Source organism: Chiloscyllium plagiosum, unplaced genomic scaffold (assembly GCF_037043375.1).
Source record: "Chiloscyllium plagiosum isolate Xiang-an unplaced genomic scaffold, Cpla_swu_hap1 HiC_scaffold_44, whole genome shotgun sequence".
Taxonomy (NCBI): domain Eukaryota; kingdom Metazoa; phylum Chordata; class Chondrichthyes; order Orectolobiformes; family Hemiscylliidae; genus Chiloscyllium; species Chiloscyllium plagiosum.
The window spans coordinates 59,385,623-59,529,801 of record NW_028270182.1 but is presented as its reverse complement, the minus strand read 5'-3'; positions in this window follow the sequence as shown (position 1 = coordinate 59,529,801).

Below are 144,179 nucleotides of genomic sequence, written 5' to 3'. Positions count from 1 at the left end.
GAATACTGCGCGATTAACTCACCTCCTGACGTCCCAAAGCCTGTGCAACATTTACACGGCACAAGTCAGGAATGAGATGGAATAATCCTCACTTGCCTGAATGAGTGCAGCCCCAACAACACTAAAGAAGCTTGACACCATCCAGGATAAAGCAGCCCATTTGATTTGCACCACATCCACAAGCATTCACTCCCTTTCACCACGGTCGCTCAGGAACAGCAGTGCGTACTATCTACTAGACACAATGCAGATATTCCACAAAGATCCTCAGAGAGCTCCTTCTAATTTCACGAACACTTCCATGAAGAATGACAAGGGCAGTAGACTTTTGAGAACAACATCAACTTAACATTCCCCTGCAAACCAGTCAACATCCTGATTTGGAAATATATCGACGTTCCTTCCCTGTTGCTGGTTCAAAACACTAGAATTCCCTCCTTAATCACAACGCACAGCACGTAGATTGCACCAGTTCGAGAAAGTAGCACACCGCCACCTTCTCAAGGGCAACTCGGGACGGGCAAGAAATGCTGGGCCCATCCAGTGATGCCCACATCCAAAAACATTTTTTTAAAAAAAAACATCCAAGTTGAGCATCTCGATGGGACAGATTGTCTGATTTGAACACGAACAGGAAAGCAGTGTTTCTAATATTGAACATTTTAGACTTTTTCTGTTATTAGAAGGGTGTTCCGTATTCAATGATATATTGTTGATGAATGCTGTGATAAATTTAACGTTTTAGTTAAAATCAACAATACTGGTGTAACAGGCTCAATCCTTCGAAATGACTAGATGGCAAATGACAATCATCGTAGAGACAATGTCCTCCCGCCCGGTGAGACTCACAGATAGTAGCTTACATTCAACAGATTAATGGCTACACTGAATCCTCCCACCGTCTATTTCACAGGGGTTACCATTGACCAGAACGTGAAATCAAATCAACTTACAAATACAAGAGCAGATCAGAGACTTACAATTATGCACTGTTCTGTTTTAGCACTGTCTCTCTGTCTTGTGGAAATATGTTCTACATACTGACTGTATCAATGTTTGCAGTAATCGATCAGTTTCAATCAGATGCTCCCCCCCCCCCCCCCGCCATTCTTCTAAGTTCCATCGAGTACACACACTGCCGCTCATATGACAAGCCGGAATCCCTCAGCAGCTCACAATATGCCAAATGCTGTCTGACCAAAGCCCATTACATTCTCAGCAGTATGTCTCCCCTCTCGTATTCTTGTTCTCTTGAAATGAATGCGAACATTGCATTTGCTTTCGTAACTGTCAATTGAACCTGCACATTAACCATAAGTGAGGACGAGTGATTCAAAATCCTATTGTGCTTCAGATTGAATGGATCCTATTAGAACATAGTGTCTGCTTCTATTCCGCCTATCAAAGTGCATAATCTCACATGATTCCATATTGTGTTCCATCAGCCACATGTTTTCCCACAGTCCGAAACTGTCCAAGTCTTTCAGCAGCCTCCCCATTTCCTCAATATCATCTGCGTACCAAACCATTACTGCCTTCAGGTCCTTTGTCCAATTTGTCTATGTATAATACATTTCCTGGCTCCTTAAAGACTGGCCACCATCTAAAATGCACAACACACAAGGTGTTTGACTCCATTCATGTTGAAGAAATGGCTTGAGTGGAATTACACCTGCAAAGTCTTCACTCCCTGCACCACTGACTCTCAGTCGAAGCACACCCTTCCCCGTTTTGTTGTGAGTTTACTTCATTATGGCGCACAATCCCAGTCTATTGATGGCATTCTGTCTGGCCAATAACTGTGTGGTGTTTACACCAACCAATGTCACTGTGTTGATAACGATGGAGGGAGGTGGGGGAAGGAATGTCTATAATGAATAACTGTGTGACTGCCAGGCTGAAACCTGTCCCGACAGCCTCGGATGTATCTGTGCCCGCTGTCACTGCTGCAGACATGATCGGTTTTCCTGAGAGTCAAGGCAAGGGAAGTGACGGACCTGGACGATGTTCCCGGTTGTGTACTCAGATCCTGTGATGACCAACTGATAGAGGTATTCACATACAACTTCAGCTTCTCCCTCTTACAAGCTGAAGTGCCAACCTGCATCGAGAAGATCACCATCATCCTCGTAAGTGAAAAAGCACATGTAACGTGCCTTAATGACTAGCGCCCAGTGGCTCTGACCTCAATAAACATGGAGTGATTTGAAAGGCTGATTATGGCCCACATCACCTCCAGTCTACCAGCCTGACCTGATCCCTTATAATTTGCCGACTGATGTAACTGGCCCAGAACGGATGCAATACCCCGTTCTCTGCACACATCCCTGGGACATCTGGGCAACAAGGACAACTACACCAGACTCCTGCTCATTGATGACAGCTCCACCTTAAACATCATTCTCCCCGCCAGACTGATCTCAAAATTCTGTGACCTTAGTCGCGACTCTGCACTCTGCAACTGGATCCCCCGGTTTCTGACCAACAGACCGCAATTAGTGAAGATAGATATCTGCACCTGGACCACAATCACACTCAACACTGGATACCCCAAGAATGCGTCCTCAACACCTACTGTACTCCCTGTACACACACGGCTGTGATGCCAAATTCCAAACAACGCCAGCTGCAAGTTCGCTGATGACATGCCCAGGTAAATACAGGTATCCCCTGCTTTTCAAAAGTTCAATTTTCACCGCTTCCCTTTCCAAATGTCTACATTAGGACCTGTTTTCGCTAATCAAAATAAATCCAAAGAGGATTTTCACTTTTACGAAGAATGCCGATTTTTTCCCCGTACAAATGAATGCCTCTTCACTTTACACCATAACAACTTATGAAAGGACCACTGTGCTTTCAGATAGTGCGGGAAACCGGTATATGTCTAAGACAAAGTTTAAAGTGATTTTATCTCCCTGTCTCTCTTCCCTGAGTGTGGTCATCGTCTTGTATTCCTTAATGGGATATGGGTATCACTGGCTGGGCCAGCATTACTTCACTTTTCTAGCTGTTCTTGAGAAGACCACGAGCCATTGCAGTCCACGTGTTTTATATGATTTGATTGGATTTATTTTTAGTCAAATGTAAAATGGAAAGCTTTGTTTTGTGAGTAGGGCAGGAACATGATAGCAGACAAAAAACACAGCTCATGGGGTACTTCAACAGAGTGAGGCATATTAGGTTACAGCTGCACAGGAGATGTGCAAAGCAAGATCGCTATTTGCAAGACTAGTATTATTTGAAGTTAAAGATGTCAATTCGTCAGTCTAATTACGGTAGGGAAGAAAATGTTCCTGAATATGCTGGTCGATGTTTTCAAACCTCTCTATCTTCTTCCTGTTTGAAGAGGTTGTAGGAGATCATTAGCGGTTTGTGAGTGATTTTCTTTTTGCTACCAGCCTTTCGGCGACAATGAGACGTATAAATGGATGGAAGGTTGCCTTCCGTGATGCTCCGTGCTGTGCATGATGATGATGTGACACTTCTGAAAAGTCAAAGGTGAATTCTGTGCATCTCTGCTCAGATTCTGCCAGCTTTGTTGAGTTGTGCTCCAGCTCTTTCGATTTCTTTTTCTTTCTGAACTGTGACAAATGTTCTGTTCTGAACGATAACAGCAAAGCTCCTGTCTCACTTGGATCTCGAATAATTTGTTATGGACATTAAATGAAAAAAAATTACAAAGTTCCTATCTTTGACAAGGCTCTAAATATTGATGACGTATTGGATTGTGAGAACTTGCCATGAAAATGTTGAAACAAAAACGGAAGTTGCTTCTAAAGCTCAGTGGGTCTGGGAGCATATGTGCAGAGAAATCACAGTTAAAGTTTCGGGTCCAGTGACCCTTCCTCAGAACTGATGGTAGCTCGGAAAATGTTGGTTGATATGCAGAAGAGGCTGGACAGCTGTTAATGGAGATAGTTAGTAGCTAACAATAGAGTGTGAGTAATGGAAGGCGATATGAGAACTAGGCTTGGTTTATCATTGGTCGGGGAAGAGGACATTGGGGAGTTCAGGGCCGAAAGCTATTGAACTTGATTTTGAGTCTGAAGGGCTGTAGGGTCCGCACACGGTAAATGAGGCGTTGTTCTTCCAGTTTGCATTGACTTTTCCTGGAACACTACAGCAAGCCTGACACAGAGATATTGGCCAGGGAACAGGATGCGGTATTAAACTGGCAGGCAACTGGAAGCTCAGGGTCATTTGTATAGGTACACTTTGGACGTTCAGTGAAGCGGTCACCCAGTCTACCATTAGTTTCCCCAGTGTAGAGAGACAACATTGTGAGCAGCGAATCTATTAGACTACATTGTGGGAAATGTCGGTAAGGTGCTGCTTCATTGGTGCGGTGTGGTTGAGCCCTTGGATATTGAGAAAGGAGGACAGAAGTGCGAAAGTGTTACACCTTCGGCAGAGGCAAGAGAAGTGCATCTGTGGTGTGGGGTGAGGGCGTAATATTGGGAGTGAATAAAGAGTTAACCAGGGTATCCTGGCCCCTCCAGAAGGCGGACAAGAGAGAGGAGGGAAATACATATCTGGTGATGACATCTTGCTGGAGGTGGGGGAAATGGCGGCTGATGATCCTCTTCATGTGAACGCTAGTGGGATGGTAAGCCAGGGCAAGAGGAATTCTCTCGCTGTTGCAGGAGGGTAGAGAGAGGGTGAGGATAGAAGTGGAGGAGGTGGGTCAGACCTGGTTGAGGGCCCTGTCAAGAGCATTGCAAGGGAAATCCTCAGTTGATGAAGAAGGTGGACATTTTGGAGACCACATTTTTGAAATTGACATCATCAGATGCAATGCGATGGAGACAGAATAACTGGTGGAATGGAATGGAGTCTTTGCAGCACACAGGGTATGAGGGTGTATACTCCAGGTAGCTGTGGCCGTCGGTGGGTTAATACTGGATGTTAGTGGCCATGACGATCCTGAGAAATGGAAACAGAGATACCGAGGAAAGGAAGGGATGAGTCAGAGAAAAACTCAGTGAAAGTGAGGGAGGGATGCAAATTGGAAGTGAAATCGATGTTTTTTTTTCCCAAGTCAGGACAAGAGAGGGAAGCAGAATCGATTATATCATTTATGCATTGGAGAAAGAGTGGTGGATAGAGCTGGAAAGAACTTGAACAGGGATTGTCTACGTACCCCATGAAGAGACAGGTTTGACTGGGGCCCACGTGTGTATCCATGCACCACCCCCCCCCCCCCCCCCCCCCCCCTCTGTGTGGCAGGAGCAGGCTGAAGCAACGGGTCTGCCCGGGCAGTTCTGTTTGTGAATTTTCAGGAGGAGATTCAAATGAGCTCTGCTATCAGAGGACCATCAACTTGGGGACTGTTATGTGGGGGCAAGTGGGGTGTAAATGACCAAATGAAATGTGGTCAGTTTATCATAGTTGATACAATGGCCTGATGTGCCATGGTAGGGTTATGGTCCAGCAGGTGACATGAGGAGGTATCTGAGAGCTGGTGCTCAGTCTGTGCAATGTAGAGGTTAGTCCACCAGACGACAGCAGCACAACCCTTACCAGCACAGGCTGAATAACAAAGTCAGGGTTGGATCAAAGCACACGGCGTACAGCCTGTTCAGAGTGTAATTTGTGGATTGGGTGAGGGGATGCAGAGAAATTAAAACAAACAATGTCACATCGAGCATTCTCAATGAACAGATTGAGTTCAAGCAAACGCCAGAGCGAGAGGTCCAGGTGGAGGAAGAGTATCGGAGCTTGGCGAAGAGAGTGGAATCTTTGCCCACAGTAATGGGCACCAAGGAGAAGACGGTGGAAGAAGAGTTCAGCATCATGCTGTGCCCGAAATTCATTAAAGTGGGGACAGAGCGGGATAAAATTGAGACCTTTTCTAAGTACAGAACATTCAACATCAGAGTGTGGAAGGTTTGGAGGGATGGTGCAGATACTACAGCAGGTGCATTTGGGGGAGGGGATGCAGTCAGAGTGCAGGGCACGGGTCGGGAGGCAGGTTTCGAGGCGTCATAGGCACCTCTGTATTATTGCATCTTGTGGGCACCATATATCTGATGAGCATGGCGAATGAGCCGGAGAAAGAAAGAGAATTGGGGAGTGGTGCAGACTTGAGCCAATGGGATGTGATGCTTTTGGACAGATAAAATGTTGATAACACTGGCACTGACATCACACGACCAGTCCTCAAAAAATAACTGCTTGAAAATAATCTGAATCGTAATCTTATTGTAACGCCCTGATTTCATTGGGGTGACACTCAATCAGCATGGTCTTACTTTTCTGAGATTTTAGACCAAACTGTAAAAACATAATATATGTTGATATTATTAACGGGACAAAGTCATCCATGGTTTTGGAACGTACTAGAAGGGCATAGTATATTTGTCATTCCCAAAAGCTCTGGGGAAGTTGCCATTGCTTAGTGAGGAAATTACGAGCACAGAATTTCCTCCGATTCCCATTGACCACAGTTTACTCAGGGTTCCTGACGTCACATGAGTCAAATACTACTTTGATTCAAGGGAAGTGACTCTGATCTCACCTCAAATGGCATTGGAAAATCCTTAAAATAATAAAAAGCAAAAGGATAGAACATGGCTTGTTTGAACAGTGTGTTCACTGTCCTCACAAAATTTAAAGGAAAGCTGATACATGGACTTCTGATTCTGAGGAGAGATTCATCCTATTTGTGATGAAGCTGTTTGGTTAAGCGCTGTGACATAGAGACAGAAAAACACTCCACTCTGTACCATGGGGAACAAAACCATCCTGTTCACAGTGCATCAGGCAGTGACAGAAACACACTCTTGTCAGTTCAGATTGGATATTGATCATCCCAATCTCATCATTTACTAATGATCAAAAGCAGCACAGAAGCCAGCAGCTCCCATCATCCCAGTTGGAAAGCAAATAGTGAACGCGATGGTCAGATGACGTGGGAGTAACTGGGGAATTTATGTAACTTACAGTGGGAGTGGCAGAAGAAGGGTAGAAGGGAGATCAACAGTGGAAGAGTATGTAGCAGCAGAAGGGGTAGTGCAAGGAAAGTAGGAGTGTAAGGAAAGAGTAGGACGAAGGACGAAGAATGGCAGATGAAGTTTTAGTGACAGGGAAAAACTTGTTTTTGAGGAAGCGGGATTGTGTGCAAAAACATCACTATTCAGGAAAATCAAGATCTGGTTTCCATTCAAAATTAAGAAAATAATTCATGTACTTTCTTTTCTATCACTTGATTCTTGTTCAGATTGTACATGTGCTTTATATTTCTGTATCTCCATCAAGTGCAGATGTTTTTTTTCTCATCTAGTGTGGTGTTTTTGAATTTTTTTACAGTATGTATTTGCTTCCAATTTAAGGTAGACATGACAATATGATTTGATCTTGTACAGTTTGTCCATAACATAGAATTTAATTGCATTCTAGCCCCATATATCTGATGAGCATGGCGAATGAGCCGGAGAAAGAAAGAGAATTGGGGAGTGGTGCAGCCTCTAGCTGATTTAAAGAAACAATGAATGAGTCTGTGTCCATCCTGCAGATGAAAAGTTTCTTCTTTTCTGACTATTGCGGTGAATGTAACAAAGAACAGTGCCTCCAAAATGCTAATGTTTCAGTGCAAGGTGCCAAAAACTAGTTCATCCTAAATTATCTACATGTTTTATGACTAAAACATGAAGAGGGGCAAAGTGTAAAAGATGAATTCAACTCTGTGTCGAAAATGTTATTTGTGGCTTCCTCATAAAAAATGTTAGGCACATCACTCTGCAAATTGACCAAAATAAGAAAAGCCAGAGACTGGAATTCTCAAATCTTCCTCTGGATAAGATCTGGAGAACAGGAAGGAAATCACGGTTGATTTGTGATATTCATAAATGATGATGGTGAGAATGTGGAAGATGTGGGTGGCCGGTGGCAGTGGAATGATAAACAATGTTGTGGATGACACAAAGCTGAGCTGGGTGGCTCACAGTCAGGAGGAAAGGGTTAAGCTACAGGAGGATAGAAACAGATTATTCAGATAACCAGCCGATGAAATTTAACACTGATAAATGTTCGATGGTGCATGTCAGAAGTAATAAGACAAGTGAGTATTCAATCTTAATTCGGCCCAACAAGTCCACACCACCCTGCTGAAGCGCAATCCACCCATTCCCCTACATTTACTCCTTACCTAACACTATGGGCAATTTAGCATAGCCAATTCACCTGACCTGCACATCTTTGGACTGTGGGAGGAAACCGGAGCACCCGGAGAAAACCCACACAGACACGGGGAGAACGTGCAAACTCCTCACAGTCAGTCGCCTGAGTCGGGAATTAAACCCGGATCTCTGGCGCTGTGAGGCAGCAGTGCTAACCACTGTGCCACCGTGCCGCCCATCTATGAATGGGGAGGGCTAAGTTTACTCGTTTTTCCTTTGCAGCAGAGAAGGTTGAGGAGGGAAAATGGTACAGGTGTACAAGTGCATAAGGGATATGGAGAGGCTGAACAGACAGAAGCTGTTTCACTTAGTCAAAGGGGCAATAACAAAGGGACGCATTTATGAAGTGAAAGGCAGGGAATTGAGAGAGGATTTGTGGAATGTGTTTCGCACTGAGAGGGTGGTATGAATCTGGAATGCATTGTCTCGGTGGGTCGTTGAGGGAGGTAACCTCACAAACGTTTAAAAAACCTTTGGATGTGCACTTGCTGGTGCAGACGTGATAGGCCTTTTCTTTGTTGCATGATTCTATGCGGTGGCAGCCATGAAGACTCTGATATATTCGGAGATAATAAGCAATGGCAGTTGCTGGTTTGTTCCTTTGACTGGACTCAGTAAGTGGTGAGATTACAAACCAACATCATCTCATGCAAGTTCTCACAATGCACTTACTTAACCTAGGGCATCTCTGGGAACATCCAGGATAATTCACATGCTCTCAAGCATTGTCCAACAACAGAACGAGCACTTTGCCCATCATTATTATAGCTACAGCAATATCATGGACATAGCTTCTCCTTTAATATAATGCATACTTTTAGCTATAAGGGTACTAATTCTCTGAAGCATAATACATTCCTTCCCACGTATTCACTTTGACAAAAAGCAAGCTTTCCTGTTTTTTGGAGCCAGTTGTTTATCACAGAACCCCACTACACCCCGACCTCTTTCCCCTTTAATATTTTCTTGTGCACAGTCTTCCTGATTTCAAACGTCTCAATCCCTCACATCCCCCACACTCCCCATCCTTATTTGTGAATCCCTGATAAACCTGCCCCTCTTCTCTATCATTTATTCCAACTTACATCTCACAATGTGAACTGATATGATTCCTTCCCTCAGCATGGTCATTCCACTGGCCGTGCCTGATGTCCTGTTCACCTCGACTTTCTACTCAGTTTCTGACCTGCTGCGTTGGTTCCCACACTCCTGCTTAATTAGTTTAAATCCATTCGACTTGCACTAGCAAACCTCCCCACAAGGACTTTGCTGCTCCTCCACTTAACATGCAACCTGTCTTTTTTGCACAGGTCCTTCCTGTCCTGAAAGAAATCCCAATGATCCAAAAATCTGAAACCATCAACCCTGAACTAGCTTTTTAACAACATGTTAAGCTATTCTGCCGTCCTAATATTTGCCTCTTTTCCATATGGCACAGGGAGTAATTCAGAGATTGAAGAGGATTGTTCGGTCTCTCTCTCACACACACATTCACACAGACAGATGCCACATTGCTTTACAGAAGGATACCAATACGTTATAAATAATCACAATGATAACTGGAATAAAGGATTTAGTTAAAGAAAGCATGAGAGAAATTGCGTTTCTTCTGTATGTCAGTTTGCTCGCTAAGTTGGAGAGTTCATTTTCAGACGGTTAATCACTATACGGGGGAACATTATCAGTGAGCCTCCGGTGAAGTGCCAGCGTTTTTTCCGAATTTATATTTAAGTGTTTAGGTTTCCTTGAGTAAGTGATGTAACTTCCAGTATTGGTGATTTCATGTCCGGTTCTTTTTCTCAGAGAATGTGAGTTGGAATCAAAATCGATGTTTTACTTGATGGAGTTCCGATTGGAATGCCATACGTCTAGGAATTCTCGTTCGTGTCTCTATTTGCCTTGTCCTCGATGGGTGTGCAGACCCAGTCAAAATGGTATACTTCCTCATCCATATGTAGGGATACTAGTAATAGTGGGTCATGTCTTTTTTCTGGCTAGTTGTTGTTCATCTATCCAGGTGGCTAGTTTTCTGCCTGTTTGTCCAATGTATTGTTTGTTACAGTTCTTGCAAGGCTTATTCTTCCTGGAGCAGAACAGACAATGATGTGAACTTATTGCGATCCAGGAATGAGATAAGAAAAAACGTCTTTATTGAGAGAGTTGTTAGGATTCGGAATGGACTGCCTGGGAGAGTTGTGGATGAAGATTAAAAAGAGAACTGGTTATGTATTTGGAAATATGAATTTAACAGGCTGCAGATAGGGCTGGTAAATGGGAGGCGCTTGGGAGACATTACTTGAGCTGGTGCACACACAGTGGCCAATGGCCTGCTCCCATACTTTAAAGTTTTGTATTCTGTCATGTGTCTGATGCGAATAAAAGTCAGTATCCCATTATTTCCCATTGTAATTGCTCGCAAATACCTGATTATTTGGTGCAGCATAAGCATTTAAAATGCACGTATTGCAAGGCCAGATTCATTGTGAAGTCTAATTATTACTCAGAACATGAATATTTCAAAATTTGCATTCCAATTACTAAAAAAAAAATGTCATTTTTTTGGGAAAAAATAGCTGGGCGACCACCGGGAATGGCGAAGGGAGTAGGCATGGAGCGCAGAAATCTCCTGTGGCCATTACTCTCGACAACAAGTATACCATTTTGGATTCGGATTTTGTGTGCGTCTTGGCAGATGGGGGAATGGGTGTCAGGAAATCAGCAGTAGCCAGATTGGTTGCATTACGACTGGCTCTGGGGAGTAGCAGGAAAGGATAAAGGTAAACAGGGTCTTAGGGATTGAAGAGTCGATTCTTAAGGGGACAGATCAGAGATTCTGTGGCCTCAAAAGGGAATCCAGGATGGTGCGTTGCCTCTCAGGTGTCAGGGTCCAAGATGCTTCTGAGTGGCTGCTGAATGTTCTCAAGGGGAAGGGGGACCAACCAGAAGTCATTGTGCACGTTGGCACAAATGACCAAGGTAGACAAAGGAATGTGGTTCTACAGAATGATTACCGGCATCTAGGAGAAAAGTTAAAAACCAGGACCTTGACAGTGGTAATCACCTGATTACTTCCAGTGTCATGAACTAGTGAAGGTAAGAATAGGATGATATGGCAGATAAAGATGTAACTAAAGAATTGGTGCAGGAGGAGGGATTCATAATTTTAGATAATTTGGAGCTTTTCTGTGACAGAGTTGACCTTTTCAAGAGGGACTGGTGGCACATGCACTGGAGGGGGGAACCAATATCTTTGAAGCCAGTTTAGCTAGTCCTACAAGGGAGTGTCTAAGCGAGATTGGCAGGAGGTGGTATCCTCAAGAGCAGGGAGGCAAATCTGAGGCTGGAAGGAGATACAGTATTCAGAATAGTACGTTGAAGAGATAGATCAGGTTGGAATACGATAGGGAGCAAGGAATGCCGATGGATTAAATTGCATTTATTTCAATGCAAAAGGACTAACAGGTAAGGCCAATGAGCTCAGGGTGTGGATACGTAATCGGCGCTGGATAGAGTAGCTATTACAGAAACATGGCCGAGGGATGGATAGGACTGACAGCTTAATGTACCAGGTAAAGTGCATGAGGAGGTACAGAGATAGTGGAAAGAGTGGAGGGGAGTTTAATTTCTGATAAAGGGGACTATCACAGCAGTGATCAGAGATAAAACAACTGATGAATCATCCAGTGAGGCTTTGTAGGTGGAACTAAGACAAAAGAAGGGGATGGTGACATTAATGAGGTTGTACTATAGGCCCCTAAATAGTTAACAGGAATTACAGGTGTTCAAAAATATATACAGAGATTGGGGAGACTTGCAGGAACATTTGGGTTGTCATAATAGCGGTTTTATTTTTGATAACACAGACTAGAACTGCCAGAGCATTAAGAGATTTGATGGGATGGAATCAAGTAAGTGCGTCAGAAAACTTCCGTCAAGCAGTATGTCGAGGGTCCTAATTGGGAAGGGGCAAAATTTGACTTCCTCTTAAGAACTAGGTCAGGACAGGTGAGTGAGGTGACAGTAGATGTGCACTTTGGGACCAGTGACCATAATTCTATTAGTTTTAAAATAGTTATGGAGAGGGGAAAAAATTGGTCCACAGATTCAAGTTCTAAATTGGGGAAAGGTTGATTTTGATGGACTTAGACAGGATTTTGCAGGGGTTGATTAGAGTATTCTGCTTGCAAGCAAAAGGACCTCCAACAAATGGGAGTTTAAGATCGATATTTCCTGTGAGTGTGAAAGGAAAGTTGACAGGAATGAGGAACCCTGATTGACAAGAAATGTTTAGGCTTTGAACAAACAAAATGAGGAGGCGTAGCTCAGGTAGATGCAGTTGGAATGAAGGAAATCCCTGGAGGTACATAGGGGATATAGGAGTTTACTGAAGAAGAAAATCAGGAGGGCCAATAGGGGGTATGAGATAACCTTGACTGAGAAGATCTGGGTGAATCCAAAGTGCCGCTTTAAGTATATTAAAGGAAAAGCATTAACTAGAGAGAGAATAGGACCTCTCAAATACCAAAGTGGACATGTATGTGTTGTACCATAACAGATAGGCGATTTCCTCAACAAATATTTCTCCTCTATGTTTACAGTGGGGAAAGACGTGAATACATGGGAATTTCAGGAAATTAGTGGTGATATCTTGGGGACAGTCCATATCACATTAGAGGATGTATTTGATATACCAGAATGTTTGAAGTTGGAGAAATCTCATGCCTTACCAGATATATCCAAGAACATTGCAAGGTTCTAGAGAAGAATTTGCGGGGGCCCTGGCTGATAATTTTGATCATCAGTTACCACAGGTCACTGTGAGTGTCTTTTTGTATGTGGTGGAAATGTGTTGCTGGAAAAGCGCAGCAGGTCAGGCAGCATCTAGGGAACAGGAGAATCGACGTTTCGGGCATTAGCCCTTCTTCAGGAATGAGGAAAGTTGGTCCAGCAGGCTAAGATAAAAGATAGGGAGGAGGGACTTGGGGGACGGGCGTCGGAAATGTGATAGGTGGAAAGAGGTCAAGGTGAGGGTGATAGGTCAGACTGGGGTGGGGCCGAAGAGGTCGGGAAGAAGATTGCAGGTTAGGAAGGCGGTGCTGAATTTGATGGATTTGACTGAGACAGGCTGGGGGGAGGGGAAATGAGGAAACTGGTGAAATCCGAGTTCATCCCTTGTGGTTGGAGGGTTCCTAGCCGGAAGATGAGGCGTTCTTCCTCCAACCGTCGTTTCGCTGTGGTCTGACGATGGAGGAGTCCAAAGACCTGCATATCCTTGGTGGAGTGGGAGGGGGAATTGAAATGTTGAGCTACAGGGTGGTTGGGTTGGTTGGTCCAGGTGTCCCAGAGGTGTTCCCTGAAACGCTCCGCAAGTAGGCGGCCCGTCTCCCCAATATCGAGGAGGCCACATCGGGTGCAAAGGATGCAATAGATGATATGTGTGGAGGTACAGGTGAATCTGTGGTGGATATGGAAGTTTCCTTTGGGGCCTTGGAAGCAGGTGAGGGGGGAGGTGTGGGCGCAAGTCTTGCACCTCCTGCGGTTGCAGGGGAAGGTGCCGGGAGTGGAGGTTGGGTTGGTGGGGGGTGTGGATCTGACGAGGGAGTCACAGAGGGAGTGGTCTTTACGGAATGCTGATAGGGGAGGGGATGGAAATATATCCTTGGTGGTGGGGTCCGTTTGGAGGTGGCGGAAATGGCGGCGGATGATGCGCTGTACATGGAGGTTAGTGGGGTGGTAGGTGAGGACCAGTGAGGTTCTGTCCTGGTGGCGGTTGGAGGGGCGGGGTTCAAGGGCGGAGGATCGGGAAGTGGAAGAGATGCGGTGGAGGGCATCGTCGACCACGTCGGGGGGGAAATTGCGGTCCTTGAAGAAGGAGGCCATCTGGGATGTGCGTTTTTGGAACTGGTCCTCCTGGGAGCAGATACGGCGGAGTCGAAGGAATTGGGAGAATGGGATGGCGTTTTTACAGGGGGCAGGATGGGAGGAGGTGTAGTCCAGGTAGCTGTGGGTGCGGTGGAGGGCATCGTCGACCACGTCGGGGGGGAAATTGCGGTCCTTGAAGAAGGAGGCCATCTGGGATGTGTCTGTGTATGTGTATGTTTCTGTGTATACAAACTGCATCTCAGTATAGATTAAAATATAAATATTAATCTACATATTTGTTAACACTGCTTGCCACGTATCTTTCCATCATAGCTTGAGTAAGTTTGCTTTGGTAAATTACTTTGCTAAATTAAAGATATCTACCTGACTTGTGTCTAGCAAAGAACCTGACCTAGACCGAGAACTACATCACTGGCCATATCACCAAGGTAGTTACATTTAAAATGTGTCATGACCAATGGAGGAGCTGGAGTAGAAAATGAAACAGAAACTTCTCCAAACCCAGTCTGAACAGGGATGATGAGAAATTCACAGCTGTTTGAGTGGGAATGCTCTTGCCCAGAAGTTTATGGTGCCTGTGTGTTTGCATTTATTCAAAGCCGTGCTACTTAGACATTGGATCGTAAAGGACAATAAACTACAGACAGGAAAGTGAGGCTGAGACCACAACATGATCAGCCACAATCTTATTGCCTGGTGGAGAATGCTCAAAGTGTCTAATGACCAACCCTTCTCCTCAGTCTCATGTTCCTATGTTCCACTGAACCTCTCAAACCTGATGGATAAGAACAGTCGAAGGCCATTTACCCCAGTAACCTGGTGCACAGAAACAGCGGAGACAATTCAGCGAATGAAGACTGTCACACATAGTTTGACATGGCGTTGGAAAATATTCTTGGGAAAAGAAAGGGCAGGTGACGGTGTGAAACATCTCACTCCTCTACCTTTACGGAACTGCCTTCATTTGTTGGTCATGTTGCCGATCCAGATTCACCGTAAATACAGCGCCCATACCTCACCCAGAGATAGCCCACAAAATCATCTGGTCTCCCTGACTGCAACATCCAATAACAGAATTTCCAGGAAAGTAACTTCCCAATAACAGAATGAAAGAACATCAGAAAAGCAAATACGTCATTCAGCCCTCCTGGCCTGTCTTTCGCTTCAATATGATCATAGCTGATCTGCAAAAGCCACAACGCCTCTCTTATGCTCCATCCCTGCAGTCCACAACATTCTGATACTTCATATATCCATTGTGCCCCCTTCCAAATATCTTAGTAATCTACCTCCCCTACCTCTCTGGAATACAGAACTCCCGACAGTCACTACCCTCTGTGAGAAGGTAACACTCTTCACAAACACACCGTGACCTATTCACATGAATAAAAGATATGAACACGTGGTAAGAGTGACTGGCCCTGATATCAAGGCAGGATTTAACTGTGGATGGTATCAAGGAACTCGAATACAATGGAATGTAATGGGAATGAATTGTAAACTCCCCACTGGTTAGAGACATTCAGAGGAGAAGGGAAGATATTTGTGATTGGTCACAGGATATCTCTGCCTACATCCTCAAGGTAGCTCTCTTCAGCTGAAGATCACACAATATTAAGAATAATTTGTCACGTGTCCACTGCTGAGGCAGTCCGTGTCCATGTGCAGCAGGGCCTGAAAAGCATCCAAACCGTGTTGTTAAAGTGAAGGTAACATTCATGTAACAGTCTTACTAGAAATTTCTCTTTCTCGTGTTCCACAGTTAAATAAGAGGAGCTCATCCAGCACCTCAAGCTGGTTTCAACTGAATATATTCAACCCACTGAAATTATTGAAGATGAACAGGGATAGCCCATTCAGTCCCTACTGCCTATTACACGAGGAGGGAAGGCGTGTCGTCAGCACATCGAGGTGTTACCAGGAACCAGGAGTTGCCAAGTCAGGTCTTTTAGCCTCTTCCATGAGACCAGGAAGAGGCCATTCAACCTGTCAAGTCAATTATGCAGAAATAGGAAGATGACATTGATGCCCCAACATGACAAACAGCGAAGCAGAGACTACACAGATAAACTGCTCTATGTTGTTCCGCCTGGGTCCATTGACAGTGGTACACGTGTTACTTTAACTTGGTTTACTGAAGGTGAGAAGGGAAAGTGGCGGTTTGTGCCACGTCTCAAGGAAAAAGCTTCTGTCTCCGAGAAGACAGACTGGTAATTCGATGGAGGTTACAACCTGGTGGGACTGGCTAACTCTTTCAGAAATAAGGTATTGTGGCTGCTGACAGATTTGTGAACAGTGCAGGTTCACACTCTAACTGCATATTGAGACAGTTAGAGTTCAGTCAGAGCCTGGAGCTGCCTCTCAACCAACATGGGGGCTCCGACAGGTATGTGAACTATTGGGAATCAAATATAATGGAAAGAACGTAGTTTTTCACATGATCACTGTCTTTTCTTGACAAAATGAGTGTTAGTCTCTAATCTTCAAGTCAAAATGTAAAAGCCTGTTATTTTCTCTCAGCACCATGTATTAAACATTCATAATCCTCACACTTTCTTCATGATACCATCATCCCAGGAATAAGTTTGGTGCAAGTACATTGCACTATCTCAGTCACAATGTAATCATTCCTTATAAAGGAGAGAGAATCTGTAATCAGTGGCAGAAATACTGCCCAAGCAACACACTACAAGTGCAGGAAGATGAATTTACTCCATCTCCACTTGAATCATTTTATAATGAAGGACAACGTACCATTTACTGTCCTGATTACTTGCTGGCTCATGTGAATTGTATAAGTGATGACTGAACTTCCCAATCTCTCATCTTCCAATAAATACAAAATGAAAAGAACTGTATTTGCTGCTCATTTCAAATCATTTCATTGCCTTGTGGACAGCTGTGCTCCAAGCACTGATACATGGGAAACCCTATGTGCAATGACCTTTATTCCAGAGAAGAATCTTACTCTCTGTATTCTCCCCATTATCCAATTCTCATTTCCATGTAGTATATTCATCCCTTACACAAGGACTCTAACGTTCTTCACTTACCTGTCAAAAGCCTCCTAAAAATTCAAATACACTGTTCCCATTGGTTCTCATTTGTCGATGTCACAATCAACATCCTCCATAAACTCCAAGTGGTTTATCAATAACAATTTCCCTTTCTAAAATATTGGCTGACTCCGCAAATCTTATCATTATTCTCCAAAGATCTAGTTATTACGAATTACTAAAAAATTCTAAAATTTTCCCACACAACTGACATAGATTTATTCATCACTTGGCATGCTGTTTTCCATTTTGCTCCTATTTTAAATGTTTGTGGTCACAGTAGCTACGTCCAAGTCTGCAGGATCCTTTCCATAACATAAAAAACTTTGACATACTTTGTCCTCCCTCATAGAGTTAAGGAACTGACAGTACAGGTTTAGGCCATTGACCCATCGTGACTGCACCTGCTCCTGAAAGAGCTACCCGGCAAGCACAACTCTCTAGCTCTAAGTCTGTAGCCCTCTAAATTCATAACTCAATTAGTCCAGCAACTTACCAATATTCACAACAATGAGCTTTGTTTTTTTTTTATCCCCGGTACTTCCTCTTTAATAATTCTAACTTCTTGCAGTTCCACATTTTCTCCAGTTACCACATTCCCTAACATTTCGGGAAGATTTTTCTGTTCTTTCCTCTGTGGAGACAGAACCAACATATTAACCCCACCGGACGGAGATGGTCTCTGTCACCTTGTGAGTACATGAGAGGATCACACTCTGGCAAAATGGATACTTCACCCACTCCTGCCTGGAAAGTTCCAGAATCAAAACAGTTGATGGGAATTATGAGTATAGTCCTCTCCCTGGCGTGAGACAAATTTTGTGCGGATGGAGGTTTCACAGCTCTGTGACGTCATTGTTGAAATGAACTGGCTTCACACTTTGCACATGGAAAAGGTTCAACATTGAGAAATATTTGTGGAAATCTCAGAAAGGATAGTGCAGTGTCCTGATCCTTCCTATGAAGTCTCTGCAGACCCAGACCCTCTCCAAAATGCAGTGTCCAAACCTTGTCCAGAGTGGGGACACCAGACCCTCAGGTTTCCTTATATCATTGCTGTAGCTGATAAAACAAACCCAAGAAAACCATCCAGGGAACCTCCTCTGACTTTCCAGTGATGCGAACAAGTCAAGTCTCTGTATATATATCGCACCCACTCAGAGTTAACAAATGGCTTTCTCGCCTCAGTTTCTACTCCTGGCTGAAAAACCATTGCAGCTCTGCACAGTCCCTGTGACCTGAAATATTACCAGTTCTGTTCTCCATGGAAGTAGTTGACAATGTAACTGCACAATTTTCTGCACCTCAGTCACAATAACAGTAACACTACCATTACCAGTGTAGATGCTGGGGATGCGATGGACTAGTGCTATTATCTCCAGTCTATTAATCCAGGAACCCAGCTAATGACTCAGACCTGGATTTGAGTCCCGCCTCATCAGATGGTGGAATTTGAATTCAATTGAGTATTTGGATTAACAATCTAATGAACGTTTGTCTATTGTCAAATAAAAACAAACACCTAACTAATTGTGTCCTTCGTGGAAGGAATTCTGTTATCTTCATGTGGTCAGGCATACATGTGACACCAGACACAAAGCAATGTGATTGACCCTCAACTGCCCTTTGAAATGACCAAGCCAGCATTCAGTTATATCACTACAAGGTCACAAAGAAATGAAACTAAACAGATCTAAGCACTGGCAGCCTACAGCATGTGAACTGCTATTGTTCAAGAAGGCAGCTCACTAACACCTCCTCGTGGGCAACCCGGAAAGGGAAATATATACTGGCCCAGCCAGTCACACCCATGTCGCTTTAATGAATTAAAGACAATTTCCACACTCAGGGAAGAGAGTCAGAGGAGACATACCTCATTTTTAAAAGGGGGTTGGATAGATATCTACATGGACATGATACTCAGGAATATGGAGGAAAATTGAAAAATCAACGAGATTAATATCACATTTTATTTCCATCCTAGCTGGTTATCAACAACTGATTTTTTTAAATCTTTTTCTCTAACTCTCTATTCCTTAATATATTCAACTCACTCCACCAAAGCAAAGTACACTATTTCCCAGCTGCTTTCAGATCTGATGCATGCTGAGTGGATTGAAAACGTTAACTCTTTTTCTCTCAACAGAAGCTGCCAAGTCTGTTCGTTTCCCCAGCGCTTTGTTTCTTTTTGTTTCAGATCATCAGTAGCTTTCTTTGTTTGATTTAAGGTTTGTTTTTGGTATTTCATGGGATATCAGCATCACTGTGAAGGGCAGCATTTGATGACCATCGCTAATTGCCCTTAATTGTGACCTTTCCACAAGGCAGTGCAGAGCCAAGCACATTGTTGTGGGTCTGAAGTCACTCTCAATCCAGACCAAATAACGATGTTAGATTTCTTTACCAAAGAACATCTCTGAAGCAGATAAATTTTTAGACAAAATTCTCCTCATTTTATGATTACAGTTCGTGCATTTGTTTTTATTTCGATTCTTATCATTGAAATTAAATTCTGCGATCAGTTATGGTAGGATTTTAGACAATATCTTTAGTATTCTAACCTGTGCCTCTGAATTACCCATCCAGCGACTTTACTACTCTGACACGGTGTCCCTATCATGAACTTACTTTAGAGACATTACTAGTTTGTGATCGATTTATTCGTAACTGGAGCAGTGGCCAGAAGACAACTGTAACTGTAAAGTATGACCTCTATCAAGGCATAGGTACTGGTTTATTGAGCCACGGTACTGACACAGTGGTAGAGACTCAGTGTATTATGAAGCTGGTCGTGGGCAGATTTGGTGACGGAGACAAAACCAAGACATACATCAGTTCAACGCAAAAAGTGTCCTCACAGTTTTGTTTCAGACATTTGTGAGGGAGGGGTCAGGAATTTGTGGATAATGAATGGAATTTACAATGGAACTAAATGCAATAATTTCTGTCTTTACCAGATATAGACAACAACAAAAAAGCAATGAAGTTCAACATGCTTTATGTAATTAATAAGTAGATAGAGATTGAAAAACTTCTCAGGAACATCAAAAATAGCGAGGGTGTGATAATAACCTGCCTGAATAATCATCAGTACACTGAATATTTGCAATGATAATGTTGACCCAGACCAGGAAAACAGGAAAAGACCACCGGATAAACCTCTGTGTATTGTTGTAACATTCCAGTCTATTGTTCTCAGATTCTGATCGATTATTGGAATATTCCAGTCTAACATTCTTAGATTCTGATCCATTGTTGTAACATTCCAGTCTAATGTTCTCAGGTTATGATCCATTACTGGGACATTTCAGTCTGTTGTTCTCAGATTCTGATATCTCCTCTCCCTGTCTCTGTAGCTACTGACTCCGTCAGTGTTGGAGGTGATGTCTCTGCTGCTACCATGGGTTAAAGCACCGAAAGAGGTCCCTTACTAATAGGAGAGAGAAATCCTCTATTGATACAGTTAGAGTCCATGGAGACTGACATCAATCACAGTTACTGAACAAACAGTTCCAGTTAACACCTTTCACTACAACATTTTCAGCTCACAATAACAACGAGAGTGGATTGGATGTCGACATCACTAGGTATTGGTCTCATCTCCAATCACTAGTGAAGTCAGTGTCGATGTAGGGGTGGGGGGAAACTGATGGATGTTTTCTTTTCGCAGGTTAGATGATTTTGCTGTGTTGTTCATGTACAATATTGCATTGGCTTGCAGCCCCAAAAATCACACAATCAAGTTGTTGTTATTATGTTGTTCTCTCTCCCGCTAGAAAAACTGCCAAGCAAAAGATTGTCCCTGGACTGAGTTGCCCTGGCCGTACAGAGGAAGCTTGGATGGGTGTGAACATGACTCTGACTGCTGTCTGAAGGCAATGTTATAATGTCAACACACAAGTTGCGCTTCAGTTTTATTTTAATTGGCAAGCATCTTATTGCTGTTTTATTCGCTTTAAAACAGTGAGATTTACATTTTTTTTACTTCAGTCCAAGAAAAAAAATGCTATGTACAAAGACCTTGTTCGTTAAAACCCATGAATTAATGAGCCAGGGACGAATGAAAATAACATTAGTTAGGAGACAGAAATGAACGGGAGCAGATGTTGTGGAGATTTCAGGGGAATACAACGATAATTCCCCAATCACCATCACGCTTTCTGGCAGACAGAATGAAATGCAAAGCAGAGCAATGAAACTGAGATAGAATGCTGATTGCTGATGTGGCTCTGTGGGTCAGGAATTAGCGCTACACTTTCACAGTGCTCGTGGTCTGGTTCGATTCCAACCTCAGGCGATTCTCTGTGTGGAGTTTGCATATTCTCTCCAGGTCTGTGTGCATTTCATCCCACAGTTCAAAGATGTGCAGATTAGGTGAATTGGCCAAGCTAATCTTCTCATTGTGTTCACCGATGTGTAGGTTAGGCAATATCGGGGGGAGAAGAATGGGTCTGTGTAGGTTACTCTTCCAAGGACCTGTTTCCACACGACATGCATTCGATGAATGTGAACAGGACAATATCAAACGGAAAGAATAGTATGCTACATAAGTATTTAATCAGTGAATATACAGTTGGACAGGGTTGTGCACATATAGAACATAAGATGTTACAGCGCAGTACTGACCCTTCTGCCCTCAATGTTGCGCCGACCTATGAAACCAATCTGAAGCCCATCTAACCTACACTACTCCATTTTTCATCCATATGCCTATCCAATGACCACTTAAATGGCCTTAAAGTTGGCGAGTCAACTTCTGTTGCAGGCAGTGCATTCCACATCCCGCTACTCTTTGAGTAAATAAAAGTCCTCTGACATCTGTCCTGTATCCACTACATCGCAATTTAAAGCTACATATCCTCGTGCTAACCATTACCATCCAAGAAAAAAAAGCTCTCGCTATCTAGCCAATCTAATCTCTGATTATATTATATGTCTGAGTTAAGTCACCTCTCAACGTTCTCTCAAATGAAAACAGCCTCAAGTCCCTCAGACTTTCCTCGTAAGACCTTCCCTCCATACTAGGCAACAACCGAGTAAAGCTCCTCTGAACCCTTTCCAAAGATTCCCCATCCTTCTATGAATGAGGTGACCAGAAATGTATTCAATAGTCCAAGTGTAGCTGCACCAGGGTTTATTTTGTTTACAGCTGTACATGACCCAATGGTTACGAAACTCAATCCCTCTACCAATAAAAGCAAACACACCATATGTCTTCTGAACAACTCTATCAAACTGGGTAGAAACTTTCAGGGATCTATGTACATGGAAACTGAGGAATATCTACTCATCTACACTACCAAGAGTTTTACCAAGAGCCCAATACTCTGCATTCCTGTTGCTCCATCCAAAGTGAGTCACCTGATATTGTTCCGCATGGCATTCCATTTGCCACCTCACAACCCATCCTCCAAATTATCTGTGTCCTGCTGTAACCCACAACATCGTTTGGCACTATCCACAACTCTAGCGACCTTAGTGTCATCTGCAATATTACGAACCCATCCTTCTACGCCATCATCCAGATCGTTTATAAAAATGACAAACAGCAGTGGGCCCAAAACAGATCCTTGCAGTACACCACTAGTAACTGAACTCCAGGATGAACATTTCCCATCAGCTACCATGCTCTGTCTTCTTTTAGCTAGTCACTTCCTGATCCAAACCGCTAAATTACCCTCAATCCCCATGCCTCCGTATTTTTTGCAATAGCCTATCATGGGGAACCTGACCCGAACGCTTTACTGAAAGTCATATATCCTACATCAACCGTTTTACCCACATCCACCTGTTTGGTCACCTTCTCAAAAAATTCACTAAGGTTTGTGAGGCACGACCTACCCTTCATCAAACCGTGTTGACTATAGTTAGTCAAATTATTCCTTTCCAGATGAGTATAAACCCTATCTCTTTAACAATTTCAACACTTTACGCACAACCAAAGTAACGCTTACTGGTCTACAATTAGACTTTACTTCCCTTCTTCAACAATGTAACAACATTTGCTATCCTCCAGCCTTCTGCACTATTCCTGTAGACACTGACAACATAAATACCAAAGCTAAAGACTCTGCAATCTCCTCCCTGGCTTCCCAGAGAATCCTAGCATAAATCCCATCCAGCACATGGGAGTTATCTATTTTTACATTTTCCAGAATTGCTAAAACCTCTTCCTTGTGAACCTTTACCCTATCTAATCTACTGACCTGTATCTCACAATTCTCCTTGACAATATTGGGCATTTTCTAGTGTGAATACTGATGAGAAAATTCACTTAGCGCTTTCCCTATCTCCTCTGACTCCAAGCACAACTTCCAACTACTACATTTGATAGGCACTAAAATTACTCTAGTCATCTTTTTATTCCTGATATAGTTATCGAAATCCTTCTGGCTTTCCTTGACCCAATCTACCAACAACTTCTCATGACCCCTCCTGGCTCTTCGATGCACAGAATATTCAGAATTAAAAACCACGAGATGGATAACACAATGTGCAGGACCATGGAAAGAATACGGAACAACATCAGTAGAAATATAGCTCATTTGCTGATACAGAGATGTTGGCCCAGTAATCACCGCCTTTGTTATAATAATGATATAAAATTTTAAATTGTTAAAATAAAACATTCGGCCCATCAGCTGACGCTGAACCTCTGAAGAACATTGCACCCAGATCCAGCTCCTACACGATTCCTCTATCTCCCATAGTTAAAGCAAGTAGTTGCAGATGAACAATTTTTCATGGTCAGTTGGGAGGAATCAGAAACACCTGGACGAAACACTTGCAGACACGGGAAGAATACGAAAGCTCATTACAGACCGTGGCCCAAGGGTGGAATTGAGCGCAGGTTCCCAGGTGTTTCGAGAAAGCCACTGAGCCACCGAGCCACACACCCAAATATGTCACTGTGCTAGCGTATACGATGGAACTTTGAAATCTCAAATACAAGTGGAAAATGTTGGTGAAACACAGCTGATGAGTCAATATCTTGAGAGTGAAAGAGAGTTAACATATTGAGACGAACATGACCCTGTTCTGAAAAAGTCATATTGGTCTCAGAACGTTGATTCTCTTTCTGCTCAGATGCTGCTGGACGTGTTAAAGTTTTCCAGCACTTCCAACTTCCCTTTTTGTTTTGGTGTGTGGATATTTTTCTGATATGAAAGGGAGCAGTGAAGCTGCCATTTCAGTCAACTCTCATGTACTTGGTTATGGTAATTGAATGAAAAATTAAAAGCTTTGTATTTGACAGAGCCCTAAATATTTTCCGTGTCATATATCACCATGAAAATGTTGAATTTAGTGACCATGAATCACATGATTAATCCTCTTTACGTAGCCAATTGAATTAAGGATCCCAATCATAACCTCAACGTCATATCATGCTCCTGGTGTCACTAGGGTCATACTAATTCAGCAAGGTCTTACATTTCTGAAATTTTAGATGAAACTGTGGAAACATAAGATACATTGATACAGGGCATAGTCATCCATAGGTTTTGGATGGAACTAGCATGGGCAGATTTTACGTGTCAAACACAATCACTCTGGAAAAGGTGACCTAGAGCAGCCTACTTGAATCTCTTCTGTCCAAGTGATACACATACACACAGAGCTGCTTGTAGGCACATTTCAAGATGTTTTAACAACTGGTAGTGACGGAACAGCAAATTTGTTCCTGGTCAGGATGGCATGCAATTTGGAAGATAACTTGTAGAGATTGTATTCCCATTGTTCCCATTCCCAATGCAGAATGTTCTCTAATTCCCATTAATCACAGTTTTGCTCGGGGTCTTTGATTCCACGCTTCGTCAAGTCCTGCTTTGATTGAAAGGGAAGTCTCTCTGATCTCACCTCAAATTATATTAGAAGATCAGTTGAAAGAACAAGGAGCAAAAGACAAGAATACTGTTTGTTTGAACAATTTCCTCAGAATATACAAAATAAAATTGATACATTGTCTTCCAATTCTGTCCTAAGATGTTTGTCCTGTTGGTGATGAGGCTGTTTGGTTAAGTGTTGTGATAGAGGGACAGGAAGAAACTCCTCTCTGTACTAATAGTTAACAACGCCATCCTGTTCACGGCGCATCAGACAGTGGCAAACATGCTGTTTTCTGTTGCTGTTGGACAGTGATCATTTCAAAGGCAAGATTCACTGATGACATGTAGTAGCACAGAAGTCTGCAATTTCCAGCATTTCGTGAGAGAGCAAAAAACGAAAGGGAGAGTCAGGGAAAGTGGGAGTGAAGGGAAATGGTGTGATATACAGTGCGAGAAGTGTGAAGGGAGATGGTCAGTGAAAGGATATGTCACAGCAGAAGGGGCAATGCAAGGGAAGTAGGTGGGTAAGGAAAGAGTAGGAAGGGGAGGTGGTGTATCAGAAGGACCATCTGTGGCAGGCAATACCATGCAGTTGGAAAACTGAGATTGATGGACAATCAAATATCACTATTAAGGAAAATTGGGGTCTGATTTCCTTTGAATATTAGTAAAATGTTTCTCATACTTCTTTTATGAACAGGATTCTTGTTCATATTGTACATTTCTGTATCTCCATCAAGTGCAGACATTTTCTTTTCTCTCCAATTCATTAACTCAACATTATGTCATTTTACGTCACTAAACAATATCCAGAACGGTGGGTGTCTTTTATCTATGAATTTGCTTCCAATTCAACGTAGAAATGAGAATGTGTTTTGATCTTCTACTGCATGCTTATCATGCAGAATTTAATTTAACCTTTATCCTCATCACCTTAGTTCTTTCAAACAAACTTCATGAATGAGCCTGCGTCCATCCTGCAGATTAAAAAAAATGTTATCTGTGCTCTGACGCGATTGCAGCGAATGTTATAAAGAATGAGCTGCAGGCCCACATAAAATGGAAATGTTGCAGTACACAGTGCCAAAAGCGAGTCCAAGAATAATGGTGTACAAGCCTTATGAATAATACATGCAGAGGGGCGGAGTATAAAAGCAGAATTCAGTTCCATGTCCAAAATACTATTTGTGGCTCCCGAATAAAAACCCTCTCCTGCATCATGCTGCAAATTCAACAAAAGCGGGAAAACTATAGACTGGAATTATCAATTCTTCCTCTGCAACAACGACTGTAATACAGGTAGAAAATCAAGTTTTGTTTCTGATATTCATATACGTTGATGATAAGAATGTGGGAGATGGGGTTGGGGTTAGAGCATGATAAACAGTGTTGTGGATGACACAATGATTATTCCGCGGTTCACAGTGAGGACGAAAGTGTTAGGTTACAGGAGGGTACAACCGGATTGTTCAGATGGCCAGATCAATGATCAAAAAACTTAACACTGCAATATGTGAGATGCTGTACTTTGAAAGAATAAAAACACAAGAGAGTACTCTAACCATGAAGATAGGCTAGATTTGCTTTTGCTTTACTTTGGAGCAGAGAAGGTTATGGTGTGAACCTGACAGAGGTGTATAACAGCTTGCGAAGTATAGACAGAGTGAAAAGACAGCAGCTGTTCCCCTTAGTCAAACGGTTAAATATAAGGGATACACGTTTAAAGTGAAAGACAAGAGATTGAGTGAAGATTTGTGAAAACTGTTTTGAACCCAGATTGTGATATGCTTCTGGAATGCATTGCCTGTGAGGGTGGTTGATGAAGAAAACCGTACAACCTTGGCAAAACACTTGTGTCAGCACTTGATGGTGCCAGATTTGATAGGCATCTTCTTTATTATACGATTCCATGAAGCACCATTTTTTTTTCCATCGAACTGTGCTCAGTGAGTGAGGAGATTATGAATCAGCATCATCCCATGGAGCATCTGCACTTACTAAACCTAGGGCAGCCCGGCCATCCCTGAAAATATCCAAGCTAATTCATATGCTCAGTGTAAGTTTCGTTCAATAAACCCACCAACATTATTCCAGCTGTTTGACAACATTAGTTTAACGACACCAACAACATACAAACAAACCTTCCTTCATTGTTATATAGACTTCTAGTTGCAAAGTTGTTATTTCTCTGCAGAATAATAAATTCCTTGCCACATATTTGCTTTGACAAAGAGTCAGTTTTCCTGCGTTTTTCTGCCAGCTGTTCATCACAGTACAGCGACTTGTTCAACACGACGTCCACCACCAGTAATACTTACTCGCAGCTAAACTGGCACATGAGATGCACAGCTGGTACTCCTTCCCAAAAGCCACTTGGATGGACCAACACCCACTGGGCTAGGACTTCTCAACGGCAATTAATGTTGGACTAGTTCCATTAAAATTCCAAATGAATGTTTGAAAAATCCAATTTTCTAATAATAATTGAACAATGTAACCATGTTTATTGATCTGATGAGCTTGTTGCGGCCTTTGAAGTAGTGTGAATACATTGAAATAAAAGGCCAATTGACAGCCCAGACAACGAATAACACAAGTTAATGCAGCATTTAATCAGCAGCTGAATGAGTGCAAAATCAGAGTCGGCTATGCGCCTTGAGGTAACTTTCATTAATGTAGTTTGGTGTTTTCTGATTGGTGTACACATGTTGCGCTGAATGGTCTGTTTGTGTGTCATAAGACTCTATCACTTTAATTATTGAAAACAGAAAATAGTTTCAGCATTTCCATAGCTTGTGAGCATCAATTGGTGAAGAATCTCGTCTCCAAGGTCACGTTGCATCCTGACTTGAATCGAAACCATTGTCCCTTCATTGTCACTTGTTCAGAATTCTGTAACTCTCTCTGAAACAAAAATGTTAATGGTCCTGCACCACGAGGACCACTGGGGTTCACTAACAAATTATGAGTGGAAATTAGACATAGGCAACGGATCGGTGGCTTTGCTAACGAAACTCACCTCACAACAACAACTGAAAGGAAGCTGCACTATTAAGACATCTATTCGACATTATCTAATTTCTAAAGCAGTTTCAAAGAAGTTTTTCCCTTGTTTAAAAAAAACACATTTGGAAAGTTGTGTCCATCAATCTGAAAGGAAAAGTCTTCAGGTTCATGAGAATGGTTTCCTAATTTTTCGGTAGCTGAAGACAACAAAAAAAGTAGCAACGAGCATCAGGCATAAGTGTTCGTTCTTTGCCCTTACAACGTTACTGTGTCATTCTTAGTCAAGAATCTCTCTGCCTCTGCCTTAGGAATATTCAATGTCCAAGCCTTCATCGCTCTCTGGGAAGAGAGTTGCACAAATACACAACACTTTCAGAGGGCTGAAACAGCCCACATCTTGTGACATGAGATATTCTTTAGTTTTACTTTCCATCCACTTATTGTAATCTCTCATACAAACTGAAGTATTATTTCAGAATTCAACTTAAAAAGACTATTCGGAATATTCTGAGGTTAAACAAGATCACATACTGTCCAGCTAAACTCCAGGAGATCCAGGGTCAGTCTGGTCAATATTTCCTCCTGAAATACAATTCTTCACAGGAATCAGTTGAGTGTATCTTCTCTGTACTCCTTTGCATGTCATTATGGCCATAGCTCTTTCTACGTGGTCTCACCAGTACCCTGTAAAACTGTAGAAAATTCTTCCTACTTCTGAATGAATTCTGTTTCAAAAAAGTTTCAACGTTTGTCTGGCCTCTCTGAAACTTTGATGTACACGACACTTTTTGTGTGACCCAGGTGCCTGATTCCTCTGTGCCTCAATCCAATCTCTCCATTTAAATAATTCGTACATTTCCATTAAACTTCCAACATATTTGAACACAGACACATTTTCCATTCTATTCTCCAAACACCAATATTTGTTGTTCATTTGACCAACTTATATCTCCTTATTAACTCGTGTCTTCTTCATATACAAATAAAAACAAGTAAAGTAAAAATATTACATTGTCAATTCCATTGGAATGTGGCGACAGCCAATTTCTTTGACCAAATATTCTGTCTGTATTATGGAAGAACATAAAAAATTGAAATTGGCTGTGTCCCCTCAAGCAGGTTCACATATTTATGTTCTTCCATAATGCAAACAGAATATTTCGTCAAAGACATAGGTTGTCGCCATAATTCAGTGTAATCGACAATGTCATATTTTTAGTCCATGTCCAAGCTATAAATTAGAGCCAATGCAGAAGTGTTTTGCAGTCCCATCACTCAGTTCCCATCACTGAAATATGGACAGATGGTGTAGAATCTGTGTGGATGTAATTGAGAAACAACAAAGGTTAAAAAGGCAGAAAACAGCGACTGAGGATAAAAATGATCATGTCAGTATGGTAGCCAGTGACATGTGATATTCCACAAGGCTCAGTGTTGTGACAACGACTTTTTACTTTGTAAATTAATGATCTAGACGAATGTTCTAAGGCCATTCTGGTTAACTTTTCCGATGATATAAAGAGAGGTGGAGAGACAGGAAGCATTGCGGAAGTGGAGAGGCTGCAGCAGGGATAAGACACGTTAGGAGAGTGGGCAAAGAAGTGGCAGATGGAGTACAATGGGGGTAAGTGTGAGGTCATGCACTTTGGTAAGAAGAATACTGGCATGGACTATTTTCTAAATGCTGGAAAATTCTTCAGTCTGAAGTGCAAAGAGAATTGTTAGGAAACTTTTATATCACAAATGTGTGTTTTAAAATCTTGTATTCACCAAAAGAACTGTGAGTCGACTCATAAACATCAACATTTATTTATTGAACACAATTAACATTAGAACAATAAATTGTACTATAAAGTAACAAAACACATTACAATCTACTTAATGCTTTAACTTAACTTTGTATGATCAGATACCACCCCAACAGAACATTGCCGGGCTCCACGTGCTGAATTCTCCTTCTTACGATGGACTTCAAGGTATCTTCTGCTTTGGTGATTATTCTCGATTTACTGCATTAAGTGGGGTTTTGCGGTGATTCCCGTTCTTCAGAGTCTTCACATCATTTTGAGAGGATATGAAGGATCTGCCAACAGAATGACCATGTCGGATAACTCTGATCAATCAGACCTAACCAAGGGTTGGCACATTGATGGCCCAAGGGAGGCATTTCATTGTCCCATTCAACTTCAACTCCAGGTTTGCATTGCAGGGTCTGTTGCTGTCAGGTTTGTTTACAAACCGTCTGTGGGTAGCTGCAGCCTGTCTGGATTCTACAGCATGTGGATTAGCACAGACAGTTTACTCAAAGCTGGGATCCATTTCTCAGCATGCTTTAAATATTGTTCATTTTTGTAACTCCATGGTATTTTTTTTATTATCAATCATAAGTTCATTATTTCATGTGGCAGGATTGGTCTCAAAGGCAAATATAATGATGACTTTTTTTAGAGCACTTGAATATAAAAGCATCGATGTACTTCTGAGACTCTATAAGGCTCTAATGAGACCACATTTGGATTATTGTGTGATGTTTTGGGCCCTATATCTCAGGAAGGATATACTGCCCCTTGAGCGTGTTCAGAGGCAGTTCACAGGAATGGCCTCAAGACTGAAAAGCCTAACATATGAGGTCTCTGGGATTAAACTCGCTGAAGTTGAGAAGGATGAGGGAATCTAATTGAATCATTCAAAATACTAAATGGCTGTCCAGAGTAGATGTCATAAAGATGCTTCTATTGTTAGCAGGAAAAGGACCCAAAGGCATAGTCTCATAGTTAAGGGAATACCTTTTATATCGGAGATAAGTGGAAATGTCTTCAGCCAGAGAGTGATGAATCTATGATAAGGATGGAAGTTTACTTCCTTAAAGGCCATTAGTGAACCAGATGTGTTTTCCCTTACAATCGATTCACGATCACCATCAGTCTCTTAATTCCACATTTGAATTCAAGCTCCACCATCTACCATGGCAGAATTCAAATCCAGGGCATCAGAACATTTGCTGGGTATCTCACTTAACAGTTCAGCGATAACACCACCAAGCCACTGCCTTGCCCAGTTCTCCAGAGTGTGACTAACTTGTGTAATATGATTTGCCCGAGACTTTTCCCTTAAGCTATTATTGATTTCCGTGTCAAATCATGAATGATTTTTCTCCAATACACAATTCCTCTTCCACTCACCAATATACTTTAATTGCGAGGTTATTTAGTATCTTCTTTTGTCTTTACCTTTTTTTTTTTATCTGTCCTGCCCTTCATAGTTTTGTTTTGCTTTTTTCTGGCCAGTCCACCCAAGCCAACTCCTTCCTTAGCCCAATATAATTATCATTGCTCAACACTAAAACCGTCATATGTGACTCTTGTCCTTATACATTCAATCTGAGTTTGAAACTACAGCGTGTTGCGGTCACTGCGTCCAAGAGGATCCTTAACTGCAAGAACATTTATCAATCCTTCCATGTCACATAATATCAAATCTGAATAAACCGTTCTTTGGTTGAATCCATGACAATCCTTCATACAGTCTACGAATTGTTCTTCGAGGCTACCTTTGCCAAGTTGATTAATTGAGTCAATATGCATGTTCATCCCACTGTTGTGCCCTTGTCACCAGCCGTCATTATTTCCGAACTCAGAAATGCTTCTGGTGAACATGGCTGAACTTTACTCTTCCCAAGATGTTACTTCTCTTGCTTTATTTTATGCCTGGACTGATTTACGTGTCATTCCCTCGTGACAATATCATTTCCTAGTGCAGCCTTGGTATCATACTTAACCAATACATCAGTTCCGCCTCTTGCTCCTCCTTGTCTAACCTTCCGGAAGAGTGAGTGCCCTTGGACATGTCACTGCCCAGTCCTGAACTCCCTGTAACCATGTTTCAGCAATCTGCACCAGGTCATACACATTTGTCTCTGTACCTATTGACATCTCATCAATATTTTTCCAAATACGTTTTGCTTTTAGGTTCAAAGTTTTTAAATACGTTTTATTGGTTTGCCTTTCCCTTCTCATACCTTTTGTACACTAGCTTCCTGATCTCACACACTTCACTCCCTGACATCCCCCACACTGTCCAACCTTATTAGTTTAATTCTGATAATTATGTGCCTCATTGCTATCATTTATTCCAATCTCCAACTCACATTTTGAATTGACATGATGCATCCTTCATCATAGTCATCAGTCTGGCCATGCCTGCTGTCCTATTCACCTCTACATTCTGCTCAGTTTCTGACCTGCTCCTTTGGTTCCCATCCTCCTGGTTTATTCGTTTAAATCCACCCAATTTCCACTAGCAAACATCCACACAAGGACGTTGGTGCTCCTCCAGTTAAGATGCAACCTGTCCATTTTTGAAAGCTCTCACTTGCCCTGGAAGAGAAACTAATGATCCAAAAATTGAATCCCTCACCCTTGTACTACTTCTTTAACCACGTGTTAAACTATTCTACCTTCCTAATCATTAGCTCTTTCCCACGTGGCACTGGGAATAATTCAGACATTCCAGCGGATTGTTCTCTCTCTCTCTATCTCTCTCTTTCTCTCTCTCTCACACACACACACATAACATACGCATGCACACGTGCACACACAGACAGACTTATGCACACAAATGCACACATGAGCACACACACGCACGCACACACATAGGCACACAGACAAGCACACACCACATTACTTTGTAGAAGTATACCAGTAACCTTATAAATAATCGGAATTACAACTGGAATGAACGAACTGGTTAAAGGTAGGATGCGGACAATTCAGTTACTCTTCATTAAGCAGAACGGACAAAGCTGTGAACATATTGCAGTGCACAAAATTATAGAAAAAATGACAGCTTAAAATACGAATACTCTGTTCCTGTTCGTTGGCATTACAGCATCTTGGAGTCCTAGTTTCAAGTTTGTCAGCATAAGAGCTAAAAGGGACATAAGGAAAAACTTCTTTATTGAAAAATTTGTTAGAATTTAGAATGCCCTGCCTGGGAGAGTTGTGAATGAAGATTGCAAAGGGAACTGTATATGCATTTTTAAGTTACGAATGTAAAGGGCTGCAGAGACCGGGTGGCAAATGGGAGGAGTTTGGCCGACATTTCCGGAGCTGATGCATACACAGTGGCCCAATAACCTCCTTCTGTCCATTAAAGTTCTGTACTCGATCATGTACAATCGCAAGTCAACATCAGCATCTGATTATTTCCTGTTGTAAATGCTGGCGAATATCTGATCATATTTGCTGCATCTTAACCATTTAAAATGCAAGTATTGCAATGTCAGCTTGATGATGAAGTCTAATTATTACTCAGCACATAAATATTTTAAATCTTGTATCCCGATTACTAAAACAAATATTTCTTTGCTTTGGCATAAAACACTTTGTAAATGTTTGACTTTCCTTTCAAAGGGAAATACGTTCATTGTTTTTTATCACGAATCAAATTTCGCATTAAATGCCATTCGTTATTTTTAAAAAATGCAAGATTTCAAATTATTGTTCGCTTCAACGTAATATCACAAATCATTTATTTAAGTTAATATTCACAGTGCATGTAGAATTATTGTCATTTTTCAACTGTTGGTAAATAGCTGAAGGTCGTGCTTTTAAGTGAGAAATTAACCTGATTGTTATTTAAATATATAAGAACGCTTTTTCTATATGATTGTTCAATTCTTTTCTCAATCCACGTATGTAATTGGTCAGACGCCAAGCACTTTCCAAATGTTGGTGTGACAATGTATTTATTTGAATACCGACAATGAGTATGTAATTGTAATCACGTCTATAGTCAGATAGCATATTCTTTGTTCGATATAAAATAAAATGTACATTCTTTATTTTTTAATCATTAAATGTTGACAGGAGTTTGTATTCTGGTTCCATGAATATAACATCTACCTCATTAATTTCAGAGATGATGCAATTATTATTTGGTTGAATAATCATACTTCACATCTTATTTTTGCGCAATTCATGAAACATAGCAAATATCTGATTATTTTTCGGATCATAAACTCATCACCTTGCAATCATGAGCTTCGTTGAAAATAGATTTAAAAGGATCTGAATTCAAGCAGAGTGTTACTGAACCTCATAGCTGCCGGTGGCACTTAGTGAGATCCTGGTCTGCACCTAAATGTATCCAGAACACGACCACGAGATTCAGGGCAGCCATTCAAGCATTATTTCACAACAAATCATTTGGAATCCACCTTGGGCCAGGGGTAAACTAGCCACCAGGCTATCAATGGTCTCTTTGTAAGTACAAATGCTGTCCAAATTAGACATCATTGACTTCCTAGCAACCAAGCTTTACAAATTCATTTTCAGTCAAACCTTGGTCCAGAGAGCAGATGTGTGGGCATGGAGTGTCAGAAGCACACCACACAAATTACTTACGGTGATGACATCTGGCCTATCTCCGAAACTCCATATATCTGCAACCTGTACAGGCACTGAGTGGAGACGTTAACAAGGCGAAAGCGAAGACAGCAGATGCTGGAAGTTAGAGTCGTGAGGCTGGAGCTGGAAAAGCACAGCAGCTCAGGCAGCATCCAAGGAGCAGGAAAATCGACGTTTCGTGCAAAAGCCCTTCATCAGCAATAAGAATGAGATCCATGAGGGTGGAGTGAGAAATGGGAGGGGATGGGGCTGGGGAAAGGTAACTGATAGTGCGATAGTTGGATGGAGGTGTGGGCAATGGTGATACATCGGAGGGGAGGGTGGAGCGGATAGGTGGGAAGGAAGATGGACAGGTGGGCTCAGTGGCTCAGTGGTGAGCACTGCTGCCTCACAGTGTCAGGGACCAGTTTCGATTCCAACCTCAGTCGATTCTCTATGTGGCGTTTGCACAATCTCCCACATGTCTGCATGGGTTTCCTCCGGGTGTTCCGGTTTTTTCCCACAGTCCAAAGATATCCAGGCCAGGTAAATTGGCCATGTTAAATTGCCCATTGTTATAGGTGCATTAGTCAGAGAGAAATGGGTTGCTCCTTGGAGGTTTGGTACGGGTTTTTTTGGGCCAAAGGACCTGCTTCCACTCTGTAGGGAATCTCAAAAAAATCCATTCCCACTTTGAATATAAAGATGGGACGGGTGATGAGGGCGGTGCTAAGCTGGAAGTTTGGAATTGTGATAAGGTGTAAGGAGGGGAAATGTGGAAACTGGTGAAATCCACATTGATGCCATGGGATTGGAGTGACCCGAGGTCGAAGATGAGGTGGTAAGGAAGTGGCAATGGATGAATCCTGGATCTGCCTGTCCTCAGCTGAGTGGGATGGGGAGTTGTAGCTTTCCGCCACGGGGCAGTGTGGTTGCTTGGTGCGGGTGTCCCAGAGATGTTCTCTGAAGTCCTATCTCCCCAAAGTTTAGAAGACCGCATTAGGAACAATGGATACAGCACCTGACATGTGTGGAACTGCAGGTGAAACCTTGATGGATGTGGAAGGATCTTTCGGGCCTTACAGGGGTGAGCGGCGCAGGTGTGGGCACAGGTCTTGCATTCCTGTGGTGGCAGGGGAAGGTGCCTAGACATGAGGGTTAATTGTTGGGGACCTGACGAGCACTACCTATCTTTTATTCTGTATTCTGCATTAAAATTTGATTTTCCAGAATGAATCGCTTCACACTTTTCCAGTTTGAAATCCACCTGCCACTTATCAGCCCAGTTCTTCATCCTATCAATGTCCCAGTGCAAAGTACAACAGCCCTCCACACTATCCACACTTCCACCGACCTTTGTTCCATTGACAAATATAATAGCCCACTCTTCGACTTCCTCATCCAAATCATTAAAAAAAAACCACAAACAGCAGAGTTCCCTGAACACCACTTTTCACCGAGCTTCAGACTGAATACTTTCCGTTTACTACCACATAGTGTCTCAATGGGCCAGTCAATTCTGTATCCAGACAGACAAATTTCTCTGTATTCCAAGCCACCTTACTTTCTGAATGAATCTACCATTGGGAACGTGGTCAAACGCCTTGTTAAAATCCATGCACACTGCATCCACTTCTCTACCTTCTTCAATGTGTTTTATCCTATCCTCAAAGAATTCCATAAGGTTTGTGAGGCATGAATTGCCCCTCACAAAGCCATGCTGACTATTTCTAATCAAGCTATGATTTTCCAAGTAATCATAAAGTCTGTCTCTCAGAATCCTCTCCACTACTTTGCCCAGTACTGATGTAAGACTGACTGGATTGTAATTCTCAGGATTATATCAATTCCCTTTCGTGAACAAGGGAATCATCTGGTACTACTCCAATAGAGAGTGAAGACGCAAAGACCATCGCCAAAGGCGCAGAAATCTCTTCCCTCACTTCCTGTAACAACCTTGGGTGTTTCCCCTCTGGCCCAGGGGATTTATCTATTCTTATGTTTGTACTTCAATTAGTCTGCACTTCACCTGAAATTATCTGCTCCCTGTCCAACCAACTGATTGAATGCTTTCAATTTCAGGGCTATATACCATGCTGCTTCACTTAGCATATGTGGTTCCCAATATCCTGTGAACCATGGAATGAAAAGTATGGGAAGGCATGAATGCGCTCCTGATGAAGGGGTGATGCCCAAATCTCTGACTCTCTTGCTCCTCAGATGTTGCCTGACTGGCTGTTCGTTTTCAGTGCCACACTTTTCGACTCTGTTCTCCAGCGTCTGCCATCCTCATTTTCCCTATTACTGACGGCTGTCCCCTCTGCACACTGAGCAGGGATTTAATCAGCAGAAACTCATCGTATGTCGAGCAGACTGCTCAGTTCTGGAAAATTGCATTACATTAATACATCTATTAAAAACGAAATTGCATTTCAACAAATACTAATTGAGTCCCAGAGTTACAGTTTTGGTTCATGAATTGGCAGCTTGATGAGAAACAGTGAATGACTGGAGAACTCCGAGGTACAGAGTATTCCAGGTGTTATATTCCAGGGTGGATGTGCTTTACCTTAATGCTGGGAATGTTATCGGACAGACAGATGTGATAATGGAACAAGGTGACATGTGGAAATGTGACATTGTTGCCATTACAGAGATGCGTTTGATGGAAGTGAGGGCTGACAACTCAATATGCTGTGGTATAAGAACTGTAGACAGGGCAGGAGTGGGGTAAAATAGGAGATGGTGTTGCCTTATTAATTATGGAGTCAGTTACTACTGTACGGAGGGACGATATCTTGGGAAGATCTTCTAATGAGGCTTGGTTGTTAGAGCTCAGGATCAAAACCATAGCCGAGGCACTGCTGGGAACATATTATAGACCCCCCAGATAAAAGAAAGTGCAGGAGCAGATATAAAATCAATTTACTGAGTTGTGTAAAAACAATAATAGGTTTATTATACACAGGCATTTCATTTCCAAGCATTAATTAGGGCAGTGATAACTTCTTAAGACGGGAAAGATGCCTTGAAATTTATTCCAGAAAGCTCCTTGTATCATCAAGGAGGAGATAGTACAAAGGGTGGGGCAGTGATGTGCCTCACTGTGGGGAATGAAGCCAGTCAGGATATTGCAGGCAGGATTGGGAGGGCATTATACGGCCAGTGACCGTGACATCATACATTTTATGTTTGGTAAGGAAAAGATTTTTTTAAAAAACGCACTATCTGGTAAACAAAATGATTTTGGATTGGGGAGACCGATTTTATGAAAAAATATGACGGAATCTGGCCAAAGTGCAGTGGCTTCTGAGTGAAATTGGAGCAGAACAGCGTGGGGCGGGGAGTTGGGGGATCACTTGATCAAAATCGAATTAATGAGAGTATCCGCCCCAACGTGTGACACGAAAGATGAAAATTTAGAAAACAAGCCCAGAGATCCTCAGGTGTCAACAAAAAAAAATCAGAACAGAATTAAAAACGAAAGAGAAGCTTAAAGCAGGTAGAAAGTGAGCAGGTCAGTGGATGCACTTAATGAATATAGAAAGTGTCAGGCTAATCTTAAAAAGTCAGTAGAAAAGCAGAAGGGGGATCGTGATAAAACATTAGTGGGTAAAATTAACAAGAATCCAAAGACAATATATCAGTTTATTAAGAGGAAGAGGGTAACAGCAGAAAGAATGGGGTGTATTAGAGACCAAGGCTGCACGGAGCCACAGGATATGTTAAACACGGGCTTCATATCGGGTCTTCAGTTGGGAGAAGCAGTTCCTGGATTCAGGGAGAGTGACAGTGTGCCCCTTGAACGAATTGATACAGAATCCAAGAAAGAATTGGAAGTTTATACAGGGTAAAGAATGGGAAAGTCCCCAGATCCGAGTGAGCTGTAAGTTTAGCTGATGTGGAAGATGAGGGAGAAGAGCACAGGCTCTGACATTTTAATTTTTTCTCTTGTCTCCCGCCATAGGGAAGGTGTGATGGGACCCGCCATAGGGAATGTTGGCACAACTGTCACACAGAGTGCTAGAAGTAAGGAATGGGAATAAAGACCACCAAGTCTCCCAACAGTGAGAGTGAAATAATTGTAGAAAATTCTGAGGGCTGTTGAGGCAAGATCATTAAACACCTTGAAGTCTGAGGCAGACTGATTTTTAAACAAAGGTTGTTTATAGGTAAAATGCAGTAAAGTAGAATGGGGGATTATCAGAATAAATAAAACGGAATTGAACAGAAAAGTAGACTCAGTGCGTGGATAGCCAGAATGTTGCTCTAATGTCTAATGCAATTCTTTTTCCAACAGCCCTGTATTCACTGGAACATAACTTATCTCCCTCTGGAGTGAGACATAGTTTGGAATGCAAGTGACGGATTTAAGGATTTCATAAACGCCGTATTAATAGGCAGAAAGCACGCGGGGATTGTGGCAACGTGGATTGGCTGTTGAGGGTGAATATTTGCCTCAGCGCAGTTACTACCAGCAGGAGGAAGACTCAGCAAGACACCCCCTAAGTACAAGTAATGACGTTCTCTGGAGAGCAGATCGTCATGGGCTTGGTGTCAAGGAGTTTTTCAGGCACAAACATTGCATTACTGTAGTATCTCCCTTCTTCCTTAATCAAAAGTAAAGTTGGAGGAGTAGAGAAAATGCAGTTGGTAGCAGAGTAAGTAGTAAGTCATTGGTTTGAAAGGCTTCAGACAGCAGCAGCTCAGAAAAAAAAGTACAGGCAAGCTCAAATAAAGTCATTTTATTTTAGTATTACAGCAGTCAAGAAGGCAGTTAGGTCAGTTGCACGTTCCTCCTGTGGGATGTGGGAGCTCAGAGGGATTTCCACCGTCCCTGTTGACTATACGTGTAGAAAGTGCACCCAGCTGCAGTTCCTGGGAGACCATGTTTGGGAGCTGGAGCTGGATGCACTCAGGATTATCGGAGATGCTGCGAACTTCATATGTAAGTGCTTTAGTGTGGTGGTCACGCCCAAGACCCACCCCAGCCATGTTTCTGGAATGACTATAATGGCACAGTCCCACATAAAGATTCATGCTCTGAGTTCATCAGTCTTACCTGTCAGCCCTGTTGCATTTAAATAAATAAAATTTAATCCAACAGCCAGTCCTTGCTCCCTATAGTGTTTCAGGCAGACAGTAGATTTGGAATGGCAAAGGGAGTAGGCAGAGAGTGCAGCTATCCCCTGTGGCCATTCCTCTCGAAAACAAGTATATCAAGTCAGATACTGTTGAAGGGAACGACCGTTCAAGGGAAAGCAGCAGTAGCCAGGTGGGTGGCACTACTACTGGCTCTGGGGTACAGCAGGAAAGTGTAAATTTAAACAGGGTCTTAGAGATAGGACAGTCGCTTGTTGGAGGGACAGATTAGAGCTTCTGGGGCCTCAAACCGGAATCCAAAACAATTTGTGTTACGTCCGAGTTGCCAGGGTCCAGGAAGTCTCTGAGCGGCTGCAGAACGTTGTCAAGGGGGAGGGGGAGCAGGCAGAAGTCATTGTGCACGTTGGCATCACAAATGATACACGTAGATATAGGACTGCGGTCCTCCAAAGTGATTACAGAGAGTTAGGAGAAAAGTTAAAAACCAAGACCTCGAAATGGTAATCTCCTGACTACTTCCTGTTTCATGAGTTCATGAAAGTAAGAATAGAAAGATATGGCAGATACATGCATAGATAAAGAATTGGTGCAGGGGGAAGACACTCAGATTTTTAGATCATTGGGGTCTTTTCTGTGACAGAGTTGACCTCTTCAAGAGGGACAGGTGGCACATGCACTGGAGGTGGAACCAATATCCTGGCAGGCAGGTTTTGCTCATGCTCCAAGGAAAGGTTTAAACGAGATTGGAAGGGGGTGAGATCCTCAAGAGCAGGGAGGCAAGTGCGAGGCTGGAAGGAGATACCGTAATCAGAAACAATAAAGTGAAAAGACAGGTCCGGATGGAACACAACAGGGAGCAAGAATGCCTGTTTTTATTAAATTGCATTTATTTTAATACAAGAGGACTGACAGGTAAGGCCGAAGAACTCAGAGCATTGATAGCTATGTGGGACTGGGATGTTACAGGTATTACAGAAACATCGTTAAGGGAGGGACAGGACTGTCAGCTTAATGTGCCAGGGAATAGCTGCTTTAGGCAGGACAGGGATCGTGGAAAGAGGGGAGGGGGAGTTGCATTTCTGATTAAGGCGAATATCACAGCAGTAATCGGAGATGAAATAACTGAAGGATCAAACAGCAAGGATTTGTGGATGGTGCTAATAAATAGGAAGGAGTATGCTGATGGTATAGGGGCTGTACTATAAGCCCCGAAATAGACACCAGGAATTAGAGTAACTAATATACTGGCGGAGAGATGGGACATGCAGAAGCAAAATGATTGTCATAATTGGGGATTTTGATTTTTATAACATTGACTGGGACTGCCAGAGCCTTAAGGGGTTTGGTGGCGTAGAATCCGTTTATTGCACCAGGAAAACTCCCTCAAGCAGTATGTAGTTGGGCCTATTCGGGAATGAGCAAAATTCGACCTACTCTGAGGAAGGAAGACAGAACAGGTGACGGAGGTGACTGTGGGGCAACACTTTGGAACCAATGGCCATAGTTCTATTAATTTTCACATATTTATGGAGAGAGACAAAATTGTCCACAGCTTCAAGTTCTAAATTGGGGCAAGACGAATTTAGATGGAATTAGGTAGGAGTTTGCAGGGGTTTATTGGAATAGTTCATTGCCGGCAAAGGGACCCCTGGCATGTGGGAGTCTTTTGAACGTGAGATACTGAGATCAAGGTCTATTTGTTACTGTGGGGAGTGAAAGGAAGGTTGGCAGGAATGGGGAACCCTAGATGACAAGAGATATTTAGGCTTTGACCGAAAAAAAAGCAGCTCCGCTACAGGCAACTGAGATCAAGTGAATCTCTGGAGGTATATAAGGGATGCAGGAATTTACTGAAGAAGGAAATCAGTAGGGCGAATAGGGGGCATGAAAGGGGGCTGAGAAGATTAAGATGAATCCAAAATGGTACTTTCAATATATTAAAGGAAAAACAATAACTAGTGAGAAAATAGGACCCCTCAAAGATCAAAGTGACATGCATGTGTAGAACCATGAGAGATGGGCAAGATCGTTAATGGATATTTCTCCTCTGTGTTTAACATGGAGAAGGACATGAATATTTAGGAACTTGGCGAAGTTCGTGGTGATTTCTTGGGACAGTCCATATCACAGTCTAGGAGGTACTGGACGTGCTAAAATGCTTGAGGTTGGAGAAATCTCACGTTACTTACCAGATATCCAAGAACACTATAAGGGGCGAGAGAAACATTTGCGGGGGACCTAGCTGATGATTTTGATCATCATTAACCAGAGTTGAGATCCTAGAAATCTGGAGGATATCAAATATTGTGCCCTTACTTAAGAAGGACTGAAAAAAACCTTTGAAACTATGGAGCAGTAAGTTTAACATCTCTGGTAGGTACGTTACTTGAGAAAAGTCTGAAGGATAAGATGTACATTAATTTGGAAAGACAGGGTTTGATTAGGAATATTGAGAATGGCTTTGTACGTGGCAGATCATGCCTGAAAAAGTTCTTAAAGTTATTTGATTATGTGACCAGGAAGGTTGTACAGTCGGGGCTGTAGACGTCAAAACGTGTGGAAAAAGCACAACAGGTCAGGCAGGAACAAGAGAATCGATGTTTCGGGCATAGGCCTTTCATCAGGAATTTCCAAAACATCGATTATACTGTTCCTCGGACGTTGCCTGACCTGCCATGCTTTTTCAGTACCACACCTGTCGACTCTGATCTCCAGCATCTGCAGTGCTCACTTTCTGCTAGGGTGGTAGATTTAGTCAATATGGATTTCAGTTACACCAGGGTAAGATAAGGCTTTTCAACCTGGGAGCCTGATATACAGTTGCAGGAGAAGGCCAATCAGCCCAACGAAGCTATACAATTGTACTGAGAATAGATCATGTACAACCAGTATCCTGTTCTGCAGCGACAGGATCAATCTATTCTGCTACTTGCGGTCAGTAACACAGGATATGGAAGAGGTCACAAACTGACTGGACTCTGGGGAATGCTGGAATAACACAAGGCTATTTAGCTCCTCAAATCTGCTATTCCCTTCAGTAAAGTCAGAGCTGATCTGCTCTTGGCAGCAATTTCTCTTTCTTGCCCAAATCTTTGTCGGTCTCGAATCTCTCAAAATCAATTGACACCCTCCTCATCCCCTCCCAATCATTTCAGGGATGCAAATGTCTGTGATAGAGAGGCTCCAACAATCACTATCCTCTGAGAGAAGGAAAGACTCCCCACACATATACCTTGGGCTATTGACATGAAAGATATGAACACAGCGTCAGTGTGACTGGCCGTGACATTACATCAAGATTTGACTGAACTAGGTTTCCAAGGGTCGGAACAAGATTGAGCTTCATAGGAATCAGTTGGAAACTCCCCACTGTTTTCGTTATTCAGAACACAGTGTGGCTGGTGGACATCAATCCTCTCAGTCCCTGGATAGCTCTGTGGGTGATTCTCAGGGTAGCTTCCTCAGCACAAATATCTTCAGCTGCTTCATCAATGTCTTTCCTTCCGTCATTCGATCAGAAGTGAAGATGTTCAGTGAAGATCACAGAAAGCATCAAAACCTGGACAATGTTCAAGCTCATGCTGTTAATGTGCAGGTAAAATTCGTGTGTCAGCACTGCTGCACCCTGAACATTTCCACAGTATAGAAAGAGGAGCTCATTCAGCATCTCAAGCTGGTTTCATTGGAATGTGAGAAAGCCATTCAGCCCATCGAAACTATACGATAAGAAGAGACTCAGCGCATTCACTCTCTGATGTTTCTTAAACAAGAAGAGATTTTCCAAAAAAAATCTGCAAATGTTGGAATTCAAAGTAGACAGTCAGGATGCCGGAACAACACAACAAGAGAGGCGGCATCAGGATTTGAGAAGTCAACGACTTGAGTAAAAGCCTTCTTCAGGACTGGGAGTGTGGGAGGGGGTGTTAAGGGGGTCTACATTTAAACAGACGGGGTGAGAGAGGAGGAGACAGGATGGTGAGGTGGGGATAGGTCAAAAATGTAGAGGTTATAACTGGGTTGGTCGATGGGGGGAATGAAACCAGTAGGGAGATGGAAGAAGGGCTGATCAGAGGAATGGAAGGAAGGAGGAGGGGCTGGGAATGTTTTGCGGGGATTGGAGGGGAGGTTATTTGAAATTGGAGAACTCAATGTTGAGTCCCCCGGGCTGTAGGCTGCCCAGGCAGAGGATGAATGTTGTTACTCCAATTTGCGGTTTGTTTCATTGTGGCAATGGAGGAAGTCAAGGATGGCCACGTTGGAAAGGGCGTGGGAGGGGGAATTGAAATAGGCAGTGACTGGTAGGTCAGCTCAGCCCTTACGGGCCTAGCTGAGAGGCTTAGCAAAACATCCCCTTAGTTTACATTTGGGATCGCCGATGTAGAGAAGACCACATCTGGAGCACCAGATACAGCAAACCAGGTTGGATCCCAACACCTAGCTAATCTTTGGTTCGTGCCACACTCCCCATCAAACCCTCCAATCCCCACTGACAACGGCCCCTGCAAACGGAAAAGATGCATTACCTGCTGGCACACAATCTCCCTCACCTCCATCCAGCGCCCAAACAGACTTTCCAGGTGAAACAGAGATTCACCTGCCTCATTCCAACCTAGTGTACTGCATCAAGTGCTTCCGATGTGGTCTTCTCTACATTGGGGAGACCAAACATAAACTAAGGGCACATTTTATCAACCATCACAACCGGGCCCAAAGGGGCCGACGTGAGCTCCCAGTCACCATCCATTTCAATTCCCCTTCCCCTGCTCTCCCCCGACCATTTCCTTCTCTCTTTATCTGCAGCTGTGCCTACCCCCACACCCAATCCATCATTACTTCTCCACCTCCTGATGCTCCCTGGCCTGTTGTGTTCTCCAGCCTCCTGTTTGTCTATTATTACACAGGACGATAAGGAGTCGAGTCAGCACAACACGCTGGTTAGCAGCTACCACGAGTCACCCAATAATGAACTTCTTCCCTAGGATCAGGAGGAATACATGAAACACCTCGAGACGTTGACACACGAAAAGAAGAAATCATTAAGCCCCTCCAAACTTTCACACTGAAATAGGAGGATGTCATTGATGCTGCAACACGACAAACCAATGAAGCAGAGACTGCACAGACAGACTGGCTCAAGTTGTTCCTCCTGGCTCCAATGCTAATGCTACACATGAGTTACATTAATGTGATTTGCTGATGGAGCGGAGCACAGCGGATGGCTTGTCCCAAGTCGCAAGGAGGCATCTTTCATCTCTGAGAAGGCAGGCTCGTCTTCGGCGTGGAGATCAGAAACATTTGGGAATGGTCAACTCGATCAGACTGTAGCTGCTGACTTGTTTGTAAACAATATGTTACTCAGTACGGGGTCTCACTCCAACTGTACGTTGAGATGGAGAGAGTTCATTCAGAATCTGCAGCTCTCTCGCAACCAACATGGGATCTCCACAGAGTGTGTAAACTATCAGAGAGTCATAGAGTTTAACTGCAGGGATGCAGGCCCTTTAGCCCAAATTGGTCTATGCCAAACAAAATGTCCATTCATGCTAACTCTATTTCCCTGCACTTGGCCCATATCCTGCTAAACCTTCCCTATCAATTTATCTGTACACATATGAAAACATGTACTGCAGGAAAACACATGTCATATTTCACGCTATCATTGTTTTGTTTTGTGAATAATGAGACCTGGTTCAAAACACTCAAGTTTTATTACAATCACTTTTTAATCTTTTGCAGCATTACAGATTAAACACTCATTTCCTTCACACTCTCCTCATGTTACCATCACTGCAGGGATTAGTCAGATCAAACTCCTTTGCACTATCTTACTGTGGCAAGGAGATCATTCCTTATAATGGAGAGAAAATCTGTTCACAGTGCCCCATGTGCTGTCTCAATATCTGTCTACACCTGCAGAGAGGTGTCTTCACGCCTATATTTGAATCATTTTTCAATGAAGGACATTATACAATATACTGTGCTGATTACTTGCTGCTCGGTATGAATTCTGTCAGTGACTCATGACCAAGGGCATTCAGCTCCTTTTTTCCAAGAGCATTTCCCATCATTTCACTTTCTCATAAATACAAAATGAAAAGGATGGTATGTTTTTCCAAATCATTTCTTTGCCTTGCGAAACACTATACTTCCAGCACAGCCACGCCAACAGCATCATCATTCTTGCCATTGGAGATGTATGGAGATGCTGAGGTGGCTATGGCCTCGCTGTATTATCTCCGGATTATTAATGCAGCGACCCAGGTAATAACCCAGAGCATAGATTCAAATCCCACCATACAAATATTGGAATTTGAGTTCAATAAAATATCATGAATTAAGAAACAATGAAACGATTGTCATAAAAACCTACCTGGCACATTGATGCCCATCAAGGAATGGGAGATCTATCATCTTCACCTGATCGGGCTTACATGTGACTCTCGACCCATAACAATGTTGTTAACTCTCGGTTGCCGTTTTAAACGTCCAAGCCCAACCACTCAGTTATATCACTCACTAAAAAGTCTCAAAGAAATTAAACCAGACGGAACTAAGCATTGAGTTGGCTTACACCCCACAGACTGCCTTGGTCAGGAAGGCAGCTCACCAACGGCTTCTCAAGGACAACGTGGAAAGGGAATTGCATGCTGTCCAACGCCCCATTAATGACTTTTTTTTTAAAAAAAGATGATTATTCTTAGGAAAGGGAGACAAAAGGACATATCTCGCTTCAAACTGTGACTTTGATGTCTACCTTACATGGACTGCATTTTCGTTAATATGGCAACAGGAGAAAAATAAATAAGATTAATCTTGATTTTTATTTCCATTCCAGCTGGTCATCAACAATCCCTCTATTTGCTTCTTCCCCTCTATCTCTCCCTTTCTCTATCTGTTCAACTCCCTCCTTCTCCTCTTCACAACAGACGTCCCTGTCACCAATATCAATCACACTATTTCCCAGTTGTGTGCAGTTCTGATGGATGGTCATTGGACTCGAAATGCCAACTCTATTTTTATCTCGATCCGAGGCTGCCAAACCTGCACAGTTTCTCTGGCACTTCCTATTTCTTCTGATCTCTCGCATCATTCTTTTTTTCCCAAACTTTAGTGTTGTCATTATATAGGATGTCTGCATCGCTGTTAAGGGCATCGTTTGTTGACCTCACTAAATGCCCTTTAATGTGAGGCCATTCCTTAAGGCAGTATAGAGCAAAACACATTGCTGTGGACCTGACGTCGTCCTTATCCAGACCAGATAATAATGTTAGATTTCTTTACCAAAGGACATCAGCGAAATATATAAACATATTGACAAAATGCTAGTGGGGTTATATTAGTGAAAATCGCTTTTATTTCCAGTTCCTGTCATTTGAGTTTAAGTTCTCTCATTGTCTGAGATAGGATCTGAAACAATGTCTTTAGTGTAGTAACCTAGACCACTGAATGACGTGGCCAGCGACATTATTATTCTGACACAGTGTCCCTGACATGAATTTACTTCATAGACAAGAACAAGGTCATGATGGAAACATTGCAATGGAAAGAGTGATCAGAAGAGAGCTGGAACCATGAAGTCTGAAATTTTCCAAGGCATGTGTAATGGTATATTTAGCAACTGAACAAAAGTCAAGCTGTGAAATGGGGATACCATGGAGCTGGTGGTGGGTGTGTTTGTTGATGGAGAGAATGTGAAGACATAAATCAATTCAGGGCAAATAGGTACTTCCGGATTGTGAACAGCCTTGTTCTCAGATGTGTGTGAGGTCGGGGTGTGGGCGGTTTTGAAATTTGTGGTAATGAATGGATTTGCATTTGAAACTGAACACAGTAGTTTCCAACTTTGCCAAATATAGTTAACAGAAATGGCACTGAAGTTCACCATGGCTTATGGGATTAATAAATAGATAGAGATGGGGAAACTTACCAGGAACACCAACAATAGCGAGCATGGGATAGTAACCAGCCTGAATAATCAGCAGTACACCGTGTATCCGAAGTGATAATATGTCCCAATACCAGGAAACATAGATAAGACCCCAGGATAAACTCCTGTCCATTGTTACAGCATTCCATCCTCGGGTTCTCAGATTCTGAACCATTGGTGCAACATTCCAGTCTACTGTTCTCAGATTCTGATCCATTGTTAGAACATTCCAGTCTGCTCTCAGATTCTGACCTCTCCTCTCCCGGTCTCTGCAACTTCTGATTCTTGTTAGTGTTGCAGGTGATGAATCGGTTGCTACAATGGGATAAATCACTGCAAGAAGCCCCTTACTAATAGAAAAGGGAAAACATCCAGCGACATAATTAGGATCCATGGAGACTGACATCAATCACAGTCACCGAAGAAACAGATCCAGTTAACCCCTTTCAATATGGTACCTTCAGATCACAAATGACAACTGGACTTGATTGAATGTTGACATCGCTGACTATTGGTCACATCTCTGATCACAAATTGCTCTTGTGAAGTCAGTTGTGAGGGAGAATGATGGATGTTTCCTTATCACAGGCTAGATGATTCTGCTGTGCTGTCCGTTGGCAATGCTGTAAAAACCTGAACAACCTCCCCCACCCTCCCAACAGAGCCACCCACAAAATACGCGATCGAGATGTAGTTAAAGTGCTGATCTCTCCTCAACTAGACCAGACGCCAGCCAATAGATTCTCACTGGGCATATTTTCCCTGACGATACACAGGAAGTGTGGATATGTCTGGATTTTCCTCTCGTAGCTCTAATAAAACAATGTTGAACCTTCAACACATAATGCGATTCAGCTTTGTTTTATGTAAACTCACAAACACTTGAATACACTTTATTGACTTCAAAGCAGTAAGACTTACATTTACTGAATTCAGTTCAAAGCCATATGTGCCATGTTGTCACAAAACCGGTCCATTTACAAGGTTATGTTGTCCTTTTTTTTACAGAGAGTCTAAATGAACCAAGATTCAGATATGTCTGAACTTTGAAAGTTTCATTAGGATCGTTTTCTTTATATCTAACAGTTAATGCCTCAGCCAGAAGGCTTTTTTTTAGTATTTAATAAGAAACTTGGACAATCAAGAGGACGTGGCCAACTCTCCAACTGGACAGGCCTGATCAGTTCTGGGGTTAGTTAAGTCAGGGTCACTGTTGGAACTGGACGCTCTCCCCCTCCATCTGTCCTTCTGACCTTATAACCTGTAAGCCTTTGTGTCAGTTTTACTCTTGGTGCTAAGGGGTTTGCTTATTAGAATTGTTGCAAGTATTTTGGAACAGGATCCTAAAGTCTGGATAGCCTGTCAGGTTTATATAGGATTAGTTATTCAGGCATTCTATTTTAGGTTTCTTGTGTGTCATTCGGTAATTTGGAAAATAAATGCTATTTGTTTAAAACTCTGCAGTCTGACCAGCTAATTCACTCAAGGAAGTTCCACTGTACACTAACTTTTAACAAATAACAAAGTTACCGTCTGGGCTAGTTGCTTAAAATCTTCTGTGGGGTCGGGCTTGTTCCATAACAGAATAGGAGCCATTTGCGGGATTTAGGCAGCGAGTGGCAAGTATTCGTGTCTTTTATTTCGTGTGTTGATTTGATGAGGACACAGAGCTTTAGATAGCAATAACTCTTGCAGGAACCAAGGATGTTTTAGAGGTGGAAGAAGTGACCTTGGCGTTTTTAACAGAATGCATATAAGTCCAAGCTGCGTGAATTAGTAGACATGCTTGCGTTGAAGCTCCCTCCTAATGTGAGGAAAGATGAGATGTTTGCAGCACTAGCTCAGCATTCCAAATTGCTGGAATCCCCATCAGGATCTGTAGAGATGAGCAAACTTCAATTGCAAATGACGCAGCTTGAGTTAAAAGCAGAAATGAAGCAGTTTGAGTTACGGCTAAAATCAGAAGAGAAAAAAAGTGAATGAATAGGTTTAGTGAGGAAAGAAAAAAACAATGAATGTCCTTAGCAGGAGAGAAAGAAAAATAGAGAGGGTTTGTGCTTCAGAGATGGACACTTAGAATGGAAAGTCAGCTTAAAGGATGGGGATGAAGGCTGATGGTGAGCTTAGTGAAGAACAGAGAGAGGATGAGCAAAACCATATTAGTCAAAAGCCTGGTGAGAAACGTTTTAAATATATTCACGCCTTGCCTAAATTTGATGAGTAGGATATGGAAACCTTTTCCATTTAATTTGAAAAAGTGGCTAAACAATTGCAGTGGCCAGTGACCATGTGGGTTTTCTTGATCCAAATAAATTTGTAGGTTGAGTTCGGCAAGTATTCGCAACACAACACTATCAGATGAGGGATCTGGGGTGTATGAGGAGGTAAAGAATGTGCATATGAGCTTGTGCCAGAATCCGGCAGACAACGTTTCAAGGATATAATGAGGGATCCTGATCAAACATATAGTGAGTTTGAAAGGATCAAACAAAGTAATTTTGATAGCTGGAAAAGAGCTTTACAATGCTCTAAGAGAGACAATTACTTTGGAGGAGTTCAAAGATTCACTGCCTGACATAGTGCAAACACATTTGGAAGAGCAGAGAGTTAAAATGGCAAGGCTGGCAGCTTAAGTGGCTGATGATTATGAACTGGTCCATAAAACAAGGTTTGGCTTCTAGAATCAATTTCAGTCCATGAGGGATAGAAACTGGGGCAAAGAGAAATCCTCACGTGGGAGGGAAAGGTAGATCTCGAAAAAGGTCATAAGGATATTTTTTCACAGGCTAAAAAGTAAACACTTGAAGGAAACAAAGAAGTTAAAAAGGTCCGGTGCTTTCATTGCAATAAATTTGGTTACATGAAATCACTGTGTTGGAGGGCTCAGGAAAAAAAGTACAGATGCAGGAAAACAGGATACGCTTGGAAGTTTTGTTGGGGTGGTAACAGAAAGCACAGTGGAAGCTAGAAAGCTGCATCAGAGTGTATAAGCTGATCAGAGGTTTGTTAAGGTGGAAGTGGCACATCTGCTTAGAAAATATACCTGCAAAGGGAAAGTTTGCAGGCATAGAGCATGCATAGAGGATGCAATATTAAGCGAGCCAGGACCCTCTTAGTCTGTGATGCTGAAAGATCAGGAGATATATACTCCAGAAGGACTATTTCCAGAAAAGGTACTGCTAAAGAGAATTCACCTTGCGACAAAAAGTGCATCATGATGTAAAGCGAGGATCGAGTGTCCAGAAAAGTGTGGAGAAATTGAGGTAGGAGTATTGGACATACGCTCAGCTCCAGGAAAACAATTTATCTTTGCAAAACATACAGCTGATTCACCGGTAGCAGTACTGTCTGCTCTTGTTGAAAAGCCAATGGAGACGCAGGTAACTGAAGCAATGCAGAAGTCTAATCCTGGAAGATTCCAGGATAAGGAAGCGGAAGTGGCATTTAACGAGACTTTGTTCCATCACATAGTTGTGAAAAAACTATTGAGCACACTGGGCATCATGAAAATATTTTAGTTCATTTAAGCTAATTGAGTTACAGCAGAACGATAAAAGGTTAAAGCAATTTTATCAAAAAGCGTATACCTTAGGAATTTTGAATGTATCCCTGAGTGTTATTAACCTAAACATGATGTCCAAATGAGGAGATGATAATTGGGCTGAAGTTCATCAGATCGCATTGCCAATGGGACACAGAAAAGAGGTGATCTGAATGGCGCATGAGAGACCACCTAGAAGTCATTCAGGAGTGAGGAAAACACAGGCTGAAAGACAGAAACATTTTTACTGGCTTGGACTGCAACAGAATGTAATTGAATATTGCCAGACGTGTCAAACATATTTGGTAATTAGAAAAAACACAAGTGATAATAAAATCTGCCCCTTTTTTTAACTATTCCTGCATTTGAAGAACCTTTTACAAGAGTCTTGATTGATTGGCTACGTCCCCGAACTCAAACAAAAAGGTGGGCACCAGTATTTGTTAACAATAATAGATGTATCGACTAGGTTTCCAGAGGCCATCCCAAGATGCAGTATCACAGCTAAAAGAATTGCAAATGAATTACTCTTTTTTTTAACAGATAGACACAGACTGCCAATAGATATACAGTGAGGTCAAGGTTCAAACTTCACATTTAATTTACTCACTATGATGTCTTAGGATAAAGCAATTCAAATCGACTGAATACCATCCAAATTGCAGGGAGCGCTAGAAAGGTGACATTAAACATTAAAGACCATGTTGAGCGCTTATGATCAGGATTATCCAGATGATTAGGGTAAGGGGATTCCATTTGCGCTTTTTGTGATCAGGGATGTACCAAATTAACAGAGCAAATTCAATTCATTTGAATTATCTTTTGGACATTAAGTGAGAGGACCATTAACATTGATTAAGGGGAAAATAGTAAATCAGAATTCAAAGGCCACACATTTGGATTAGGTCTCAAACTTTGGGGAACGACTAATAGTGCCGGGGAGTTGGCTGGACAGCATTTAAAAATATTGCAGCATGCAATAAAGCAGGAAGCGGACAGGAAATAAAAAAAATGCAATTTTGCGATCGGGGATAAGGTATTACTGTTACTTTCAGTTATAGGTGAACCATGAAAAGCAAGGTTTGTGGACCTTATCAAATACAACGGATATAGAGTGAGGATAACTACTTGATAAGGATTCCAGAAAGAAAGAAATCTCACAGCGTATCTCATGTGATTATGCTCATAAAGTACTTTAATGGGGGAGGAAAGACAGAGGACAAGGTGTTAATGATTACAGCACAGAAATAAGAATCAAGTTCAGAGGATTCTGAATCGGACATTCCTCAAATTAAAGTGGACAATGAGATACTTGTCTAAAATTGGGATGATTTATTGATTTACTTTCATGAGAAAAATTGAAATCATCATAATGAGTTATTACTATCACATGTGGAATTGCAGATATTAACTTGGAAGTACTCACCAAACTGTGCATAATGTAACTATAGGAGATATCGTTACGATTAACCAACATCCTTCCAGGCATAATCCTCTAAATTTGGCACAGGCTCAGATGGAGATTGAATGGAAGCTCTAAGATGACATAATCAACATGTGTTACAGTGACTGGAAATCACTCATGGTCATGGTGCCAAAGCCAAATGTCACAGAACGATTATGTGTGGAATATTGTAACGTCAATGCAGTTAAAAAGGTTGAAGTATACCCCGTTCCACGGTTGGAAAATGTGTTGAACATGTGGGACATGCAACTTACATTTGGTATGAAAAATGTGCCAGCCACATTTCAGGGACTAACCAATAAGTAGCCGGATTATCCAACCTGTGATTTGCATTGATTACCTTGTGATTTTTAGTGACTCATGGAAGGAACACTACAGCATCTATCAGGCTTGTTCGATCGACTTCGGAAGGCAGGCGTGGTGGTAAACCGAGTGAAAGGTGAATTTGCCAAAGCAAAAGTCACCTTCCTTGGCCATGTTATTGGACATAGATAAACGGTGCCATGAGATTTAAAAGTGACGGTAATTGGGGAATTTCGCATCCTGTTGACAAAAGGAGCAGTTCCTGGGATCAAGTCTATTTTATCGAATGTTTGTGCCTCATTTTCGCAGTATGAATGCTCCACTCACTGAATTGTTAAAGAAAAGCAAGAAGTGTCATTGGACAGAGGACTGTCAGAAGGCATTTCGCGGCATTTGAAATATGTGTTAACCACTGCCCACGATCAGACACACTTGATTATGCAAAACCATTCAAGGTGGTGCGAATAATGACGATTTCGGTGTTGGGCTCTTGCAGGAAGATGACGAGAAGACAGAGAGACCTACTGGGTATTCCTCCAAGAGGTTGAATGTTCATTAGTAGAAATATTCAACAGTTGAGAAAGAGACGGTGAGCTTTGTGTTGGTATGACAACATTTTAGTCCTTATATTAACAGCAACGTATCGGATACAACCATTTACACTGATCATAACTCAATGAAGTCTTTTTGAGAAATGTTAGGACAAAAATGCGAGACTGTTTAGCTGGAGCCTGTGGCTACAGCCATGCAATTTGAAAATTGTGCACTGGCAGGTCTTGAAAACATGATGTCCAATGCATTGTTGAGACTTGAGTGACAAATGGAAACACTCAATGATTGAAGTACCACACACTGAATCTGGATGTAATTGTGCATGTTTGCATGTTTATAGTAAACGAATGTACATGCTCATTGTAGAGTACGAACTCCCATTTTTGGGAGTTTTGAAAACTGAAGCCATCTTGGATATCGAAGATTCAGTTTTATATTGGGGGAGTTGTCACACAGGTGGTACCTTTACAAGGTTATGTTGTTCTTGAATTGTTTCAGACAGGTTCTAAACGACCCAATGTTCCAAACTGTCTCAATTTTGAATGCTTCATTGGGGGCCTTTTTTTTTACCTAACAGATAATGCCTCGGGCAGAGGGCTGTCAAGCCTTTAAAAAAAAAACTGGTGTAATCAAGGGGATGTGGCCAGCTCTCCAGCTGCACAGGTCAGTTCAGTTCGAGGGTTAGTTGATTCAGGTTCACTGTTGAAATTGGACGCTCTCCCCCTCCTTCAGTCCTCTGACTTCGTAAACTATAAGCTTTTTGTGTAATTTTTACTCTTTGTGCTCGTGGGTTTGTTTATTGGGATTGTTGCAAGTAATTTGGATCAGCATCATTAATTGGAGATAGCCTGTCACTTTTGGATGGGATGAATTATTCAGGTACGGTGTTTTCGGTTCGTTGTGTTTCGTTCCTTATTTTGACAAATACATGCTGTTTGTTTAAAAGTCGGCAGTCGGACCAACTAATTCTCTCTGGAAATATCCACTATACACTTACCTTCAACAAATGGCAACTTTAAGGACTGGGCTACGTACTTAAGAATGTTTAGAGTGATCTGGCCTGGTCCATAACAATGTACAATAACCTTGTTTATTAAAAGTCATGAATTAATGAGTAAAGGATGGAATGAATATATTCATGGCTATGAGACAGAAAGGGCTGCGGCCAGTGGCTGAGGAGACCTGAGGGGAGTGCAGTAATATCTCCCAGTCACTAGTATTTAGCCATCACTGTTTCTGACACATGGAACGAAATGCAATGCAGAGCAAGATAAAAGACGACGTTTGGTACATGGAATGCTGAACGACAATGTGAACGGAATAGGACAATTTCAAATGTTATGTACATCATTATATTTTATACATAGACTGTTTAATCACAGGTTATACAGGTTGTTTAGATTGATTATATCGGGACGGGATATACAGAAATAAAAAAAACAGACACAGATTTCAAAATGTTTTGGGTTACAGTGAGTTCCAGCAGAGTAAGAGTGAAGACACAGTTCATACTGAACTGGTACAGAGATGATGGGCTGCATGGCAACCATATTTATTGTAATTATTCATAGAAACGTATTGAAAATGTTCAGAGACTGAGGAGACAAGTCTAATCATAAAACACACAGACAATATCATAATTAATAAACAATTCCTACTTTTCATCAAGTGTAGCTGTCTCTAAAACACCTTTTCAATCAAAATCACACGGTGAGATCCGCGCATTTATTTTCAGAACTTAAAGAAGAAACAGGCTCCAGTGTAATACTTGTGTCACTGGCACAAGTGATAGGAACAGGAATGGAGCATATTGTCCAAATATAACCAACATCCAGACCAATCAAAAAAAAAGCAAAATATTAGAGAGTGTGGAAATCTGAATTGCAAATGCATAATGATGGAGAAATGCAACAGATGATGCAGGATCTGGGCAGAGAACCAGATTTAACATATCGAGTCTTATATGAACCTATCTTGAACAAGTTATGTTGGACTCAAAAAAAGTTAATTCCATTTTTCTCTGCTCCGATACTGCCTGAACAGTGGGGTTTCTCTCCAGCACTTTCAATTGGTGCAATAGCAGGAAACAGAGTAATGGTGGGCGGTTGCTTTTCGAACTGAAGACTTGAGCCTAGCAGTGTTTCACAGAGTTTGGTTCTGAGTTTTCTTTGTTTGTCATTTATGTAAATGATTTGCGTGAGAATATCAAAGGCAAGGTTTGTAAGTTTGTGGATGACACCAAAACTGGCGGCACAGTGGAAAGTCAAGAATGTTTTCTAAGAATACAAAAGGATCTTGATGAAATGGGTCAATAGACTGACAGATAGCAGATAGAGTTCAAGCTGGATGAATGTGAGGTGCAGGCAATAGTGCGTGTTTGTTGCTGTCTGTTGCACAAGGAATGGATTGATTTTATTCCCCATTTCCTGCGTTCAAAACATCGATATCCTTCATGATCTTTGAGAGGCCTGACCCTCTCTATGGTTACCTTCTTGCTGTTCATGTAGTTGCACAATATTTTTGGATTATCCTTAACCTTATCTGCCATTCTATCTCATATCGCCTTTTTGCTTTTCTGACTTCTCTCGAAATAATGCCCCATACTCTTTATACTGACACAGAGATTAAATTGAATAAAGTTGTCTATATCTAAAGTAAAGTTTTCTTTGATTCTTGATTAAAAGATCAATAACTTGTAGTTGTCCATTGTTCCTTAATCTTCCCTTCACTTTAACACGAACTTATCAACTCCCGTCGGCACTCTGTTGAACGCCTGCCACTTATCAGACATTGTTTTACCTGCTGACAGTCTACTCCAATTAAACTTGATAAGTCCTTGTGCCATGCCATTAAAATTTATGTTACCCCAATTGAAAAAACATTAATTAAAGGCTTATTCTTTTCCATAACCATTATGAAACTAATAGAATTATGATTGCAATGCCCAAAACTTTCCCTCATGTTTACTTCAGTCACTTTCCCTGCCTAATGCACCAAAGAAGGCCTAGTTTTGCTCTTTCTCTGTTAGAATCATCCGGATATTGATGAAGAAAATTTTCGTGAACATATTTGACAAATTCTTCACTATCCAACCCTTTAACTCTGTGGTAGTTCCAATCCATTTTAAGAACATTAAAATCCCCCATTATTACAACCTTATTTAGCTTAAATATATCCGCGATCTCCCTACATGTTTGTTTCTCAATTTCTTTCTTTCTGTTGGAGAGCATATGGTACAATACAATCAACGTGTTCTTTCGTTTCTTATTTTTAATTTCGACCAATATATTTTCACTGGACTGTTTTTCACAAAAGAGTATTTAGTGCTATCTGTTCAAAGTGAACTTTGTTTTCTTATTTTTAATACTACCTGCATATTTTAACTGGATAATTTTTCAGAAATATCTTCCCCAGTTCCAGCAATAATTTATTCGTTAATCAAAAATTGCAGACTGCCGCCTCCCTGCCCTCCGCATATCTGTTTCCATCCTTTCTATGACATTTAACAGCTGGAACATTGAATTGCTAGTCTTGAACATCCCTCAGGCGAAACTGGGACTGCAGATGCTGGAAGTTAGAGTCGAAAGTGTGGTGCTGGAAAAACACAGCAGGTCATGTAACATCCAAGGAGCAGGAAACTCATTCCTGATCAAGGGCTTTTGCCCAAAACGTTGATTGTCCTGCTCCTCACATGCTGGTTGACCTGCTGTGCTTTCCCAAAACTACATTTCCGAATGGAACATCTCTCAAACAATTTTCTGAAATACATATGATGTCCCAACCCCATGTTCTTAAACATACCCTGAGTTCATCAGCCTCCCCTGTAAGACCCCTCACTTGAAATAAATGCAAATTCATGCTTCAGAATTACGATATACTTTTGACTCTCTCGTTTTTCTTTTCTAATTGGCGTGCTCTCCTCACATTCATAAACTTCTCCATCCATCCTACCATTTATAATTCTACTTGGAATATCCCCCTTGTCAACTCTATCAACATAAGGTCTCCCTGCATAGAAGGAGCAAATCTCCCTGCTAAGATATTGGCTGCTTTTCAGTTTAGATTAGACCAATCCTTTCTGAACAGGTCATTTCTATTCTAAAATCGATTCCAATTTCCCAAAAATCGAAACCCCTCAGCAGCATAGTAGCTCTTCAGCCGTTGGTTTTTCTCCGTTAACCCTTTGTTCCTTCCCAGTTGAGTTTGGCATTGGGAGTAAACAAGAAAGTATTGCTTTAACTGTTCTATTTTTAATACTCTACCTCACCTCTTAAGTTCACTCTGTACTGCTTTAATCTTTCTCTAAAAATATCATTCCTGCCAATAACTGCAATAATATTTCTCTACTCATTCTCACCTTTAACAACGTGCTTGAAATGTTTCGAGACGTTCTTAATCTTAGCACAGGGAAATCAACAAACCCTCTTCAATTAACGGTCACTGCCACAAAATCTTCTGTTAATGCTCCTGATAGAAAAGTCCACTGAAGCAATCATTCTACTAAACCTTGTAAAACGCTGCTGAACATAAGAATCATTCCAAGTGTCCAATAATTGACTGCTCTTCCATTTTCCTCAGAGAGACAATCCCCTTCAGCTGTTCGAAAAGCTGTAAAGCTTTTTGGAAGAGGAATAGCCACTGGGGAATTTTGAACTACTTTCTTATCTTTCCTGAGAGCCACACTTCTATCCGACTGATATGCTGGATATTTTTTTTTCCAAATCTTCCAGTCATCCTCTCTGTGCGTTATATGTGACCTTAATAATATTATGCCTAAAAGCAGATCTTTTTTACGAAACCGTCTGTTGCCTTTCATTACCTACAGACAATGTTGAAATTGAAATTTATATACATATAGGTATCAAACATAGAAAAATGAAACAAAATCAACCATTTAGCTAATTAAATTAATAAAAATATTCCTCTTCAATAAAGTCCGAGAAGAAAATAGTCTTCTCCAGAGCTGAAACTGTGTACGATTCTCCGGAATGATGGTACACCTCCTTATTTTAATTAATTAATTTTACAAAACAAAAAAACTTCTACAGTGCAATAAAAGAAACCTTTCAAAACAAAAATAGACATTTCGTTTTTTTTTGCAAACCACCCTTAAACAACTCTTTTTTAAAAATGTTCGTTTGAAAGAAAATCGTGAGACATTTTTGCTGTTTTGTTTGTTTTTGAATGCTAATAAAACAAATTAGAAATAATTACGTTAAAGTAATAAACTATAATATCAACTGCAAAAAGACTATATTAAGTATATAACTGCCTGCATTCCCAGGAGCAGCTAGAAGATCCACGCTGCTCTAAGAATAATTTTTGAAGACGTTTTACAATATGATGAAAAGTGGGCATATAATTTAATAATATCTTTCCAGTTCAAGGTAGACTTGACGATATGATTTTATCTTCTGCTGTGAGTCGAGATATAGAACTTAGTTGAATCTTTATTCTCATCACTCCAACTATTTCAACCAAAATTATGAATCTATCTCTATCATAGAGATGGAAACTTTCTTCAGCTCTGACTATTGCAGGGAACGATACAAAGACCATTATCCAGATCCACATGGAAAACAACTGTTGCAGAGAAAGCCATTTAATCTTAATTCAATACTAATTACGTACAAGCTTAATTAATAAAACATATAGAGGAGCATAGTATAAAAGTAGAATTCAGCTCCATATCCAAAATAAAATTTGTGGCTCCCTCGTAAAAACGAACTCAACTACATCACGCTGTAAATTCACCAAAATAGAACATAGAACATAGAACATAGAAGAATACAGCGCAGTACAGGCCCTTGGGCCCTCGATGTTGCGCCGATCCAAGCCCACCTAAACTACACTAACCCACTATCCTCCATATACCTATCCAATGCCCTCTTAAATGCCCATAAAGAGGGAGAGTCCACCACTGTTACTGGCAGGGCATTCCATGAACTAACGACTCGCTGAGTGAAGAACCTACCCCTAACATCAGTCCTATATCTACCCCCCCTTAATTTAAAGCTATGCCCCCTTGTAATACCCGACTCAATACGCGGTAAAAGGTTCATACTGTCGACCCTATCTAACCCCCTAATCATCTTGTACACCTCAATCAAGTCACCCCTAAACCTTCTTTTCTCTAGTGAAAACAGCCCCAAGTGCCTCAGTCTTTCCTCATACGATTTTCCTTCCATACCAGGCAACATCCTGGTAAACCTCCTCTGCACCCGTTCCAATGCCTCCACATCCTTCCTATAGTATGGCGACCAAAACTGCACACAATATTCCAGATGCGGCCGTACCAGAGTCTTATACAACTGCATCATGACCTCAGGACTCCGGAACGCAATTCCTCTACCAATAAAAGCCAGTACGCCATATGCCTTCCTCACCGCACTATTTACCTGGGTGGCAACTTTCAGAGATCTGTGTACATGGACACCAAGATCCCTCTGCTCATCCACACTACCAAGTATCCGACCATTAGCCCAGTACCCCATCTTTTTGTTATTCTTCCCAAAGTGAATCACCTCGCACTTAGCTACATTGAATTCCATCTGCCACCTTTCTGCCCAGCTCTGCAGCTTCTCTATATCCTGCTGTAACCTGCCACATGCTTCCTCACTGTCAACAACTCCTCCGACTTTCGTATCATCCGCAAACTTGCTCACCCAACCTTCTAACCCCTCTTCCAGGTCATTTATAAAAATGACAAACAGCAATGGTCCCAAAACAGATCCTTGCGGAACACCGCTAGTGACGGCACTCCATGAAGAAACTTTGCCATCAACTACTACCCTCTGTCTTCTTCCATCCAGCCAATTCCTAATCCAAACCTCCAACTCACCCTCAATGCCATATCTCCGTATTTTCTGCAGTAGCCTACCATGGGGAACCTTATCAAACGCCTTACTAAAATCCATATATACCACATCTACCGCTTTCCCCTCATCAACCTCCTTCGTCACCTTTTCAAAGAATTCAATAAGGTTTGTGAGGCACGACTTGCCCTTCACAAAACCATGCTGACTATCCTTGATCACATTATTCCTATCCAGATGTGCATAAATCCTATCCCTTACAATTCTCTCTAAGACTTTGCCCACAACAGAAGTGAGACTCACCGGCCTATAGTTACTAGGGCTATCCCTACTCCCCTTTTTGAACAAGGGAACCACATTTGCTATCCTCCAGTCTTCTGGGACTACTCCTGTAGACAAAGAGGACATAAAAATCAAGGCCAATGGCTCTGCAATCTCCTCCCTTGCTTCCCAGAGAATCCTAGGATAAATGCCATCAGGCCCAGGGGACTTATCTATTTTCACCTTTTCCAGGATTTCCAACACCTCTTCTCTACATACCTCAAAGCCATCCATTCTACTTATTTGTGACTCAGTATTCTCATCGACAACAATGCCCTGTTCCTGAGTAAATACTGAAGAAAAGTATTCATTCAGTGTCTCCCCAATCTCTTCCGCCTCCACACGCAACTTCCCCCTACTATCCTTGACTGGACCTATTCCTACCCTAGTCATTCTTTTATTCCTAACATACCTATAGAAAGCCTTAGGGTTTTCCCTAATCCTATCGACTAAGGACCTTTCATGTCCCCTCCTTGCTGCTTTTAGCTCTCTCTTCAGGTCCTTCCTGGCTACCCTATAACTCTCAATCGCCCCAATTGAACCTTCACGTCTCATCTTGAGATAGGCCGCCCTCTTCCATTTAACAAGGGATTCCAATTCCTTATTAAACCACGGCTCCCTCGCAAGACCCTTTCCTTCCTGCCTGACAGGTACATAATTATCAAGGACACTCAATAGTTGCCCCTTGAACAAATTCCACATATCATTTACACTCTTGCCTTGGAGTCTACTTTTCCAAGCCACACATCCTAAGTCATGCCTCACCGCATCATAATTTCCCTTACCCCAGCTATAATTCTTGCCCTGTAGTACACACTTATCCCTCTCCATCACGAGTGTAAAAATCACCGAATTATGGTCACTATCCCCAAAGTGCTCACCTACCTCTAATTCTAACACCTGGCCTGGTTCGTTACCCAGAACCAAATCCAGTATGGCCTCACCTCTTGTTGGCCTGTCTACATATTGTGTCAGGAACCTCTCCTGCACACATTGAACAAACACTGACCCATCTAACGAACTTGAGCTATAGCTTTCCCAATCAATATCAGGAAAGTTAAAGTCCCCCATAACAACCACCCTATTACTGTCACTCATCTCCTGAATCACCTTCCCAATCCTTTCTTCAATGATTCTAGGACTATTAGGAGGCCTGTAAAAGACTCCTAACAGGGTGACCTCACCTTTCCTATTCCTAACCTCAGCCCAAACTACCTCAGATGGCAAGTCCTCATCCATTGTCCTTTCCACCGCTGTAATACTATCTTTGACAAGCAATGCCACACCTCCCCCTCTTTTACCCCCACCTCTGACCCTACTAAAACATTTAAATCCCGGAACCTGCAACAGCCAATCCTGTCCCTGTTCTAGCCATGTCTCCGTAATAGCCACAACATCGAAGTCCCAGGTACCAACCAACGCTGCAAGTTCACCTACCTTATTTCGTATACTTCTTGCATTGAAGTATACACACTTCAAGCCACTTCCCTGTTTACAGGCACCCTCCTTGGAAATTGATGCCATGTTCCTCACCTCCCTACACTCCAGGCCCTGCACCCTGAAGCTACAATCTGGGTTCCCATGCCCCTGCCGAGTTAGTTTAAACCCCCCCCCCAAGAGCACTAGCAAACCTCCCCCCAAGGATACTGGTTCCCCTCAGGTTCAGGTGTAGACCATCCTGTTTATAGAGGTCCCACCGTCCCCAGAAAGAACCCCAGTTATCCAAAAACTGGAACCCCTCCCTCCTGCACCATCCCTGAAGCCACGCATTTAATTGTTCTCTCTCCCTATTCCTCGAATCTCTATCACGTGGCACGGGTAACAAACCAGAGACAACAACTCTGATTGTTCTAACTCCGAGCTTCCAACCTAGCTCCCTGAAAGCCTGTCTAACATCCTCAGCACTCCTCCTACCTATGTCGTTGGTGCCAATGTGGACCACGACTTCGGGTTGCTCCCCCTCCCCCTCCAGGACCCGGAAAACACGATCAGAGACATCACGTACCCTTGCACCTGGGAGGCAACATACCAAACGTGAGTCTCTCTCGTTCCCACAAAACCGCCTATCTGTGCCACGAACTATCGAGTCCCCAATTACTACTGCTCTGCTCTTCTTCACCCTTCCCTCCTGAGTAACGGGGACAGGCTCCGTGCCAGAGACCTGAGCCCCGTTACTTACCCCTGGTAAGTCATCCCCCCCACAAGTATCCAAAACGGTATACTTGTTCTTGAGGGGAATGGCCGCAGGAGGTCCCTGCACTGGCTGCTTCCTCCCAGTCCCCCTCACTGTAACCCATCTATCTGCCATCTTTGGAGTTACTACTTCCCTATAACTCTGATCTATGACCCCCTCTGCCTCCCGAATGATCCGAAGTTCATCCAACTCCAGCTCCAGTTCCCTAACACGGTCTTGGAGGAGCTGGAGATGGGTGCACTTCCTGCAAGTGTAATCGGCAGGGACGTCGATGGCATCCCTCACCTCATACATGTTGCAGGAGGAACATTGCACTGCCTTCACTGCCATCCCTCTAAAGCTAACTGTTTTAAAAAAAAACTGTGTCTAAATAATACAAGCAAAATTCAGCACTTACCTGCTTGCCACAACAGATGTTATTATTAGGTTAGAGGAGGAGGGCGGGTGGGAGGCACTACCCGTGTAGTGCCTCGGGTTCCTCTCCTTCACGCTTTTAAAGGGGGAAAAAAACTAACCCAGCTAAGCTTACACTAACTGCTTCCGGGTCTCGGCTGCCCCTCTGCTTGCCGTCACTTCCTCTGCTGCTCCCGCTCTTTCTGTGAAGGAGAGAGAAAACAAAACACCGCTGCCCGCTACAGGTAAGTAATTTTGAAAAAAACTCTTACCTTAGCTGTAGTCTCCCGGGTTCACCTCAACTCGGCCGCTGCTCCAACTCAAATAGGAAAAACAAGAGAATGGAATTCTCGATGCTTTCCCTGTGAACAACATCTGAAGAACAGGATAAAATCAAGGCTTAGTTGTGAACTTCATAAACGATGATGATGAAAATGGGAGGGATGGAGTTTGGAGGGAATGATAAATAATGTTGTGGATGACACAAAGATGAGCTGGTGGTTCACAGTGAGGAGGAACGTGTGAGTGTACAGGATGGTATAAACCGGTAGTTCAGGTGGACAGATCAATCACTGATGAAATTTACTCGAAGCTCAATGATAAGAAAATAATTCATTGAACTGAATTCATTGGTAATACACTGTTTTTTTTCCATTCCACTCGTCATTGTGCTCTAACACAGACATATTTTCCTAATATGATCCAAAGACAAATATTTGCCCGGTCCTTCACATGCCTAGAACTACATAAAGACTTAAAAGGGACTTACCTGGGGACTCGGGTCTCCATTTGCTGAGAGGTTTGAAGGAGGAGCGAACGACTTCTGGGAAGTCATATATTTGTGTGGTTGCGTTACTCGAAGCACAACACGGGTAGTGTCTCCCACCCATCTCCTCCTCTGACCTAAGAAATACTTCTGTGCACCAGATTGGTAAGGTAGTGAGTTTATTTTTTATTCCTTATTTTTCAACAGTCTCTTTGTGAATTTAGAATCATGGGAATGGAGGTGAGGGCAGTTGAATGTTCCTCCTGCAGAATGTGGGAGGTAAAAGTCACCACTCGTGTCCCTGCTGATGACATCTGCAGGAAGTGCCCCCAACGCCAGCTCCTCGAAAACCGCGTTAGGGAATTGGAGCTGGAGCTGCATGAACTTCGGATCATTCGGGAGGCAGATGGAGTTATTGAGAGGAGTTACAGGGAGGTAGTCACTCCTCAGGTACAAGAAAAAGGTAAATGGGTTACAGTCAGGGGATGGAAAGGGAACCGGCAGGCAGTGCAGGGATCCCCTGTGGCAATCCACCTCAACAATAAGTATACCATTTTGGATTCTGTTGTGGGGTGGCTTACCAGGGGAAAGCAGTGGGGCACAGGGCTCTGGCACAGAGTCTGTCCCTGCTGCTCAGAAGGGAAGGGGAAGAGGAGCAGAGCAGTAATCATTGGGGACTCCACAGTTAGGGGGACAGATAGGAGGTTCTGTTGGGACAAGAGAGACTCACGGTTGATGTGTTGCCTCCCAGGTATCGGGGATCGTGATATCTCTGATCGTGTTTTTGGGATCCTTAAAGGGGAGGGAGAACAGCCCTAAGTCGTGGTCCACATCGGCACCAACGACATAGGTAGGAAGAGAGATGGGGATTTTAGGCAGAAATTCAGGGAGCTCGGATGGAAGCTTAGAGCTAGGATGAACAGAGTTGTTTCTGGTTTGTTGCCCGTACCACGTGCTAGTAAGGCGGGGACCAAGGAGAAAGAGGAATTGAACACGTGGCTACAGGGATGGTGCGGAACGGAGGGCTTTGGCTTCTTGGATAATTGGGGTTCTTTCTCGGGTAGGTGGGACCACTAAAAGCTGAATGGACTTCATCTGAACCAGAGGGGTACCAATATGCTGGGGGTGGGGGGGGGGGGATGTGGGGGGAATTCACTAAGTCTGTTCGGGTGGGTTTAAACTAATCCAGCAGGCGGACGGGATCCAAAATTGTAGTTCGAGTATAGAAAAGGTTGAGAGTTGGGAGGGCCGAAATCAAGTTTCAGGGATGCAAGATGGCACCGACAAGCAAGACGTTGGTTTGAAGTGTGTCTATTTCAACGCCAGGAGCATCCAGAATAAGATGAGTTAACTTGCAACATGGGTTGGTACCTGGGACTTCAATGTTGTGGGCGTTTCGGAGACATGGATAGAGCAGGGACAGGAATGGCTGTTGCTGGTTCCAGGATTTAGATGTTTCAGTAAGAACAGAGAAGATGGTAAAAGAAGGGAGATGTGGCATTGTTAGTCAAGGACAGTATTACAGTCGCAGAAAGGATGTTTGGGGGAATCGTCAACTGACGTAGAATGGGCTGAGGTTCGAAACAGGAAAGGAGATGTCATCCTGTTGGGAGTTTTCTATCGACCTCCGAATAGTTCCAGAGATGTAGAGGACAGGATAGTAAAGAGGATTCTTGATAGGAGTGAGAGAGACAGGGTAGTTGTCATGGGGACTTCAACTTTTCAAATATTGACTGGAACACTATAGTACGAGGAATATAGATGGGTCAGTTTTTGTCCAGCATGTGCAGGAGGGCTTCGTGCTAGTGTATGCAGACAGCCCAACATGGGGCGAAGCCACATTAGATTTGGTAATGGCTAATGAAACCGGCCAGGTGTTAGAAAAGGACGTAGGTGAGCACTTTGGTGATAGCGATCACAATTCTGTTATGTTTACTTTAGTGATTGAAACTGATAGGTGTATACCACTGGGTAAGAGTTACAGCTGGGAGAAAGGCAATTACGATGCGATTAGGCAAGCTTTAGGAAGCATAGGACGGGGAAGGAAACTGCCGGGGATGGAAACATTAGAAAAGTGGAGCTTATTCAAGGAACAGCTCCTGAGTGTCCGGAATAAGTACATAGAACATAGGACAATACAGCACAGAACAGGCCCTTCCACCCACGATGTTGTGCCGAACATTTGTCCTAGCTTAAGCACCCATCCATGTACCTATCCAATTGCCGCTTCAAGGTCAACAATGATTCTGAATCTGTCACTCCCACAGGCAGCGCATTCCATGCCTCCACCACTCTCTGGGTAAAGAACCTACCCCTGACATCCCCCCCATACCTTCCACCCTTCACCTTAAATTTATGTCCCCTTGTAACACTCGGTTGTACCCGGAGGAAAAGTTTCTGACTGTCTACTCTATCTATTCCTCTGATCATCTTATAAACCTATATCAAGTCACCCCTCATCCTTCGCCGTTCCAACGAGAAAAGGCCTAGCACTCTCAACCTATCCTGGTATGACCTATTCTCCATTCCAGGCAACATCCTGGTAAATCTTCTCTGCACCCTCTCCAAAGCTTCCACATCTTTCCTAAAGTGAGGCAACCAGAACTGCACACAGTACTCCAAATGTGGCCTAACCAAGGTCCTGTACAGCTGCAACATCACTTCACAACTCTTGAATTCAATCCCTCTGCTAATGAACACTAATATACCATAGGCCTTCTTAAAGCTCTATCCACCTGAGTGTAAACTTTCAAAGAGCTATGAACATAGACCCCAAGATCCCTCTGCTCCTCCACCTTACTAAGAACCCTACTGTTAACCCTGTATTCCGCATTCTTATTTGTCCTTCCAAAATGGACAACCTCACACTTGACAGGGTTGAACTCCATCTGCCACTCCTCAGCCCAGCTCTGCATCATATCTAAGTCCCTATGCAGCCGACAACAGCCCTCCTCACTATCCACAACTCCAACAATCTTCGTATCATCTGCAAATTTACTGACCCACCCTTCGACTCCCTCTTCCAAATCATTAATAAAATTATACAAACAACAGAGGACTCAGAACTGATTCCTGTGGAACTCCACTTGTAACTGGGCTCCAGGCTGAATATTTCCCATCTACCACCACTCTCTGACTTCGACCGGTTAGCCAGCTTTCTATTCAAATGGCCAAATTTCCCTCTATTCCATGCCGCCTAACTTTCCGCAAGGGGAATCTTATTAAAATCCATGTACACTACATCCACTGCTCTACCCTCATCCACATGCTTGGTCACCTCCTCAAAGAATTCAATAAGACTTGTAAGGCACGACCTACCCCTCACAAATCCGTGGTGGCTGTCCCTAATCAAGCAGCGTCTTTCCAGATACTCATAAATCCTATCCCTCAGTACCATTTCCATTACTTTGCCTACCACCGAAGTAAGACTAACTGGCATGTAATTCCCGGGGTATCCCTATTCCCTTTTTTTAACGGGGGCACAACATTCGGCACTCTCCAGTCCCCTGGTACCACACCCGTTGACAGTGAAGATGAAAAGATCATTGCCAACGGCTCTGCAATTTCCTCTCTTGCTTCCCACATAATCCTAGGAAATATCCCGTCAGCCCTGGGGGACTTGTCTATCCTCAAGTTTTTCAAAATGCCCAACACATCTTCCTTCCTAACAAGTATCTCCTCTAGCTTACTAGTCCGTTTCATACTCTCCTCTTCAACAATACGGTCCCTGTCAGGCAGGAAGCAAGCTGCAGTGCGCGGGAGGCGTGGTTTCCGAAAGGAGTGGAATCTCTGGTCAAGAGGAATAAAGAAAGCTTATGTTAGAATGAGATGTGAAGGCTAAGTTAGGGCGCTTGAGGGTTACAAGGTAGCCAGGAAAGACCAAAAGAGCGAGCTCAGAAGAGCCAGGAGGAGACATGAGAAGTTGTTGGCAAATAAGATTAGGGTAAAACCTAAGGCTTTCTATCGGTATTTAAGGAATAAACGAATAACGAGAGTAAGATTAGGGCCAATCATGGATAGTAGTGGGAAGTCGTGTGTGGAGTCAGAGGACATAGGGGACGCAATAAATGAATATTTTTCGAAAATATTCACTCTCCTAAAAGACAATGTTGTCGAGGCAAATAGAGAGGTGTGATTGAGACTCGGTGTGATTGAGGTTCAAAAGGAAGAGGTATTAGAAATCCTGCAGAGTATGAAAATAGATAAGTTCCCTGGGCTGGATGGGATTTATCCTGGGAACCTCTAGGATGCCAGGGAGGAGATTCCGAGCCTTTGGCATTGATCTTTAAATCGCCATTGTCTCCTGGAATAGATCCAGAAGACTCGAGGATAGCAAATGTGGTTCCACTGTTCAAGAAGGGGAGTCGAGACAACCCTGGTAATTATAGTCCAGTGAGCTTTACTTCAGTTGTTGGTAAAGTGTTGGAAAACGTTATAAGAGCTTTGAGTTAGAATCATCCCAAAAGAATAATCTGATTAGGGATAGTCAGCACGGATTTGTGAGGTCGTGCCTCACAAACCTTATTGAGTTCTTTGAAGAAGTGACCAGATAGGAAAAATGAAAGCAAAACGTTTGATGTGGTGTATATGGATTTCAGCAATCGTTCAATAAATTTCCCCACAGGAGGCTATTGTCCGAAATACGGAGTAATCGGATTGTGAGAGATATAGCAGTTTGGATCAGTAATTGGCTTGCTGAAAAATGACAGAGGGTGGTGGTTGATGGGAAATGTTCATCCTGGAGTCCAGTTACTAGTGGTGTACTGCCAAGGTCGGTGTTGGGTCCACTGCTGTTCGTCATTTTTATAAATGACCTGGATGAGGGCGTAGAAGGGTGGTTTAGTCAATTTGCAGATGACACTAAGATTGGTGGAGTTGTGGATAGTGACGAAGGATGTTGTAGGTTACAGAGAGACATACATAAGCTGCAGAGCTGGGCTGAGAGGTGGCAAATGGAATTTAGTGTGGACAAATATGAGGTGATTCACCTTGGTTCGAGTAAACGGAATGCAAAGTAATGGACTAATGGTAAGATTCTTGGTCGTGTGGATGAGTACAGCAATCTCGGTGTCCAGGTACATAGATCCTTGAAAGTTGCCAATCAGGTTGACAGGGTTGTTAGGAAGGCATAGAGTATTTTGCTTTTATTAATAGAATGATCGAAATCTGGAACCATGAGGTTATGCTACAGCTGTACAGAACTCTGGTATTGTGTACTTGGAGTATTGTGTACTGTTCAGGTCAACACATTATGAAGAGGACGTGGAAACTTTGGAAAGGGTGCAGAGGAGATTTACTAGGATGTTGCCTGGTATGGAGGGTAGGTTTTACGAAGAAAGTCTGATAGACTTAAGGTTGTTTTCATTGGAGAGAAGAAGGTTCAGAGTTGACCAGCAGGTTTGTCAAGCACAACCTGCCCATCATGAAACTGTGCTAACACTGGTGAATTGATCTTTGTTTTTCCAAGTGTTCAGTTATTTCATACTTTACAGTTGACTGAAGAAACTTCCCTACTACTGAGGTTAAACTCACTGGTCCACAGTTTGTGAATTTTTGCCTATCTCCTGTTTTCGGAATGAGTACTACATCATTAATTTTCCAATACATCAGTGCTCTTCCAGACTTCAAGGATTTTTTTTTAATATCCGAACTAACACATCCTTTGTTACATCCTTTAATATGATCGAGTGCAGGCCGAGGGTCTGACCTGCCTATGATCGCATCAATGTATTTAATATCTTCTTCCTTGTCATCGTACTTCCATCATGATCCTTTGCAGTTGTTTTAAATTTTGGGAAGAAATTATCTTGCACTGTGAAAACAGAAAGTGTTGGTTTTGCCGCTGCCATTTCTGAGTTTCCCATTATTACCCCGCCATTTTCATCCTCTCAAAGGCCAACATTTGCTTTCAGCATTTTTAAACCTTTTGACTACTCAGAGAAGTGTTCTTTGTCATTTCTTATGTTTTCTTTTCACTTTCATTCCTGGCCATTTTGATGATGTTTTTAGTAGCCGTTTGCTGACAATTAAAGTGTTTTTCTTTAATTCATTAATGGATGAGCGTGACGCTGGTTAGACAGCACTCATTGTCTGCCCCCAATTGCCCAGAGGGCAGTTAAGCGTCAACCAAACTTGTGTGGATTTGAAATCACATGTAGGTCAGACCAGGTAAGGAGGGTGTTTTCCGATCCTAAAGGACATTCATGAAACATATGGGTGTTTCCAACATTGAGCAATGGATTCATTACCATCAATAGACTCTTAATTCCAGGTTCATATTGGACTTAAATTCCACCATCTGCCGTGGCGGCATTTGAAGCCATGTCCCCAGAACATTATCTGGATTAGCAGTCAGCGATAATACCACCAGGCGAGAACCTTCATGTTATTGTTGACTTCCTTGTTAAGACATGGATTGCTTTTCACCTTTCTACAATTCATCTTCCACTCAGGATTACACTTTATTTGAGGGGTTTTGACTATCTCCCTAAGTAGTTGCCACTGTTCTTCAAATGTCTTGCACTTTAATCTTTTTGACATGTCCAATCAGGCCAAGCTTTTCCTCAGGCCAGTAAAATTATCATTGTCCAACACTCAATCTCTCCTATGTGACTCTGTCATCGCTGTTACAGTCTGAATGTGAAAATCCAACATGTTGTGGTCACTCTTTCTAAGATGATCCTGTACTACAATATGATTTATCACTTCTTCCTCATTACGTAACACCAAAGCCAGTTCTCTGGTTGGTTCCATTACATGTTAATCAAAGAAATAATCCATCATATATTCGACGCATTGTTCTTTGAGGCTTCCCTTGCCAAATTGATTAATCCAGTCAATTTGCATGCTCACACTCCCATAATCACTCTTGTGCTCTTGTCTCAAGCCATCGTTATTTCCTGGTTCATGCTATTCCCTACTTTGAAAGTAATTTGTCGTGGGGGGGGGGGGGGTAGTTTGTGGGCTGGAAATGCTCCTACCAATAGGTTTCTTTCAATGTGTTTTATTTCAAACCAGACTGATTCATTAGTTTTGTCCCACGTGCTAATATCATTTCTTAATACAACCTTGACATAATCCTGAACGAATACAGGCACTCCACCTGCTGTTCCTTCTTGTCTGAATACTGACTAGCCTTGGAAATTTAACACGCTAGTCGTGACCTTCATGTAACCACATTTCAGTCATGCCCACCATGCCATCCCTATTTATACCTGTTTGCGCTATCAGGTCATTCATTTTATTCCAAATACTGCACACATTTAGTTTAAAAACGTTTTAACATAAGTCCTGTCGATTTATCTTTCTCTTTTAATACTTGTGTGCACAGGCGCTCCATCCATACTTATTGATTCCTGATAATAGTGAGCCTATCATTTACTCCAACTTTCAACTCACGTTTTTAAAATTGTTGTGATTAGTTCCCTCAGCATGGTCATTAAAATGGCTGTGCTTGTTTATTTGACAAATCTTTACTTTTTGCTCATTTTCTACCCTGCTGCTTTGGTTCCCAACCTCCTGTATCATTAGCTTAAATCTGCACGATCACACCTCCTTTCCAGGATGTTGGGGACCATCCAGTTAAAGTGCACAATTTCCTTTTCGTTCACTTGCCGCCTGCCCTGAACGCGATCCGAATAATCCAAACATCAGAAACCCTCCTCCCAAACTAGCTCTTTGCCACATATTCAACTCGACTATCTTCCTCTTCCTTGTCTCACTTCCAGATGCCCGGGGAGTAATCCCAAGAATATAATCCTGGAGATCCTGCTTTTAAACTCACTCCTAACTCCCTGAACGTTCTTTGCAGGACCTTCCAACATTTCACTCTTCTTACCTATGTCATTGATGTCAATGTGAACCCGACCGCTGGCTGTTTACCCTCTCACTTCAATATGCACTGAGCATGCTCGGAGACATTCTTGATCCTGGCGCCGACCACCCTTTTTATGAAGAAATCATAGAATCGTAGAATCCCTACGGTGGGAAAACAGGCCATTTCAAACAGCACGTCCATGCTGACATTTTGAAGATTACCCCTTTCAGACCCATTCCTCTACTCTGTTACTCTGCATTTACCTCTGACTAATGCACCTAAGCGGCACATCGCTGAACACTATTAGCAAAACACAAACAACCCAGACCCATTCCTCTACATTATGTTGAATCTGCTTTCTCACAAGAGATAATGACAGAAGTACTGAGCATTTCCAGCAACTTCTGGTTTTGTCACCGATTTTGATTGCATATTGATAAAAACGTGTGCAACACAGAATTGGAACAACAAGCTGAATTTCAACTCTCATGAGGAAACGAATTATTTGGTCATTCAATGATCCCTGTAAACATTCATTACATTACTGCTGTTCGGTCCATGCACATCATTTGTTCACTTTCCCAATCCATGAATAAAGGAGGTGTTTGCATCTTTTTTAATATCAGAAAGCTTGGAAACGTTGCACATGTACTCTTTCATATGAGAATGTGAAAACATCTCATTCTTTTATCTCAGTCCAAGAACAGAGAATTATTCAAAAAACGCACACACACATGCACACATATAAAAGCACATGCATATACACATAGACACACAGACACACACACATGCACATACACACACATAACATGAACACACATACACACATGCAAGCACATACACACACACACGCATACACACAATGTAATTCTTTGCCTAAAAATACCATTAACAATGTAAGTAATTGGAATGATAACTGGAAAAAAGGATTTAGGTAAAGGAAGGATGAGAGAAAATGGGGCATTTTGGAACAGACAAGACTATTATGTGAACTTATTAAGTTGATCAACATTATGGAAAGCTATGCAAGGCGGATAAAAGTTATTGTTAAGAAGGTGTAGAGATATATGTTATATTTAAGAGAGACTGGAAAATGGCACAAAGTGTTCTGAACGAAGTTAAATGTAACATTTGACTGTGAAATCAATGGCTGAGTGGCCATGGATCGAAAACCAATTCAACATCGGCCAGTTTAAATTTTGCCCCAACACACTGAAATCAATATGAGTTTGAAATACTTGATGACTTCAAAATCAATTAAATTTTCAGATGTTTAGAGGTATAAAATTGGACATTTTGAACATTTATGGGGAGAACTGCCAAGGGCACCCAGAAAGATAGACTGCGAGCTGAAGGTCTTTCTAAAAGGTACCTGTCTATAAGAGGTTTGCACAGCAAAACATCGATACCAACCGAGAGAAAACTCTACAGAGGAAAATCTACAAAGGAGAATCGACAATGCTGACAGGTTTTGAAACGTGAATTTTTTTTGTAAATCTTATTTTTTTTTTGTTTTATCGAACCAGTATTGCAGAGTGGGAGGTCAAACATACGTTTAAGCGAAGGGAGTTCTAAATAGTTGTTTGTTTTATTATTCTCTGTTGGACTTAAATAACAAAATTGTTAATTTTACTTTAAATTGTGACCTCGGTAAATGGACCTTTGCCTCTCGAAATTTAGCAGATTATGGCATGAGGTGAACTTTTTCTGTGTGGATGGTTTAAATTAGAAGAGGGGTTAACCCTGTGTCGGAACAGCTTGGGGGCTTTCGTCCACGTTATGAACATGTTTAGACAGTCTGAGATTTGGGCAGATTTGAATAGATTTGAAGAATGAAAAGAAAACAAAGTATATTTAAACATTTGCACGTTCGTGTCTGAGATCTTTAAGTAAAACGTCAGTGAGACAACTTGTTTAATTCCGATGACTTGTGTTTGTTTAAATTAAAAGTGAGAGAAATGGCTGTTGAAAAAAGATAAGAGGGGTTTGAAGATGATTCTCAAATTTGCCACGAAATCTAAGAAGGAAAGATAAAGGCCAAACTTTTAGAATTAGCAAGGAAGTTAGATTTGGATTTATACAAGGTCAAAAGTAAAGCTGAACTTGTCCGGGAATTTCTCACATACTAAGGTTTGTCAGAAACACAGACAAGTGCAGTAGAGTGACAAACAAACGTAAATTACAATTGAGGAAAATGCAGTTTAAAGATAAACAAAGGGAGAGAAAAAGAGAGAGAAAAGAGACAGAAACCAAGTCGGGACAGAGAAAGAAAAAAAAGAGAGAAGGAGAAGGTTCTTAGCAGACCAAAAAGAGAGAAAATTGGAACTTGAGAAGTTGCGATTTAGTCAGCAAAGTCACATTAAAATGATGGAGATTAAAAGAGACGGTAGTGTTATATGCAACTATGTCAATACTCTGCAACATTTAAATGAGAAAGATGTTGATGCTCTCTTTATCTCATTTGAAAATTTGGCCAGGCATTTGGAGTGGTCCAAGAATTTATGGGTAATGCTAGTTCGGACTAAAGTGGTAGGCAAGGCGAGGGAGGTATTTTCTCCTCTGTCAGAGGGGGGGTCATGAGTTTCTCAAGTCGTCAAACAAGCTGTTTTAAGTGCTCACGAATTGGTACCAGATTCATATAGACAGCAGTACAGAAACATAAAGAAGTAATCAGGTCAGACTTATGTTGAGTTTGAAATAAATAAACATAGTCATTTTGATAGATGGATGCTTGCTTTAAAAAGAGGTATGACCTATGAGGCTCTAATGGAGATTATTCTGCTGAAGGAATTGAAAAACTCACTTCAAGAGATGATAAGAATTCACGTGGAGGAACAGAAAGTTCAGAAATTGAGAAGGGTAGTAGAATTAGCAGATGAATACATGTTGCTGCATAAGACAAGCTTCCAACCAGAATTTCGTCCTGTGAAGGATCGCAGTTGGGAGATGTGGAGATGCTACACTGTAAAAGAAACAGTACAGAATAACAGTTTACCATAGGTTAAAGAAGATGCCCAAGAGGATATAAAGGACATGAAAGGTTTCACGTGCTTTCACTGAAATAGAGTGGGACACAGAAAGCTACATTGTCAGTGGTTTCGGAAGGGCATTGGGAAAAGATGTTTTCACTGCCATAAAGAGGGATATGTATGGTCACAGTGCTGATCGTGAAGAAAGGGACGATGGGAAAAGATGTGGTAAAAGAAAGTAAGCCAGTGGCATTACTGAAAGTCTTAAAGGAAACTCCAACAAGAACCGAAGGGCTGCAGGAAAGTGCACAGCCTCGGCAGGGGCTGGGTATGGGGTTAGTACCTGATCTCTATAAAGAATTCGCCTCTGTGAGTAAAATTTACTCAGAAACAACAAGGGGAGAAGGAGAAGTTATAATTATATGTGGAAGCGTACTCTGAAAGTGAGACAGAGATATTCCTGAGGATTATTATCAGAAATATAGAATCCTAAAACGGAAATGGAGACTACGGCACCTTAGTGCAGAGGGGTAGTGTGCTGAAGTGTACCAGATTGTGTTGCCGGTAGCATAGAGACAGGAAGTGTTACAGGTAGCACGTGACCTACTTGTGGGAGGTCACCGAGGGGAACAAAAGACTCAGGCTAAGGGACAAAAACATTTTTATTGACCTGGAATGCACAAAGATATGGTTAACTTATGGCATATGTGTCATACACGCCAAATAGTAGGTAGGCCACAGGCAGTAATGAAACTGGGACCTCTGTTGCCAATTCCCACGTTCATAAACCCCTTCATGTGGCTTGTAAATTATTGTGCACTCCGGAAAAGTAGAGGAGAGAAATAATTGGAGAAACAGGTGCTAGTTTTTGCCTCACAAAGTGAGGAATCATTTCCAAATGTTGTAGATTTTCATGTGCCTCAAAATATGTTAAAAATGTAGAAGTCCTTGAGCAGTAGGATAGGTTCGTAAACAATCTGCCTCAGGAGCATAGAACACATTTGAAACGTTTGTTATTGCAATATGAGGGCTTATGTAAGAATCATATGAGGCGAACTAATGCCATTGTACCTGAAGTAGACGTATGGAATACTATTCTGATAAATCAACACCCCTATTGGTTTAATCCTCTCAAAGTCAGACAGATCCAGGAGGAGGTGGAGGCTATGCTCAATGAGGTCATCATCGAACCAAGCCAGAGCGAGTGGAGCTCGCCGATTATCTTCGTTCCCAAACTGAATGGGACTCAATGATTTTGGTTGGATTATTGGAAGGTCAAAACTGTTACAAAATCAGACTTATATCCAATACCGACGTTGGAAGACTGTATAGAGAAAGTTGGACAAGTCAGTTACATCACAAAGTTGGATTTAATGCGTGGTTTCTGGCAGGTAACTTTATCAGAGAAGGTAAAATAAATTTCTGTTGTCTAACGCTGAATGGACTGTATCACGTCAAAGTGATGCCCTTTGGAAAGAAGAACACACCCAACACATTTCAAAGACTCATGAACAGAGTTGTGGCCTGATTAATAAACGGTGCACTCCGTTTGGACGATGTAGTGATCTTTACTAAGTCTTGGAAAGATCACTTGTTACAGTTGGCAGAGCTCTTTGAACTAATATGAGAAACAAAACTGGTGAAAATTTTAAACAAAACTGAATTCGCAAAAGCAGACGTGATGTTTTTGGGACAAAACATCGGTCATGGAAAGTTGACCCCATGGAACGCAAAGACAAACGTTACCCAGGAATTTCCACGACCAAACTTGAAGAAAAAGGTGTTTTGCTACTTAGGAGTCAGCGAATTCAATCGGAAGGTTCTTCTAAACGTCGAAGTATAGTGGCACAATTAACCAATTTGCTGAAAAAGAACACAAAGTTTTGATGGACAGAACAATGCCAGAAGGCACTCGACCATTAAAAAGAAATATTGACCACCAACCCAGTTTTCGATACACCAAACGTTTCAAAACCTTTCAAAGTTGCATTCGACGCTAGTGATATAGGAGTTGGGTGGCTATACTGCTTCAGGAAGAGATGGGATTGTCTTTTCAAAGAAACTCAACATCCACCAGAGAACATGTTCCATGATTGAGAAAGAACTATTGAGTTTGGCACTAGCCTTACGACATTTTAATGTGTACTCACAAACAGCGTGTTGGAGACGGTTGTGTACACGGATCCCAATCTGCTTACATTCTTTGAACGCTTTAAAGGCTATTTCATTGGAGTCTTAAGTTAGAGACTTTTAGTTTAAAAATTAGAAATGTAGCATATCGTAAATGCAATCACAGATGCATTCTCACAGATTTAACTAATAAATTTTAGGCGAGATTTGTATTTATCAAATGTAAAATATAGGTATGTGGGAAAAGTTAAGGTGAACTTAGATTTCAGTTATCTGTATGTTATGGTAATGTGTTCAAATAATAGAAAAACAAATGAGACCGTGTTTTCATTATGATGTTTCTTTTTTGAGAGGACAGGTGCTATGAACGTATAAAGGGCACTGTACCTTTAAGAGATTTGAAGGATTTCCAAGCGCAGTGAGGTCTGGAAACTTTACAATGTAGCATGTAGTCCAGCAGCTGGAAGTACCTGGGATGCTCTGAGACAAAAAATAACATCAAATTTGACCAATCAGTTTAAATTATATCCCAAGAAACTAAACTGCAATCGAGTTTAAATTTGGCATTTGGCAATATTATAAAAAAATGAAATGACCCGATGCTTTGGTATATAAAGCTGAAAAAAAAATCAGTTGGGGGAGAACTGCCACGCCACCAACATCTGCAGACTGCCCGCAGAATAGCTCTCTTAAATTCACCTATATTTATCAATGACCTGTGAAACAGAAACACTACGGAGAGGAAAATAAGACAGAGGAAGATACCAAGAGAAGATTCAAAAGCTGGCAGGTTGTGAAATTTGTCTGCTTTGGAAAATCTTAATTGGGAGGTTTTATCGGACCAATATTGTAGAAGAGAAAGTAAAAGATAGGTCAGAGAAAGGAGTTGCAAATAGTTGTTAGGTAATTATTCCGTGTTAGACTTTTAAAAAAAAGTTGTGAATTTTTACTTTAAATACGGACCTTAAGGATGGTTCTTAGCCTTCCGAACTTTTACAGATTACAGCTCGGGCTAAATCTTTTCTGTCTTGCAAGTTTAAATTAGCGTGCGGGATGGGGTGGGGGTGGGGTTACCCCGTGTTGTAACATATTAACTCTGATTTCTCTGCACAGATGCTGCCAGACCTGCTGAGCTTTTCCAGCACATTTCTGTCTTAGATTTCTGGTTTACGAAATCTGCAGTTCTCTTGACTTTCTTATGTGCATCATTGATAGCCATGGTTGAAGTATTAGAGGACAGGAAGGCAGCTAATGTTATTACATTATTTGTAATTTGGCTGCAGGGAAAACCGAGGGAACTACAGACCAGTGAGTTTCATGTCAAGGGTGGGTGAGTGTTTGCAGGAGATTTTGAGAGGCAGGATTTACATGCATTTGGAAAGGCAAAGTCTTATTAGGGATATTCAGCACGGATTTGTGTCTGGGAATCCATGTCTCACAAACTAGATTGCAGTTTTTGAAGAGGTGATCGGGAAGATAGATGAAGTTAAAGCAGCATGCGTTGTCTATGTGGACCTCAGTGAGGCCCAACAAGGTTCCTCATGGAAGCCTGGTTCATAAGTTGCATCGCAGGGGATCAGTGAGAGCTACCCAATTAGACACAAAATTGGGTAGGAGATAGATGATGCTGGGAGAGATCCCAAATTGGAGGCCCGCGACCAGTGGTGTGCCACAAGGAACAGTCTGCTGCTGTTCATTGTTTTTGTAAATGATTTAGATGAGAATGTAGGAACCATGAATAGTAAGTTCGTAGACAAACCCCCCAAAATTGGTGTTAATAGTGAACAGTGAAGAAGGTTATCTTAGACAACAATGAGATCGTGATCAACTGGGAAAGTGGGCTGAGGATTGGCAGGTAGAGCTTCATGCAGATAAACGTGAGGTATTGCTTTTTGTTAGACAAACTAGGGCAGGATTTATACAGTTAACGGTCGGGCATTGGTGAGTGTATTCGAATAGAGAGACCTAGGGTGCAGGTACATAGTTCCTTGAAAGTGGAGTCGCAGGTAGACAGTGCTGTGAAGAAGGCGTTCGGCACACTTACCTACATCATTCAGAGCATTGAGTACAGAAATTGGGACATCATGCTGTGGCTGCACCAGAGAATGGTAAGGCCACATTTGGAGTACTGAGTACAATTATTGTCGCCCTGCTGTAGGAAGGATGTTATAACCTGGAAAGGGGACAAAGTATTTAAAATAATGTGCCGGAAACGGGAGATTTTGAGATATATGGAGAGGCAGGGATTTTGTTCCTTTTGCATAGGAGGCTGAGGGGTGTCCTTACAGAGGTTTATAAAATCAAGAGTGGCTTGGATAGGATAAAGAGACAAGGTATTTTGCCCAGGGTGTGGGCGTCCAAAATCAGAGAGGATAAGTTTAAGTTGAGAGGGAAGAGATTTAAAAGAGATCTAAGGACAGCTGTTTCTCACAGAGATTGGTGTGTATATGTAGCAAGCTGTCAGAGGAAGAGGTATTGGTGAGTGCAATTACAACAATTGAAAGACAATCTGATGTGTACATGAATAGGAAAGGTTTGGCAGTTTAGGAAACCTGGTGAGCATTGATGAGTTGGGCCAAAGGGTCTGCTTGCATGTTATATGACTCTAAGAGTCTATGACTCGACAACTCCTCTTTCATCACTAATTCTTCATTCCACTCAATCATTTTCGAAGTTAAAACTCCTCTGTAAATACTTTCAATGATATAACTCGCTGAACTTGCTTACATACAGAATTCCAGGAATTGTTGTGCTGCTGTACACCACTGCAGTAGCAGCAGCTGAAGCAGCATTATATTCATACACAATCTGTACCTTTTTTGCCTGGGATAATCCCTCAGTCGACTATTTCCACCAAGCTGACAACTCTGACACCTCCCTGGGAATGCGGAAAATTACTCAGCTATGTCCAGTTTCAAAGAGAGAAATAGTTACAATCTGACTAATTATCACACCATCAGTGTCTTCACAAAAGTCAAATTAGTGGTTGTTTTTTTTCTGACAGAGCTGTCAAGCAGCACAGAAATTACTTAGTCAGTGTGGTATCTGATAGGTCCCCATGTGGAGATGGTGCTGTTGGAGAAATGTCACTGAATTACTAATCCATACCAGGTTGATGCTCTGGCAGCTGGTGGAAGTTCAAACAATTAATAAAATATCAAGAATTACAATCTGGTGTCAGTCACAGTGACCTTGAAGCCAATGTCGATTGTAAACATCTATATCCTTCCCCAATGTACTTTCAGGAAGTGAATCTCCCATGCTTTCCTGGTCTGGCCTAAAAGTGACTCCAGACACACGACTTGAGATAAACTCTTCAATGGTCTCTAAAACGCATAAGCAAGACACTCAAATGTATCAAACTGCTCCAATTTTGGAAGGATAAAACCGACAGAAAACCCGGTAGCGGAAAAGGGAATGGGAAACACAGTCCTGTTGACACTGCAGAGATCTCCTTCCTAACATCTGAGATTCTCTGACAGCTGTACTCCAGCTGTGTCCTGATCCCTTTAGTGTCCAGAAATCCTTATTTATATTCAATTTCCACAGCCTTATGTGGGAGAGCACACCCCAGGTACATCAGTCTGTGAGTGTAGACATTTATTATCATCTCGATGCAGTGTGACCTGCCTGCTCCTAATACTGTGGCTCCTTGTTTTAGACGTCCCGGCCAGGGGAATTACCATCCCTGCTTCCAATCTGTCTCGCCCAGTCTGGGTTTTATATAATTCATTGATATCCCCATTCGTTTTCCTAAAGCCCATGGATTACAGACCCAATCCAGTCAATGCAAGAGCTGCCCCATAACAAGCCAGTGATCCTAGAGATCAGTCTGGTCATCCTTTACTGCTCTCCCTTTATGAGGTACAAACTGCACACAATACTGCACAATGTTCGAGATGGGGTCTCACCAAGGCCCTGTACAGCTGCAGTAAGACACCCTTACTCCTGGGATTAAATGTCCCTGAAATGAAGGTCAACACAATATTTATCTTCCTAACTGCTTTCTTTCCTGCAATATTGCTGTCAGTGACTGGTGTACAAGGAGATCCAGGTCCTTTTCAATGTTACAGCTCTCCTCTTGTTGGGCCTGTGTTCACTGGTCAGTGTGCCAATGCCATTCCCAGTATTGACTACTGGGTTCAGAACTCACTGCCCTGCATGGACCTCGGAGGGCCGCACAGAAGAAACAAAGATAGAACATAAATCCCTTTAAAGATCAACATGTTTCAACGAATCCCTTTTCAAATGATAGGTTGCTGTTCTATTGTTCCCACCAAAATACACACCGTCACATCCATCCCCATTGCTTTCCATCTGCCACGTATTTGCCCATTCACTCCACTTGTCTCAATCACCTTGTAGCTTTTCTACATTCTCCTCACCAACGCACAATCTGACCTGGTTTAGTGCTTGCAGCAGATTTGGGAATATTGCATATGATCCCCTCAACCAAATGTTTGACATGCATTGGGAACAGCTGAGGCCCAAGCACCAATCCTTGCGGCACACCATGTTCCTTCCACTTCAAAACATATGGCTTTATTCATGTTCACTGTTTCCTATCAGCTCTCCTATTCTAAAATCATGTTGATATTTTAGCCCCAATCCTATAACATCTAATTTTGCATACTAGGCCAGAGTCTGTACCAGGATCTTTCTGAAAATCCAAATGCATTCATACATTGCTTCTTCGTACGTATCAACCAGTCATTTTCTCAAATTTGATTCCCATTTCATAAAATCTATGAGCATCAATAAGATCAGGGCTGATCATTTTCATGGCCTCAGCTCCACGTACCCGTCCGCTCTCCATAACCCATTTTTCCTTTAATGCTCAAAGCATTATCTATCTGAGCTTCAAAAACATTCAATGATAAGCCTCAACTATTTCAGTGGGCAGGGAATTCCACACATTCACAACCTTCTTGGTCAAGAAGTTCCCTCTCAATTTAGTCCTAAATCTGCTCCACCTAATTTTGAGATTTTGCCCTCTTGCCAAAGTTCCCCCTGCTACTGGAATCATCCTCTCTATTTCTATCTTATCTATTCCAATCATAATCAGATATGTTTCTATCCGATCTTCTCACATTATTTCAAATTCCAATCAGTATATAATTCCAGTCCACTCAGTCTCTCCTCATAAGCCAACCCCCTCAACTCCAGAACAAACCTAGCGAACCTCCTCTGCATCCATTGTAGCCAGGACATCCTTTCTCAAGGAGAGGGACTAAATCTGCACACAGTACTGCAGGTGTGACCTCCCCAGCACCCTGTACAGCTGCAACATAACCTCCCTGTGTTTAAACTCAATCTTTTTTGCAATGAAGGACACAATTCCATTTGCCTTGTTAATTATTTGTTGCACCTGCAGGCCAACTTCTGTGATTCATGCACAAGGACATCCAGGTTCCCCTGCACAGACGCATGCTGCATTTTTTACCATTCAAATAATAGTCTTTTTTTTTTACTGGTATTCCTACCAAAATGGATGACTTCACATTTATTATAATTGTGCTCCATCTGCCCGACCTTTTCCCACTCACTTATAATATTTATGTCCCGTTGTAAAGTTTGTCACTCATCTACACACTTTGCTCTGCCACTCATTTTAGTATAATCTGCTATCGTTGAGACACTACACGTGGTCCCTAACTCCATAACGTCTATGTAAGCTGTGAATAGTTGGGGTTCCAGCACCGATCCCAGAGGCACACCACTAGTCACTGGCCAGTAACCAAAAAATCACTCATTTATTCTCACTCATTGCTTCCTGTTAGTTAACCAATCCTCTATCCATGCTAATATATTACCCGTAATATCATGCATCTTACCTTATGCAGCAACATTTTTGGCGGCGTTGTGTCGAATGCCTTCTGTAAATTTCGGTACACCACATCTACTGAGTCTCCGTGGTCATAATGTTTTCATGGATTTCTAGTCAATTAGTTAAGCATAACCTGTCTTTCATGAACTAATGCTGTGTCTGTCCAATGGGACAATTTCTATCTAGATGCATGCTATTTATTCATTGATTACAGATTGACGTACTTTCCCCACTGTACATGTGAGGCTAATAAGTCTATAATGCAACTTTTTTTCCTACTTCTCTTTTTAAACAGTGGTGTCTGATTTCCTGTTTTCCAATCTGCTGGAACTGCATCAGAGTCAGGTGAATTTAGAAAAGTTTCCACAAATGCATTTGCTACTTCTCCCACCACTTCTGTTTGTACCCTGGAATGCATAGCATCAGGTCCTGGAGACTTACCTATCTTTAGATCCATTAGCTTGCCCAACACTATCTCCATCGTGGGAATGGTTGTTTCCAGGTCCTCACCTACCTTCCTCCCTTTGACAATTACTGGCATGTTATTGGTGTCCTTCACTGTGAAGACCGACTAAATATCTGTTCCATTTCTCGGCTATTCCTCATATCCCATTACTTAAACTCCTTTCTCACCCTCTAAAAGACCAATGCTTACCCGAGCCACTCTTTTCGTTATATATATTTATAGTATATTTTGCTATCTGTCTTTATATTCTGAGATAGTTTACTCTCATAATCTATCTATCTTATGTTTCTTGATAGTTTGTTTTGCTCTTTTGACCATTAAAGTTTTCCCAAACTTCTAGTTTCGCACTGGTCTTTGCCATTATGTATGCAATTTATTTTAATTTGATAGCCTCCCTTATTTACTGAGACATTCAGTTGGAGGAAACTAGCCACGAAACGACATGACCAGCTATCCTTAGTAGCCACACACTCAGATGACAAGCAACATGGGTTCGACTGGGACAACACTACTACAATAGGACAAGGCAAACAGAGACAGCCAGGGAATTTCTCGAGGCATGGCACTCATCCACAGATTCAATCAATAAGCACATCGACCTGGACCCAATATACTGGCCACTGCAGCGGAGAGCTGGACCTGACAACCGGAAACGGCAGATACAAATCACTATAAATGCAGGAGGAAACATCACAGAAGCGCTTCACAGGAGGCTCCCAAGCACTGGGGATGTCACCGAGACAGGGGACGAAACGTCTGCAACACAAATTCCCAGCTCGACGAACAGAACCACAACAGCTATTTACTATTCCCAATGCCTTCTGAACTAACCTATTACCATGTTCAGTCATATTCAGGGATGCGTGGAGAAGCACCCTCTGAGTTACTTAGTGTGCTGCCATTCATTGAATACTCCCCTGTCTGGTTCCTTCATCCAAAGTGCATCATCTCATATTTATCAAGGTTACATTCCATCTGCCTTTGATCTGTAAATCCGACCATTCCATCTGTATCTTCCTGTAACATAAGGCCTTCCCCTTCACTGTCAGACACCTGGCCAATTTTTGTGTTAAAGATAGACTTACTAATCACACACTCTCCACGCCCTTCACATTCACATCTACATCATTTATGAATACCACAAAAAAATAAGGGACACAGCACTGATCCCTGGGGTACACCAGGGACACAGGTCACCAGCCACACAAACAGCCTTCTCCGTCCACCCTCTTTCTCCTGCCTCTAAGTCCATTTGAATGGCACTTACCAAGTTACCCTTGATACCATAAGATTGTATTTTCTTTATCATGTGAGGCTTTGTCAAAGGTTTTGCTGAAAACGAAAACATACAAACGATCTCCTCGAAAAATATCAATAAAATTCATTCGGCTTGACTACCCTCTGTCAACAGCATGCTGATGATCTCTGATCAAACATTGCCTCTCTCAATGAAGATAAATTGTCTCCTTCCTTGTTTTCCCCAATAGTTTCCCTGAAACAGATCTGATGGTCACTGATGTTCAGTTCCCTGGTCTACCTGCACCAACCCTTCCTGTAAAGGGTGCTCACCATTACTCTGGCAACTCCTCTGTGACCAGATCCTACTTAAACATTTGAGTCAGGACATTTCCTCCCTTGTCTCCCACTGCAGCTTGTGATACAACTCTTCCAGACCTGGGGACTTGTCCAATTTTACTCCAGCCAAAACCATTATTTCCTGCTCGCATCTTATATCAATCTGTTCAAGAGCTTCCCGCTCCGTTCTTCTTGAAATGTGCACCTGTCTCCTTCTTCTCCCAAGTACAACGGATGTGAGGCTCTCGTGTCACAATCTATCAATCTTCTCCAGCTTCACACGCAGATTATCCCCTTGATGTCTATTGGGCCCTAATTATTCCCTGGCTTTTCTGTTCTGCTTGATGTTCTTGTGGAATATCTTGGGACTTTCGTTAATATTGTCCTCATTTGTCAATGCCCATGTTTCTCACTCCCTCTGTGGGATTTTTTTAAGTTTAATTTCGGTCACCACTCATTCTCTGAGACTCTCTGGAACACAGACGGAGTTCCTTCTTCAGACCATTTTGCCATCTGAGGGATAATCTCGAGAATGTCCGTGCAGACCTTACAGTGTTTGCATAAATAACAGACATCGCCTGTCTTTCATTAAATCATTTTAATGTACTTTTAAAATTCACTGAAGCCAACTTTATCCTCGTATCTTAATGGCTTGCATGACTCTGGTATGTACCAGTAATATAAGAAAACAACTGCTTTGTGGTCAGACGTCATTTAAATTCAAAATATTTAGATCACTATTCCCAAAAACATCTTTACAACAAAGTCTTCAATTAGCTCTTCCAATCACGCATCACCAATTCCAGAACAGTCTGATCTCTACTTGGTGCTCAACATATCATTAAAGCAACCCATCTCATAGACGCTCATGTAATCCACTTTCCCAGCATTAACATTCACTTGGATTAACAACTCTAGATTTAACTTGAAGCTGTCCATTATTACTGCAGTACCCACAAACTTGTAAATCTAATTTCCTGTTTTGGACCATAAATATTTGTATCACAATTTTGACGTTGATACATAACTCTCATCAATGTTTGCTTCTCCTTGTTATTTCTGAGCTTCACAGATTCTGAGCGATATGGGGTCTGGCGAGGTTCATGTTAGATTTAGGCGAGATGTTTGCTGAGGCATATTGTGACGCTGGTGGAGTAAAGAAGGACAATGAACATTCAGCTATATTGTGTATTCCCCCAGAGAGCTGAGACTGCTCTAACCTGAGTGGGAACCTTACAGTAGGCTGGCAAAGTGTTCCTACTGCTATACAGTATCTTAGTGAGATCACATCTGGAGTAGTGCACACAGGTTTAATCTCCTCACTGAGGAAAGGATGTTGAAATGAACTCAAATATTGTTCCCAGAATTGATTTCTGCAACAAAGTTGTTAATCATAGAATCCCTCCAGTGTGGTAGCAGACCAGTTGACCCATCGACTCCACACCGATCCTCCGAAGAACATCCCATCCAATCCCCACCACCCACCCCACCCAATCTTTATAACCTGGCAGTTTCCATGACTGATGCCCTTAGCCTCCACATCCCCAGTCATTATGGGCCATTTAGCGTGGCCAATCCACCTTACCTACACATCTTGGGACTGTCGGAGGAAACTGGGAATTGAACTGGGATCTCTGGTGCAGTGACGCAGCAGTGCTAACCACTGAGCTACCCAGTGTGGGCCGGGGAACTTGCCTGCATATTTCAGCCCATGAAAAGTGACATTTGAACAGGGGGAATTCCATAAGACCCCAGACCTCTCACTGAGCAACAAGAGGTGGACATCGAGATCTTGAGCGCTTGGTCAGAGACAGGAACAGAACAGGCAAGTCCATTGAGACTATAATGTAGGAACGCCAGGAGGACATTGAGCCCAGCGAGTGTGTAAAGCAGTAACAGAATGAGTCCAATCAGCTGCTCATGCCTCTCACATTGCAATTGGAGCAGATCTTTTACAGCCTTGTGCCTGTTTTTTACAGGAATTGTGAAAGGGAACATGGAGGTTATAGAAAGGGAAGGACTTTGAATAACCAGCTTAACTCGGGAATGAAAAGTAGTGCGAAAACAATTGGGATTGAAGAGACATTGTTAGAATCCGTTAAGAAGGATTTTAATAACAGAAGATTTCCAAAGTCAAGCCACAATCCATCACAGCCAACATAGTTTTATGAAGGATAAATCATATTTGAATAATCTGACTAACTTTCTTTTTTAAAAAAAAACGAAACAAGCAAGGTGGATAATGGGGATCCTATAAATGTATTATATCTGGACTTCCAGACATCAGTGCATAACGTACCTCGCAAAAGATTATTATGCAAGACAAGAACACATAGGTTAGGAACAATTTTCTTGTTTGGGGAGAGGACTGGCTAACCAGTAAAAAACATGATACGGAGTCGTTGTTTTTGGACTTGGTTGGACAAGGTGAAAAATCAAACGATACCAGGTTAGAGCCCAATGGGTTTATTTGTAAACACAAGGTTTCATTGTGCTACTCCTTCATCAGGTATAAGAGAGATAGGAAAACCTTAAACATAGAAGTTATAAGGAAAAGATCAAAGGGTTGTACAACTTATGCACATGAATTGTACACACCTAAGATGGCTCTTAAATGCTTCATCAGTTAGAATGGAGATGCAAGTTTGATTGATTATTATGCAAATCGCAGAATTTATTTCAAGTCACTGCCTGGAGATACCATCAGGTAAATGAAGTAACACTTGCGGCAGACAATGTATTCTAAGCGGGAGACCTTGTTTGGACGCTGTCTGTCTTCACCTGGAGTCAGACTAGTTTTATTTACAAAGTAGGAGTTTATAAAATATCACATTGACTGACTGTCTACAAATTGTATGTTTTTGGAACAAATTAAAATGCATCTGTGTGAGAGGTAATTTCGGTTTAAACTTTAAGATGTGCCTGGACCACAGACTGATCTATAATAAAAGACAAAACTTTTGTTTCTTTTCTAACAACCATTTTATATACTCAAAAGTAGAATAGTTTAAATTGTGCAGAATGCTGATAATTTGTGAACAGAGTAAAAACAAGCAGGCTCTTGATTGATGAAGCCACTAACACAGGCAGGGAAGGATGAGTCCTTGACTGATAAGACTGCTAGCACAGACAGAGAAGAATAAGTCTTTGACTGATAAGACTACAGGGTGAGAAAAACAACAAACTTTGGAGACTCTGGTGCCTTTTGTTGCAGACTTTGTGATAAAAATAATGATGATTTTAAGAATGTGAACCTCATGGCTTGTTGGAGCCAAGGAGAGGAGGGACTTGTGCTGTATATAATGGGAGACTTTGTAAGCCTCAGCGCGCCTTTTCTTTAAGGGTGCCCGACTCTGCAGACTTGACTTGCTAATAAAACTTTGTTTTCCTGAATTTGTCTAGAACAATTATTGAGAAGCGATTTTCGTTTCTAACAATCTGCAAATACAAATGGTCAAATGCAAATTCTCCCCGGAAATTTATATGTGCATACGTGTGTGTGTGTGCGTATGTGGGAGAGAGGGGCGTGTCTGTGTGAAGGGGGAGAGAGAGAGAAAGAGACACTGTGATTACGTGAGAGAGAGAAGGATATTGTGTGTTTGAGTGCGGGAATTAGAGAGAGAGGCTGTGCGTGTATGCGTGCGTGTGACAGAGTGGAATGCACGTGTGCGCATGTGAGAGAGAATAAGGGAGAGTGTGTGTGGAGCGGATAGGGAGAGTGTCCATCAGTGTATGTAACGGGGAGAGTGAGAGTATGTGTTTGTCCAGGCGAAAACATGGACAGATACAGCACATCCCTTTCCCCACACACACTCACTCCATGATTTCAGAGCGTCATCTCTCTGCCGCATCTGCCCCATTTGGTGTTCATGTTACAGACCCACATGCGGTAACTACAGTCCCCATGCTCCATCCAGAGCTGGGTCAGCAAATCCTCAGGTCTCCCTGAATGTCTGAGGGAGCTCACAGCACAACCTCCAGCAAACTATCCCCAGCCACTCCACTAACGTTTCAATAACAGGAGTCAGACAGAAGCCCCTCAGCTACAGGTTAGATGCCTCTTCCTTAATAATTATTCGAGGATTTTCCTTGTGTAACTGACCGCACGATCAATTGAGAGAGCCAAACACAGGCGTTCCATGGGCAGGCACATACCAAGTTTCAAACACGTGAGTCCGAGCTGATGGAGCACTCCTGTCCATGGAGCACCACATGGGATACATCGGGAAGTGAACAACAGCCTGACACACACCATTTCAATTTGTCTGAGCTTCACCATGTCAGCACTCAATGCACGAGGGATTCAAAAACTAAGGCCAGAGAAAGATACAGAAAAAAACCCAAAGAATTTATTAACTGATAACCTGCTGAAAATAAGGATAAGGAGATGGGCGGATTAGAATAACGGGATAAGGGAGACAATGGTGGGCCAATCCCAAGAAAGCAAACATTGAATGGAGACATTACCAGATCCGCTAGAATGGTCCATTGCCTCAAATTCTGAATCTGCCTCACAGAACCAGCCCAGACACCATAAACTGGGGTAAGGTAACGGCTAAAATGGATAGCTGTGCAGGCCGTGCTAGTGGACTACTCCATAAACTGGACTTGGAAACGTTTGCCAGGAAATTGCAACCGTCTACCACCACCCTCTGCCTCCTACCTTTGAGCCAGTTTTGTATCCAAATGGCTTTCATATGAACCAACCTTGTCAAACAGATAACCATGCACAATGTTATTCAACGCCTTACTGAAGTCCATATCGACAATGTACACCACTTTATCTCAATTAATCTTCTTAGTCGCTTCTTCAAAAAAATCTCAGTCAAGTCAGTGAGACACAATATTGCTTGCACAAAGCAATGTTGACTATCCCTAATCAGTCGTTATCTTTCAAAATGCGTGAAAATCCGATGACTCATAATCCCCTCCAACAACTTACCTACCACTGACGTCAGACTCACTAGCTTGTCCTTATTACCCTTCTTAAATCCTTTAAGTAGTGGCACCACGTAGCCAACCTCCAGTCTTCTGACACGTTACCTGTGGCTATTGATGGTAGCAAGGGGCCCAGCAATCACTTCCCTAGATTCCCACAGAGTTCTAGCGTCCATCTAATAAAAGCCAGGACATTTTCCTTCTTTTGCATGTTTTAAGACCTCCAGCAGCTCCTCTGTAATACAGACACTTTCCTAGATGTCACTACCTATTTCCCAAGTCCTCTAGCTTCCATATCCTCCTGCCCAGTAAATACTGATAAAATATATTCGTTCAGTACCTCCCCCAATTCCTTTGGTTCTGCACATGGGCAACCTTGCTGATCTTTAAGGATGTCCTGTTCTCTCCACAGTTACTCTTCGTTCTTGACGTACTTGCTGAATTCCTTTGGATTCTCCTTAACTCTGTTTGCCAATGCTATCACATGCCCCCTTTTTATGCTCCCAATTTCCCTCTTAAGTATACTCTTGTTGCCTTCAGACTCTTCTAGTGATTCACTTTAAATCAGGAATTAAGAGGCTAATGATGACCATTTCGATTGTCGGAAAAATCCATCTGGTTCACTGATACGCTTTAAGGAAACAAACTTCCATTCTTACCTGGTCTGGCCTACAAGTGACTCCAGACTCATAGCAATGTGGTTGCCTGCGAACTGCCCTCTGGCCAATTAGGGATGGGTAATAGATGCTTGCCTAGCTAGGGACGCCTTCATCCCGTGAATGAATTAAGAAAAAAAATCCCTCAATTCCTGCTGTCTATACCTGACATATGCTTCCCAACTGACCCACTTTTCTGAGAATATCTGTCCCAAAATATTCATAGTTAATATAATCAAAATTGGTTTTCAACAATTTAGAACTTTAAGTTTTAGACGTGGTTCATCCTTTTCCTTCTATACTTTAAAACTAATAGAATTATGATGAATGACCATAAAGTGCTCCCCCACTGATACCTCAACCACCCCCTCCACAGTGCCTTATGTCCCAAGGGTAAGGTAACGTTTAACTCTTTCTCTGTGATTCAGAGCATTGGTCAAGCTGCTGCGGCGTTTTAACTGGGATTGGGATCAGCAGAGTCTTCGACTCATTGGGTTGAATCTCACAATAATTTGTCTCAGTGACATTTTCTGCACGAAGGGAGGGATTTTCTGCACGAAGCTTAACTAGTTTCCTGGTGTTATCTTATCTAAGTTAACTAATTATCTACCCACCTCACCCCATGGTATCCCTCTCATTCAATGCCAGCCCGATTCTCCCACCCATCATGACTGTAGGTACTCAGCATCACCCGTATATCCTGGATATTCCGTGATCCCTGGCACTGGTGCCATCTTTAAAAGGTCAATGGGCAAACGGTTGAGCATTCTCCGTTTGGAGCTGCCCTGCACAGTTTACCCCGAGCATGGCAGATAAGGGGCAATTGCACCACGGTTTGCCGGCAGGGGCACAGAGGTCCTGGTGGATGGGCTAGAACAGAGGAGGACCATTCTCTTTGCAGAGGGGCCACACCACCAATCCTACCAAGCATGGTCTGAGCTCAATGCAGTATCTGTGGTTTGAAGGAATCTCCAGCAATGCAGGACAGGCATAAATAACCTTCCCCACTCCGTCAGGATAAGGCTCACCGTATACTCTCTGCTGCCTCACACTCACTGTATATCCGTTAAAGCACCAACCCCCGATCAAGGCACATGCTCCACACTCTCACTGCTGCGAGTAGCACCATTGCTCTCTCTTTCCCCTCCACTATATCTCCCTTACGAATAGCACTGCATGTATACAGCACTGTTGTCTGACTCCCTCTGTAAACGTCACCATCCCCCACCCGCACACTCCCCACCCCCCAACTACACCAGCACTTTCAGCAGAGTCACCCAGTCCCACCCTCACTCCATCCTTTCCCGTCTCCTATTCCAGGAGAAACAGCAGGGAATAGGACAGAAAGGGCCAAGCCGGGTGGTGGAGTGTCCGATATCCATCTACCCCCACCCCAACATTCCGTACCTGTGTATTTGACTCTGTGAGTATCTCGACATGGGTGCAGGTCTGACAAACTCTGTGGTATTTAAAATGACGCAATCTCTCCCTCAGCTGGCCTCCCCACCGACTGGAGTGACAGTGGAAGAGGGTCATAACCTTCGACGATTCAGTCTGGGTGGGAGAGAGGGCAGCAGCTCACAACATCATTCAAACTGACAGCACCATCAACACACACACACACACACATATACACACACACACACACAAAACTACTTTGTTCTTCAACTGCAGACTTTTACATGGACAAGAACGGAGCTTTCTTGCTTGCTTTCCCATCTGCAAACCTGCCTTCGAATTTGCTTGAACAAATTGGCTGTCGTAGTGAAATATAATGCAATTCCATTTAATGACTGTGCAAAGCATTGTAAAGTTTTTCTCCAACCTGGTTTTGATCATATGCCATTCTGTTTGAGAGTGTAGTTACCGCCTTCTGATCCTTCCGCGAAAAGCAGTTCCGCATTTGTATTCCTTGCGCAGGCGGCTCGGTTCAAAGACAGGGAAGAAGCTGATGTGCTGTTGTCACAGCGCACCACGAATTCCAGAACTAGTCTGTCTGACAAATGTACCCCAAAGTCGTCTCTGAAAGGCCTCATTTGGAAGCTGTCTGTCGTTATTCAACGTGCGAGAATTGGTACCAGAGGTCCTGAATCATGTTTTGGAGCAGTTCGCATGTTAGTGGCTCATTCAATCAGCAACAGCAATGAAAGAAATTACATTCTCAGCGGAACCTCTGGACCGGTGCTTTCATAGCGTCGCTAGGATTAAGATGCGCCCCGAGATCTAAGTCATGTTGGAACTGAAACGGAGGAATCGACAGAGAGACTACAGAATGACATCGCATCTATTTGGTTTTCTTTAAATCACTGACGAGCAGGAAAATGTAAACGGGGAGGGCGAGTGGGGAAGTGAGGCAGTTGCAGCTCTGGTGAAACTCCTTCTTTGTGATTCACTGAGCAACAAGAGACGTGAAGGTGACTCAGGCGTGAGAGCTCTTCACATCGAGATCAAAAAGCATTCAAGGGCAGTTAGCGCCTCTTCCGGAGAGGGGGGTGGGGTGAGGTAGTTACCTTTTGACTTCTGTTACTATGTTCAGAAACTGCCTTTTAGATTGAGGTGAACAGAAACTGCATTTCTAAAAAGCACCATGGAATTTAGCAAAATTTATTGAGTCGCTTCTCGTCGATTCCCACATAGGTTTCAGACTCAGTTGGTATCCATGTGGCAAATGTCCAGGTGTGAACATCTATGAAGCAAATTACACGGTTAGGGCAAAAAGGCAAGGAAAGTGGCTTCTCGAACTGGCTCCGAGGTCAGAGCATCCTGACAATGTGATCTGTCGTTCTCGGATTGTAATGCTACCTCCGGGTTTAGGATGGAGAACATTCTTTGGGACGCTTATTCTGCAAAACAGACACAGTGACAGAAACTATGCTGCACGGTATGATGTGGAACACGGCCTGCTCAGCTTTGTGCATTTTCAATGTAGTCCGGTGTGTTTCTTGTTCCGTGTAAACGTGAACGTTGTCCTGTTTTGAACAATGTGTGAAATCATTTAGCAAAGCAAGAATCGAAATTGCAGTAATGTCAAGCAGCTCATGGTAATTTGACCAAATCATAACCGATCATATGTTCTCACACACTCACAGATACATTTGTAGCTGAAAAGAGTCTGGGAAGATAGACTCAGCTTACCATTGATTTTTGTCTGGATTGATGGGCTCTCATTATCTGCTGCGAAATTGATATTGTAGACGAGCACATCCCAGCATCTGTGCGAGTCGGAGGGGGATCATGGAACCCTTTTCACGTGACTTTGCATCTGTTGTTATGCAGGAGCACAATTAGAAGTGCAAGAAAATGGGGCCCTGTGGCCGGATGGTAGTGTGGCTGCGCGGTCTAAGGCGCGGCTTCCCAGTTCCTTTCTCGAAAGGGGCGTTGGTATGAATCCCGCCGCTGCCATTTCAGTTGATCGACCAACTCCAACGCTGCAGCTTGTTAAAATGCTGTTTCGTTACCCACTATGTTGATATCGAAAATTTTAAAAAGGGGTTTGCTTCCCGGGGAATTAACGGTGGTGTGAGATAGTGTCTAATATTTCAAAGTGTCTCTGCTGTTCCCGGCCAGTCGAGCTTTTACTGGAACCGAATGAGATTGTTATTTCATCGCTGTTGTGAAACAAAGTCCTGCGGTGACTCGACTCATCGTTATTTGGTTTTCTGGCCAACGAGAAAATCGTTCCAATGAATTTTGATGTCGTATGTTATTGAGTTTCTCCCATTTCACTCATTTCCGTCCTGGAGACATCGGAAGGGAAAAGTAATCTAATCGAGAATGTGATTTGTGAAATTCACTTTTTATGGCCCATTCTTATTATGTTCTTTCTTTCACTCTTTTCAGCATTGTCTGCGAGGTGGTGGTGCACTAAGGCTGCAGTATGTTTGAAAGAGTAGTTTGGAATTGCCCTGTTGTTAGTTGTGAGATTACTTTGTAACTCATGCCCTCGGACTGTCTCACATTTAGCATTCATGCTTTGCTGTGTCTGAAAATACATTAGGTTTGCCAGTTTTGTTTGTGTTCCATGGTGCGCTGTGACAACAGCGCATCAGCTTCTTTGAACGGAGCCGCCTGCACAAGGAATGCAAATACGGTACTGCTTTTCGTGGAAGGATCAGAAGGCGGTAACTACACTCTCAAACAGAATGGCATATGATCAGAACCAGGTTGGAGAAAAACTTTACAATGCTTTGCACAGTCATTAAATGGAATTGCATTACATTTCACTACGAGAGCAGATTTGTTCAAGCAAATTCGAAGGCAGGTTTGCAGATGGGAAAGCAAGCAAGAAAGCTCCGTTCTTGTCCATGTAAAAGTCTGCATTTGAAGAACAAAGCAGTTTCTGCCCAGTTTGGGACTGGGGGCCATTCGCGTGTTAGGCGAACGTGATGACCACTACACTACAGAAACGAGCGCCAGCCGCCCCCCCAGCGGCTCAGTGGCATCCAGCACAGAAAGGTGAAGGCATTCTACCTTTCACCTTTCTGTTTCTAATAGCCCGTTGTTGTCCGGCGTAATTGACATCTTGAAAACGTAAAACAAACACACGTGAAATTGATGACAAAATATAGGCAAGGATGTCGTCAATGTTTGAACCGTAGGGCGATGTGTAATAGGCTGGGACGACTTTCCCTGCAGCGTAACGGCTGCGACATGATCTTATGGAATGGTTGTAAACTGAGTATTTACATGTTTTACCCAAGTTGGGGTGAGTTGAAAACTCGAGAGCATAGGTTTAAGGTGAGTGGGCTGAAATTGACAAAGGACCTGAGGCACATTTCCCACACAGAAGTTTGTGCGTGTATGGAATGAGTTACCAGAGGAAGTGGAGGAGGCTATTCCACTCAGAAAATTGCAAAGGTAATCGGATGACTTTCTGGTTAGGATGGGTTTATAGGGATTGGGGCCAAATGCTGGGAAACGGGACTTGTTTAATTTTGGCGATGTGGTGAGCATGGACGAGATACACCGAAGTGTCTGTTTCCACGCGGTGTACCCCAATAACGTTGTGTTGCTTACACCGGCTTTAAAGGATTACTTTGTAGCGGAGCTTGCCGTCGCAGTCTGTGGCACAATCATTTAGTCTGTTCAACTGCTCACGGGAAAGGTAGTATTGTGAAACACTGCAGAAACGAACGACTTCCGTACTTTTGCTCCGACTGACCATACTCCGTGAAATTTTCCCAGATCCTCAGTTGAGGATTGTTGCAGCTGGAAGTTACCTCAGAAACCCTGCTAACTCGTAATGCATTGAGCGAATCGCAAAACAGAAAGCACTTAACACAAGCAAAACTGGCAAACCAAATGCATTTTCAGACAGGGAGCATGAATGCTAAATGTGAGACAGTCCGAGGGCATGAGCCATAAAGTAATCTCACAACTAACAATAGGGCAATTCCAAACTACTCTTTCAAACATACTGGAGCCTGAGTGCACCACCACTTCCCAGACAATGCTGAAAAGAGAGAAAAAAAGAACATAATAAGAATGGGCCATAAAAAGTGAATTTCACCAATCACAGTTTCGATTAGATTACTTTTCTCTTCCGATGTCTCCAGGACGGAAATGAAGGAAATGGGAGAATTTCAATAACATATGACATCGAAATTCATTGGAACGTTTTTCGCATTGGCCAGAAAACCAAATAACGACGAGTCGAGTCACTGTAGGATATTCTTTCACAACAGCACTGAAATAACAGTCTCCATTCGGTTCCAGTAAAAACTCAACTTGCCTGGAACGTAAAGCAACAGTAGAGCTGTTTGCGATTTTCCACACGGGAGGCGAGCACCATCATGACAGAAGAGGTACTGCGGCAAATTCCCACACCACAGTTAATTCCCCAAGAAACAAACCCACGTTGTTTTTCCTTTACCCATCGATTGAAACAGCAGTGTAAGATGCTGCGTCGTTAGAGTTGATCGACCGAAATAGCAGTGGTTGGATTCGAACCCATGCCTCGGGCGAGACTGGAGCCTGAACCAAGCACCTGAGACCGCGAAGCCATATTAGCAACCGCTCAGACGCTGCATTTTCTTGCACTTCCCATTTTCCTGCACTTCCAATTGTGCTCCTACATAACAACAGATGCAAAGTCACGTGAAAATGGTTCCATGATCCCTCTTCGACTCACACAGCTGCTGGGATGTGCCCGTCTGCAATATCAATTTCGCAGCAGATAATGATAGCCCATCAATCCAGACAAAAATCAATGGTAAGCTGAGTTTACCTTCCCAGACTCTTTTCAGCTACAAGTGTATCTGTGAGTGTGTGGGAATATGTGTTCGGTTATGATTTGGTCAAATAACCATGAGCTTCTTGACCTTACTACAATTTCGATTCTTGCTTTGCTAAATGATTTCACCCATTGTTCGAAACAGGACAATTTTTACGTTTACACGGAACATGAAGCACACCGGATTACATTGAAAATGCACAAAGGTGAGCAGACCGTGTTCCACATCATACCGTGCAGTGTAGTTTCAGTCGCTGTTTTTCTTTTGCAGAATAAGTGTCCCAAAGAATGTTCTCCACCCTAAAACCAGAGGTAGCATTACAATCCGAGAACTACAGATCACATTGTGAGGACGCTCTGACGTCGGAGCCTGTTCGAGATTCCACTTTCCTTGCCTTTTACCTTTACTGTGCAATTTGCTGCAGAGATGTTCACTCCTGGACATGAGCCACATGGATACCATCTGAGTTGGAAGCCGATGTGGGAATCGACGAGAAGCGACTCAATAAATTTTGCTAAATTCCATGGTGCTTTTTAGAAATGCAGTTTCTGTTCATCTCAATCTAAACGGCAGTTTCTGAACATAGTAACAGAAGTCAAAAGGTAATTACCTCACCCCACCCCCACTCCGGAAGAGGCGCTAACTGCCCTTGAGTGCTTTTTGATCTCGATGTGAAGAGCTCTCACGCCTGAGCCACCTTCACGTCTTTGGTTGCTGAGTGAATCACAAAGAAGGAGTTTCACCAGAGCTGCAACTGCCTCACTTCCCCACTCGCCCTCCCCGTTTACATTTTCCTGCTCGTCAGTGATTTAAAGAAAACCAAATGGATGCGATGTCATTCTGTAGCCTCTCTGTCGATTCCTCCGTTTCAGTTCCAACATGACTTAGATCTCGGGGCGCATCTTAATCCTAGCGACCCTATGAAACCACAGGTCCAGAGGTTCCGCTGAGAGTGTAATTTCTTTCATTGCTGTTGCTGATTGAAAGAATCACGAACGTGCGAACTGCTCTAAAACATGATTCAGGACCTTTGGTGCCCATTCCCGCACGTTGAATAACGACAGAAAGCTTCCAAATGAGGTCTTTCAGAGACGACTTTGGGGTACATTTGACAGACAGGCTCGTTCAGGAATCCGTGGTGCGCGGTGACACCAGCGCATCAGCTTCTTCCGGTCTTTGAACCGGGCCGCCTGCACAAGGAATGCAAATGGGGTCCTGCTTTTCGTGGAAGGATCAGAAGGCGGTAACTATACTCTCAAACAGAATGGCATATGATCAGAACCAGGTTGGAGAAAAACTTTACAACGCTTTGCACTGTAATTAAATGGAATTGCATTGCATTTCACTACGAGAGCAGATTTGTTCAAGCAAATTCGACGGTAGGTTTGCAGATGGGAAAGCATGGAAGAAAGCTCCGTTCTTGTCCATGTAAAAGTCTGCAGTTCAAGAACAAAGCAGTTTCTGCCCTGTTTCCAACTGGGGACCTTTCGCGTGTTAGGCGAACGTGATGTCCACTACACTACACTACAGAAACAAGCCTCAGCCGCCGGTGCTGCGGCTCAGTGGCATCCAGCACTGAAAGTTAAAGCCATTCTACTTTTCACCTTTCTGTTTCCAATAGCTTGTTGTTGTCCAGCGTAATTGACTTCTTGATAACGTACAAAAAAAAGACACGCTTCCAACTCAGTACCAATACGTTTCCAACTCAGTTGGTATCCATGTGACTCATGTCCAGATGTGAACATCTCAGCAGCAAATTGCACTGTTAACGTAAAATGCAGAAACACATGCACACCAACCTGCACCAATACCTGTCTCCTGTTATTAACCAGTTATAGACAGAAACACAAGCACACAAACCTTCCACCACTACCCTGTATCCTGCCATTAAGCGGATATATGGAGAAACACACACAACCCTCCATCATCACGCTGTCTCCTTCCATTAAATAGATGTACACAGAAAGACACACACACAACTCTCCACCAAAACCCTGTTTCTTTCCAGTTATCCGACATACACTAAAACGCACAACACAAGCCTCGGCCACCACGTTGTCTCACGCTTTTCAGCTTATATACACAGAAGCACACACACGCACACAAAACCCTGCACAAACACCTTGCCTCCGGTGAATAAACGGATATACACAGAAACACACACAAATCTCTCAACCACCTTCCTGTCTCCTGCCATTAAACAAATATAACAGAAACACACACACACACACAACCCTTCACCACCATATTGTTTTCTGCCATTAAACAAATATACACAGAAACACACACACACACACACAATCAACCACGACCACACTGTCTCCTGCCATAACGCAGATCTGCACAGAAATACACGCACACACATTTCACACACACAATGGCCCACCATCACACACTCTCCAGCAATTGAACAGATATAAAAAGAAACACACACACATCTCGACAACATCCCCCTGTCTCCTGCCATTAAATAGACATACACAGAAGCACACACATATACACACACACACAGACACACACACACAAAAACACACGCACACACAACCCTTGACACACAATTTGTTTCTTGTCGTTAAGCAGATATACACAATAACACACACACAACCCTCCACGATCACCCTGTCTCCTGCAATTAAACAGATTTACACAGAAGCACACACACACACAACCCTCCACCCCCGCCCTGTCACCCGCCATTCAACAGGGATATGCAGAAACTCCTACACACCAACCTGCACCAATACCTGTCACCTATTATCAAACAGATATGGACAGAAACACAAACACTCAACATTCCACTACCACCCTGTTCCCTGCCATTAAACAAATATATGCAGAAGCAGGCACACACAACCCTCCACCATCACGCTGTATCCTTCTATTAAACAGATATAAACAGAAACACATACACACACACAACCCTCCACCACACCCTGTTTCCTGCCATTCATCAGATATACACTGAAACACACAACACAAACCTCCACCACCACGCTGTATCCTGCTATTAAGCGGATGCACACAGAAACACACACACACAACCCTCCACTAACACCCTGTATCCGGTCAGTAAAGAGATACACACAGAAACACACACACATCCCTCCACCACCACATTGTTTTCTGTCATTAAACAGATATGCTCTGAAACACACACATCTCTCCACCACCACCCTGTCCTCAGCAATTAAATAGATATATACAGAAACACACCCATGCACAACCCTCCACGACCACCCTGTCTCCTGTCATTAAACAGATATACACAGCAAGAAAAACACAACCATCCATCACCACCCTCTCTCCTGCCATTGAGCGGATATTCACAGAAATGCATACACACAACACTCGACCAACTCCCTGTCTCCTGCCATTAAATAGATATACAAAGAAACAAACACTCACAACTCTTGCCCACTACCCTGTCTCCTGCCATTAAACAGATATACACTGAAACAAATACATGCAACACTCGGCCACCACCCTGTCTCCTGCCATTAAACTGATATACACTGAAACAAACACACACAACCCTCCACCACCATCCTGTCTCCTGCAACATAAGCACAGGCACAGAAACACAGATATTCTACCCTCCACTACCACACTGTGTCTTGCCATTAAATAGATTTACGCAGAAACACACACACACCAGCCTCCTACCACCACCGTGTCCTACAATTAAACCGATACATACAGAAACATACACACATATTCCCAGCACCACCCTGTCTCCTGTCATTAAACAGTTAAACACAGAAACACACACATCCCTCCACCACCACTGTCTCCTGTCATTAAACAGTTATACATGGAAACATGCATGCACACTACCCTTCACCACCACCATGTCTCCAGCCCTTAAATTGATGTATGCAGAAACACACGCACACAACACTCCACGAACACCCTGTCTCCTGCTATTAAATAGGTGCACACAGAAATACATACACAATCTTCCATCACCACCTTGTCTCCTGCCATTTGACAGAAATGCACTGAAAAATACACACACATCCCTCGACCACCACCCTGTTTCCTGCCATTGATCAGATATGCACAGAAACACACACACAACCTTCCACGATAACCCTGTCTCCTGCCATTATACAGGTATACAAAGAAACACTCATACATACACAATCCTCCACCACCATCCTGTCTCCTGCCCTTAAATAAATATACACAGAAACACACACACAATCCTCCAACACCACCTTGTTCTCCTGCTATTGAGCAGAGATATACAGAAATACACACACAACCTTCCTCCACCACCCTGTCACCAGCCCTTAAACAGATATACACAGAAACATACACACGCACACAAACCTCCACGACACCCCATCTCCTACCCATAAACAAATATTTACAGCAACATATATAAAAATCCCTCCACCACCACTCTGTCTCCTGAAATTAAACATATATAGACAGAAACAAACACACACCGTCCTCCTCCAACACCCTGTCTCCTGCAAATAAACAGATATACACAGAAACATACATGCATATCTTCAGCACCACCCTGTCTCCTGCCATTAAATAGATATACACAGAAACACACATACACACAACCCTCGACGAACACCAGAATGTCTCCTGTCATTAAGCAGATATGTACAGAAAAACGCACACAACCACTGCACCCCCAGCTTATCAACGACCATTAAACAGACTGGCACAGAATACAAAATGCACAGACAACCCTACATCAACACTCTGTCTTCTGGCATTGAACAGATATACACAGACACACACACACACACACACCACCACCACACTGTTCTTGTGTCATTGAGCAGATAAACATTGAAATACACACACACAACCCTCGACCACCACCCTGTCTCCTGCCCTAAAGCAGATATACACAGAAGCGCGCACACAAACAGAACCCTCCACCACCACCCTGTTTGCTGCCATTAATCAGATATGCACATAAACATACACATACACACACACAATCCTCCCCAATCACACACTCTCCGATGATTAAACAGATACAAACAGAAACACACACACATCTCGACACCAACACCCTGTCTCCTGCCATTGAACAGACATACACAGAAACACACACAAACACACACACAGGCGCCTCGCACACAACCATTGAACAGCAATTTGATTCCTGTCATAAAGCGATTAAACAGATATTTACAGAAATATACAGACAACCCTCCACCACCATCACCCAGTGTCCCATCATTATACATATATACACAGAAACACGCACACCCATTCCTCCAACACCACATTGTCTACTGCAATTAAAGAGTAGGACACACAAACACACACGCACACACCACCCTCTTCCACCACTCTGTCTCCGGAAATTAAACAGATATATACAGAAACATAACGACATATCTTCCGCACCACCCTGTCTCCTGCCATTAAACAGACAAAGACAGAAACACACTCACACAACCCTCCACTATCACATTGTTTTCTGCCATTAAACAGATATACACAGAAACACACACGTACACACAAGCATTGACAATCAATTTGTTTCTTGTAATTAAGCAGATATACACAGAAACACACACACAAAACCCTCCACGACCACCCTGTCTACATTCATTAAACAGTTATACACAGAAACACACACTCAGCAACCTCCAAAACAACCCTGTCTCCTGTAATTAAACAGATATTTACAGAAACATCCAGACAAGTCTCCACCAAAACCTTGTCTCCTGCAATGAAACAGATATATACACAGAAGCAAACATGCACACACACACGCACATGCACACACAAGCATTGAGAACCAATTTGTTTCCTGTCATTAAGCAGATATACACATAAACGCACACAACCCTTCACGACCACCCTATCGACATTCATTAAACAGTTATATACAGAAACACACACTCACCAACCTCCAAAACCACCCTGTCTCCTGCAATTAAACAGATATTTACAGATACGCACACAAAACCCTCCACTACCACCCTGCCACCCGCTATTACACAGATATATGCAGAAACAAACACACACAATCCTCTCCCACCACCTTATTTCCTGCTGTTAAGTAGATATACACACAAACACCCACTCTACACTTCTCCTGCCACTAAACAGATATACACAGAAAAACACACTCACAATCCTCGACAACCACCCTGTTTGCTGATATTAAACAAATATGCACACAAACGCACACACGTCCGTCCACCAGCATCCTGTTCTGCTGCCATTTAGCAGATACACACAGAAGCACACACACACAACCCTCGACCACCATCATGTCACCTGCCCTGAAACAGATATACACAGAAACACACACATATACAGAACCCTTCACCACCACCTTGTTTGCTGCCATTAATCAGATATACAAATAAACACACACACACACAACCCTCCACCACAACCCTAACCCCTGCGATTAAACAGATATACGTAGAAATGCACAAACACACAAGCACAATGTTTTCTGCCATTAAGCAGATATATACAGAAACGCACACACACAAACTCCCGACCAACATCTTGTTGCCTGCCATTAAGCAGATATATACAGAAACACACGCACAACCCTCAAGCACCACCATGTCTCCTGCCATGAAACAGATATACTCAGAAACAAACACATACCACCCTCCACCACCAGCCTGTCTCCTGCAGTTAAACATATATACACAGAAACACACACACACACCAACCTCGACCACCACCTGTCACCTGCCATTAAACAGATATACACAGAAACACACGTACAACCTTCGACAAACACCCTGTCTACTGACCTTAAACAGGTATACACAGAAACATACACAACCCTCCACCACCACCCTGTCATCTGCCACTAAGCACACAGACACAGAAACACAGACACTCTACCCTCCAACACAACCCTGTCTCCTGCCATTGAATAGAGATACGCAGAAACACACACAACCCTCCATGACCATCCTGTCTCCTGCCATTGAACAGGTATAGAGAAACACACACACACCATCATGTCTCCTGCTATTAAGCACATATACGCAGAAACACACACACCACCCTCCACCACCAACATGCCACCTGCCATTAAACAGTTATACACAGAAGCACGCACACAGCACACTCCACCACCACCCTGTCTCTAGCTCTTAAATAGATATACACATTAACACACACGCACACAGCCCAATATGACTACTCTGCCTCCTGACATTAAATAGGTAGACACCGAAACCAACGCACAACCCTCCACCACAACCCTGTCTCCTGCCTTTTAAGCAGATATGCACACACGCACACACACATCCCTCAACCACTACCCTGTTTCCTGCCATTAATCAGATATACACACACCAAACTGTCTCGTGCCAGTAAGCACATATGCACGGAAACACACACACACACACACACACACACACACACACACACACACACACACACACACACACACACACACACACACACACACACACACACACACACACACACACACACACACACACACACACACACACACACACACAATTACTCACTCACTCAAATCTCCTTGACCACCCTATTTCCTGTCTTCAAACAGTTATACACGGAAATACACACACACACACAACCTTCCACGAAATTTACAGCTGAGGGAACGGCAGTTACGATGCGATTAGGCAAGATTTAGGAAGTATAGGATGGCGAAGGAACCTGCAGGGAGTCGGCACATTAGAAATGAAGAGCTTATTCAAGGAAAAGCTCCTGAGTGTCCTAGATAAATATGTACCTGTCAGGCAGGGAGGAAGCTGTAGAACATGGGAGCCGTGGTTTACGAAGGAAGTGGAAACTCTGGTCAAGAGGAAGAGGGAGGCTTATGTTAGGACGAGATGTGAAGGCTCAGTTAGGGCACTTGAGGGTTACAAGGTAGCCAGGAAAGACCTAAAGAGAGAGCTCAGAAGAGCCAGGAGGAGACATGAGAAGTTATTGGCCGATAGGTTCAGGGTAAACCCTACGGCGTTCTATTCATATTTACGGAATAAAAGAATGACAAGAGTAAGATTAGGGCCAATCGAGAATATAAATGGGGAGTTGTGTGAGGAGTCGGAGGAGGTAGAGTAAGCACTAAATGAATATTTTCCGACAGTATTCACTCTAGTAAACGACAATGTTGTCGAGGAGAATACTGAGATACAGGCTACTAGACTAGGTGGGATTGAGGTTCACAAGGAGGAGGTATTAGAAATCCTGCAGAGTTTGAAAATAGATAAGTCTACTGGGCCGGATGGGACTTAGCCTGGGATCCTCTGGGAAGGCAGAGAAGAGGTTGCCGAGCCTTTGGCATTGATCTTTAAATCGTCATTGTCTTCAGGAATAGTGCCAGAAGACTGGAGGATAGCAAATGTCGTTCCCCTGTTCCAGCAGGGGAGTAGAGACAACGCTGGTATATATAGACCAGTGAGCCTTACTTCAGTTGTTGTTAAACTGTTGGAAAAAGTGAGAAGAGATAGGATTTACAACCATCTAGAAAATAATAATTTGATAATGGATAGTCAGCACGGTTTTGTGAAGGTTATGTCGTGCCTCACAAACTATATTGAGTTCTTTGAGAAGGTGACCAAACAGGTAGATGAGAGTAAACCGGTTGATGTGGTGTATATGGATGTCAGCAACGCATTTGACAAGGTTCCCCACAGTAGGCTATCGTTCAAAACGCAGACGAATGGGATTGTAGGAGATATAGCAGTTTGGATCAGTAATTGACTTGCTGAAAGAAGACAGAGAGTGGTGGTTGATGGGAAATGTTCATCCTGGAGTCCAGTTACTAGTGATGTGCCGCAAGGGTCGATGTTAGGTCCACTGCTGTTCATCATTTTTATAAACAACTTGGATGAGGAAGTAGAAGGGTGAGTTAGTAAATTTGCAGACAACACCAAGGTCGGTGGAGTTGTGGGTGGTGACGAAAGATGTTTTAGGTTACAGAGAGATATAGATAAGCTGCAGAGCTGGGCTGAGAGGTGGCAAATGGAGTTTTATGTGGACAAGTGTGAGGTGATGCATTTTGGTCGGAGGAATAGGAATGCAAAGTACTGAGCTTATGATAAGATTCTTGGTAGTGTAGATGAGCAGAGAGATCTCGGTGTTCCAAGTACACAGATCCATGAAAGTTGCCATCCAGGTTGACTGTGTTGTTAAGAAGGCATTAATAGAGGGATCGAGTTCTCGAACCATGAGGTTATGCTATATCTGTACAAAACTGTGGTGCGGCCGCACTTGAAGTATTGTGTACAGTTCTGGTCATCGTATTATAAGAAGTATGTGAAAACTTTGGAAAGCGTGCAGAAGAGATTTACTAGGATCTTGCCTGGTCTGGAGAGAAGGTCTTCCGAGGAAACTCTGAAGAACTTGAGGCTGCTTTCATTGGAGAGAAGAAGGTTGAATGGTTACTCAATAGAAACATATAAGATAATCAGAGGGTTAGGGTGGACAGGGAGAGCCGTTTTCCAAGTATGCTGATGGCGAGCACGAGGGGGCATAGCTTTAAATTGAGGGGTGATAGATATAGGACAGATTTCAGAGGTAGTTTATTTAGTCAGAGAGTAGTAAAGGTATGCAATGCTTTGCCTGCAATGGTAGTAGATTCGCCAACTTTAAATACATTTAAGTAGTCATTGGACAGGCATATGGATGTACATGGAATAGTGTAGGTTATATGGGCTTCAGATTGGTATGACAGGTCGGCACAACATTGAGGGCCGAAGGGCCTGTATTGCGCTGTAATGATCTATGTGCTATGTTCTATTAACATCCCGCCTACTGGCCTTAAACGGATATACGCAGAAACGCACATGCATACTCACCCCTCCATCACCATCCTGTCTCCTGCCAGTAAGCACATAGATACAGGAAAACAGACAATATACTCTCCACCATCACCTGTCTCCTGCCTTTAAGCAGGTATATACACAAACACACAAACACACACACACATACACATCCCTCGACCACCACCCCGTTTCCTGCCGTTTATCAGATATACACAGAAACACACACACACAAAACCCTCCACCACCACACCCTCTCTAACCCTTACAACAGATGTACATAGAAACACACATAAATACAGAATGCTCCACCGCCACCCTGTTACCTGCAATTAATCAGATATACACACAAACAGATTCAAACACAACCCTCCACCACCACCAGTCTGTCTCCTGTCATTAAGCAGATGCTTATAGAAAAACATATACATCCCTGCACCACCACCACCCTAACACCAGCATTAAACAGACAGACACACAAAAAACACACCCAGACAACCCTCCACCAACTGTGTCTCCTGGCATTAAACAGATATACACAGAAACACACCCACACACCCCTCCACCTCCACCACCCTGTCTCCTGCCATTTAACAGATATGCACAGAAGCAGACACAAACAAATCTCCACCACCAACGTGTCTCCGACCAATAAGCACTTAGACACAGAAACACAGACATCTGCACTCCTCTACCACCCTGTCTCCTGCCATTTAAAGATATACGCAGAAACACCCACATGCACAACACTCCATGAACACCCTGCCTCCTGCCATTGGACAGACATACACAATAACATACACACACCAAACTGTCTCGTGCCATTATGTACATATACACAGAAATGCACACACACACTCACTCAAACCTCCTTGACCACCGTGTCTCCTCTCATCAAACAGTTATACACGGATATTTACACACACAAACGTCCACGAACACCCTGCCTACTGCCCTTAAACAGATATGCACAAAGACGCACATGCATACACAATCTTCCACCACCACCCGATCTCCTGCAATTAAATAGATATACGCAGAAACACACACACAAGCACAACATTCCATGAACAACGTGTCCTGCCATTGAGCAGATATATGCAGGAACACACACACACAACCCTTCATGACCACTTTGTCTCCTGCCACTGAACAGATATACACAGAAACACACACATCACCACCCTGTCTCCAGCCCTTAAATAGACGTACACAGAATCACACGCACACCCCTTCAGGACAACCCTATCTCCTCCAATTAAACAGATGTATCAAGAAACACACACACACAACCCTCTGCCACTGCCCTGTTATCCTTCCATTGAGCAGATATACACAGAAATACACGCATACAGCCTTTGAACACCACCAGTCTGTCTCCTGTCATTAAGCAGATATATACAGAAAAACGCACACAACCCTGCACCACCTCCCTATCACCGACTATTAATCAGACATAAACAGAGAACCCTCCATCAACACTCTGTTTCCAGACATTAAACAGATATACACAGAATTGGCTGGATGACAGAAGGCAGCGAATAGCTGGAGATGGAATGTATTCTGCCTAGACGACAGTGTTGAGTGGGGTCTCCCAGGGCTCTGTACTTGGGCCTCTGCTTTTTGTAGTTTTTATAAATGACTTGGATGAGTAGGTTGAGGGGAGGGTTAGTAAATTTGCAGATCACCCAAAGTTTGGAGGTGTCAGCGATAGTATAAAGGGCGACTGCAGGCTGCAGCGCGACATAGACAGAATGCAGAGCTGGGCTGAGAAATGGCAGATTGAGTTCAACCTGGATAAATACGAAGTGATGTATGTTGGAAGATGAAACTCGAATGCTGAATATAGGATAAAAGACAGCATTCTTGGCAGTGTGGAAGAACAGAGGGATTTGGATGTGCTAGTACATAGATCCCTCAAAATTGCCATACAAGTGGATAAGGTTGTTATGAAAACATATGGTGATTTGGCTTTCATTAACAGGGGGATAGAGTTTAAGAGCATTGATGTTTTGCTGCAGCTCTACAAGTCCCTGGTGAGGCAATACTTGAAATATTGTGTCCAGTTCTGTTCGCTCTACTATAGGAAAAATACAGATGCTTGGGAGAGGATACAAAGAAGGAAGCTGCTTGGACTGGAGGGCTTGCCTTCTGAAAAAAAGGTTGAATAGGCTCGGACATCTCTCTGGAGAGAAGGAGGAAGAGAGGAGACCTGATAGACGTCTACAAAATAATGAGAGGAATACATAGAATCAATATCTAGAGAATTTTCCCCAGGGCAAGATTGACTGGTGTGAGAACTCATAATTTGAAGATATTAGGAGGAAGGTATAACGGAGATGTCAGAAGTTGTTTTTTTTTTTACACAGAGAGCTGTGAATGCATGGAATGCGCTGCCAGTGGTAGTGGTGGAAACAGAGTCATTTGGGACATTTAAGTGACTTCTACACTTGCACATGAATAGCAGTGAATTGAGGGGTGTGTAGGTTGTTACTATATTTTACATTAGGATTAAACATTGTAGGTGAAAGGGCCTGCTGTGTGCTGTACTTTCTATGTTCTATGTTCTGTGACAAGTGTGAGTCGACCTCTGACTACCTAATGCCAACTGCAAAAGATGATTAAATACTTCATTGAGTTGCAAAGGTGTCAGCAAGATAAGTATTGAGGGATATAGGTAAATTAATGTTATTTCTGCAATTATAAGTTCTGATACAGAGTACATGAACTCACATCAGTGTGTAATTGTTTTAGCCAAGAGCTGAGTCACAAGAATGGAAACTATGCAGAGGAAATATATAATTGTTTTCGTATCAGTTAAAAATGGTATGTCAGCATGAAACGTGATTGCAAAACAATGGTAGATGTATGGGCAAATAGATAAGATCTTGTGAGGGGATGAAGTCAGGCCAGAAAAGCCTGTATGAACATCTATTTCCCACTTGTATGGATACACAGGAACAAACCTTAATTAAAGAGGTCATAAAGATCAGAGCAGCCCAGATGGAAAGAGTAGATACTGATAAAGAAAGAATATGCGTAATGATGACCTGCAGTGGGATGACGTCAAACGACCTTATGAGGCCAGAGATAAGCATTCTGTCACGGACAAGGCCGGTGGTCGAATCAGTCTTAGGGAAGTGAATGATGTAAGCGGGGCGGGAGGGGGGTGCAACAAAATATGAAAAAAATATGTAGGGACCCAAATTATATAAATTTCGAGAGTTTGATGAATTTGGTGTGTTTTTGTCCCTGCCTTGTGGACATTACACCCACTTGCAAGTGTAAAATAACCGACACTGTTGATTCAGACTTTTGTCTCAGACTGCAATTATTGAAGTGAGTGAGCTTTGTTTCTCACAATTGGGGCTGTCCGGGATTTTCTTCCATCGCCGGGGGGAGTGCCTGGCCTTGGACTGGGAAGACGCGTCCCATTCCCAATTGAGGAGTGGTCTCGTGTCCCGGTTTGGTCCACTCCCTTGGGCGACTGGTACGAATCCCACAAGAGAATCATCTGAATCAGACAGTGACGGGAGGTTGATAGACAATACGGCAAAAAGGGGCCAGGCAACTCTGTGCACAGACCAAGGTAAGAAAATTGTCTTTTAAGTATTGCCTTGGTGGCCGGGATTGAGTTTTAGTTGTTAATAAGGGACTAACGAAAGAACTCAATATGGATTGTGCCATGGGTAAGGAAAAAGCCTCCGGGAAAACAAAAGATGAAAAAGGCAATGGAAATGGAGGCAGGATCCCTTACAACATACCTCCAGAAGGTCCTTTGGGCAGGATGTTGTGGAATTGGAGAAATAATGCATGTACAAGGGAGAAAGATGATTAAATATTGTTGCTTTGTATGGACTAAGGAATCCATTCTTCGTCCCGCCGTCTTCTGGCCAAAGTATGGGTCGGACGAAGACTGGGTTATTAAATATCTGAATTTATATCTCAATGTGTGAGGGAGAGAGAATGAAAAGAGCTGTACAGCTGGTAGAAAGTTAAACCCTTTGTGATTTGGTTTGAGTGAACATTTGTTTTTTGGTGATTGAATGTTTGCATTTTATTCTCTGGAGCTTGAGTTCCAGGACTGTTTTGAATCAGATTTTATTATGGAAACTTAACATGATTTCTTTTAAGGTTAAGGATTCTATAGAGATTAAATAAAAAAAGAATGATAACTCCTGTTCTTTTTACAGATCATGACAGAGAGACAGAGAGGGAGAGAGTGACACACATAGAGAGAGAGAGAGACAGAGAGAAAGAGACAGAGAGATAGAGATGGTCACAGAGAGCGAGAGAGGAACAGAGAGAGAGGGACTGAGAGAGTGGGACACACAGAGAGGGACAGAGAGAGAGTGACACAGAGAGAGATGGACAGGGGGGGGCGACAGATAGAGAGAGACAGAGAGAAAGAGACAGAGAGAGAGGGACAGAGAGATATGGAGGACAGTTGAAGTTTCATTTCAACATTAGATTGTAGTAAAAACAAAATTCTATGGTTAATATCTGTGACCTTGGATTCGGCCATTGTGCATGCATTAGAAGTTTTTTTTTAAAACTTGAATAGACAAATTCTTTTAAGGCAGCTCCGATTAGTTTACGACCTATAGTATTGTAATTGAGCAATGATTGGTCAGGACTACTTAAGAAAACTAATTTTGGACTTAAATTAAAAGACTAAAACTGGGTAATGAAAGTGAATTTCAAAATTGGGAACTGTATGCATTTTACATTTTAAATATTAAATACTGAATAAATGTATAAATATATTTACAAGTTAGGAACAGGCTTTAAAGTTAGTCAAGCTTGAATTGATGAATTGGTGTTTGAAGTTGTGGGGAGCTAGAAATATTGCAATATTTCTTTAAAAAAAAGAAAAAAGGGAAGAACATAATGACATAACCCCTTCGAGAGGTACCAATAGGGGACAGATATTGTGTTTGTGAGTGCCCCCCCCCCCCCCCTCACCAGTGAGGAGGTCAGAACATTTAAAATGGAAATTAACGTCCTGGTTGAGGATCCGGAAGTGTTGTCTGAACAAATTGATCAATGTTTGGGGCCCAGTCTGTATATCTGGGTTGAATTAATGTCTATTTTGAAGATACTATTTACTGGGGAGGAAAGGGGACCTATACGAGGAGCAGCCATTAAAAATGGGACAGGGAACACCCGATCGGAGATGGGGATGCTGGACAGGGAGAGGTGAAGTTTCCCCTCAGAGACCCCAGTGGGAAAACTAAAACACGGAGCATAGAGAAGAAATGAGGGAATTGAAAGACCTGATTCTAAAAGGAATAGGAGAGGCAGTTCCGAAGTCACAGAATTTGATTGAAACCTTTGAAGTTAGATAGGAGAAAGATGAGACTCCCTCAGCTTTCTTGCAAGGATTAAAAGACTCAATGTGGATATATTCTGGAATGAACCCTGAGGACCCAGTGGCACAGGGTCTTTTGCAATTACATTTTCTGACAAAGGCATGGTCAGACATACAGAGAAAGATACAGAAGATGAAGTGTGGAGTGAAAAACCATTAGATGAATTGTTAAGAGAGGCACAGAAAGTGTTTGTAAAGAGGGAGGATGAGAGACAAAAACAGAAGGTGAAAATGATGGTAGCTACGGTTGATGAGGTAGTTAAGAAAAGAATGGAACCAATAGTGAGCAACAGGAGTGGCGGGTGGCAGCATGTAGGACAGAGAGGAAAGGGGAGAGGGAGAGCAAAAGGGGGAGCATTTGACAGAGGATTTGAGCGACAGGGGCAGAGATGGAGGTCTCCACAGGCAGGATGCTATTATTGCGGAAAGATAGGGCATTTTAAGCGGGAGTGTCCTTATCTACAAAGGGAAGAAAGAGCAATTCTGCTTCTGAATTTTGATGAAGAATAGGGGTGTCAGGGGTTCCTGCCCTCGGGGACCCACCACGAAACTTTGATAAACCTGAAGGTGGAACCCTATAGGGAAGAGGTAGTCTTCCTAGTAGATATGCGGGCAGCATGGTCATCGCTGAATTTTAAACCAAAGAAAGTAGAAATGTCGACACAGTCAATTACTGGTTCTGAAGTGAATGGAAGAGACATAATCGGTATGCAGTTGTAGATGGAACCAAAGGTAGTGTGGTGGAGGCAGTAAGGCTGCCAAATGGGTCGTCAGCTCAGACCCGCGAACTCTATGCATCGGAAAGAGCCCTTAGGGCATTAGAAAATAAAGAGGGAACAGTATACACTGACTCTAAATATGCATTTGGTGTTGTGCACACTTTCAGAAAGATGTGGCAGGAAAGAGGACTGATCAATAGCCGGGGGAAGCAATTAGTTCATGAAGAATTGATTAAACGGGTCTTGGAATCTCTATTACTCCCCCGAGAGATAGCCGTCGTGCACGTAAATGGTCATCAGAAAGGAAATGAACCAGATATTAGGGGAAATAGATTAGCTGATGAAGTGGCTGGGGAAGCCGCCCTGAACCCACAAGAAGTGGTGATTCATTCCCTAATACCTACTGTCCTAAATGTACTGAAAGAGAAGAAAAAGAATTGAGAGATTAAGGGGCTACAAAAACAGCAGACGGACATTGGAGGTTACCTGATGGAAGGGAAATGTTAAATAAAATGATGATGTGAGAGATTATGGCTGTCCGACACCAAGTCAGCCATTGGGGAGTACAAACAATGTGTGATTTAGTTCTTAGGAAGTATGGATGTAAAGGAATACATACAATTGCTAAACAAATATGTGAGGGATGTATAATATGCAGAAAGGTAAATAAAAAAAGTCTTGAGAAAACAGACCCCGGGAGGAAGAGACCCAGGATTGATACTCTTCCAGAGTATACAAGTAGATTATACTGAATTACCCAGATTCGGCAGACTAAAATATATGCTTGTCATAGTAGATCATCTATCTGGTTGGGTTTAGGCATACCCCCTAGCTACTGCCACTGCGAGTGGGGTGTCTAAAACCTTATTACAGCACATAATTTCACGATATGGGCTAGTGAACCGTATAGATTCCGACCAAGGAACTCATTTTACCTCTAAAGTGTTACGGGGGTAATGAAGGGGTTGGGAATTTCCTGGGAGTTCCATACTCCATGGCACCCGCCATCATCAGGAAGGGTTGTGAGAATGAACCACACACTCAAACGACAGCTCTCTAAATTGATAATAGAAACCAGACTCCCTTGGACCAAATGTTTGTCTATAGCTCTCTTGCGAGTACGAACGGCCCCAAGGAAAGATTTGGGACTATCCCCCTATTAAATCTTATTTGGATTACCTTATCTGGAAACGAATGAAGAATTGCCAATTCCCGAAACTAAAGATTTGTTTTTAAAGAAGTATATACTGGGCTTGTCCTCCTCTTTATCTTTCCTCAGAAAACAGGGTCTATTGGCACAGACTCCGCCGCTTGAATTCACTGTTCACCCCATCCGGCCGGGTGATTGCATCTTAGTAAAATCATGGACAGAGACTAAATTGCAGCCGGACTGGGAAGGGCCGTACCAGGCTCTTTTGACTACCGAAACGGCAATAAGGATGGCCGAGAATGCTGGACTCATTACACTCGGATCAAAGGGCCAGTGGACCTTCCAGTTGAGGAAGACGCCTGGAGAGCCGAATCAACGCAAGACCCGCTGAAACTCAGACTAAAGAGACTTTGAGTAACTGATTATACAGTAGCAACGCGAGCGCGGGTTTATTTCTGTAAGTTTGTATATTAAGTCTTTTTGTGCTTCAGCATGATGATTAGAATACTGGGAATGCTTAGAGTTATGATGCTAGCCCTCTTAGTATTGGGATTTTGTCAAATATTATTTTCATATGTATCATTAACGGTTCCTGAGTCTGATAATCCACAAGTAATCGACACTGATGCATGCATCTTAGTAAATTGTGGGGATGTACATAATCAGAGACACTACCGCAGCTCAGAGATACATCTTAAGTCCTATCGGGGGGGGGGGGGGGGTACGTGGTATAATGATCTCGTCACAGTACACCGGGCCTCCTTCCGACCAGCTCGCGATTGTCCCGATAAAAAGTGTAACCCAATATACCTGACAATAAGAATTGCATGAAGCAATTCTGGGGAGGGGGGTGTGGAGCACTTATGAGATACAATTAAATGAAACATTTGGGATCGAAATGAAAGCAAATGGAAAGGATTTCGTGGGCTGTTGTTTTCGAATTAGCGTAGGACAGGGAAAACGGGTAGAATTACTGGGTAATAAGATACAACCTTTCACCCCTCCCGATGAACCTAAAGTAGTAAAAATTATAGAAGTAAAGGACTTGAAACAGACCATCGAAATAGAAAATGGGTACGGGGTTAAATGCCTGGGTTGAATTGGTAAAGTATACTATAAAAAGTCTGAACAAGAGCAATTGCTATGCATGTGCTTCCGGTAGGCCAGTGGCCCAGGTGGTTCCCTTTCCGCTCAGGTGGAAGCGAGACAGGAAGGGCATGAAATGTATGATAGCCCTGTATCAGGATGAGACTGCATGGAATGATAGGAATTGTACCTCCCTATCTCTGATGTTCCCTCCCTTGGAGAAGAAATATGCAAAAGTCCCCACCCCACATTTTCCGCCGCAGTTGGAAATCACACGTCATGTGTGCGCAGGTGAGGTACAAGTCGGTCGGGAGATTTGGGGGAGCTGAAATTATGTACAGAGATTAAGAATGTTACCAAAACGGAGAAGGGAAGCAACTACTCAGCACTAAAGGTTCCCCGAGCGGATCTGTGGTGGTACTGTGGAGGCAAAATATTGAGACCCACCCTACCTCCGGATTGGAGAGGGATATGTGCAATTGTACAATTGGCAATTCCATTTACCTTGGCATTTGAGAAGGAAAAGATAGTCGGGAAAAAGGGGAAGGGGTAAGAGATTACTGTTAGATACTTCTTTTGATGACAGGATTTATCTTGATTCGGTAGGAGTCCCTAGGGGAGTACCTGAATTCAAAGCTCGTAACCAGATTGCAGCAGGCTTTGAGTCAGCTCTCTTTTGGTGGGTAACAATTAATAAAAATGTAGATTGGATAAATTACATTTTCTATAATCAATAGCGATTTATAAATTATACAACAGATGCAGTTAAAGGAATATCAGAACAGGTTGATGCGACAAGTAGAATGGCATGGGAAAACAGAATGGCCCTTAATATGGTTTTAGCAGAAAAAGTGAGTGTGTGTGTGATGTTAGGAGGAAGTTGTTGTACCTTTATTCCTAATAACACTGCACCTAATGGTTCAATTACTCGGGCATTACGGGGATTGACTACTTTAGCAGAGGAACTGGCTGAGAATTCAGGAGTAGACACATCTCTCACGGGATGGCTTGAATCATGGTTTGGTAAATGGAAGGGGGTGGTGGTTTCTATCCTTACTTCCCTGATAGCAGTAGTCGGGGTATTGGTGGCCATTGGCTGTTGTGTCATACCCTGTATACGAGGGCTCACCCAAAGGCTGATTGAAACAGCCTTGATGAAACAGATGCCCCAAAACTGAAACAGACAGAGGAACTTTATCGACTAAATAATGAGGAGATGAGTGAGACCAAGATGGATGAAATCTCTGGAATGATGCTTGCGAATTTCGGGGTCGATGTTTAAAAAACGCAGAAGATAACAAATGGTAATTAAAGGAAAGGGGGAAATTGTGGGATATAGGTAAATTAATGTTATTTCTGCATTATAAGTTCTGATACAGAGTAAATGAACTCACATCAGAGTGTAATTGTTTCAGCCAAGAGGTGAGTCAACAAGAATGGAAACTATGTAGAGGAGGTATATAATTGTTTTCGTATCAGTTAAAAATGGTATGTCAGCATGAAACGTGATTGCAAAACAATGGTAGATGTATGGGCAAATAGATAAGATCTTGTGAGGGGATGAAGTCAGGCCAGAAAAGCCTGTATGAACATCTGTTTCCCACTTGTATGGAGACACAGGAACAAACCCTAATTAAAGAGGTCATAAAGATCAGAGTGGACTCCGGAAAGGCCCAGATGGAAAGAGTAGATACTGATAAAAAAAGAATATGCCTAACGATGATCTGCAGTGGGATGACGTCAAACGACCTTATGAGGCCAGAGATAAGCATTCTATCAGGGACAAGGCCGGATAAGCAGGGGTGGTCGGATCAGTCTTGGGGAAGTGAATGATGTAAGCGATGCGGGGAGGGGGGGCAATGAAATAAGGAAAAATATGTAGGGACCCAAATGATATAAATTTCGAGAGTTTGATGAATTTGGTGTGTTTTTGTCCCTGCCTTGTGGACATTACACCCACTTGCAAGTGTAAAATAAAGGACACTGCTGATTCAGATTTTTGTCTCGGACTGTAATTACTGAAGTGAGTGAGCTTTGTTTCTCACAGTATGTTTTGGTCATTGTTGATTTTCTTTTCCTTGATGGGTTGAAGCTTACCGCACTTCCAACGCTCGTGCTAAAACTGTAGTAAATTGCTTATGTCTACCTTCTGACAATGCCCCCACCCCCAATTCATTGGAGATATTAATGAGGAATTATGCTCTCATTTTGGGATCCCCCACCAACTTCATTGTGCTTCTTGACCACAGGCTGCAGGGCTCGTGGAGCATGGTGACCAGAGTCTGAAAAGTAAACTTGCCAAATGGACTTCTGAGACAGTTCTTTCCTGGGTTTGGGTGGTGCCGCTGATATTGTTCCACCAACAATAAACTCCTGTGGGGAAAACTCGCTTGGCCTTTCCGAGCGCTCTCACTCTGTGTGATCTGAATGATAAAGTGCACTGTATCCTATCCGCAGGACACACTGCAGAAATTATCCCATCCCAGCGGACTGAGCTCCTCCATTGATAGAGCTGTCTCCATTGGTAGAGTATCGAAAAGTTACAGCGAATATCTTTTGATGTCCTCCTCGAAGGTACTTGCTACAAACACGCTGAACACTGCGGGAAACCGCTGTGATCAGCGCTAACACAGAGGCCCAGCGGGAGCCTAGTGGGCCCATAAACCAGAAATCAATGGATAAAAATATTCTTCTTTTTAGAAGAATCCGATTCAGACCATCATCTTAACACTTCCTGGGGAGAACATGGATGTGGGAGAGCGGTCAGACTCAACTGGTTCCAGCAATTACAATCTTGGTCCGTGTGACAACAAAAGCAGAAACCTGGAACTGTTCATCTTGCTTCTGAAAAACATGTGGGTAAATTTTGAAGATCATAGATATTTCTTCCTGGTGTTCATGAAGTGATCTAGAGCAGAGTACGGATCCCTGAGTATGGTCTGACTTCTGGGTTATGGACTGTGATATTCTGCTCACATCATCTGAACACATACAAAGAAATGACTACGTGACAAGATCTGCTGAATCGGATTCTGTGAAGAACAGAAGCCGATGTAATGAAAAGAGCCATAAGAGTGGGAATGTAGCAAATTATTTTCCAGACTCGAGGAGAGTGCATAGTGCTGTTTCCAGGAGTCAATATCTGTACAAGTAGACTGAAACAGCGTTGGATGTTATTGTACTGCATCTTTTGTATAATGGTGCAAAAGCACGGAACTTTTGTATAGAGGGGATAACTTCAAAATCCTCAATGAGGCAAAACACACAAATGAGGTAAACAACAAAGTAACCACACAATTTGGTATTACGTCATGGGGTAAACGTCCCTGCTCAAATTTTGCTCAAAATCGCTCTCTGTCTAATCCCTAAGACGGAGATTCGAACAATGAATGGTCTACGTCAATATAAACTGCTCTGGTCTCACAACTTCAGCATTTCATAGACCCCCTTATATATGTCTGGTAATAGTAATTGATCCCTCACTGCGTAACTTCAGCACACGTAGATACGAAATAACTGTAGGAACAACAGTCAAGTTTGTGACTGCGCCTTGAACCGATTCTGTTGCAGCCAATGGATTCAGCTGTAATTGGAATTGCTTCCACCTTTCCTGTGTCGGTAATAAGATTGCATAGCTTAGTGGTGAGTTTTCATACATTGAATTAAACCCAGCATCCGTTCTCAGGTTGAAATTTACAGGGATATAATGACATGAATAATGCCACGGGCATCGTTTACTGGAATACAAAGATGTTAGGAATGACACGGCCGTGATACCATGTAGTTCGAAACGAAGGAAATGAGGTTTACTGGGAGATAAAGCCACTAGAAACGAAAAGAGGCGGTTTAATGGGCTGACGGCATAGATAAAGAATAATGCAGGAGAAATCACGAAAGACTTAGTTGTGTCCGAATAGAGGTTATCCAGCTGATGTGAAGGTCTTAAGAGTAAATATGAGGGTAATTTCCTCGTTTCGTTGAGTGGAAACTAGACGTTAGAACTTCAAACCCAACAGGGCACGATAAACAATTTTGGTCAGGCATTTTATATTCTGAGAGTTATTGATTTCGGAGATGAATTTTCAGAAATAAAAACATCTTAGGTGCTGATTCCAGAATTTTCGAAAAGCGCGTGCAGGCACACAAGGAGTGAATTAAACAGCGACAGTGTTTCTGGGCTGCCTGGATAGGGGTGCAAAAGGGAAACACTCTGGAAGTGGTTAACAGTCATAGGAAAGAAAATGCATAACACGTGCAACTGAAAATGTTAAGTGTCAGAAGAGCTAATGGAGTTGGAAGGTGCAGCAGCTCATTCAACATGAAATATTATATAATACAAATGCACAGATCTGTTTGGGTTAGCTCTGCATTGAATGGAAGTCGGTTAGCTCAGTTCACTGACTAACCGGTTTGTGAGAAAAGTGAGACCAACAGCGTGGGATTAATTCATTCACTGTCAACCCGCCGTTTGATATGATCATGGCTGACCAAACACGTCAATGTCTTTGCCCAGCTCATCCACAACAACCTGTCGTACAACGGGATATAGACATTTAAGCAATCGAAAATTTCTGTTCATACAGGTAACATGAAACATATTGCATTCATCAATAATCTTCACCATTCCTACATCCTACATCCAAGAACGTGGGCACAGTGGGCTTCTGCACGAAATTTGCAGGTTTTGCGGATGAGAATCTGATTCTGGTCAGATCATGTTTCAAATGATATGATTCCATAGAAACGCACAACCATGAAGGTAAGGAATTTCCTCTGATCAGTAGCAGGGACGGGAACTCTAGACGACAGGAATTGGCGATGAATCAGCACAACACTCAATGACTCAGCTGAAAACTGAACTAAAATCCACTTCTAGTGCGGTTCAAACCCACAAACATTGAATAGCAAAGTTACCAAATTTGTAGAAATCTAACACGCTTTTCATTGCGCCACAGAGCTGCACTCGCCACAATTTTACTGCACCCGAAGTTGCAGTTGTCATAGAGAAAATGTCGACTATCACCAGGAGATGCGGAGAGTTTTTCAAGGAGTCGATCTTTTATTTGCAAACAAAAACAGTGACATTCAGAAAATAAAGGTTTGACTCGCCCAAACCTCAGGGTCCATGGCATAGAGTCATAGAGTCATTGAGATGTGCAGCATCGAAACAGACACTGCTGTCCAACTTGTCCATGCCGACCAGATATCTCAACCCAATCTAGTCCCACCTGCAATCACCCGCCCCATATCCCTCCAAACCCTTCCTATACACATGCCTCTCAAATGTTGCAATTGTACCAGCCTCCACCACATCCTCTGGCAGCTCATTCCATTCACGTACCACCCTCTGTGTGAAAAAGTTGCCCCTTAGGTCTCTTTCATATCTTTCCCCTCTCACACTAAACCTAAGCCCTCTAGTTCTGGACTCGCCGACCCCAGGGAAAATATTTTGTTAATTTATCCTTTCCATGTCCCTCATAATTTTGTAAATCTCTATAAGGTCACCCCTCAGCTTCCGAAGCTCCAGGGAAAACAACCCCAGCCTGTTCAGTTTCTCCTTATGGCTCAAATCCTCCAAGGCTGGAAACATCCCTGTAAATCTTTCTGAACCCTTACAAGTTTCACAACATCTTTCCGATCGGAAGTACACCAGAATTGCACGCAATATTGCAACAGTGGCCGAACCAATGTCCTGTACAGCCGCAACATGACCTCCCAACTCCTGTACTCAATACTCTGACCAAAAAAGGAAAGCATACCAGATGCCTTCTTCACGATCCTATCTACCTGCGACTCCACTTTCAAGGAGCTATGAACCTCCACTCCAAGGTTTCTTTTTCAGCAACACTCCCTAGGGCCTTACCATTCAGTGTATAAGTCCTGCTTTCCCCAAATTCAGCACCTCACATGTATCTGAATTAAACTCCGTCACTTTATACCTTTTCTTTAATCATGTCTTGTTAGCTTATCAGAATGCCAACTGTGTTAGTCAGAATTACCTCACTCCAGCTATACAATAAACCAATGGTGCTAATTACCATTATCGTTCTGCCTCTGCCACTATGATTTTTCCTAATTTATTCTACTGTAACTATTAAGTATTCTACTGCCACCTGTACTCAATGAACCTCCGTCCCAGACTAACCTGTCATGATTAGATATTTAGCTACCCCATCTATCACAATGTTTTCCTGTCCCAAGCTGACTCTACTAACTACTAATTAGATATTTAATGTCATATCCTGCTATAAGTGCCTCAAGCAGGCTGACTCTACTATCAATCAATTATTTAAAGTCATGTCCTAAGTATGTACTGTAACGACGTTTCCCAAACTGCCATGATGATATTTAGTAGGCGAGGCTGACTTTACTAATTGGTATTATCTCAGCCTGCCATCGTAACCTTTCAACCCAGTCTGACTCTGCTAATTGTTGTAGCAGCATTCCACTATTCTTATCCCATCCTGCCACACTGGCCCCATTCTGCCCTAGTGACCTTTTGACGAGTGTAGCATTCCGCAGACCACTTGTAACAAAACGCCAGTAGTTTCCATGCCATTACCCTTCCTATGCTTTCATGCTCTGTATTTTCTGTACAGTGTTCGGTTCTTTCATCAGATATCTGTTTAATTTCACCCCAGTTTCCAGTACCTGGTCCTTATCCATGTGTGCTCTAGCTTCTCAAGTATTCGGTTAAATACTCCTGAAATGTTTTACTGACTCATACCTTGACCACACGGTCACACAGTGAATTCCAAATAAACAACACTCTAATAGTGAAAACGTTCTTCCTAAATCTCGTCTGAGCACCCTCCCCCTTGTGTTTAAAGGAGATCCCTGGTTGTTAACTCTTCCCGTAAGAAGTTTGTTCCTGTCACACATACCGATCCCCTTAATGTGCATCTTAATCACTTCCTCACTCAGCCTTCTCCGCTCTCAGATAAAGAGCCTGATCAGAGCTCGTCTATCTTCGCCACGGCGATAGTGTCGTGCTGGAAAAGTACAGCAGGTCAGGCAGCATCCGGGATGCTGGAGAATCGACGTTTCTGGCATTAGTCTTTCATCAGGAATGAGTCTTGTTGGTTGGGGCTGGGAGATAAATGGGTGAGGGTTGGAGTTGGGTGGAAAGCGAATGGTGGAGCGAGGCATGGGTGGAGGTGATATGTCAGATGCGGAGAGATGTATGGGTCCGGATAGTGGTGCTGAGTTTGATGCTTCAGACTGTAATAATGTGGAGCGAGGGGAAATGAGGAAGCCGTTGAAATCCACATTTTTTCCGTGTCGTTGCAGGGTCCCAAGCCAGACTATGAGGTGTTCATCTTCCAGGCGTCAGGTGGTAACGTTTTGTGGTGGCGTATGCCCGATACGTCGATTATCCTGCTCTGCACTTCACATGACAGGAGAGATGTGAATAACAAAGACTAAAAAAAAGGACAAAGACTTATAGATACAGTATTAATGGAATTAGACACAGTGCATACAGAAGCCATTTGGCCAGTTGAGTTTGCACTGTGCCGTGGAAGAGATTCACACTGCCCCACTCTATCTTTCTGAACCCGCATTTGTGATCCACGTTCGAAAATAGAAATTGCTCCAAAAGCTCAGTGAGTCAGGAAGCATCAGTGGAGAGAAATCAGAGTTAACATTGTGAATTAAAAACAGTTCCGAGGAAGGGTCTATTGACCTGAAACGGTCATTCCGTTTTCCCCGAGCTACAATTCTGACTTTTGTCTCTGATTTACAACACTTACAATCCATTTAGATTTTGTTTGCCATTGACCCGAATTGGACACCTTTGCACTGTGGGAAGATATCGGAACAGCCAGAGGAAACTCACAAGGATGAGAGAGAGCATGAGAGTGCAAATTCCACACAGTCAGTCAAACAATTCTGGAATCGAATGCCGGTTTCTGGCGTGGAAAGGTGCAGTTCTATCCACTGAGCTATCCCAATATGCAAGCATTCATCTTGGAAGTGAATTGAACCTGGTCTCACGCAGTGACAGGCGGTGGTACTATCCAGGAATTTTATGCAAAAAGAAGCCTATTTGGTATTGCTGGAAATTAACATTCGCTTAACTATCTGAACACTTCTTAAAATAACTTGGCCTATAGCCTCGTCTGACTTGGCATCACAAAATTCACATCTGAATACTTCTGAAAGTTATGAGGATTTCTGCCTCTCCAACCTTTGCATGCACTGACTTCCAGTTTTCAACCAACCGCTGTTTCAAAACATTTGTCTGCGCATTCACTCAAATGTTTCCTATGCCACCCTACCCCCCACCCCCGTGATCGATCTCACCATCAAAGAGAAACGTTTATTTCAGTCTACACCATCCATATTCCTGATTATTTTGTGCATCTCAATCATGTCTCCTCTAAATTTCTTCTGCTATCAGAAAAACTCCTCCAGACTATCCAATTTCTCTTTATAATTGAAACTCTTCTACCCAGACAATATCCTGGTAAATCTGTCCTGCATCATTTCCAGTGCTATCATATCCACGGTATCATGCGAATTGCAGAACTGCACACAATAGACTAGATAGAGCCAAATGAGCAAGTGAAATACATGGTGTAGAAGTCCACAGAAAGAGGTACTTTCAAATAAATTTTCTTTTCCTCACTGCTACCCTGTGTTCTTTTCTTGAGCTTGATGCTCCAATAATCTATGGTCCATGTTGTAAAAGCTGCTACATGAGAAATGATCTCACAACCACGGTATCGAAATGGAATGATTGGTTTGAAAGTGAGGACGTGCTTCTTATATGATGGCACAGAGGCGCATGAAATGCCAAGGCTGGGAGTGTTCCTGGTCAAACGCGGGGAGGAAGGGCATATTTGTCTCCGTTTATTAGATTACTAAGATACAACAGCAGCATTAACCCGCACTGCAGATTGGCTCAGCGGAAGCGGACATTTCCTGAAAATTTCCGTAGCAATGCGCTGTTTTGTCACTTTGACAGTCAGAGCTGTTTTTGATCACATCGTCTCCAAATCAGTAAACACTCCAATCCAGCGTATATCTTTTATTCCAACACAGCCACATGTCATATTCGAATTCCCTCTGTGATAATTGGAATTGACAATGTCATTCTCTGAGATGTAGCAATGTAGCATGATGTTGGTCGTGTAGGGAACACAGAAGAACAGAGAAAACAGAAAATTTACTGCCCAAGAACAGACCCGTTGGACGTCGAAACCTGAGCTGATCCACTGTCAAAACCTATTACCCAATTCCAAACCATCTGTATCATTCTGCACCCCATTTTCTCATGCATCTGTCCAGAGGCACCTGAAGTGAATCTACCGTGCTTGCCTCTACTACCTCTGCTGGCAACACTATCCAAGTACTTACCACCCTCTGTGTAAAATACTTCCAACGTCGAACTCTCTTAAACTTTTCACCTCTCACCTTGAATGTGTCACATCTCATTACTGAATCCCTCACCTTGGGAAGAAGCTGATCTCTATCCACCCTGACTATATCCTTCATGATTTTGTAGATGTCAATCAGGTCCCCCTCAATCTTGTTTTTTTAATGAAAACAAACATGACCTAGTCAACCTCTCTTCAGAAATAGCACCTTCCATACCAGACAACACCCTCATAAACCTTCTCTGCACTCTTTCATAAAAGTGCACATCGTTTTGGTAGTTTGGCGACCAGAACAGTACACAACATTCTAAATCCGGTTGAACCAAAATCTTGTACAATTTTAGCATGCAGGCTGTTATGCTCAATGCACCGTCCAGTGAAGGCCAGCACGTCATATGCCTTCTTGTCCACTCAATCCACCTGTGCAGCTACATTCAGGGTAAAAAGGATCTGAACTCCCAGATCGCTCTGCTCATCAACTTTTCCCAAGGCTCTTCCATTTACAGTAGACTTCGCTCGAGAATTAGACTTCCCAAAATGCATGATCTCACATTTGCTTGGATTCAACTCCATCTGCCAATTCTCTGCTCAAATCTGCTGTCTATCTATATTCTCCTTCATTCTTTGACAGTCCCCTATGCTTTCTGCGACTCCACCAATCTTCGTGTCATCTGCAAATGTAATGGTGATATTTGGGCGAGCAAGCCTTGGAGAATGGAGCATCGCAGCTGGTAGTAATTAGATTTGATGAATAAAATGTAGCATATAAACCCGCTCAGAGGAAGAGTGACAAAAAGTTTTAATTTGCTGAAAACCCATTCTTTCATTTCCCTGCAAACGGGAAATCTGCCGTCCTTAACAAGACCAGCAAATATATGTCTCCACTCGCACAATAGTACGGTGCACCCATAAATTCCCTCTGACTCAGATCAAGGAGAGTTAAGGATGCACAACAAGTGCTGTTCAGACTATGATGGCCACACTCCGTGGGAGAATAAGGAAGGATAAAAAAGACACATGGATGACGGGGATAATTGGGAGTCGTCTCAGCGTGGACTCAAATTCAACTGCTTATCTAAACAAAACAGACACAAGGATACCCACGCCGCAATGAAGTCAGGTCCATGTGGGCGGGGTCTGCAGGAAGGGATTCAATTACCCGCTGAAGTGTAAACTCACTTACTCAGTCACAACTTGGACAGGTCATTCACCACTCCCACATGTGAGAAGGAATCAGTCAGGAGACCAACCTGCAGAGTCACCATCAGGTTTACAAATGACAGCAAGGGTCCTATTCTGCTGTTATTTCAGGTATTCATCCCATCCAAAAATGAACCATGTTTGGATGCCTGTTTCCAGTGGAGTACCACTGTTTCCTGATGTAGATCAATAATTCAAACTTAGCTGTAGGTGTCATGATTTAGAAGTTTACAGAAGATACAACAATTTGTTATGTAGTTGACAATGATGAATAATATCAGGGACCGCAGGGATGTTACAATCAGGTAGAAAGGAAACATGGCGAATGTAATTGAATCCAGACCAATAAGCGCTAATGAATGTGGGGAGTTGAAACAATAACAGTGAGGATTTTGAGTGGTGTACAGGACCAAAAATATCTGGGACTGGACATTCACAGATCTCTGAAGATTGTTGGACAGGGAGATCGGTTGTTCGCGAGGGTTTTTGGATATTTCTATTGTTGACCACAGGCTGAGGATGATGTTCGATCTTTAGCAAGCGCCGGTTTAGGAAAGAACAATAAGAATGTGCACAAGTCTGGTCAATGCAATAGTCAAATTTTTAAAAATTGCATGTTAAAAGATGCAGGGCTGAAGTGTAACTGTTTGCCTATCAAGACCACTTCATCACTCAATGAATTTACCACTGATTCCTCTCCAAGTCATGCTGTATGTGCCTTGGAGGATAATTTGCACACGGTGACGTTTCAGTGCATCTTCAACATTATATTATAGTCGGTAAAGTTTTTGAACATTGAAGGTTCTGTCAACAAAACCTGGATGACGTACTCCAGTGAATCTTCTAGGTGGTGCACTCTGCTGCAATTGTGCCTTAGCAGTTAAGGGAATAAATATTCAAGTATTGAATAATTTACAGTTAAGTGCCTGCATTGTCATGGAGGGTGTCCAGTTCCTTCAGTGGTATTGAAGCTGCACCCACCTAGTCAAATGTAGAGAGTTCTGTTAAACATCTAATTTGTGCGTTGCGGACAACGTAGATTTCACTGAGACGAGAATTGAGTTAATAATCAAACAAAGTCGACCGACGGACATGCTTTTGTAGTCAACTTCTTTATATGGGCGGTCAGGTTCCATTTCTCCTAAATACTAGTTCCCAGGACGATTACACGGAGGAATTCAGTTACGACGAAGCCGTTGAATGTCAATCGAATATGATTAGATTCTCATTTGTCAGGGTTACCATTGCTACATTTGGTCCTTCTGTGGATCAATCCGATTCCAATCACTTTCGGATTTCAAGTTCCAATTCCCATCTGCGCCTGAAGTTTCAATCCGCTTTCTCGCCGAAATTTCTCCACCTGTCTTATAAATATGTAAGGACGCTGTAAGGCCCCGTAGAGATTTACAAACGTGTTGCTAATTCTGTATAAAATGGAGCTACGTGAAATGATTGGTTAGGCTGTGATTATTCTCCTTGAAACAAAGGGGGTGGAGGGGAACTTTACAATCACATAATAACAATTATAAACTTTCAATATTCACTGGATCTTGACAGGGTAGATATGGATAGGTGGCTTACCCTATGGTGAGAGGAGAGCACCAATCGACATGAACACAGAATTAGATATTGCCTATTTAATTCAGAAATGATGAGTAATTTCTTTGCTCAGGGGACAGAAAGTCTGTGGCATTTTTGCGGCACCCACTGTTGAGGTTGAGTTGTTGGGTATTTTCAAACTGTGCCAGATAGTTAATCAGAAAGATGATGAAACTTTGTCGAGGTAAGTGAGCATAATGGAGTTGAAGGCTATCAGATCAACCCTGAGTTAGTTGAATGGTGGGGCAGACACAATTGCCTGAGTGGCATATTTTCACCTTGTGTAACATTTGGTCTAACGCCTTATTTTATTCATAAGTTCAGAATTGTGAGGGGATGGGCTGAAGTGACAGGAAACGTTTATTAAACACATCAGGCAGATCAGGAACAAGCTTCATAAACTCAGGAAGAAGAAATGTGCTGTGGCCTGGGTGCAACAAATGACACTGGGCACAGTACATGTGGCTGTGTACTGAAGCTGTGATTGCTGAAGAAATTGGTGGACCTTATAAGTTGGCAAGTCAGTGATCACGCTGGATGATGGATCGTTGTACGATTCACATACAGCAGAAATTTGTGGAAGAATGAAAGGTTAGTTTCTGCGGTTCCAATTCCGAGTGACTGTTTCAAATACTGATCAGATCATTGTGTGAAGTGTTTGGTTAAAATACTCATGAACAACCCCACTGGATAAACCTGTGCTCCCGATCTCTTTTTATCTGTTTCTCTTTCTTCAGATGTAACTTCATAGAAAGACAAGATGGAATGTGGGGTGGAAAGAAAAATGCGTTCTTTCTCATTACAACAATTTAATGTACAATTGAATGGAATGACTGCTCTCGCTCTTCATTTCGACATTAATGTGGTGTCGATTGCTCGTCAATCTCCCGTGCAGTGAAGGGCAAGAACAGGATTCTCGATAAAGTGCATACCAGAGGTGTGACGTGCAAAGAAAAACTGCTGGAGCGGTTTGTGAAGTCAGCAATCAGAGTGTGACTCGAACCCGTGAATGCAGAGCACAACGGTATAATAACCCAATATCTTAATCGCTCGGTCTCCTCAGCACGTTGTGTGGAGCGGTGACATGTCACCCCATCAGGTTACATGCGGTGAAAGTCATGGATGAGAAATTTCCAGAGCGGAATCGAATCCACACCATTGTGTTTCTGCTTTCACCAGAATTATAATAACAGAAAATTCCAATAAGTAGCCACGCTGGTCAGAATGAATAGCTGTCATTGATACACCCTGAGTCAGAACTGTGTCAGAATGAAACAGAGAACAAGACTTTTACGTCATATTCACACCTACATTTGACTCATAATTTCTTCAGTCACTTTCTCTCTCACGTGAAGAAGCAGCCATGGAGAGGGAAATAAAGGCGATGTTGTGGCTCAATGGCCTTTCTGATATGGCTGAACCAGAATTCGATTGAACTGCAAGAAATGCTGTTTTGTTCGTTTCATTTTAATTTTGCTGCAACCTGACAATGTTCAGATTTATCTCATTGTAACGATTAATGTTGTATTCAACTTTCTTCCGACTTTATTTCAGCTTAAGGAGAATACTTCTCAGAAAAGCTCGTTGCTTTGGCAGATTTCACTGAGTGTTAAATGGAACAAACATCACGGTGTTTGTCTTCACATCTCTAACGCATGTGGTGAAAGCAGAAAGACGATCTCCAAGCAACTGATCACTTCCTATTCATTATGTAATATCTTCCTATCGAAATAAAATTAAAATCCGCTCAGTTCCATTTACAATGCTTTCGGTGGAATATTATGCCAAACCTTTCAAAATTCAGAGTTTTGCGACCGAATCTTATTCAGTTGCACACCTTCACGAAATGTCTTTACATTTAAAGTCAACCAACTTAGACATAGGTTCCCCGCAACTTCCAACCGACTACACCACACCACTACTCCTTTACCTAGCCACACGCTGTCTCTCTCATCGTGAATTTTTTTTCCTTGTATGTCACCAAATCTGCCTTTCCAAATATTTTGAAAAAAAGATTCTCGGAGTGACAGCGATTCTGTTCTCATCATTTCTTTGTCCTTCAAAGGTTTTATCAAAGGTATTGTATGCCTGACATCAAGATGTTTACTTTCTTGAAAGAGGGAATTTTCCACCTATTTACTCTGTTCAAACATTTCATAACCTGAAGAAACCCCATTAAGTCTTCCTTGGTTCAGGGATAACTGTTCTCAATTTTCCAAGAAGACAACTGAATAAAATCTCATCCTCAGTGCACCCCCATCAGCATCTTCTCTAATGGCTTTACACCCCAGTAAACACCGTCATCATCAATTCATAGAATCACAGAATCCTACAGTGCAGAAAGAGCATTTCAGTCAAGCGAGCCGGTGTTGACTCTCTGAAGCGCATCTCACCCAGACTTAGCTCCCCTCCCTATTTCCTTATATTTCACATGAAGAAGGGGAGTCCCTCCCCCTTATGATTTCAAATAAACCTGTTGGAGTATAACCTGACGTCCTGTGACTTCTGACCTTATCCCCGCGTTACCCATGGCTAATTCACCTAACTTACTTAATTCACTCCCTGGACACGAGAGGGCAATTTAACTTTGCCAATCAACCTAACCCTCCCTCTGAACAGCAGTGCGAATTACTGACACAATGTTCCATCATATTGAGCAAACCATTTTTTAATGGTTTTATACACTGGTAAAACTGATCAAAACAAATGAACCCAAATTCAATGTATCGAAACGCTACTCTGTCCTTTACAATTTCATTCCTGCTGCGGGAAATGTTTCTGAACTCACATTTGAATGTGTTAATGTTGTTTCTTCCTCAGCTTCCTGCTTCTAGTAAATACTTCAATCCAGTACAAGTCTGTCAAATGCTTTTCATTCCAACACAGTCACAAGGTGAAGTTTGCAGTAGTCACGTGTTTGGCCGTTCACTGGCACTCTGCCTCCCTGAGAGCTGCAGTCCTTCCCCACCTTTAGTCAGGCAGCACTGTCCTTCGTGTGATATGCCCCATCGAGAATGGAAGGACAGGTATCAATACCCGCACTTGGGAATGGAGCGACAGTTTTAAAACGTTTACACTGTCCCCAGCGGAAAAATTGAGCCCCGTGACAGGCGGGGACGCTAACCATTATACTACCGAGAACAAGAGTGTCAGAGGAGGCCCTTCAACCAAATGTGGCCACACTTGTCAAAAACAACTGCTTAATGAACTGAATCCCATTTCACAATGCTTATCGGACAGCCTTATATGTCTTGGCATCACGAGTACAGAACTGAATATTTATTAAGGCTATAAGGGTTACTGTCGCTCTGAAAAATGCAGGAAGTGTATTCCAAATTCCAACCACTCACTGGCTGATAAAGCTTTTTCACACATCTTCTCAAACCTTTCTGCCTTTCTCCTTATGTCTCTGGCCCCTGCTAATCGATCTCTCCATCAATGGGAAACTCGTTCAGTCAACCCTGTCCATACCCTAACTCAATCATGTCTTGTCGACATCTCCATTGCACTGCGACAAACACTTCACTCTGTCTTGTCTTTCTTCACAACTGAAACTCTTCAGCCCAAACAATATCCCGGTAAATATCTCCTGCAATTTTCTCAGTGTGATCACATCCCTGCTATAATGTGACCTGCAAAACTGCACACAACGCTCTTGCTTGAGCCGAATAAGCATTTGTTTTAAAATTTCTGGATTAGTATGAGGGCGATTCTGGCCAAGCAGATTTTATTACCCATTCCGAATTGCCCAAAGGGCAGTTGAGACTCAACCATATTGCTATGAGTCTGAAGTCACATGCAGGGCAGACCAAGTAAGGATAGCAAATTCCATCCTGAAATTACATCAGCGAAACATTTTTTTTTCAACAATTGTCAATGGATACATAGTAGTCATTAGATTCTTCCTTGCAGATATTTTTTGAATCCAAATTTGACAATCAAGGCATAGTGGGATTCAAGCCCGAGTACTCAGACTATTACCTCGGTCTCTGGATTATCAGTCCTATCAAATTACCACAACACCAACGCAGAAAGCCACAAAACTCAACTTTTCCAATAAAAAAACTGCCCTGGGTATTTTCCATGAGCCTGACGCTACAATCGTCTCTGGTCAGTAAAAGCTGCTACATGGGGATTGATTTCACAACCACGGTATCCAAATGGATCGATTTGTTTGAAGGTCCCGATGGTGGTATTGGGGCACGTTCACCCAACAACAGTAACCGCAGCAGCAGCACAGACAGAACAGTATGAATGTGAAAGAGAGTAATTGATTGTGCATTGCCTCAGAGAAATGGGGGGAGGGACGGAAAGGAGGTTAAATGATCGTGGGAAGCAGAGAAATCTCCGACAACAGGTGTGTTTGAATCCTGATATATGAAATGCAGAGATGTGAGAGAGCGGAATTTGAAGATCAAACAATTAATTTCTTGGCATGTGTCACAAAAAGGACAACGGAGAGAACACTTAGTGTCGTGATTTGGTTTCAAATCGAGGTTGCTGTGGTCACAATGCAAAATACCGACAACCACGATCACAGCAACCACAGAACAGGATGCTTACAAGCAGCAATAAGTATACTAGCAGAGGAAATGTTCGGAAGAACAGCAAATGAACAATATCAGTACTCAGCGAACAGTGACAGAAATGTGGGAGCTGAGAATGAGCTGAATCTTTCAGTTCGATATCCTCAGAGGCTGTGGAGATCACTTGAATGAGACTGTTGAAAAATGAGATTTATCGATTTCGACAAAGCATCAAAGACTCGGGGGACAGGATATTGTTGAAATGTATGCTTCAATAGCATTTTAGCTCAATATCGGCACAGCCGCCCAGAACCAACCGGAAATGGGAATGGGAATGAGTGTGCAGAGTTACTCTCTGGCACAATGATGCAATAGATGAGCGTGCTGTCCTTCTATGATGGTATAGAGGCGCAAGAAATTCCTCGGTTGAATGTGCTCCTGATCCAGGGAATGGGTGTCCCCGTTTATACTCTCATAGCGATTTCCTGTACATCTCGCTAAGACAGCTGAGTGGCATAAGTGGAGCGTGTTGAGCCCTTAACTTTGCAGTGGTGGGTTTAAAAGATGATTTTGCTATTTGGATCTGTGTTTCCGACCCTGGCGGTGGCAGCTACATTTGCTTGCATCAGCTCAGTATCAGTTCCTTCCACAAAGTCAAGACTTCAACCTGGAGAAGGTGGTGTTGGGGTGATATTTTAAACTAGTCATCCTTGGCGACTGGAACACGGAAACGGTGATGTTTAAGTTCGACGAATAAAACCTGAAATGCAAGCCTGACCTCAGGAATAGAGATAATAACTATAATTTCCTGCAATCCCATTCAATCGTGTCCCTTATGCAGGGGATTCTACCATCTTCACCCAGTCCTGCCTACGAGAGACTCTAGAACCAGAATAAAAACATGAGCTGACCCTTAATTCAGGAATCCCCACAGTGTGGGGAAGCAGTCTCGTCGGCCCTTCCAGTCCACACATCCATCCGAAGCGCATCCCACCAGACCCAACGGTATTCCCTATCTCATATGCCTGCATTTCCCATTGTTGATCCCTGTAACTGTCACATCTTTGGTCAGAGGGAGAAATAAAAATACAAACACGCAGAGAATGTGCAGACTGCCCACAGACAGAGACCCGAGGCTGGGCTCGCACCCAGGTTTGTGGTGTAGCCAGACAGCAACGAACGAGGGGCGAATACTAAATGTTGTCCTGACCAGTGATACCCACACCCTGTGGGTGAATGAGAAAGAATGAAAATACATTCACAACATGGAAAGCAGGATTTGTATCTGTGTGGACATAATTTGAAAGGATCGTTCACCCAGTGTAGAAAATAGGACGCCAATACCACAGAGAAGGGAGGTCAATGTGGGAACTGCAGGAAGGTATTCAATTAACTACAGAAATGAAAACTCATTGAATCAGTAACACGGGGGACAAGCCGTTCACCAGTCCCGGGTGTGGGAAGGGATCACTGAGCAAAACAATCTCCGGACACTCCAGCACGATTACATATCCCATCGGGTGATCGATTATGCTGTCAATGCTGCTGTTAATCCCAACCAGCTATTTGTTCCATAGCGTCTATCATAGAGTCATACAGCATGACAACAGGCCCGTCAGTGCAATCAATCCATGCTGAACATCCTGCCAAACTAATCTAGTGCAATCTGCGTCCTCCTGCACCCATTGAGTGGTTATAATGCTCTTGTAGTTTTATTACTTTGTTGTTAAACAAAACCCCAGGTAATATTTTGGAGACAAAGGGTTCAGGTCCTGGCATGACAGATAGTGGAGTTTGAATTCAATAAGTACCTGGAATTGAAGATTCTCGTGATGACCTGAATCAGTTATGTGGAAAATCCCATCTGATTCACTCATGCCAGTTCAGGAAGCAAACTGTCATATTCATCTGCTCTGCCCCACAGGAGACTCCAGATGGATAATACCGTGATTGACTCTTAAATGTCCTCTGGGAAATAACTGATGTACTAGGCATGAATAAATTAATTTTTAAAATCCCACTTTCTCATTCATGTTTGGAATCAATTGTCATTAAATTTTGCAAACGTACCCTCATCCATCACTTCCTCAGCAAGTTAATTGCACACGGAAAACACCTCCTCTACAAAAATGACTTACATGTCTTTTTTTTAAAAAAAAACTCTCTCTTTTCATCTTAAACATATGCCCTCTCGTCTTGAAAATCCCCTCCTGGGAAAAGGCAGGTATCGTTAAGTCTAACTTGCCTCTCAATTATTCATAAACTTCTGTCAGGTCACCGTTCAAACTCCTAACCTAGAGTGAGAACAGTCTCAACTAGGAGAAAGTGAGAACTGTAGATGAGAGATCAGAGTCGAGGGTGTTGTGCTGGGAAAGCACAGCAGATCAGGCAGCATTTGAGGAGCAGCAGAATCGACATTTCGGGAAGAGCCTGATGAACGACACTTGCGTGAAAAATTATTCTCCTACTCCTCGCGTGCTGCCTTACCTGTTGTGGTTTTCCAGCACCCCAATCTCAAATCTGAAAATAGTCTCAGCCTATCCAGCCTTTCATTATAAGTCAAACTTCCACACACGGCAACATGCGTGTATACCTTTTCTGAACATGCTCCAGTCGAATATCATTCCTACAACTGGGTGGCCAGAACTGGACATAATATTCCAGAAGAGGCCTCATCAATGTCCTGCAAAGCTTCAATATAACGTCCCAACTACTATACAAAAAGGACTGAACAATGAAGGGAAGTATGTTAAATGCCTTTGAATCATCTTGTCTGTAGTTGATGCAAACTACAAGGAATTATGTACCTGCATCCCTAGCTTCTGTGTTCTCCAACACTACGCAACTTGTTGTACCAAGATACAATACCTTTCATATATCCAGATTGAACTCCATATTACATTTTTCAGCCCAACGAATCATTGGAATAAGATCCTTTTGAAACTTAGATAATCTTCCTCAATGTCTTCAATTTTGGTATCGCCTGCAAACCTACGAAGCATGCCTGCAGTGACTTCCATTGTTTTCTCATATAGTTCAATGATTCATATTTACCTGTAGTGGCCGTGATTTAGCAGTGTGCAGATCATACAACAGTTTGTCATGCAATTAACCATGAGGAAGAAAGCAGCAGACTGCAGGGAGATATTAAACAATTGGAAATGAAAATGGTGAAAGCAATTCATTCCAGGCAAGTTGGTGATTGTGAAGCAATTTCAAACTTCAAACCAGCCGCCCACGCTCCAGTTGTGGCACTCAGCTGTCTCAGCAAGATGCACTATAGATTTCTATAAACTGGGAAAAAAAATCCCTTCTGCCCCGCCTTTGACCAGGAGCATTCCCAACGTCATAGAAATACCGTGCATTCACCGGTTGGGTCACTGGAGTCCTCGAGTATCAGTACGACCTCATCCCCATCCCGACTTCCAGTTGGATCTTCTTGATTGCGCCACTCAATTCCTCTGATTCTGGGGCTGTGAATTTGGACTATGTGGTAGCAGTGGTTACTGCCTTGTGGGGGGAAACTGGAGAAGTAGCCGATGTTAAACTGCATCACAATTGAAGCATACATTTCAACAACACCTGCACTGTCCCCGGAGATTTTGATGTTTTGGAGAAATCTATTTATCCCAGCCTTCAGCATATTAATGATGGAATCACCACAGCCACTGGGGGAACCGATATTCAACGGTCAGCCCATTCTGAGTTCCCACATATCTGCCACTGTTCGCTTAGCACTGATATTGTGCATTTGGTACGCTGCCGACCATTTCCTATGATACTGTAGTTATTGCCCACTGCCAGTGTTCTCGTCTGTGGAATGCCGTGATCGTATAGTAGTCAACACTCTGCGTTGTGGCCGCAGCAACCTCGGCTCGAGTCCGAGTCATGGCACTAATTTCTCTATCTGCCCCAGTTTTTGTGAAACACAAAGGAATCAGTTGTTTGAACATGGTAATTTTCTCCAAGGTGATGATCTTTTCCCTTCAAATTCTGCTCGCTCACATCTCTGTATTTCATATGTCAGAATTCAAATCCACCCGTTCTCAGAGATATCTCTCCCTCCTTCGATCACTAACTGAACTTTCCGGCCCATACCCCCATGTCATTAATTTAGAGATGCCAGTGTTGCACTATAGTGTACAAAGTTAAAAATCACACAACACCAGGTTAGAGTCTAACAGGTTTAACTGAGCACTAGTTTTCGGAGCGCTGCTCTTTCATCAAGTGGTTGTGGAGTCATTTCCTATTTCATTAAGGCACTGCAGAATCTAACACTGACTCTCACATTGATACTGTTCAGTCTGTGCTGCTGTAGTCAATGTGGCTGGGTGAACGTGCCCCAACCCCACCATCGGGACCTGCAGACCAGTTAATCCATTTGGTTACCGCTGTTGTGAGGCCAATCCTCAGGCAGCAGCTTTTACTGATATGGATTTGCGATTATTGGGGGTCAAGCTCAGGAGAATGACACAGGACGATATCGAGGAAAAATGACTTCATTGAGAAAGATTAGTTTCACGGGTTTTCTGCAATGGCTGAGCACTATTATCACTGGACTGTTAACTCAGATACCAAGCAAATGAACCAGGGACCCGGGTTTGACTCCAACCATGCCAGGTGTTAGAATTGAGATTCAATAAATATCTGGAATTACGAATCTAATAACACCTATACATCCATGGTCAATTGTTGAAAAAACAAAACCATCGGGTTCACTAACGTCCTTTGAGGAAGGAACCTGCTATTCTTACCTGGTCGGGTCTCGATGTGACTCTAGACTCACTGCAGTACGATTGAGCCTCAACTGCTCGCTGTGTATTTAGGGATCGCAATCAATACTGCCGAGCCAGCGGCGCCCTCATACTGTAACAGAATAGGGAAAAAAATAGTTAATTCGGCTCTAGCTAGATTACTGTGTGCAGTTCTGTAATTCATAGTATACCAATGATGTGATCGCACTGGGAACGTTGCAGGAGAGATTCAATAGGATATTGTCTGGGCTAAAGAGTTTCAGTTATGAGGAGAGATTGGACAGACTTGGGTTGTTTGTCATTGAGCAGAGGAGATTGGAGAAGACACGACTGAGATGTACAAAATAATGAGGGATATGGATAGAATAGACTGAAAGAAGCGTTTCTAATTGATGGAGGGATCTAACACTGGGGCCAAGAGATTTCGGGAAAAGGCAGAAAGGTTTCAGTATATGTGCGGAAACGGTCAGAGAGGCGGGAACCCTTCTAAACTGAAAAAAAAAATCAGATGTGAATTTGTGATGCCAAGACATATCAGACTATGGGCTAAATGATGGAAATCTTGATTCAGGTCGTTAAGCAGTTATGTTGGACAAGTGCAGCCACAAAAGGCTGAAGGACCTCCTTCGATTTTGTTGTCCTCCACAGTACCGTCGTTCGTGTCCCCTCCTGTCACAGGGCTCAATTCTCCGCTGGGGGCATCGTAAATGTTTTAAACCTGTCGCTCTGTTCCCCAGTCAAGGTTTTTAATGCCTGGCCTTCCATTCTCGATGGGACATGTCACAGGAGTAACAAAAAGATGGGGTACTGGGCTAATGGTCGGATATTTGGTAGTGTGGATGAGCAGAGGGATCTTGGTGTCCATGTACACAGATCTTTGAAAGTTGCTACCCAGGTAAATAGTGCGGTGAAGAAGGCATATGGTGTACTGGCTTTTATTGGTAGAGGAATTGAGTTCCGGAGTCCTGAGGTCATGTTGCAGTTGTATAAGACTCTGGTGCGGCCGCATCTGGAGTATTGTGGGCAGTTTTAGTCGCCATACTATAGGAAGGATGTGGAGGCACTGGAACGGGTGCAGAGGAGGTTTACCAGGATGTTGCCTGGTATGGTAGGAAGATCGTATGAGGAAAGACTGAGGCACTTGGAGTTGTTTTCATTGGAGAAAAGAAGGTTTAGGGGTGGCTTGATAGAGGTGTACAAGTTGATTAGGGGTTTAGATAGGGTTGACCGTGAGAACCTTTTTCCACGTATGGTGTCAGCTATACAAGGGGGCATAGCTTTAAATTAAGGGGGGGTAGGTATAGGACAGATGTTAGGGGTAGGTTCTTTACTCAGCGAGTCGTGAGTTCATGGAATGCCCTGCCAGCAGCAGTGGTGGACTCTCCCTCTTTATGGGCATTTAAGCGGGCATTGGATAGGCATATGGAGGATAGTGGGCTAGTGTAGGATAGGTGTGCTTGGATCGGCGCAACATTGAGGGCCAAAGGGCCTGTACTACGCTGTATTCTTCTATGTTCTATGTAGGAAGGACAGTGCTGTCTGAATCAGCACGGGAAGGACTGCAGCTCCTGGGGAGAGAGAGTGTCAGTGAAAGTGCAAACACGTAACTTCTGCAACCTGCACATTGTGTTTGTGTTGCAATGAAAACCATTCTATAGAGTTGTTCCTGACTGATATGTTTATTTAAAGCAGGAATCTGAAGAAGAAAACCGAGTAAACCCATTCAGACTTGAGTGCAGGAACATTTCCAGCAGCACTAATGAGGTTGTACAGCGTAGAATCGCGTTTGGATGCATTGAACCCCGGTTGATGGGCGCAGTTTGCTTTCACAAGGATGAGTTACCAGTGTGAAAAGCCATTACATATGATACAGATAGTGTTCAGTGTGATGGTACATTTGCTCAGTGGTTCGTACTGCTCTTAAGTCTGTATGTTAGGTGGATTGGACATGTTAAATTGCCCTGATGTGTCCAGGGAGTGAATTCAGTAAGTTAAGTGAATTAGCCATGGGTAACGCAGTGATAAGGTCAGCAGTCACATGATGCGAGGTTTTATTCCAGCAGGTTTATTTGAAATCACAAGCCAGAGGCCTGCGGGGATAGAGACTGGAGCTAGGTCTGGTTGAGATGCTGTTCAGAGTGTCCCTACAGACTCGATTGGGTGAATTGTACTTACTGCATTGCAGGGAATCTGTGATTCTATCAGAGAGGACACTGGCAGCGTTTACTGGGCTGCTAACACATTAGAGGCAATGCTGACGGTGTTTAGTGGGGATGGAAGTTTATTTATTTGTGGGTTGGAAAATTTGAAACTGAACCAAGGAAAAACGAATGGAAGTTTTCCAGAGTATTTGAGGTTTGGAGAGAGTAAATAGTTGGTAAATTCATTCTTTCAAGTTCGCAAATTTCTGATCGTCAGGCTTTCAAAGCCATTGATGTTGGACACAGAAATGATGGGAGCAGATTTTCTGTCACTCAGAGAAACTGTTTCCAAAATATTTGGAAAGGCACATTTAGAGACACAGAAGCAGTGAGTTTCACCAGGAGAAAGTCAGCCTGTGGTCAGGTAAAAGTGTAAAAGTAGGGTGTGTGGGGGGTGGAAGGTGCGAGGAAACAATGTCTAATTTGGACGACTTTAGATGTAAATAAATATCGGAAACGAATGCGGCTGAATAAGATTCAGAAAAATAAATAGAGTTTTGAAAGATTTCTATTAATATTCCACATGAAACATTATAAATGGAACTGAGCAGATTTTGTGTATTGTCAAGTGAAGATATTCAATAATGAACAGGAAGTGACCCGTCTCTTGGAGATCGATTGCTTCTTTAATCCCATGGCTGAAAGATGGGAGGATAATCGGCATGGTGTTGGGTTAATTTGATAAACACTGAAATCTGCCAAAGTAACTGACCTCAAAACTGGCATCTTGTTTTGTAGTTTAACCTTCTGTTTTTTCTCATCAGTATTTTCTTTAAGATGAAATAATTTCGGAGCAAACTGAATACAACATTAAACTTTCCAATCATATAAATCCAATTCACTTCCGATCATTGCAATGAACAGAGTGAAGTTGCAGCAAAATTAATAAAAAGAAACGAACAAAACTGCATGTCCGGGAATTTTACCGAGTTCAGGTTCAACCATATGAGAAAGACCATCAAGCTAAAACATCACCTTCACTTCTCTCTCCATATATACTTCTTCATGTGAGAGAGAAACTGTCTGAAGAAATTATGCGTCAAGACTATTTGTGCGTGTGAATGTGACGGGAATTTCATGTTTACTGTTTCATTCTGAGACAGTTCCGACTCGGAATAAATCAAGGACAAGGTATCCCTTCCATGGAAGAAGTCAATTCCTTGGATTTTGCTGGTATTATTATTCGCTGAAAGCAGAAATATAATGGTGTGGATTCGATTCCGCTCAGGGAATTTCTTATCCCCTCGGTGCACCATATGTGATCTTGACCGGGTCACATGTGAGCCCCTTTGCAATGAGCTGAAGTGGCCCAGAGGTTAAGGCGACGGGTTGCTCTTCCATTGTGCATGTGTGGATTTGAATCCTACTCTGGCTGTTATTTCTATCAAACGCAGCTGTGGTTTCCCTTTGCATCTTTAGTATACATTGGATGGAGAATCTTACTCTTTCCCTTCATTGCACCGGAGATTGGTGATAAATCGATACCATATCAAAGTAGAAATACACTAATTTGTTTCTGTTGTAAGTTAAATTGGGATAATGAAAAGGTGGGCAACGTTTCTTTCCTCCTTTCATTCCATCTTGACTTTCTATGAATTTACATCGAATGAAAGTGAAACAAATAAGGAGAGATCGGGTGCAATGGTTTATCCAGTGGGATTTTGAATTTTAATGGAACACTCCACACAAAGTTCTGATCAGTATTTGAAACAGTCAATTGAATTGGAAACGCAGAAAACTTTTACAGTGAAACGAATCTTTCATTCTTTCACAACCTTTTGCTGTGTGAATCATACCACGATCCATCATCCAGCATGATCACCAAGTTGGCAACAGTCCACAAATTTCCTTTAGCAAACACAACTTCTGCACATACCCATCTGCGGTGTGCCCAGTGCCATTTGTTGTCTCCAGGCCACAGCACATTTCTTGGTCATGAACATATGAGCCTAGTTCCTGATCTGTCTGATCAGTTTGAGAAACCTTTTCTATCACTTCATCCCATCCCCACAGAATTCTAAAGATATCAATAGAATAAGGCGTTAGACCAAATGATGTAGGATTGGAAGTCGGCCATTCAGCCCATCGAGTCTGCTCCACCATTCAACGAACTAATGGCTGATCTGATAATCCTCAACTCCATTCTCCTGCATTGCCTCGGCAAAGCTTCATCGTCTTTCTGGTTAAATATCTGTCTGGCACAGTTTGAAAATACACAACAACTCAGCCTCAACAACAGTTTCGGCAAGGAGTTACACCGATTCACTGGCCCCTGAGCAAAGAAATTACTCCTAATTTCTGAACTAAATAGGCAATATCTAATTCTGAGTTCATGTCCTCTGGTGGTCTCCTCATACCAGACGGGAAACCACCTGCCCATAACTACCCTGTCAAGATCCCATGAATATTGAACGTTTATAAATGTTATTATGTGATTATAGAGCTCCACTCCGCCTATTTTGTTTCAGGAGAATAATCCCAGCCTAACCAATCATTCCACAAAGCACCATTTTCTCCAGTGTTGACAACAAGTCCGTAAATCTCTGCTGTCCCCTGCAGCGTCCTTACATATTATTAAGGCAGGTGGAGACATTTATGCGAAGAACGGTTGAAATTTCAAGCACTGAAATCAGACAGCGACTGGAATCAGATTGGTCCTCACAAGGACGAAATAGAGTAATGATCACTCTGACAAATGAGAATATAGTCATATCTCATTGACATTCAATAACTTTGCTGTAAACAAATTACCCCGTGTAATCGTCCACAGAGCTATTATTTCGGGGAAAACGTATAGAAACTGGCTACATAAACACTTTGACAACAACAACATGTTCTTGAGACATTTTTTGATTAAAAACTCAACTCATTGCCACGTGAATCCTACATCGTTGTCAAGGCAGAAATGAGACGAGGAACAGAACTCTCTCCGTTTGCCGAGATGGGTGTAACTTCAATAATACTTAAAGAACTGGACACGGTCCACGACAATGCAGTCACTTGATTGTACCCTCTTAAATACCAGCAATATCCATTCTCTTCACCGCTAAGGACAATTGCAGCAGAGTGCACCAACTATAAGATGCACTGGAGTAAGTCATTCGGGCATTTTTTACAGAACCTTCAAAGCTCAACAGCTGTACTGACTAGAAGGACAAGGTTGGAAGATGCAATGGAAAGCCACCATTTTCAAGTTACCCTCCAAGGCCCACAGCACCCTGACTTGGAAAGGAATCAGTGATAAACGCATTGGTGAAACGGTCTTGTTGGGCAAAGTTGCATACTTCAGCCTTCCATCTTTTATCTAACAATTTGAAGAAAAATGTTGATTTATGCGGTGCTCAGTCCTTTAGCTGTTCCCTGAACTGGTTGTTGCTAAAGTTCTGCTATCATCCGCAGCCTGTGGTCAACAATAGAAAATATCCGAAAACCCTCTCAATCAACTGACTCCTCTCAAGATTAGAGTGGTGTTGGAGAAGCACAGCAGGTCCGGCAGCATCTGAGAAGCAGGAAAAATGGACGTTTCAGACAAAAGCCCTTCATCAGCAATGAGACTCGGAGCATAAGGGATGGAGAGATAAATGGGAAGGTGTGGGGCTGGGGAGAAGGTAGCTGAGAGTCCTGTAAGTGGATGCAGGCGGGGGGTGAACATGATATGTCAGAGAAGAAGTTGGAGTGGATAGGTGGGAATGAAGATGCACAGGTGTGACAAGTCAGGCGGACAGTGTTGAGCTGGAAGGTGGGAACTGGGGTAAAGTAGGGGAAGGGGAAATGAGGCAACGGGTGAAGTCCAAATTGATGCCATAGGGTAGAAGGGTCCCTAGGCGGATGATGAGTCTTTCTTCCTCCAGGCATCGGGTCGTGAGGCAGTGGCGATACAGGAGGCCCAGGACCTGCATCTCCTCGGGGGAGTGGGAGGGGGAGTTGAAATGTTTGACCATGGGGCGCTGGAGTTGATTCTTGCGGGTATCCTGGAGATATTCGCTGAAGTGCCCTGTGAGAATACAGCTCCTCTCTCCAACTAAGAGGAGACCGCACCGGGAGGAATGTATATAAGAAATGACATGTGTAGAAGTGCAGGAGAAACTTTGATGGATGTGGAAGCCTCCATTAGAGCCTTGGAGAGAGGTGGGGAGGTAGATGTGGGTGCAGGTTTTGCAATTCCTGCAGTGACGGGAGAAGGTGCCAAGCGGGAAGGGTGGGTCATTGGAGGGCGTGGACTTGACTAGGTAGTCACAGAGTGAATGGTCTTGGCGAAAAGCGGATAGGGGTGGGGAGGGGAACATATCCCTGGTGGTGAGATCCGTTTAGAGGTGGCAAAACTGTCAGAGGATGATGCGATTTATGCAGAGGTTGGTGGGCTAGAAGATGAGGGCTACGGGTTTTCTGTCCTTGTTGTGGTAGGAGGTGTGGGGTTCATTGGCGGAGGTACGGGACATGGATGAGATGCGTTGGAGGGCATCTGTAACCACATAGGAGGTGAAATTCCGGTCTTTAAAGAAGGAGGATATCTGGTGTGTTCTGTAGTGGAGCTGGACCTTTGGGAGCAGATGCGATTGAGGTGGAGGAATTGGGAATACAGTGTAACATTTGCGCAAGAGGTGGGGTGGGAGGAGTTATAATCCAGATAGCTGTGGGAATCAGTGGGTTTGTAACAAGTGTCAGCAACACTGACTTCGAGGGATATATTTCCAACCCCACCCCTATCCACTTTTCACAAAGACTGTTTCCTCCACGACTACCTAGTCAAGTCCACGCCCTCCAATGACCCACCCTCCCCTCGTGGCACCTTCCCCTGCCATTACAGGATTTGCAAAACCTGCACCCACATCTTCCCTCTCACATCCTTCTAAGGCTCCAATGAGCCTTCCACATCCATCAAATGTGCATGTGCACTTCCACACGTGTCATTTATTGCATCTTTTGCTCGCGATGCGGTCTCCACTACATGGGGCCAACAGACACCTTCTCGCAGAGCCCTTCAGAGAACATTTCCAGGGCACCCGCAACATTCAACCCCAACGCCCCATGACCAAAAACATCAACTACCTCCCCCAACCGACTCTCCCACGGACATGCAGTTCTTGGGTCTCCTCCACCGCCATTCCCTCACCACTAAACGCCAGATATTCCCCCTCGGGACCCTTCAACCCCAGGGCATCAACGTGGTCTTCACCAGTTTCCTCATCTTCCCACGCCCACCTTATCTGAATTCCAATTTTCTAGCTTGGCACCATCCTACTGACCTGTCGCACCTGTCTATCTTCATTCCCACCTATCCGCTCCACCCTCTTCTCCGACCTATCACGTTTAACCCCATCTCCATCCATCTCTTGCACTCTCAGCTAAATTCTTCCCAAACTCAGTTCTCCCGTTTATCTCTCCACCCTCGAGGCTCCCAGCTTTATTCCTGATGAAGGGCTTTTGCTCGAAATGTTATTTTTTCTGCAACTCGGATGCTGCCTGACCTGCTGTGCTTCTTCAGCACCCCTCTAATCTTGATACTGATTTCCAGCACCTGCAGTACACACTTCCGTCCAACTGATTCCCCTGTCCATTGAACTTGAATAGGCCATTGAATAGGCCGTTGCTAAAGTTCCAGCATTATTTCCCTGCTCTTATATTCCCACCTGTGGTCAAGAACAGAAAGTATCTCCAACCCCTCGAGACCACATGATCCCTTGTCCAATCAACTTCAAAAATTCGTGAATGTCTACTCCAATTTTTTTTATTACTTTAAACCACTCAGTATTCACTCATTTAACATTGTTCCTCCCCAAATTCATCATCACCCACTTCACTGGATTGAATTCCTTTCAGCGCATTTTCTTGCCAATTGTTTACAATCTCCCTGCAGTCTATGGCTTTCTTCCTCATGGTTAACGACATGACTAATTATTACCTGATTTGCAAACTGCTAAATGATGACCCCGACAAATAAGTATAAATCATTGACCTATATGAGAAAACAATGGTACTCATAGAAGCCAAGGTTCATAAGCTTTTAGAGGACATCAGAATTGGAGACTGTAAAGAAGGTGATCTAAGTTTCCAGAAGGATCTTAATCCAATGGGTCTTTGGGCTGAAATATTTCACATGGAGTTCAA